This window comes from Alnus glutinosa, chromosome 7 (assembly GCF_958979055.1).
Source record: "Alnus glutinosa chromosome 7, dhAlnGlut1.1, whole genome shotgun sequence".
Lineage (NCBI taxonomy): Eukaryota > Viridiplantae > Streptophyta > Magnoliopsida > Fagales > Betulaceae > Alnus > Alnus glutinosa.
This window is the reverse complement of record NC_084892.1, coordinates 8571168-8715346: the sequence shown is the minus strand read 5'-3', so window position 1 is coordinate 8715346 and position 144179 is coordinate 8571168. Positions and strand designations below refer to the sequence as shown.

At 37.2% G+C, this 144179-nt stretch overlaps 7 protein-coding genes and 1 pseudogene across 8 annotated transcripts; 5 read left to right on the top strand and 3 right to left on the bottom strand.

The window, feature by feature from the left end:
- The first annotated feature begins 5447 nt into the window (after positions 1 to 5447).
- Positions 5448 to 10830, top strand: LOC133872420 (eukaryotic translation initiation factor 3 subunit C-like). Its single transcript, XM_062309924.1, has 4 exons — positions 5448 to 5586; positions 6450 to 6520; positions 6639 to 8432; positions 9586 to 10830. The coding sequence occupies exons 2-4, from the start codon at positions 6494 to 6496 to the stop codon at positions 10585 to 10587; spliced, it is 2823 nt and encodes a 940-aa protein (XP_062165908.1). The 5' UTR covers positions 5448 to 5586; positions 6450 to 6493; the 3' UTR covers positions 10588 to 10830.
- Positions 10831 to 23392: 12562 nt separating this feature from the next.
- LOC133873164 (uncharacterized) lies at positions 23393 to 25886 on the bottom strand. The gene is made up of 2 exons (XM_062310896.1): positions 24629 to 25886; positions 23393 to 23871 (listed from the first exon to the last, which is right to left on the bottom strand). Exons 1-2 carry the CDS (start codon positions 25550 to 25552, stop codon positions 23629 to 23631), a joined length of 1167 nt encoding a protein of 388 aa, XP_062166880.1. The 5' UTR covers positions 25553 to 25886; the 3' UTR covers positions 23393 to 23628.
- A 96-nt stretch (positions 25887 to 25982) lies between these two features.
- Positions 25983 to 30917, top strand: LOC133873165 (mediator of RNA polymerase II transcription subunit 7a). 2 transcript variants are annotated; one of them, XM_062310897.1, is made up of 6 exons: positions 25983 to 26135; positions 26357 to 26516; positions 26884 to 26953; positions 29084 to 29250; positions 29330 to 29403; positions 30681 to 30917. In XM_062310897.1, exons 2-6 carry the CDS (start codon positions 26382 to 26384, stop codon positions 30739 to 30741), a joined length of 507 nt encoding a protein of 168 aa, XP_062166881.1. In that variant the 5' UTR covers positions 25983 to 26135; positions 26357 to 26381; the 3' UTR covers positions 30742 to 30917. The 2 variants fall into 2 exon arrangements, with proteins under 2 accessions (XP_062166881.1, XP_062166882.1); XM_062310898.1 differs by having other exon boundaries at positions 26029 to 26185.
- A 7545-nt stretch (positions 30918 to 38462) lies between these two features.
- On the top strand, positions 38463 to 40000 carry LOC133873211 (uncharacterized). Its single transcript, XM_062310944.1, has 3 exons — positions 38463 to 38678; positions 38762 to 39745; positions 39842 to 40000. The coding sequence occupies exons 1-3, from the start codon at positions 38463 to 38465 to the stop codon at positions 39998 to 40000; spliced, it is 1359 nt and encodes a 452-aa protein (XP_062166928.1).
- A 5802-nt stretch (positions 40001 to 45802) lies between these two features.
- On the top strand, positions 45803 to 75247 carry LOC133872546 (uncharacterized). The gene is made up of 15 exons (XM_062310100.1): positions 45803 to 46138; positions 52271 to 52405; positions 52562 to 52641; positions 52776 to 52859; positions 53682 to 53769; positions 54188 to 54348; positions 54495 to 56454; positions 59287 to 59597; positions 60119 to 60434; positions 60709 to 60864; positions 61071 to 61212; positions 67976 to 68052; positions 73171 to 73289; positions 74229 to 74337; positions 74963 to 75247. Exons 1-15 carry the CDS (start codon positions 45968 to 45970, stop codon positions 75161 to 75163), a joined length of 4110 nt encoding a protein of 1369 aa, XP_062166084.1. The 5' UTR covers positions 45803 to 45967; the 3' UTR covers positions 75164 to 75247.
- Positions 75248 to 80523: 5276 nt separating this feature from the next.
- On the top strand, positions 80524 to 83773 carry LOC133874019 (strigolactone esterase D14-like; annotated as a pseudogene).
- Positions 83774 to 84003: 230 nt separating this feature from the next.
- LOC133872564 (rRNA biogenesis protein RRP5) lies at positions 84004 to 122194 on the bottom strand. Its single transcript, XM_062310125.1, has 40 exons — positions 121850 to 122194; positions 120400 to 120605; positions 119376 to 119516; positions 119047 to 119220; positions 117548 to 117647; positions 116614 to 116732; positions 116395 to 116517; positions 116223 to 116294; positions 115530 to 115622; positions 114758 to 114871; positions 114533 to 114655; positions 109190 to 109375; positions 108924 to 108998; positions 108531 to 108667; positions 103926 to 104060; positions 103478 to 103623; positions 103329 to 103394; positions 101147 to 101253; positions 100941 to 101021; positions 100763 to 100837; positions 100561 to 100662; positions 97190 to 97358; positions 96954 to 97102; positions 96736 to 96819; positions 96535 to 96635; positions 95967 to 96120; positions 95695 to 95769; positions 95409 to 95553; positions 90796 to 91426; positions 90056 to 90116; positions 88393 to 88538; positions 88118 to 88301; positions 87638 to 87736; positions 86957 to 87342; positions 86671 to 86847; positions 85415 to 85511; positions 85171 to 85326; positions 84863 to 85093; positions 84696 to 84779; positions 84004 to 84591 (listed from the first exon to the last, which is right to left on the bottom strand). The coding sequence occupies exons 1-40, from the start codon at positions 122046 to 122048 to the stop codon at positions 84484 to 84486; spliced, it is 5811 nt and encodes a 1936-aa protein (XP_062166109.1). The 5' UTR covers positions 122049 to 122194; the 3' UTR covers positions 84004 to 84483.
- Positions 122195 to 130650: 8456 nt separating this feature from the next.
- LOC133872772 (F-box/kelch-repeat protein At1g15670-like) lies at positions 130651 to 132128 on the bottom strand. The gene has a single exon (XM_062310373.1). It carries the CDS (start codon positions 131926 to 131928, stop codon positions 130894 to 130896), a length of 1035 nt encoding a protein of 344 aa, XP_062166357.1. The 5' UTR covers positions 131929 to 132128; the 3' UTR covers positions 130651 to 130893.
- Positions 132129 to 144179: the final 12051 nt, after the last annotated feature.

The window sequence follows — 144179 nt, the reverse complement described above, 5'->3', positions numbered from 1 at the left end:
AAGAATATATAAATACAAAAATAACTTTTTATGCAAGTTCCATGTCCATTGGAACAATTCATATAGTTTTTTTTAAAAAAAAAAATTATTTTTTTTATAGATAAAAACAAATCATATAGTTGAATTCAAGTCAAACTCGTTTTAATTTCTATTTGTTGGTATTTACATGCATGTTATAATAAGCAATATTATATGTGATATGTTCTCTATATCCTGGCCAAAAAAGAGGGGGAGGGACGGAAGAAGAAAAAAAAAAGAAAAAAAAAAAAAATTGGTCATGCTTGAGATATTTGTGTACTCTTATTGATGGGGAAAGGAAAAATTTGCGTGGAATATAGGAAAAGGAATAGTAAAATGGAATTCAAATTTTCCAATTCTTTGACGTCTACTTTCTGTCCTGACTTTCCACAAAAAGTTTTTCCCCCCAGTCAAAATAACGTAATTTGCCCCCACAAGTCTTTCAATCACTTTCTACAATTTTTCTTCGGTCCCCTTTTCCCTGACCGATATGGTACGTTTATAATTTTTATATAATTTTAATAATTTTTTTAAGATTAATTATTGGATATTAAAGACTCACACGTAAAAAAACAAATTCAACAGTTAGTTTGAAAAAAAAGTTGTTGGAGTTGTACAAAAATTATGTCAAAAATTGTACGACAATCATTTCTCTTTCCGTAATTACAATAATTCTTATTGTGAAAAAACTTAGTCAATTCTATTATTTAATTCGATCAATATTTTGTAATTAAGGGCATGTTTGGGTATTCTTCATTTTTCAAATACAATTTTTGAGAATTCAAATTTTACTCAGATTTTATTCAACTTTTTTATAATTTTGCCTTAAATTTTCTAAATCATCTAAACATAATTTCAAAAATAAATTCTTTAGGTATTCGCAATTTTTTTTTTAAAAAAAAAACCGCACACCCAAATGAACTCTAAGGCTACGTTTGTTTTGACGTAAAATATTTTTTGTTGAAAAATATTTTTTAGTGTTTGGCTCGTACATAAAATAAGCGACGGTGGTAAACGACGGTTGACTACAGCAATCTCCAACGGCGGTCTAGCGAACTCCGATGATTTTTAGTTTGACTATTATTTTTCATTGCACTGAACACATGAAAAAAAAAAAAAAAAAAAAAAAAAAAATCAGAAATCATTTTATGCTGAAACAAGCATAGCCTAAAAGGCAAAGTGAGAAAAACTAATCCGAAATCCTCTAAAATTCGTTGCCCGACCTCGGCTTTTGATAACAAGATCAAGACTGCAAGTATTTAGAAAAAAAAAAAAAAAAGATCAAGATTGCAAGTAGCTGTTGAAGGTGAGATCAGCCATTACATGCTTGAAGACGAAAAAAATCCAACAAGCATTAGTGATATTAGCTCAATAGGTACAAGAAGAAGTCAAATAGAAGAGAAAGAAGTCTCAAATTCTGAAGAGAAATTGTCTGCAAATGTGGAGTGCATATAAAAGAGTGAAAGTTGCTAAAAAAATGAAGACATGGTTAAACCATCCAGTTCATTTAATTTGCAACCTATATACAGCACAATAGTAGAGACTAAATCTCAAGACATGGCACATTGATGCAAACTTGCGAAGCGTTTTGTAAAATGAAGTGTAGCGTTTTGTAAAATGAAGTGTAGTGACATGTAGGACACATTCGTCTCTAGAAGGAATGTACAAACGAGACGATTATTAATCGTTAATAATTGGTAACCATTAACAACTGTATAACTATAAATAATTGCAACCGGATAACCGCTTAAATCAGTTGTGGTTGCTGGTTATTGGGATTAACAAAAGTGATTTATGTACAAATTTTAGGTTGTCCTGATGATATTCACAACTAGTGCATAATTCATGTTGATGGAATAAGCATCTTTTACCATAAAAAAGGCATTTGCAGTGATTGATTTGAATATATGTATATTCAAATTAATTTGTCATAAGCATTACCTTTATGTTATTTAATTAAAAGAGAAACAGTAAATGCAATAATCTGCAACATTTTTCAACTTCCTTACCTTATTGTCACTGAAGTTCATAATGACAGCAATTCTAAAGACAAAATTCTCTGAAACAGTAAACGGTAAACAGTTAACGTGTAGTTAATTGTTGTTTCCTGTTGCTCTCACGGGCGTCCATAAACAACATCACACGTGCTTGCCAAAATTGTTAAGAGTCCCACATTGTTAAGGTTTGTCTGGATTATGGGCTTTATAAGCCTTGAGCAAACCTCTTCCTTTGAGGTGCATTTTAGGAATGAGTAAGGCTTAAGTGACTTCAATATGGTATCAGAGCTACAAGCCCTTGGACAATGTTGGGTCTTCCCTCCCGATGTTAAACACGTGTTTGGCCAAAAAGATGTCACACGTGAGGAGGTGTGTTAAGAGTCCCACATTGCCAAGGTTTGCCTGGATTATGGGCTTATAAGCCTTGAGCAAATCTCTTCCTTTGAGGTGTCTTTTGGGAATGAGTAAGGCTTAAGTGACTTCAATAGAAATGATGGACTTAAAATAGTGCAATAATTTATGATTAAAAAAAAAAAGTGTTTTGAATTTTTATAAAAAGTGATTACTGGTTATTAACCAACCTTCAATAATTGTATCACCGCTGGTTGCGATTAACTGCTAATTGGCCGAACGGTTGAGTTTATTTAAAAATGAATTATGGCCTAAACCGGTTACAGTTAGCGAGGAATAAACACAACCCTTTGTGCACCCTTATCTTCTACCATCAAGCTACAATGTATTTTCAAATTGTTAGCAATTCAGGCAATAATTCGAGCAAGTTTTGAGCAGCTGTCTATCTGTTTGGACAAATAAGTTTCATATAAACTCTCCCACATTTATTGTTCGGACCGAAATTGACAAATTATTGGAGATTTGGATGCTCGCATGTCATCTAATACTGTGCCCTAGTAAAGCCAATGCACATATCCAAAGGGTAAGCCCAACAGGAAAGCGGCAATGAGATTGAGCAAACTGGCTGGACCTTGGACGCAAACGAAGAATGGGCGACGAATCATTGGCCCATCCATTCAACCGATATTTAATTTGAAGGGCTCAGGACACATTATTGCAACAATTTCATGTATTTATTTGATTTGATTTTTTATTCAATTCAATGCCAGGGAATGGAAAGGGAAATTATTAGAAAATAAAAAACAAAAGTGATAGAGCCTTCTTAAGATCAGATTGGAATGAATCAAATAAATGATTCGACCCATCAACAGTTTGGGAATGAATCAAATAAATGATCTGTCTAAACCTAAAGGTTTTTCATCAATTAAAATTATTTAAATTGAGATGCTGTCAAAAGAATTAGTCATTGATGTTCAATCGGAGAAGTTAGCCCAAAAATTCCTCAAAGTGGCCCTTTTAAGAAGGCTATATGCCCCATCGGAAGATATTGAAACTAGATTCATAAAAGACTTCACTCTTTTAGTGTTTGTATCGGTCTAGTTCTTTTTGTGCACTGAGCTTTCTCTCCTTCACATCAATTTCCTCGGTTCATATATATGTTTAATTGTATGGGTCTAGTTCTTGCTGAGATTTACTTGCTGTAGTTCAGCCCACATCATGCTTTTTCTGCAAAGTAATCAACATCATGGATATATGTTTGCTATTTGCAGTCTCAATTGCTACATTCATGGACTAAACATATCGGTCTCATCAACATGACACAATCTGTTAGCTAAACGGGTCTATCAGGGTCGGGTCGAGTCGGTTTATTTATTAAATTAGCGCATCGTGTTCGGGTTTAATCAGTTGACCCATTTAGCTAAACGTGTCGAGTTCGGGTTGACCATAACGAGTTGTCGGGTCAACCGAACCCAACACGCCAATCCTTTTTTTTTTTAGTTTAACATTTTACCAAGGAAACGCCCACACCCCCCCCGGGGGGCGCCCGTGATTACTCTCTAAACTACATAATCGAAATTGAACCTTTTTTTATTATTATTTATTATCTCTCAATTATTTAAAATCTAAAATAAAACTCCCGAAAATCCTTATAGTCTAAATAAAACCCCCCAAACACTTTTGAATTCTCCTTACTAAAATTAGAAGCCTCGAATAAAATTCTTAATATCAAAATCACAACTTATAAACTAAAATGGAACAATCAAAATTCACCACGAAAAATATTAACATATCTCCTTAAAATTATCCAAAAATACTATTTTATTCATAAGATATCTCTAATGGGTCAAATCCACGTTATCCTCTATTCCTCTTGATTGATGGATTAAAAGTTCAGGGCTATATTTGTGGATCATTTTGATACCTATAAGGCCCGCGTGCACCTGCAAGTAGTTCTCCATGAGAGTCTAAGAATTTTTTCCTTTTAATTTTACAATTTTTATTTTTTGTTAAAATGACTAAAATAATTATTATTGTTATTTTTTTAAAAAAAAAAAAAAAAACAAAAGAGTGAAAACTAGAATAAAAGAAAATTATGGTGACCCATGGCCAGCCATGAGTCGCCATAATTTTCACATTGTTTTTTAAAAAAAAAACGAGGCATTTGGACATTTTAATAGAAAATTGGGTGAAATTAAAAAGGAAATATTTTTAGGATATCGACATTAAAAAATAGAAGTTCAAAAAGAGGTCAAAGTCGGGTCTGACCGAGCTGGTTGAGCACCATAAGAAGTTTGAGATTATGATTGTAAAAATGCTAATACTTTACCAGAAGGGCGATGTAAGTGAAGTTTCCTAAAACATTATATTTAACCCACTTAATAAAACATCCAAATTGGACAATGAGAAAGAGGCAAAAAAAGAAAAAAAACCCACCAATAATAAATGGGACCCAAAGGAGGAGATATATTACTATACTACAAGGTATTCATATTTGTAATAAAAACCTAATTCCAGTGACTTTTCAAATCATGTGACTGGTTAAGTTTGTCTAATTATGGAATTAGTAAGATATTATTTTAGATTAAAATATTTTGAATAAAACTAAAAAAATTGTAGGGTCTATTTGACAAAATTTTTAAAAACTGTTATTGCTTCTCAGACTCCCAAAACTTTGATTAAATATCGGTTATTCATATGGCTAAGCATCGCCCTTATGTGCAACTTTTAACCCTGTCCTCCCTCGTATTCATCCTTATCAATGAGCGATTTTAGTATCTAATTGTCTATTCATAAGGGACAGAATCCACTTGTACCCGCTTTTAAGAGACAAGCAATTTTTTTATGAACGGTCTTTACCATGGATAATAATAGATACACAAAATACTAATCAAAACAATAAACATCAAATAATAGTTGATTGCATCAATATATCATATTATCGTGTCCTTATCTCATTTATCAAATATTACACTTTTTTTTTTTTTTTTTTGGTAAAAGAAAAGAAAAGAAAATTTTGGGTCGGTTAGTATTGGGCTTTTATAAACCCGGCCCGATTGTCCCGTCCCTCTAATCCCTCGTATCCCCATCCATCGCACGCTCTCTCGCAGTCTCAAGTTTTCGTGCGCTCTTCCTGTGACCTGCTGCCGCCCCCTTTTAAAGGTTTTGTCTGTGTCAAAACCTGCGCCCTGCTGCGTTTTCCTCTTTCTCTGTCAATTTGGTACGTTTTTGTTATTGTTTTTAGGTGATTTACTGAATACCTTAGTGATGCAAAGGGGTGATGTTCTTCTACGATAAAAAGCAAGATGTTTGGTGTAGATTTAGGGTTCTTCTGATTCCAGTTTTAGCCTAGAGATGAAAACGTTCTAGTTTGAATGTATTAGTTTAACTGGTTCTTAAAGGATTTGTAATTGAGGAGATATCACGTTGTTGCATTATCAATAGAAATATTTATCAATCCTTAATTGGGTATCCGGCCTCGCCATGACCAAGATACAGTGATCTATAAATGGGTTGGGTTCCCTTCGTTCTATATGTTAGATTTTGCTGTATGTATGCATATATCGTCAGCAAAAGCTTAGCACTTGGTTTTATTTGATTATTTTTATCAAATTTAATTTAATTTTTGTTGCCGAGAAATTTGTGGATTTTCGGTTTCATATGAAGGATTGCTTTGATTTTAGCTTTTTATGCTCTTTTGCTCTGAAGAACAAAAATTCTTCTTCGCTAAGACAAGTGGCTACTTAAGGTCTAGTTGAGCATGTTTGTTTGTGTTTGTGGGTTCTTTTGTAAGTTTTAAGTAAGAATACGAGGTATAAAAGTGTTAACGTATTCAAATTTACAATCTTTCCCTGACACCCATTTGAGGTTTTTTAGGGTTTTAGCATCCCTGTGTGTGTGCACGCGCGTGCATATGTTTTGTTTTTGTTTTTTGTTTTTCTGTTTTGTGGAGTAATTGCTTATCAATCATGTTATTTTATTATGCAAATTGGTCCCGACAGAACCAAGGTTATTTGCATTGGGACACTTAAATTTTAGATGTCAATTCACTGAAGATATCATAATTTTTGTTTGTAAATGCAGTTTCTTGAGGTTTCTGATCTGTTGCGTTTAACTTGTTCGTGAGAATGGCTTCACGTTTCTGGACATCACAGGTTCTTACCTTTATTTCAATACCTTATCAGTATCAATTATTGGATTCTGTATTATGATTGAACTTTAAGAACCGCCTTTGTTAACGGATTTTATAAAATGTTTTTGTGCTATTAACAGGGTGGCAGTGACTCTGAGGAGGAGGAGAGTGATTATGATGAAGAGATTGAGAATGCACCCGGTGACCCCACCACCGAAGCTGGGGGAAGCAGATACCTTAAAGAAAATCTAAGTGATAGTGATGACTCTAATGGCCAAAAGAGGGTTGTTAGGTCTATTAAAGATAAGCGTTTTGAGGAGATGTCAGCCACGGTTGACCAGATGAAGAATGCAATGAAAATAAATGACTGGGTGAGCTTACAGGAAAGCTTTGACAAGATAAATAAACAACTGGAGAAAGTAATGCGCGTTACGGAGTCTGAAAAGGTCCCTAACCTTTACATTAAAGCACTTGTGATGTTGGAGGACTTCCTTACTCAGGCTTTGGCCAACAAGGATGCCAAGAAGAAGATGAGCAGCAGCAATGCCAAGGCCTTGAACTCAATGAAACAGAAGCTGAAGAAAAACAACAAACTATACGAGGATTTCATAAGTAAGTATAGGGAACATCCTGAGAGTGAGGAGGAAAGAGATGAGGAGGAGGAGGAGGATGAGGATGAGGAAACTGATTCTGAGATTGAGGAGGATCCTACAAAGATTGAATTCAAAGATTCTGACGACGAAGATGATGGAAAAGGTGGGGATAGCCAAGACGAAGATGGTGGAATGTGGGAGAAGAAGATGAGCAAGAAAGATAAGCTCATGGATAAGCAATTCAAGAACCCCAGTGAGATCACATGGGATACAGTTAACAAGAAATTCAAGGAGATTGTGGCTGCTCGGGGTAAGAAAGGAACTGGAAGGTTTGAGCAGGTTGAGCAGCTCACTTTTTTGACGAAGGTTGCCAAAACCCCTGCGCAGAAACTTGAAATTCTATTCAGTGTTGTCTCTGCACAATTTGATGTCAGCCCGGGTCTCAATGGCCACATGCCCATAAATGTATGGAAGAAATGTGTCCAGAATATGTTTGTGATTTTGGACATTCTCGTCCAGCATTCCAACATAGTGGTGGATGAAATGGAGCCCGACGAGAATGAAACCCAGAAGGGGCCAGACTATAATGGGACGATCCGGGTTTGGGGAAACTTGGTTGCCTTTGTTGAAAAGATAGATGCTGAGTTTTTCAAGAGCTTGCAATGCATTGATCCCCACACTCGTGAGTATGTTGAGAGACTCAGGGATGAGCCTATGTTTTCAGTTCTTGCTCAAAATGTCCAGGATTATTTAGAACGTGTTGGGGACCTGAAAGCTGCTGCAAAGGTTGCTTTAAAGCGGATTGAACTCATCTATTATAAGCCACAAGAGGTTTATGATGCCATGAGAAAACTGGCTGAGCAGACAGGACATGGAGATGATGGAGAAGCGGGTGAGGATCCTAAAGTAGTTGAGGAAAGTAGGGGTCCATCTCCATTTGTTGTTACTCCAGAGCTTGTTCCTCGGAAACCCACATTTCCAGAAAATAGTAGGAGCTTGATGGATTGCCTGGTATCCCTCATCTATAAGTATGGAGATGAGCGGACTAAGGCTCGTGCCATGCTCTGTGACATTTACCACCATGCTATCTTGGATGAGTTTTCAACTTCACGTGATTTGCTGCTTATGAGTCACTTGCAAGATAGCATCCAGCATATGGACATATCAACACAGATCCTTTTCAACAGGGCAATGGCACAACTTGGTCTATGTGCGTTCCGGGCTGGATTAATCATCGAAGGCCATGGATGCCTTTCTGAACTATATTCAGGTGGAAGGGTAAAGGAGTTGCTTGCACAAGGTGTTTCTCAAAGCCGATATCATGAGAAGACTCCAGAGCAGGTACTAATGTTTGTATTCTTGTTTCATATGTAGATTAATCCTTAGTTGGTGTTGTTCATCTTCTTCTTCTTCTTCTTCTTCTTTTTTCCTTTCATTGTTGGAAGCTTGCTTGGATATTCCAAGGTTGATATTTTCTCTAAATTCCCATCTAGGCTACTTCACTGTATATGCAGAACGAGTGGATTATTATGTCCTTTGAAATAGTTTAATTGGAGTTTCTTATAAGAAATTATGTTGCGAATAAATTAGCTGAAAGATGCAAATTCTATACTTTCTTTTTATGTGCAAGTATGCTACCTCAGTTTACACTAAGGTGTGAGAAATGGTGCTGAAAATTTTAAATATAGCAGGGATTTTATTGATGACGTCTTGTTGACGCTATATTTTTTTAATGACAGAGTGACATGTTGGCATTATTAACTGACTAATTGTGCTTTTGAAATTATATCCCAATTCAAGGTCCTTGTATTCATTCGATCTTGGAGATGATGACTTGTTTTTTACTTCGTCAGGATTAAATAATTATAATCAATTGTTTTTTTTTAAATAAAAAAAATTGTGAATGTGAACAAGTAAAGAACGTCCTAAGAAGGATTCCTTGTGTGTTTTGTCTCTCTGGGGGTTGTAAATTGAGTTGACCATGGTTGATACAGTACAACTGCACGATTGCAACTTTTTGTACTACATAAGATTTTGAACAGATGCTGTTTGGAGTTTAATATGTTTTTATTGTTAGTCCGTGTAGGGTTCCATTTGACGGGGATAATGGAGTGAAAGCAATATACTATGTGACACATGATATGGCCATTACATTTTTTATGGACAAGAAAAATATGAATTTAGATTTTGCTATTAGGTGAGCTTGTGATTGTTCTGGTTAATTTTATTTCATCCTGCGCAAGATGATAGTTTTATGATGACAAAAGCCTATAAGTTTCTTTAGAATGTGCTGTGTGACTATTTTTTGATGTTTTTGTCATTCCATCTAGAATCAAGATATACAAAGACCTTTATGTTTGCATCTCTTCTTGTAAATATTGTTGTTGGGTTAGGTTCAGTGCATCTCCAATGCGATTTAAGTAATATGTATATTTGTTTATGCATATGTCCAAGGACTCACTATTGTAAATGCTTCTCCTTAAACCCAAAACAGGAAAGGATCGAAAGGAGACGGCAGATGCCATACCATATGCACATAAATCTTGAGCTGCTGGAGTCTGTCCATCTGATATGTGCCATGCTGCTAGAAGTGCCCAACATGGGAGCAAACACCCATGATCCAAAGCACAAGGTCATAAGTAAGAATTTCCGACGATTGCTTGAGGTGAGTGAGAGGCAAACATTCACAGGTCCCCCAGAAAATGTCAGAGACCACATAATGGCTGCCACCAGGGCCCTTAGCAAGGGAGACTTTGAGAAGGCTTTTGAGGTTATCAAGTCCTTGGATGTGTGGAAGCTCCTCAGGAATCGAGAGAATGTCCTTGAGATGCTCAAGGATAAGATCAAGGAAGAGGGACTGAGGACCTACCTATTTACCTACTCCTCTTCCTACGATTCCCTGAGCTTGGACCAGCTCACCAAAATGTTTGACCTCTCAGATGCCCAGATTCACAGCATTGTTAGCAAGATGATGATCAATGAGGAGCTTCATGCGAGTTGGGACCAGCCAACCCGTTGCTGTGTTTTCCATGATGTTGAACACACTAGGTTGCAGGCTCTGGCATTCCAGTTAACAGAGAAGCTTTCAGTCCTTGCAGAAAGTAATGAGAGGGCAATAGAAGCAAGGATAGGTGGTGGTGGTTTGGATCTACCTCCAAGGCGGAGAGATAACCAAGATTATAATGCTGCAGGAGGTAGGTGGCAAGAGAGCTTCTCTTTCAATCAGGGAAGGCAAGGTGGTGGCACTGGGCGTGCGGGATATGGTGTTGGTGGAGGGAGACATTTGGCAGTAGGCCAAGCTGCTGGAGGTGGGTACTCAAGGGACCGGACAGGTCAATCCCGAAGCATCAGTGCTGGCTATCCGGGTACACGATACCAAGATGCTGCATATGGAGGGTCAGGGAGGAATTCTTATCAGAGTGGTTCAGCTGCGAGGGGATCCCATATGGATGCTTCAAACCGCATGGTTAATCTCAACAGAGGGGTTCGTGCTTAGAAACATAGTAGTGAGACTACTGGCAGAGAAGAGATCTCCGTTGCTTCTGAAAATTGACCCAAATTTGTTTCATTTTCTTGCAATATTTGAATTTTATGAACTTGAACCTTGAAAGTTGATAATTTATGCTTATGCTTGCTGCTTCTTTGACAGCAAGCATACTCTTTCATAATGTTTTGTTTAATCAGTTGCATGTAGTATTAGTTTTACTTCTATGAGATAATGGAATGGTTTTGTTTGACAGACTTGAAATCTTATGAGTTTTGTTGAGTTATTCTTCCAAGTTTGCTCGAAAAATCTTTTACCCATGTTCCTGATCCAGATCATTTGGGAGAAGGCTTTGTTAAGCCGGTCGAATTAATCTGACCTTGACGACTTTCATAACATTTTAATATCTCATTTTGAAGTAATGTCTCCAACTTTGATCCGCTGGTGACTTGATAGTTGATAGGAGGGCTGTTAGAATATTTCACGGGGCCCAGAGTAATCTGAAGTAGGTGATCTACTGCGGCTTTTGGAAGCGGGTGGTTGGTCAAGAATTTGTGGGTTTTTTTTTTTTTTTGTGTGAAAATTTTTCTTTTATAGTAAGAAGTATATTTTTAGGAAAAACTTTATTTAACCCATATGAACTTTTGTCACTTTTGTAATCTCCTTACAAAGTTAAAAAACTCCAAATTTAGTATATTGAACTTTAAAAGATTTGCGATCTCACCCCTCTGTCAGGAATTAACGAAAAATCCTAACAGAGAGGTGTAAGAAATTTTCAAACTAACTTTTGAAAAAAAAAAAAAAAAAAAAAAAAGAGGAATTAATTGTAATTTAAGGATAATTGTATAATTTTATAAAGTTTTTAAGGGTATAATGGTCATTTCACTATTTGACCATTTGACTATAAAGTTTTTGAATTTTTCTTAAATGTTGGGTGTTGGTGATAAATGCACCTGAAAATCTGGGGAAAGTAAAGCAAGCAGATTCAATTGTGGTGCAGGAAATATAAAACGTTTCGGGGGATTGGAATATTAGATATTAGCAAGTTTCACTTTGTAAATAGTCGTAACTTGCTCAAGGAAAGTGTGGAAAGGTAATGAAATTTATAAGTGTATAGTTGCCTCCTTCAGTGCAAAAGTAAATGATAGATTTTTTTTTGATAAGTGCAAAAGTAAATGATAGATTGCCTCTGCTAAACAAATAATTAGAGTTTTTCCTCAGCCTTGCAATTTCTACCCATTATGAGGAACTTTCTTGCTGTTGTTATTAAGACATGCATCAAGTGCTTTAAGCCTTTAAGCCTTTGCATTTTTTTTTTTTTTAATTATGTTTATCTGGCATGTCTACATTTACTGCTTTTCTCTATGCTTGATAAATGCATAAATGTTTACATGTTTATGTGTGTTAACTTCTTTTTCCATTTCTCTGTTATCTTAGCTAGTCATGGTCAGTCAGATTGTCATTAGCATATTGCTTAGAGAACTATTTTTCCCTGGTATATATATATATAATTAATTAATCCTTGAAAATCCCTCGAAAATCCGCTTATAATGGGAGGGTATTATAGATCTTAATTATGTACACATGATTAAGATTGCACTTAAGCCATGTGGGACACTTATTATCGTAACATACCACCATGCTCTACAGCTGGCATCTATAGTGACCCACTCTATCAAAATTGGCCCGATGATAACTCTTTTTCTTTTAGCGAATCTATTAGTATTTAATAACATAATATTACACTCATAAATAGTAGTAACACATTTTAATCCAACTTATAGATATTCTCCTCTGTGACTCAACTACAAAATTACAACTCATTTGATCTCATACTCGACTTGGTGACTGACTATGATACCAAATGATATAAACTTTGGGTAAAACTTAACCTTGAAACTTGGCTTGCAAGGGAAAAGTGCACAAAAGCTTATTATATACACATAATTAAAATTGCACTTAGCTTAAATGAAAAAAAAAAAATAATAAAAAAAAAAAAATTACACTTAACTCACGTGAAACACTGATACTAAGGATGTAATCGAGCCGAGCCGGGTTACTCAACAAACTCGACTCAACTAGAACTCAAGGTAGGCTATTAAATTTTCAATGTATGATCAAAGTGGAGTTCAAACCCGAGTTTGTGAACAACCTCCATACTAACTATTAATAACTTAATATGTTAGTTTAACATATTAAATATGATTATTAAAGTATTATAATTAATATCTAATACAATATTTACTTAGCTAGTATACTATATGCTTATTTAGTGTGTGTGTGTGTATATATATGTTAGTTTATGAACTAGCTAGTTAGTATGTTAACTAATACACACACATATAAATATTAAGTAAAATATATAACATATATTACTTAACTACTAATATGCATGCTTGAATTTATATAACTCATTTTTAGTAATATATTAATATATATACACATATATATACAAGAGATATGAACGAGTTAACGAGTTGGACTAACGAGCCAGTCGAGCTTTAAACGAGTTGAGCTCACGAGCTCCTATCAAGGTTTGTCGAGTGAGTCAAATATGTATCACTTACTAATCAAGCGGGTTCCTACAGTAACAAGCGAGTTGATTTTCTGGAATTATGTATAATTCACAAGTAATATTGATTCGCTTTCAACTTGTTAATCTTGATTTAAATTTAGGGTTAAATTTAATACCTGAGTTTAGGGGTAAAAACCACTTTGGTACTTCTATTACATTTTTCATTTAAATATTAATGGTCTACAGCGGTCTAAGGTTGACACGTGACACTTTATAAAAAAATTTTAAAAATTAATTAAAAATAATAATTTTTTTAAAAAAAAAAAAATGATGGGTTTTGACCATTAGAGGTGGCAAAGGGGGAGCTACCCCTCTTCTTTCTTTTTCTTTTTTTTTTTTTTCATTTTTTTATAAATTTATTATTTTTAAAGATTTTAATTTTTTTTTTTTTTATGTAGTGAAACGACGGAGCTCAACCTCTGCCCCATTCTTAATCTTATATGGGTGGAGGAGTTTCTATCAGGTGGATTCGTCCTGATTGCATTATTCTAGGGTGCTTTCAACATACTGCCGATGTCAGAGAGGAAAATTACCTTGTCCGAATTATTAGAAGCAATGATGGCAAAATTAGTCACTACTGAGCCTAAACTTATTGTAAAGTTTGTTATACTCGTCATATAATAAGATGAGCTACCAATGCCTACTTCCTTTCTACTGCTTATTCATTACAATTGGGTGGCTGTAAAAGCCAATTTAGTGGCCAAATTGTTGTTTATGAAAGAATAGATACACACAAATATCTTTCCCTTCCATGTTGGATTAGAAAATGTGGATCATTCTTGGGTTGGAAACCCAATACAATCATGTTTAGTTTGAAACCCCTCCTGTTCATCATTGTTTCTAGGTAACTCATTGCATCTCATATGTGAAAAAAAGGGACTATTTCTGAATAATATTCTACTTTTTTCAAAAATAAATTATATTTTATTCAATTTTTTCAAATTTTATCTCACAAAGTCAAACCTCGTAATTCACACAATAAATTCAAATAATATTCTGATTCAACACTCAAACGGACCATAATATTTTCCTTTGTATTCTTCATTCTCAATCGGTTTGGATAGGGGATAGGAACTGTTGTAAATTCTTTTGTAGTATTCTAAAACAGAATGGGGTCTGTATAAATATACTGTATAATTGTGGCTATTCTGATTCTTAGCTTCACCCCGTGGAATGTAAAGAAAAAAGATGATGAATGAGAAATACTGTCGAAGATTTCAACAATACCCTTAATTTGGCGGGATTGTTGTGATATCATGTGTATCATTCATAGGGACATGAGCATTTTTGTTATGACCGAACCAAAAACAACTGATTTAAAAAAATATTGGACACATCAGTATTGCCGTGCAGCTAACACTCCTCTACTCAAAAATACATAGTAAGCTTTATCATAATTTTTTTTTTCTTTTTATTAATTCTTACATTTTATATTTAATTCTATAATATTGTTTAGTTCCTAAATTTGATCTTAAATGGTGTATTAATAAAAAAGAAAACAAAAATCAAATAGAGGATTGGCGAGGAATAAACATGTGAGTGTACACGTGGCAATCATCAGAGAAATAAATTGCTGAGCCTTGGGATCCATTGCAGCCAGTCAGCCACCCGTATGCGCGCAGATTCAGGAAAGAAAAAAAGAAAAAAGAGTACGGCATGCAAATAAGGCAGCAAGATTTCGTCCCTCATTTTGCTGCAGATTCAGGAAAGAGAAAGCGACAAGGGAAACAAATGTCTGATTCTGAGGGAGGAAATCTTTTCTTCTTTTCAGGCCTGAAGATGCGATTGAGGGAGGATGGTGTTTTGTGTACATTATAGTACTCTTTCAGGAATTGAATCGATTAATATCATAGTACGTATATTAAATATTTTCTTATTTTAAATCATAATTATCTCATAAATAGAAGAAGAGCACTTTTACTAGGCAGGAACAACCCATGACTACTACATAAACATAAAGCAGCAATATTAATACTTTTACTAAATTAAAATCAACTGAAAAAATAAAGATAATATATCATCAATAATGAGATATATGAAGATTAGCTTGAACTAATTCAAAAACTAGGATTGGAGGAGGACTCCTATCATTGAGCTATGAAGAAAGTCTTGAAGTTCCACACGATTGGATGCTGATGCAGATTGTTTGGCCACCAAATTAAATAGGCATGATTCGAACGTACAGAAGAAATAGCTATCAGCAATTTTTAACTAAATTATTGTTATTTTGTTTAAATTACATTACCTCATACAAAATTGAAGACAAAGTGGAGGACATTCCATATATTATTCTGTTTAATGGCTGGCGAGCTATTATCTCGATCAATATTAAAGGATATTTCACAGATGTAAGATTCAATGAACAAGGGGAATTAAGATCCCATATATGTTCAAGTGAAATAGAAAAAAGATTAATAAATTTTGCAACAAAATGACAGCCAAATATTAGTCGAAATTAAGAAAATATGGATAGAAACAGAGACTGATCATGTACACAACATGCCATTAATCACATCAGTCATCAGCCAAGTACCCCGGCCAGTTAAACCGAAACCCATATATACCACAAAAACCATTTAAAAAACCCACCCAAAAGGAAAAAGGAAAAAGGAAAAAAAATCCTAGCTTTTCGATCGTGTCCACTAACCAGATCAGCGGTTCCAGTTCCAGACATGCAAGGCCTTTCCCATTTTGAACGAAAGAAAAGCGTCGACGGAAGCATACTGAACCTGCTCATCCCGAAGAGGATAATCATCCCACTCACTCCTCCCAATAAACGTCGGCTTCTTCACGTCCTCGAAACCCAAAAGATCATCCGCCAGCGTCTCCATCGAGAGCTGCCTACTCCACCCCTTCTTGTCCGCCACCACGTCGCGGATATCAACGAGGCTCGGGACAAGGAGCCTGTGCTGGGATCTGCGGAGCATGTCCTGGTCGCGGTAGTTCCAAACGCCAACGAAGGTGTGGCCAGAGTCGGAGAGGAAGCGGCGGAGGGCGAGTGGGACGCGGGGCGCGTGGTGGATCTGGAAGACGAGGCACAGGTGGCCAATGCAAATTTGGAGAGTTTCGGCGGCGTCGGACGATGGCGTCCACTGGACGCCGAGGCCGACGACGAGGCGGCGGTGGTTGACGTTGTGGCGAAACCGGTGCAGAGCCTTCTTCAGCCATGCACGGACGACGGACGGGGTGGCGGTGACGGTGACATGGATGCTGAGGTCGAAGAAGAGAACTCTGAACTTTCTGACTCTCTCAGGATTTGGGGTGTACTGGGTTTCGATGGTTATTTCCTCGTCGTTCATGGCGGTGGGATGGAGGTGGGTTTGTGGAAGTTTTTCTATTCTACGTGTATTCGTGAAGTGAAGATATGTACATACAAGAGAGAGAGATTTGCGCCTCTTGCGGGTCTAAAGCCACGTGTACGGTACACGTTCTGGGCGTGAGGAATTCGTACGCTCTTTCTTTAATAATTCGTATTATTACCTGCCCGAAAGGAGTAGTCCTTTCAAGTTATGAGACTTGACTCTTGAGCTCTTAAAAAAATTAAAGTTATGAGACTTGAGCCTTGAGGAGTGGTCGAGCGATTATCGGACGGTATGCGTGCTTGATGAGAAGTTAGATTAAGGATTAAAATAAATAATAAAAAACTAAAATAAATCTTTTTGACGATAAATCAACTCAATTTATTTCATTTAAGTCTTTTCTTTTAAATTATTTTGGTATTGACTTTCTATTTTTTTTCATAGATTTCCAATTTAGAATTTCCCATATTTGGGCAAATTGGGCTATTGCTAGCATTAATTTATTGGGTTAAATACAAAATTGTCACGTGTGGTTTGTAAACTTGTTTTTTGGTTTTTTGAATTTTAATTTTTATCATAGGTGATACTTGTGATATAGAAAAAGATGAAAATAATACCTCTGTCAATTTTTCTATCCAAAACTGACGGAAATCAACGTTAGTGCCACGTAGCACCATTCAAAGTGCTACACGTGGCCACACTTTTTTTTTTTTTTTTTTTTAAAAAAAAAAATGAATTGTAGGTGTGGCTAAACCCTCAATTTTTTTTTTTTAAGGGTTTGGCCCTAAACCACCCCATAGGCCAGGGGGTGGTTAGGCCACCTTCAGATCAATTGGTCTGAGCCATGGGGGTAGTTCGGCCACCCCAGGCCCAAAATGGGTAGCTTTTATAAATTTTTATTTTTTATTTTATTTTTAAAAAAAGCCTTAAATTTTTATTTTTTATTTTAAAAAAATTGTCACCCTCAAATTAGTTGGTTTGAGCCAAACCACCCCCAAAGGCCACAGGGGTGGTTTGGCCACCCCCATGTGGCCCAAAATGGGTGGCTCCTACAATTTTATTTTATTTTTTTTTAAAAAAAAAAACCTTCATTTTTTTAAAATAAAAAAAAAATAGTGTGGTCACATGTCGCATTTTGAATGGTAAACATGGCGCTGACATGGATTTCCATTAGTTTTAAATGGAAAAATAGACAGAGGTATAATTTTCATCTTTTTTCATACCACATGTACCACTTATGATAAAAATGAAAACTCAGAGGGCAAAAATAAAGTTTTTAAACCACAATGGTGTGTACAGTATTTAACCCTAATTTATTTTGATATTGCCCATGTTTATAATTAGTTTCTTTCCTTCTTTTTGAAGATTTGTATTTATCGTTACAAAAAAAGAGATATGATATATTATAGTAATATTTATTGCACAATTCTTACATAATTTTTGTATAACTCTAATTTTTTTTATTATTATTATTTTTTTATGATTAACCATTAGATTTGTTTTCCTACATGTGAACCTTAAATATTTAATGGTTGATCTTAAAAAAAAGTTGTTGGAGTTGTGCAAGAAACATTACTTGATACATTATCACTCCAAAACATAATTCCTGACCACCTTTGCATATGTGCTAATTTTTATTTATACTTTTATCTATTTATTTATTTATTTTTTATGGTCAAGAGTTATATCTTAGGGTGATAATGTATCGTATCTCAAAAAAGAGTATTGAATGTATGGGAAATGAGAGTGGGATTTTTCACTCCATTTACTTTTGAAAGCTTATTATTTTAGCATGTTTAAGGGTTAGAATGAAAAACATTTAATGCAAATCTCACGTGAGAAACTCACAGTCTCACACACTCTCAAATGCGTATTTTTTAATGTGATACTAAAAATTACTCTTAAATTTTAGATAAATTAATATTTAATTTTTTATCTAAATAATTTTCAATATCAAGTAAGAAAATATGTATTTAAAAGTATATATAACATTTTTCATCCCATATATTAAATTGGTGGTCTTCTTATAACTAGTGAAGTCCTGCACAAAAATTTGTTTCAAAATCGCTACCATAGATGGTAAGCTAAAAAATATACTTGTATTTTTTTTCAAAGATTTAAAAATGGGTATTTTTATAAATTTCATTAAAATATGAACAATACCTAAATTATTGCAATTTTTTTTTCCTTGAAAAAAAAAAGGGGTATTTCGAAAATTTTAACAGGATTTAACGAAAAATTCTAACGGAGGGTTAAAATTGAAAAAAGATGAAAAATTGATACCCTAAATTGACACTTTTTAAAATTTGAATACTTAATTAAAAAAATAATAAAATATCATAAGTTATAAGTGAAGTTTTTTCTTTTCTTTACTCTCTCGTTTTTTTTTTTTTTTTTTGAAGGCATTTTTTTAAGGGGCTTTTACAAATAAGGGGCCAACGACAGTGACCTAAGTTGTCCATATTATTGAGCCGGGCATGTGATGCGACATAAAAATAAAAATAGTTTGTATTTACAGTTATTTGTTAATACTTTTTTGGCAAAAAAGTAAAAAATTGTCTTAAAAAAGTATTGTCAAATGAACCCGCTCTATTTTGTAATCACTAGTACATTTTTTATTTTTTATTATCCCTAAACACAGCTAGTTGAGTCTTACCACCAAGTAATCCCAATTTTATAAGAGATATGTTATTTGTACAATTCTCACACAACAATTGCACAATAATGTTGATGTGTAAAATATTATCATTTTTGTTATTATTATTTTATTTTATTTTTATTTTTATTTTTTTTCAAAATGAAGCATAGTGCATCACTTATTTACATAAATATAATCCTTGAAAATCCGCTTATAATGGAGGGTGTTAAAAGAACATCAATAAATGGCTTTACCAAGCTTTGTTCTAGATGCACCCCCTCAAGGCACCTGGACCGGATGGATTCCCTGCTGCCTTCTATCAAAGGAACTGGCCCACGGTGGGCAGTGAAGTGTGCAAAGCAGTTTTATCCTTCCTTAACGATGGGTAGATGGACATGGGGATTAACTCAACCAACATTGTCCTAATACCTAAGGTGAACTCCCCCTCTAAGCCATCTGATTTTAGGCCTATCAGTTTGTGCAACGTTCTTTACAAGTTGATCTCCAAAGTCCTAGCTAATAGATTGAAGACTATTCTCCCTCATATTGTTTCTCCGGAGCAAAGCGCTTTTGTTTCGGGCCGATTAATTACTGACAATATTCTTGTTGCTTTTGAGACCCTCCACACCATGGCTGCTAGGCTTTCGGGGAAGGAGGGGTACGTGGCTCTAAAGCTCGATATGAGCAAAGCCTATGATAGATTGGAATGGGATTTCCTTGAGGCAATGGTCCGTAAACTTGGCTTTGCGGCTAGATGGATCAATCTCCTAATGGCGTGTGTCCGGTCTGTTACCTATTCCATTCTCATCAATGGTAGACCTTTTGGGAGAATCTTCCCCTCGCGAGGATTGAGGCAAGGAGACCCTCTCTCCCCCTACCTATTCATTCTCTGCGCGGAGGCCCTGAGTTCTTTACTCCGCAATGCATAAAGGGTTAGAGGGATAACAGGTGTTCCGATTTCCAGGGGAGGCATCCGGATACACCACCTATTCTTTGCTGACGACAGTTTATTATTCTGCAAAGCTAATACTAGAGAGTGGACTCAAGTTGATTCTATCCTTGAATGCTATGAGCGGGCCTCTGGCCAGAAAATCAACAAGGAGAAGACTTCCATCTTCTTTAGTAGGAATACCCCTTCAGTTGCCAGAGAAGAGATCCTTTCCAGAGCTGGGGCAGGGCTGGTTCAATGCTTTGAACGGTATCTAGGACTTCCAGCCCTTATAGGGAGGTCTAGGGTCTCCTCTTTTAACTTCATTAAAGGGAGAATCTGGGCTAAGCTCAATGGTTGGAAGGAGAAGTTCCTCACGCATGCAGGGAAGGAGGTGTTGCTGAAGGCAGTCATCCAAGCGATCCCGACGTACACGATGAGTGTGTTCCGAATCCCAAAAGTTTTGACCAAAGAAATCAATGCCATGATGGGGAAGTTCTGGTGGAGTTTTAAGGAAAATTCCAATAAGATTGCCTGGATGGCTTGGAGGAGGATGGGCAGAAGTAAGGACTTGAGGGGTCTAGGCTATAGAGACATTGACTGTTTTAACATGGCATTGCTTGCTAAACAATGCTGGAGGTTACTGAAGAGGCCAGATTCCCTGGTTGCTCGAGTGATGCGCGAAAAATACTTCCCTAACTCGGATTTTATAGGATCCAATTTGGGGAAGAAGCCCTCCTTTGCCTGGAGAAGTATCTGGCAGGCAAAGGGCCTCCTCCAGGAGGGGCTAATGTGGAGGGTGGGAAATGGTCACAGTATCAACCTGTGGGATGATAAGTTGATCCCAGCAATTCCTCACAAAGTTCTTGATCCGGTCAGGGTGCTTCCTAGAGAAGCAACAGTGGCCGATATTATTAACAGGGAAGCTAATTGGTGGGATATTCCTCTCATAGAAAGAATTTTCTCATAGGACACTGTGGAAAAGATATGTAGTATTCCCATCAACCCTAGGTATCATGAGGACAAGTTAATCTGGAGTGGGACCAAAAATGGAGGATTTTCGGTCTGCAGTGCCTATCACCTCGAAGTGGGGAGAAGAGAAAGGAATATAGGGAGCTCTTCTTCGGTGAATTCTGCTTCCCACCTATGGCGGCGCCTATGGAGTCTAAATCTCTCCCGACACATCCTTCTATTCCTATGGAGAGCATGCAACGAAATTTTACCTACGAAAAATAACCTATACAAGAGGAAAGTGGTCACTGACCAGTTATGCCCGATGTGGGGGTCCGAGGCAGAATCTATCAGCCACGCTTTGTGGAGTTGCGGCTCGGCTCAGGCGGTTTGGGGCTCCTGCAGGGGTCCCATTCAGAAGTGCTCTGTTGGGGCTGAGGAGTTTTTTGGGGTCTTCGCCGTTCTCTGTGATAAGCTGGAAGATGAGGATCTCGAGCGGTTCGCAGTGGTCGCCAACAAGATTTGGTCCCGGCGGAATAGGGTGGTTTTTGGGGGTGGTGTCTTGCCTCCGAACATCCTGATTAGAGAAGCCTTTGATCTGGTGGAGGAATTTTGGAATGCTAATTTGCGTGCTGAAGACCTAGGGCAAGGGGGGCAGTCCCCCAATGGCAGATGGATCAAACCAGCGCCAAACTGTATTAAAATCAACTAGGACGCAGCACTGGATGGCCGGAAAAAACTTATGGGGATAGGGATCGTTGCTAGGGATTCCCAAGGAGAAGTGAAGGCGGCCAAGCGTGAAGTTTTTCCTTACATCAGGGATCCAGTTGTTGCGGAAAGCTATCGGCGCTCGGTGTGCTGTTTCTTTTGGTCGTAATCTGGGGTTTCAATCGGTCGAATTGGAGGGTGATGCCCGAGAGATCATCCTGGCCCTAAGCAATCCGGAAGAAGTCGATTCCATCCATGGGCATTTTTTGATCGAGACAAGGCAGATGTTGGGATCGTTGTTTTCCTGGAAGGTCTCCCATGTGAGACGCGGAGGAAACATGGTTGCTCATAATCTAGCTAAACTAGCTTTGTCCAAACAGTTTAATCGTGTGTGGCTTAACTCTTGTCCCAATGAGTTGTTGTATGCTGTTAATGCTGACATTTATTAATGGAAGCCTACGTTTCCCTTAAAATAAAAAATAAAAAAAAAAATGGCTTTACCTGGTTTTCTGGAATTATGTATAATTCACAAAGAATATTGATTCGCTTTCAACTTGTTGCTCCAGATTTGAATTTAAGCAATAATATTTGGAGTTATTTCTAATGACCAGTTTGGGGACGGTAATCTTAGGTTGTCAAATGTGTGGTAACGGGTGGCAATATTTGTTGCATATTTGTGGGATCTATGCTTATTAACAGCTTCTTTGGTCGTATTTTGTTTCCTATGTTACATAAGAAGGATGTTTCATTTTGCTTTCCCCGGAAGATTGATGCCATGATTCTTCTCTCAAATTTATCTGTCTGGTAAGTTAGACAAACCTTGAAAAAGATTTCCCTGTTGGAAAACTTCTAATCGGCATGTAAGTAATTTGAAAAATGTCTGCATAATTGGGCCTTGAGCAGTGAACTTCAGCAAACACTTTACATCTGGTTTGAAAATGAGGTTTTCTTGAGCAGTAAAATTTGGTTAAGAGCTAAAGTACTCACTCTTCAACGATATTGGTGTTTTTTGTGATGGCAGATCCTTCATCTTCCCCTCTCGATTCATAAATCTGCAGTTATCATTAGCCACAGGGCTGAAAAGTTGAGAGATTGCAGTGAAGTTAATGGAATCAGTTCTCATTATCTTTTGTAGCATATGAAGGAACAATCCATCACCACATATGATTTACACAGGAATAACATGCTACAGCAATAATAAACATGCCAGAAAATTAGAATACAAATAAACAACTATTTCAGAGATCAGAAATACCTGCAGAAGCCATCTCCTTGATGTTGTTGGAACAGATGAATTGTATGCAGCCGAGTCTTCTCCTCCTTACTCCTCTCTAAAGGTGGCTATCAATGGGACGAAGCCAAATTCTCTTACTAATGAGAATATAGGTTTCTGTGTATGGAAAGGAGTGGGACCTTGCTTATATATAGAAAATCATATATATGAAGTCCATTCATCACATACTTCTAACCCTAAATAGGATTACAGGCCTACATACTATTTAACACATCCAGTAGGAACCAAATTCCTACTTAGCTAAGGTGTATGAAGCCCTATAACTCAGAGATCACTCAATAACATTTGGGCCTATCAGTCTATGTAGCACCCCATGAGAAAAATACGAAAGTAAAATAGAGGTTAGAAAGTAAAAAACTAATGAGTGAAAAGATTACTGTCAGTAGCAGTATATCTGCAGAGTGAAAGGAACAAGTTTCCCCAATTTATCAAATGCCATGGGCAACATGAGGCCATCATTGATTATGGAATATGGAAAAAGAAATAGGTACAGAAGGGAAAAGGAACCTCAAGGTCTTAAACAGAAATAGTTATGGACAAAATGATGTTAGACAGTAGAGAAAAAAAGAAAAAAAGAAAAAGCAAGGTTGTTTTCTGTAAACAAATAGCATGATTGTCAGGTCTAACTTAGACTTTATATTTTTTTTTTGATAAGTAGGTCTAACTTAGACTTTCAGCTTCCCTTGAGGCATTTACTAGATTAGAAGTCCCCATTCTCTCTTGACTGTCCTTGATATGGGGTTCATCCAAGGCATTTGATATATTTGAAATCTCCACATTCTCTTCACTATCCTTGTTCTTGATGTGAACTTCCAACGGCCCTAGCTTTGCTTCAAGGTCCTTGACTTTGGAGGTTAAAGATCTCACCTCTCGAGCTTCAGCTAGCCGACTAGAGGATGCTGCCTGGCACATTGCACAGAAGCTTTTTATCTTTAATAGAAGCAAGGGAGCAGTTGGTATATCTATCATGTCTGAATTTTACAGCATCTTGAAAGTAAGGGAAGCTGAAGACAGAATGGAAACGTAGCAGTGATTTATTCTTAGATTATTTTAGAGACAATGTGACTGAATATTTTGGCCTCTATGTCTTTCAAACTCAAGCCCATAAAAAAACACAGCAAAAACACAACTTTTTTCTTCTTCTTCTTCTTCTTCTTTTTTTTTTCTTTTTTTTTCTTTCTTTCTTTCTTTCTTTCTTTCTTCTTCTTTTTCTGTTAGTTCATATGTTCTATTAGCATTTCCTACTGAAACTGAAAAATGGAAAAACACAAAAAATAAAAGAAAAAAGAAGAGAAAACTTGTGTTTGATAAAGGAAAATGAAGTGCACAAAGGACAAGGGATCAGATAATTCAGTACCATCTTAGACTTTTTAAGTTTGTTACTTTCCACCATCTCAAAGTTCCACAAGTTTTACTGAATTTTGATAAACGCTGTGTAAAAGTACATTTCTGTTCTTTGAAGAACAGAACAAGAAACATAGGAAGCCATTGGAAATAAAAAATTTCCTTCCAAATTTTGAGAACAGATGACATATAAAATATATAATTTCTTATGCATGCCACTGACAGATAACTTGTCTTTATTACATAATATCTAGCTACTATTTGAATTCAAGAAATTGTCCAACAAAAACATATTCAAATACACCTTAAAGCTCACCTGTTCTAGTTGCTCCACCCGTCGTTTCAGATCCTCCTCAGATGCTTCTTTGTGAATAAATTGAAGAACATATAGCAAGTGAAAATGGATAGTATCTGAACAATGTTGTTCCATCACACAGTAAGGTATAGCGGATTGACAACCCAGTGCATAGAAAGGGCAGTTCACAAGCTTCATTGGACAGACAGTTATACAATGCCTGTCCATCTCGCGTCTCCTGATGCTGTCGGAGCACTTCTGCTCACATGGAACTATCTTGAAGGGACAAACTGAATCATGCTTCTCCAAGTGACTGGCACAAAATCTGGCATTACAACCGTCATTTGAGCAGGTCATAGATCTAAAGCTGCAGTGGGAAACATGCTCAGCAAGCCCTTCTTCAGACATGAACTTCCTGTTGCAGTGAAATGCATTCTTGAAGTCAACATTCTTGAGCAAAGTATGTGCAATGGCTTCTCTCCTATCTAACAACCAAAACCCATTTATCTCCATCTCTTGAACAAAATCATCTATCTTTTCTTCCCTCTTTTCACTCAGTAGCCATCCTGAAACCCGACTGAACAAGTTCCTCTTAGAACTAGCAAAGTCATCAACAAAATCAGAAACAATATCGTAGGGATGGCCAGATGCTTCTGCCTTTGGACCAGCTTCTAAGATAACATATTCAGCGATAAAACTTTCACTTCTCTGAGCAACATAGTCCACCATTTCTTTTCTCATATCAACAGCTACAGAAGCAGGGCTCTTGAAGATATCACCCGTTGTGTTGTCGACACAAGCTGTAGCTAATCCTGGGACGAACATTTGGGCTATCTTGTGAACTACTTCCGTATCAGATAGATCACATTTGAATGAGGGGCCTTCCTCTTTCCCATCTTCAATCTTCTCCGGTACAAGTTCTGCATCATTTGCAGGAAGATCCATGCCCAAAGATGCCTGCAAGGGCTGCAAACAATTTCAGCTACAATGAAATCATTTCCAGATAGGAGAAGTTTGATTATCAAACTCGCGATTTTAAGGGGTCGTTTTGAAAGGCTGACTCCCCTGAATCCGCACTGCCTACCCCAATCGAGTTGGTTGAAAATTGAGATTAGCGATGGCGATGCTATCAAAGATTAGGGAAAGCCTTCTCTCGAATGTATGAAGGGTGGTCGTCGATCAGCGCTTCGCGACGTCGATCGGCTTTATTAGGGAGGAAGATGATCCATCGCGCAGAAAAGCCAATTAGCAGAAGCGGAAGGAGAGGATCCAAATGCCCCATGGCATCCCCAACTTCTTTTCAATCCACGTGGCAAATTTATACGACTAGGATATCCTATTCGGAATAAGACAACCCAACACGCGCAGCCAAACAATCAACTTTCTTAAACCAGAATAAGAGAAGGTAGTTATCTGTAGCAAAAAGCCTTTCTGAGAGAACCCACGTTCCGACCGCCCGCCCGCTTACTTTCGAGCCTCCGCGAGCAACCCGCTGCTATCACCGCTCGGTGCCGGGAACTCCTCCACGGTACGCGCACAACCAGCGACTCAACCCACACTACACCACTTCAGCGTTTGGTAGTGGACCGCCCTTACTCCCAACACACCAATCACAACGCACCCCACAGCAACGCCACGCACGGATCTTTTTGTGATTGATCAATTTTTTTGTCCATGAACACCTCATTATCATTCTCTGAAACTTCTTTCACTTTAATTTAGAAGTTAATTGACTTATTTGATGTTTAGGGTTTGGTTTTGGATTGAGGTGTTAATGGCAACAGCTACTTACCCGCCACCGCCGCCGTATTACAGACTCTACAAAGATTACTTACAGGATCCGACATCGGCTCCGGAGCCTCCCCCTCCGATCGAAGGGACCTACATTTGTTTCGGCGGCAACTACACCGTGAGAATTCCCCATCTTTTCATTCAAAAGCAAACTTTATCTGTCATAGTTTTGACTTCTCAGTCCTGTTTTTTTAGTGCAATTTTTGGTCCTAAAGGTTTAGGTGTAAGTTAATTTTTGTTGAACATAATGAAGAAATTTGTCCCCTGGTTGTTCTCAAAGAAAGAAAAGAAAGAGAAGGAGATTTCCTGTTGGAGTTTGTTGGTCTCCAATGCATGGATTGTGGTTTTTCTTACAATGAGATATGTGGATATTACAAATTCCTTGAGCTTATGTATGATTGAATGCTTGAGACTTCCTTGTTATTTATAATTCCACAATCAATTTTCTTATGGCTTTTTTTTTTAAAAAAATTTCTTTAATGTAGACTGATGATGTGCTTCCAAGCTTGGAAGAGCAGGGAGTGCGCCAGCTATACACAAAAGGGCCAAATATTGGTATGACGCTGGAGCATTTTTGCTTATGTATCTTTTAATATAAAATAAGGGTTGGTCTGGATACTAATAGAATGAACCTTTTTCACTTTTCTATCCCTTACTTCTTGAATATGGAGTTATTCCTCCCTACCAGCTTATTGATGAAAACTGTAAAATTCATCATTTTTAGGGGAACTCTTTCCCTTGTCTGTGAAACTGGTTTCATGGTTTCCCTTACTGTTAATCTCTTAAGCACATTATCTACATATGGGGCCTTCAAAAAATTCTGCAAAGACGGAGGAACTGTTTCAAATAAAATGGGCAGTTGACTATAGAGTAATTCTAAATACTACACCTTCATCTAGTGGCAGAGCCTGAATTTTGGTTCACAAGGGGGCAAAATTTAAAAATAGAGTTGTACAAAAATTGATTAAAGATATTAAAGAATATAGTTAACGAAATAAATAAACAATTCAACGAAATTTAATTATTGTTTAAAACATATAAATGTAACTTAAAATTGATTTTGTCACGCATAGTGTAAATGTTACTACATGATGTACACATATTGTCGTGTTATTTTAAAATTTTAAATAATGCGACTTTATGTATACCGTTAAATGCAACTAAATAAAATTGACTGTAACAACTCATTTGTTAAGAAAGCATTAACTGAACATGATGTATAATCGTGCTTGAAATACTGGTTCCGTTTGTTAATGCTTTTTAGATTGTATTTTTGTTTTTTGTTTAAAAAAGCATTCTGATGTAAATAAATGTGAAAATAGTTTGAGTGTTTTAAGTTTTAGGTTGAGTTATTTTAGTTTAGTTGTAAAACCATGATAGATGGAGCACCTCATGTGAGTCATGTTCATCATGTTAATAAATATAGCCTACGTGGTCTTCAAACTATGTTCCTAGTCTGTAGCGAAAAGGCACCCAAGGCTTGTGACTCATGAATAATGAATTGTAATTTGTGATGTCTTGTGAGTCATGACTCTCGTGAATCGTGAAAGAAGTCTGAACTGGTGACTTTGGTCTCATAAACTAGAATGCCGCGTTGGTTATATGATAAGAAAGTCAAATATTCGGTTGAGAAGTCAGCCTCGTTTTCTTAAAAACGCATCATTTTAGTATTTATGTGATGTTGGCGTATTAAATGCTTTGTTTGACATAATTTGAATGCAGCCTTTTAACTAAAAGAGTAGAGAATCGTCCTCTTCTTTTTTAACCTGAATATCTGAAGTCTGAAATAGTAACAGTGAAACAGAAAGGTCCCGTGTGTGGCGTGAGTACGTGATGGCATGTAGTCTGACTGAATCTTAGTCCTGCTTGATACTCGTGATGAAGTGGCTGAGAGTGGGTAACCAAGGCATCTGGAGGACTTTTATCGAGGTTTAAGAAATATTTTGGGAGTGGAGGGGGCGTTTGACCCCTCTCGACCCCCTCTCTCTCTGCCCCTGCCCTCATTCGACCCCCATTTCATGGGGATGATGTGACAGTACCTATAAACCCTTGAATCCTTTTTTTTTTGTTGGAAACAAGGGTTGATGGGCATTGGTGGGATGAGAGTGCAGTATTTAACAGTACTCTATATTATTTAATGACTAAATAGTTTGTAAACATACATACATTTGTGTATGTATAGGAGACAGAGATTATAACTCTGTGCCAGCTGAATATTTGCTTACCAACGAGTTCATCAAATATGATATAATAGTTTTTTTTTTTTTTCTTTTGATGAGTAAGAGTAATCATTAAATGGCGCAAAGCGTAGTCAAGCACACATGGAGTATACAAGAGAAGCGGCTAAGTTGGAGAAGAAAAAAAAACAAGGAAATCATAAAGAAATATGATACAATAGTTGCTAGGGGAGATAAACAGTTGGTAGTGTACTGTGCCCTTTATTTCTTTGATAGGTGATACGGTGTGAGGGAGAGATTGTAACTTTGAAAAATGAATATCTGCTTACCCATGTATTTGATCAAAGTATATTTCAATAATTGGTAGGGGAGATAAACAGTTGGTAGTGTATTCTGCCTTTTTCTTTGATTGGTGGTACCATACTCTGTCATACTTTTCTTTTTCAAGTATTTTTTTGGCTACCAGATTCCTTAGCTGCTTTCTCTTCGAAATATTTATCTTTTGTAGATTTTAAGAAGGAATTGAGGTCACTTAACAGAGAATTGCAGCTGCACATTTTGGAGCTTGCGGATGTTCTTGTTGAGAGACCATCACAATATGCAAGGAGAGTGGAGGACATATCCCTTATATTCAAGAACTTACACCACCTTCTCAATTCATTGCGCCCCCATCAGGTAAATTATTTTTTGATTGAGAATCTTTTTGGTTGCTTTTCGTTATCCAGCTCATCATTTAATGTCTTTTTCCCTTCAGGCCCGAGCAACACTAATTCACATTCTAGAACTCCAAATACAACGCCGTAAACAAGCTGTGGAGGATATAAAGAGGTATGACCACTAGAAAATGTAAATATTCTGCTTTGTTTTCCTAGACATTTGAATTGAGTTTGTTTTGTCCTTCGAGCATTTCAAATGAAGAATATGCTTTTGCATTTTATCTCTTGTAATATCACTGAAGTGATGAGTTAATTTTACATATTGAACACAAAGCTTTTAGTTCCAAAAAGGTTGAAATATGATTGTCGTGTGTGGTCTTGTGCTCTATTCTGTTCATGGTTTTGGTCCAGGGGGAGGAATGGTAGGGAGGACATGGAAGAGGTTATTTTTTTTTGCGTGGGGGAAAGATTCCCTGGGTTTGAAGTTTTCATTCTTATTCCATGTATCAACTCTCTTTGGGACCTGTATTTTACCTTGTACTTTTGCAAATTACATGCAAGGAAAACAATCCCAGCTCTATCCTATTTTGGAGCTTTGCTCATTTATCTAAGTAGATCATGAAATTATTTGCTCATGTTCTTCTTTATAAACCGTCAAAGTAGATCAGTGTGAGATTGTTTGTTAGACAAACAAACCAAACTCTTCCCTGTTGTAGAGCTCTAATTCTCACTGTAACCTCGAGCAGTCTATTCCTTGACTTGGCTCAGCTGAATTACAGTGCCATAATCCTTGATATGTTGACATGGACACAGGAATAATGATGTTGAAGTGTTTTTTTTTTTCCCTCTTGAAAAAAAATGTTCATGACCTTGTAGACTGGTATTAGAGAATATCATTATTTTGAATGCGGAGCACTGGAAAATTGATGGTTGAAATGAGCTTGTCTTGGTGCTCACTTTGATTCTTAACTGCCTGCTTTTTTCTTGAAATTAGAAGGCAACTTATGATATATAGACCAAGTATCTATGAACCATTCCCAATATAACCCAGATATCAAGGTCTCGGTGACAGCCCTTTCTACAATGCAAATGTCCACTTCCAAGATGATGTTGTCTTCTGAAGCAGATAGAGCTATAAACTTTCAAAAAGATGGAAGTTGATTTTGTTCTTTTGGAATTGTTAGAATAATTTAGGTAGTCAGACATTATACGCCTCATGTATGTTGTGTTATGCATTACTGAATATTTTTTGCACTATACCGTAATGTTTGAAGCCTCGTCTTAAGCATTGTTCCTATATTTTCCTCTTTCCTCAAATGGAGCTGTCATCTCATTAGTTTCTTCACAACATTTGGATTTATTAAAGCTTATGAAGTTGTAATGTCACAAGGCAGTGTCCACATTTTCTCATTGATTTTGTTATTGCTGCTGTCTCATTTGCTTGTCCAGGAGAAGAGAAGAAGCTCAGAAACTTCTGAAGGAATCCCTCGCAACCTTGGATGGACATTAGCGCACGACTTTGATGCTAGAGCAGAATTGCCTGTGTTGTTGTTTGAATTCGGCTGACCTCCTGCAGTGCAGCTAAACACCTAAAATACTAATTTTAGAAATCATAATAAAATTATAACTATCCTACAATATTAACGTGATTGTCTTAATCAATTTTTAGATATTTTTTTATTTAAATTATTCAAGGGTTGGTTAAAATTTCCATGTCTGAGATAAAAAAATATTGCTTTTTGCATTATTCAATACTAAAAACGGCAGGGTGAAACAATCGGATAATTTATATATTTTTTTGTTATAAAAAGAAAAAAAACTATTCGAGTCAAAAGGGGTAAATACTCACTTTTCTAGTCTCAATTACGTTTTACCCAGGCAGAAGTTCCAGCGTATAAACAACGAATAAAAAGAGAGAGAGAGAGAGACATGCTTTTAAAGTGATTGGACCATAAAGGCTTGATCAAAGACGGATAATCTTCAGGAAGTGAATTCACTAAACCATTTTGGTTAATGTGTTGGTGCAAGTTTAAGATTGGACAGTAAAATGTTAATTTTGTAGAAGGATTTCTCCGCCCCTTTCTCTCTCTCTCTCTCTCTCTCTCTCTCTCTCTCTCAAAATAAAAACATTATCAAAGGGCTCTTAAAAACACAAAAATAATTTTAGACTTTTATATCACATTATAACACATGTTCAAACCAAACATAAAAAGCATCCTTTAAAATGATGCATTGACAAACACAACCTTGTTTGAAGATGTATAATTTTTTAGCCTTTCATTCATAAATTTAGAAGGGTAAAATTTGAACCTCGTCATTTGTTTGTTCTATACAAACAATTGCTTAACGACTAATCAATCATTAGAAACTAGAAAGTGGAAATGACATTCAAATCCAACTTTTCAAGTATAATTAACATTGAACAAAGCACACTAGGAGTGAGCAAATCCCCACAAAACCCGCCCCGCCCAGCAGAAACCGCCCCAACCCTCCCCGCAGAGCCCAAAACCCGCACCCATGGTGCGGGTTTTGGGGCTGTTTTTGGCCCCCCCGCGCGGTGCGGGGCGGGTTGCGGGGGGGACCCTTGAATTTTCTCGGGTCCCCGCCCCGCCCCGCACCCGCCCCGCATATTTTAAAAAAAAAAAAGGAAGAAAGCGGCAGAAACAAACGTTTCTTACTTCTAACCTAACCCTAAGTCCCTAACTTCTAACCTCTCTTCTCTAACTCCCTGACCTTACTTGCGTCGCAGCCCCCCCAGACTGCCCACTGCCCAATAAGCCCACATCACTCCGTGGCTCCGCCAGTCGCCTCGCTTGTCACCGGCTCACCAGTCACCCGCCCTCACCTCCCCGCACGCACGGTCCGGCATAGACACACCCGCAGCCGCAGGCCACAGCAGAGGAAGGGGAAATTTTTGTTAACAACTTCCATCTTTTTGTTCAGGTAAACAAGAACAATCTTTTTGTTTAATGATGTGAAATAATTTTTGTTTATTATGATTTTTAGTTTCTGGGTAATGAGAAAGTAATTTTTTTTTATAGAGTTTAAATTCCATTTTAACTGTTTGTGTTTATGTTCGTTAATCTTTTTCAAGAAAAGAAGCTGAGGAAATTGCGTATGAGAATAAAAATTGAAAATTTTTTTTAACTGTTTGTGGTGTATGAGAATAAAAATTGGAGATTCTAATGCTTCTCTGTGATTGATATGATCTCAGTTTTTCAGCAATACAGGTTGATTATCCAGCCATTTAGGTGTGTGTGTATCTGTGCATGTTTATGGTTTGATGTGGCAAAGGACACTAGGTGGATGAGGTTGGATTGTTTTATAAACTGTATGTTTTATAAGAAGCATTTTCAAGCTTAGTTTACCCGGTACACGGCTATACCACATAGTAATTTTGAACAGGTCTACTTTGAATAAATTAACTTTAATATGATAGAGTTTGTTATATTATTTAGGGTTAAATACCCCAGGGGTACCTGAGTTTTAACTGTTTTTAAATTTAGTACCTAAGTTTTATTTTGTATCACAGATGATACCTAAATTATGAGTAAAAACCCAGTTGATACCTCTGTTAGATTTTCCATCCAACATTTAACGTCCGGCCACGTCATTGCCACATGGTGCCTTATTAACGCAACACTTGTTGTCCTGGCCACATCATTTGCCACGTAACTGCCATCTCTTGTTTGTCATGCCACATATATTCCTAATTAAAACAAGTTTTAATTAAACACCGTTTTCTTTCGAAAATTTATTACCGTGGGTTAAACTTATTGACCGACAGAGTTTACGAACATAATTTGAACATTGCGAAAATCGGTCAAAACTAGGGTTCATCGTTCATCGGCCATTTCCCCCCAAATTGCAGAACCATCGGCCATTTCCCCCCAAATCGCAGAACCATCGGCCACTCTCCCAAATTTCTCAAACACTCTCCGAAATCTCCACTATTTTCATCGGCCACTCCCCCAAATCTCCCAGACAGTCTCCATACTTGCCAAATTTTCGGCTAGTCTCCCAAATCTACACCCTCGGGTTCGAAATCTGCATACTTGCCAAATTTTCGGCTGGATATTAGTTCCACAAGGTCTCTATTGTGGTTTGGAAGGTGATTTTCCAGAACAAAGGTAGTTGCAGTGGAACCCGCGACACTACATCGAACTCTCAAAGGTAGTTTCAGTCACACCATCTTTTGAAAAAGTACTTGGTTGAAGTTTGTTTGTGGTAAATATAGGTTTTGTTTGATTGTCGGTTGTTGGGAAAAGTGTGGGTAGGGCCTCCTAGGACATGTTGTTGTCGTTTTTTGTGTGTTTCAAACCAGTTCCGTCTGGTTGTTGTCCGAAACATGTCATTGTCCATGTATTTGTTTATTGCACATATGTATGTCTTTATCTTTGTTTATTTATTGCATTTGGGAGACTGGGTCCCCGCAGGAAAACCATGTCCTTGTCCACAAAAGACAATGACTTTTGATAAAGTAATAAACACACTCAGCACTATTTCTGAGTAGTTGCTTTCTCTACCCTAATAAACACACTCAACATAATTTCTGAGTAGTTGCTTTCTCTACCCTAAGAAACACACTCAACACACTTGTCATGCTTTGAATAAAGTAATTGTTGTTTGGTACATTGGAATTGGTGTTGGAAAGTTATATAATTGCCATTTGGTACATTGGAGTTGTTGTTGGAAAGTTTTATATAACATTTATCAACACTATTCTACGCATTGAGCACTTATCAACAATTGTAAACACTTATCAACACTTGTAAACACTTATCAACAATTAATGCAGGGATGAATGAACCAATTTTTGATCTGATTATCTACCACCATGGGTCACTGACTGGCCACCGGATGGCGTATGTTGGAGGAGATATTTTTACAGTACCCGATTTGGATGCAGACCGGTTCAACATTTGGCACTTGAAAAGTGTATTGGAAACATACTTAGACTATCCATACAACAATTTTCCTAATTTGTTTTACAAGTATGATGAAGAGAGCAATGAGCAAATACATGGTCTTCTGTCAGATAATGATTTCAAGACTATGCTGAAAGGGCTTTTAAATGGCAAAAAGAAGCTACATGTCTTTGTAAATCATGAACCAGATGTGCCGAATGAGCCCGTTCCTATTGAGGTGGTGAAGCCAATGTTGCTGTTACAGTCTCCTTCCGAAGTTGAGATGAGTTATGAGGATAATTTGTCACAGCAGCAAGGGCCAGAAGCAGTAGTTGATCCACCACCTCAGCAGCAACCTTAGTAGCAACCTCAGCAGCAACCCCACCAGGCCCCTCATCAGCAAACTCAGGAGCCACAACAACAATTTGATGTAGAGGAAAACTTCGAGTTGAGTGATTTTGAAGTGACTGACGGTGAGGAGGAAGACATATTTGTTGGTAACCCCGATGATGTTGTGCGCGAAGTGATGGATGATTCGCATAAATGGTTTCACACGTGGGATACAAATTCACAAGCGAACAATGGGAATGATGACACATATGACCCGGATGACCAGTCATATGATAGTGATAACTTTGACAGTTTAGACAGCGGGGAAGAAGAGGGCGAAGAGGGCGAAGGGTCACGTGGACAACCTAGGAGGAGGAGGAGATACCCGGAATGGAAGAAAAAGAAAGACATTAGTGAGAAAGTGGAGTTGGCTATAGGGTTGCGGTTTGCCAACCCGACTGAGTTTAAGGGAGCTTTACAATTATATGCGGTGCAAAATTCATTTGATTACAAATATCTGCACAACGACAGAAAACGGGTTTCTGCCTACTGCAAGAAGAAATGTGGATGGAAAATTCATTCGTCTTGGTCTCCTTGCCAAAAATATTTTCAGATCAAAACTTTCATTTCAGTGCATAATTGTGGCAGCCATTATCAAAACAAGAGGGCAACAAGTAAGTGGGCTGCAGCTCAATATCTGGATCTTATCCGGGACCAGAGAGACTTGAAGGCAAAAGCGTTGCAGGAAATGATACGGAGGGATTATAATGTGGAGCTATCAAAGTTGAGTTGCCATCGTGCCAAGAAGATGGCATTAAGTACTCTTGATGGAATAGATGGTGAGCAGTATAGGCACACCAGGGAGTATGCGAGTGCAATATTGAAATGGAATCCGGGTAGCTCGGCCTTCATTTAGAGGGATGGACGATTCTTCCAACGAATGTATGTTTCGTTGGCAGCATGTAAACTGTAGCACCCCAGATTTTTAGTAATGCAATTAATGTCATAAACTAGAATTTAAGACTAAATGAAATAAACTGACGGAATTATTCAGTAGACTGATTGGCATAATAATATTAATAAATAATATTAATGTGAAATAATAACTGCGTGTAATATTACTGTACAATATATATATTTGGTTTATAAATTTATTATGTTTAAATATTATTGAGATAATAATATTACCGATGAAACAAACTAGACTCAAAACGGGTTTAAAATTACACTTTAGTGAAATTATTATTAATAAAGACCTAGTGTAAAAATACCTAAATCTGCAATAATATCTGCAGGTGATTCGATGCATTTTCTAATAAAATGCTTACCGACACGCTCTCCCACCGACAGAGTTTAAATTCATTTATTTAAAAGTTGATTATTTTATTAACCAGCCGTCCTCCCTACGCTGTATTCCATTAAGTATTGCCGACACTATTCTTGCCGACACTTATGCTTTATAACTGATTGTCTCTTCAGTTAAATCACGCACCTCTCCTTCTTTTATTCTTTTATTTCTTTATTTCTTTCCTTCTTCCCCTGTACTCCTTCCTTCTTTCTTCTCTTTTCTGAGACTAAGTGACCACCGACAGAGAGATAAGAGAAACAGTGAGAGATCGGAGAGTGAGTTGAGAGTTGAGAGATAAGATGAGAAACTGGAGAGAGGAGCAGAGATTGAGAGATCCGGGTGACCCGCGAGAGAACCGGAACCCGTGCAAACCCAGTTCTGCCGTGACCCAGAAGCTGCAATAGAAGACCCGATCGGAAGTTTTTAGTGGAAACCCAGCCGGCACCCTGGTGTACTGCACGTGGTGCAGGTCCTAGACGAGAACAAGAATGCCATGGCCATAGGTGACGGAACCGCTGTTTGCGTCGGTGGCCAACGCGCTGGGGATGTCGAGAACGTGCCAAAGTGCCTAAGGAGCTGAAGGGGATGGAAATGGGTTTGATGGAGGTTAAGCATGGTTACTCCAGATGGCTGAACCCTTGGACTTTCTCCATAGTAATGCACGTCTTATTCATCGGGCTTCATCACCTGAGAATGTCCTTATTACTTCAAGTGGAGCTTGGAAGCTCAGTGGTTTTGGTTTTGTGAGGTTTGGAGATGACAACGTGAGATCAGGCCCTGACTGGAATGAATGGTTTTTATTGTTCAAGCAGGCCTATGCGCATTGGTGCCGCAACACCCAGGAAGTCATCTGAATAGCAACAATCACAAGGTTCGCATAGTTTCAATGTAGTCCACGTGTTAGAGTAGGAATATACATGCTTTTCTCCTTGTCTTGGGCAGCTTATGTCCCCCACGTCTATGCTGTTACCCAAATGAGTATAACATATAATAATTCGTTTTATTAAAATATTAGTTGTTATAGAAAATAGTTTAAGTACTAAAACTAATAATACTAATAATAATAATACATTAAAGAATATTTTATGTTTGATAATGGTATGTGGGTGCTTTGTTAAACGTAGGTGTGTGTGTGATTGAATAATATATTAAAGAATATTTTATGTTTGATAATGGCATGTGGGTGCTTTGTTAAATATTAGGTGTGTATATTTTAATGATGGCTATATATATATGTATATATATAATCGACTATTGTAAATAATTTATATATATATATATATATATATATATATATATATATATATAGTATGTTGATATATTTTTAATATATTTTGGTTATTACGATTTTCAAGTTAAAAATTAAATATTGGTGAGTGGAATAATATGTGAAATAATATGAATTAAATAATGTGAGTGTGTGAATTAAATAATGTGAGTGGAATGATGTGAATTAAATAATGTGAGTGTGTGAATTAAATATTGGTGAGTGGAATAATATGTAGAATAATATGAGATATTGATATTTTGGTGTTATTAGAAATATTAGTATTTTTGACGGAAGATGGGTTTAAATGTTAGAACTAATAATAATAATTTGTAAAAGGGGTTTTATAAATAGAATTAGGAATTGCAGAAGATGATGTTAACACTTTGTGTGGATATACCTATAATTTTTCAGATGATGACTTGAGAGACTGCATAAATTGGCTGTAAGTATTTCTATACTTACTGAGGACGAAGCTGGTGGATTTTTCCATAATATGGTGTTTATTGTTTTATTTAATTTGTTCATTGCATGTGGCCGATCATGCATAGCATGTTGTGTCTAATAATAATATGATGGCTGATGAAATAGCCATCAACAAGCTGATGTAGTAGCAAGGGGAAGAAAGGCTAGTCAGTGGATCCAGGGGGTTCAGAGTGACCCAGGGGTGTCCGAAGGCCTAATATATAATTAATGCTGGGACCGTAGGATTCCAGTAAAAACAGGTAAGACTTTAAGTGTGAGGCAAAGGACATGAACGGGTTCAGATAACCTACCACGAGAGTCTGAAGAAAGATGAGCATAAAATACCAAACTAAATGGTTACTACGATGCATATTCATACAACCAATACATTTGCATTATACGCGTGGCTATAAAGCCATATCTGCATGTTAAGGAATTTATTAAGTAAATCAGTATTCACCTTATTATGGGAAACAGTGGACTCACTTTGGTTGTTTTGTGTTTTTGTTTCTATATATATATATTCTGTTAATGCAGGTTAATAGACAAAGACCAGAGCTCAAGAGGTTTTTAGCTAAGGACGCATAGTTTATATTTTGTTTATAGTCTTCTGTGTTTATAGCATTTTATGTTGACAAGATTGCTAATGATTTATATGTATTCTTTTGTGTCATTATGGACACCTGTTTCCTTGTATTTATTATAAGAATTTTCTAATGAATATCTAGAGGTATTTAATTTAAAAGCTCTAATGTGTTATTTAATCCAAGCCTGTTAGATAAAAATATATTCCGCTGCGAAAGTTATCTCTGATGTAGTAATGTCACGTGGAAACCGGAGGTTTCTACTTACGAATTTGCTGGTTCAAATTTGGGGCGTTACATAAACAAGGCTTCTTGGCAGCATGTAGACCTATGATATGTGTGGACGCTTGTTTCTTGAAGGGGAAATGGGGTGGTCAATTGCATGCAGCCATTGCCCGAGATGGTAATGATGATATTTACCCTATTGCATATGCGGTATGCGAGACGGAGACCAAAGATACATGGACATGGTTCTTGCGAAATCTGTTGGCAGATGTTGATTATCTGCATGAACTACCTTTGTCATTTATGTCAGATCGACAGAAGGTCAGATCTGCATGCACTGCCTCTGTCATATGTGCATTTACATATTAACCTTTTATTTAACATGTATTTTTTTGTCAATACAGGGACTCCTCAATGCTTTGGAGGATCTAATGCCTGGTATCGAGCATCGATTTTGTGTCCGGCACTTGCATGCGAATTTAAAGGGCAAGGGATTCAAAGGGAAGGAATTCAAAGTCGCATTGTGGGGTGCAGCTAGGGCACCGAATGAAATTCAGTTCAAGCACTACCTATCCGTGATCAGAGGTATGCATGGTGAAGCAGGTGATTACATTGATAAAATTGACCCAAAATTGTGGTCAAGGCATGCATTCCGAACCACCAGCTGTAGTGATGTTTTGTTAAATAACGTCGCGGAGAGCTTCAATGCATGGATACTTGAAGCAAGAGACCAACCAATACTGACTTGTTTTGAGACAATAAGGCGGCAAATTATGAATCGGTTCAATCAGAAAAGGGGTGGAGCAGTAACTGCAACAAATGTTATTTGTCCTAAGATTATGAAAAAATTGGAGAGAAACAAGTCAGCTTCAAGGAACTATATATGTCATTGGAGCAACAAACTGCAGTTTGAGGTCGACAGTACCCACGAGGCTCGCAGAGTGGTAGATCTTGAGCAACGTACATGTGGTTGTGGGAGGTGGCAGCTAAATGGAATTCCATGCCCACATGCAATTGCTGCCATATACCTAAATCATCATAAACCCGAGCAATATGTGAGTAAATGGTACCTTATGAATACATTCAGACAGGCCTATGCTTGTGGGGTTAATCCTATGCCTGGACCAGATGACTGGCCGGCTGACCATGATGTGGATCTCATAGATCCACCTGAGCCAAGGAAACAACGCGGGAGGCCCAAAAAACTGAGAAAAAGAGAACCTTATGAGCAAAAACCAGATGAGAGCATTAAAATATGTCGCAAAGGATACAATGTGCAATGTGGAAACTGTGGTAAAAAATCCCTCAATGCTAGAGGTTGCAGCGAACCAGAGCATGCCAATAGGAAGAAGTATCCGAAAAAGGTTAAGAAGCCGAAGACAGATGTTGTGAGTTTGTTTCTTACTTGTGGAATAACCATAATTTAAATTCTGTTTGACTGTTAACCTTTTGATATACTAATGTGTTTGTTAAATTTGTGGTAGGGAGGGCCATCAGGGATAGTGTCACCTCCTAGGACAACTAAATCTACAAATACGGTTGGTCAACAACCGGATGACATCCCACAAATCGAAAGCCAACCGATAAGACGGAGACAAAGGCGAGTCTCTTCGGTATACCGGAAGAATTCAGAGGTGTCCTAGTCTAGGGGGGTCACAGCCAGTTGAAGTTGATACACAATCACAAGTTCACAACCACAAGTTCACAACCACAACAGCTGAGTACAACTCAGTATGGATCTAGTCCTAAATTTTGTCCAGTTGTAATTTTTTGGATACATTAACACACCGTCAGTGTAATATGAAATACTTATGATGGTGTAAACAATCTGGGTTAGTTACTATTTGGTGTAGAAGACTTTAACTTTTCAACATTTTAGGGTTAGTTATTGTGATACTGTTTTGTTGATGAACATGTAACTTTTTAACTTTTTGTTGATGAACAGATGCCTTTTTGTTTTGTTGACAATCTTATTGTGGTACCATTTTATTGTTGTGTTTGTAATCTAGATTACTTATTACTACTGGGGTACTATTTGAGAAAAATGAGTAAAACTTAGGTACCAAAAAAGGCACAATGTTAAAACTTAAGTACTATTTGTGATACAAGTATAAAATATAGGTACCAATTAGTGATACTTTTTTATATCAAATCGATACCAAAATCGTAACTTGTAGACATTATCAGACCGCATTGAATAAAATTAGGTGCACAAGACCTAAACTAAAGTGTAAGTACTATTTTGGACTTTTTTTTTTTTTGTACTGGTTATGTGAAATACTGATGGGGTACTATTTTAGAAAAATGAGTAAAACTTAGGTATCAAAAAAAGCACAATGTTAAAACTGAAGTACTATTTGTGATACAAGTATAAAACATAGGTACCAATAGTGGTACTTTTTTAATCATATACCAAAATCGTAACTTTCAGACATTGATGATAAACCACATTGAATAAAATTAGGTGCACAAGACATAAACTAAACTTTTTTACATAAGTCCCATACATATATGAATATCTTTTACAATTCACCTCATAAGTGCAACACAACCAATCAACATCATGGTAACCCATGACAGAGACAAAGCATACATCAGAAATTTCGCTCTTGCCCTATAGTTGACATTTTGCTTCTCTAGACAATTGATGATTTCCATGCGTTTATCATCTCCCTTCTGCAATTGCCTAACCCTTTCCATACAACTGTCCCTTTCATTCTCCAAGTCTTTCATCTTTGCCACCAAGTTTCTATTTTCATCATCCAGCTCATTAACCTTCTTCATAATCTCTTTTAAGACCTCCTCACCCCTTGCACAAGTTGGGTTGTCCTTCCATTTGAAAAATTTGCATGCAGATTTTGTCTATATGTTGAAGTATATTAATAACTCACTCAATCAGGAAGTACTTCAATCATAAAAAATGCTTACTCTTGAATTGTAGGTGGCGCAACCCCAAAATCTTCTTCCAGGGTTATCCGTAGTCCAGGAGGTCTTCAATGGTGCAGGTAAATCGCAATAACAGTAATATGACCCCTCTCTGCGGGTCACCGACGAAGATCCAGAAGATGACTAAATCCAAAGAACAAACCAAACATTAATCTAAATCCAAAATAAAAACATGTTTTTTTAAATCCAAACGAAACAAATGTAAACAACTAACCTTCTCTATACCACCAGAAACTTCCTTCCCTTTCCGATCTCGTAGGCGACTTGATGCCATCTCGTTTGGAACAACTGGTATCATCCACAGGGAGCTAAAAATCGGCCTGATCTGCTGCAGATTCGGTGTTTCGTTTGGAAAGAAACAGTCGTACCCAAGTTGTTTAGGAATCAACGATTTTCGGCATTTTTGGGGAATTTCGTCCACGAGAAGTTAAATTCGGCATGATCTTGCGATGATTCAGATTTGGGGTTAGGGAAGAACGGTCGACCGGAGCACCAGATCTGGTTGGTGTTGGTTCTGCGATTTGGGGGGAAATGGCCGATGGTTCTGCAATTTGGGGGGAAATGGCCGATGAACGATGAACCCTAGTTTTGACCGATTTTCGCAATGTTCAAATTATGTTCGTAAACTCTGTCGGTCAATAAGTTTAACCCACGGTAATAAATTTTCGAAAGAAAACGGTGTTTAATTCAAACTTGTTTTAATTAGGAATATATGTGGCATGACAAACAAGAGATGACAGTTACGTGGCAAATGATGTGGCAAGGACGACAAGTGTTGCGTTAATAAGGCACCATGTGGCAATGACGTGGCCGGACGTTAAATGTTGGATGGAAAATCTAACAGAGGTATCAACTGGGTTTTTACTCATAATTTAGGTATCATTTGTGATACAAAATAAAACTTAGGTACTAAATTTAAAAACAGTTAAAACTCAGGTACCCCTAGGGTATTTAACCCTATTATTTATTAATCTATGGGCTAGGTTTATTGCTAGTAAAGTCTTTAGATTTATTTTTTTTTTTTTTTATAAATAATAAGCTGAGGGAGTGAGGGGGCTACCGTTTTGCTCTTTGACACAGATTTGGATTGTTTGGGGGGGGGGGGTTGTGAGACTGTCCAGCATATCATATAAGCAACAAAGTAACTGCTTCTAGATGGTACAATTATAGTTTTGAAAGAATATATTTATTTACCCCAGATAAGTCGTTCTAGTTGGGTGAGATCCTGATAGTGTAGAATATATATATATACATACATTTGTCTTTTTATAAATGAGGGGCATGCGAAATAAACTTGTATTCATGAAAAAGAAAGAATGTTTTGGATTTAATTTATGCTTAATTGATTCTTAACTAAAATTTAACTGATTTTTAAATTGATTGTAGTTGTTTTTGACACAATGATTTAATAAGAGATTTAATTTTTATGTTTTTTTTTTTCCACTTAAATTGTAGAATCAAGTCATTGACGATTCAACTAGTGCTACTATTGGACCTATTGGTTCTAGTTCTGCTTCATCTAGGCCTAGTCTTTTGGATACCAATATGGGTTCAAGTTCTTCAACTATGGGCCCTCCAAAATCCTAGTGCAGCTCTCCCACCAAAACCTACAAAAAATAAGCAAACATCATCGGTTTGGGAACATTTTACCAAGTTAGAGTCGACTGACCCCGATGATCATAAATCACAGTGCAATTATTGTAAGAGGGAGTTTAATTGTCACCCTAGAAGCCATGGTACTTCATCTATGCTACAACATATCAGGAAAAGTTGTAAAAAATTTCCTAATAGGTTTGATAAGACACAATCGAAGTTGAGCTTTGAGGCTTAGAGGGAAGGACAAGAGGCAATGGGTGAAGGATCTAGTGGTAACCTTGTACTTGCTAAGTTTAATGCTTCAAAAATAAGGGCAGCACTTTCTAGGATGATCATAGTGGATGAGTTGCCATTTAGATTTGTGGAAGGTGAAGGGTTTAAGGATTTTATGAAAACAGTTGAACCTAGGTTTTAAATTCCTTCCCGTTTTACTATGATGAGGGATTGTTTTAAGTTCTTTATGTCTGAGAAAGAAAAGTTGAGGGGAATGTTCTTGACATCTGGTGTTCGGGTTTGTCTTACCACTGATTGTTGGACTTCAATACAGAACCTTAATTACATGTGTATTACTGGTCATTTTATTGATAATGAATGGAACTTACACAAAAGAATTTTAAACTTTTGTTTAATTCATAATCACAAAGGTGAGACCATTGGGAGAAAGATTGAGTCGTGTATGCATGAATGGGGCATTGGTAGCATTTTCACTATCATGGTTGATAATGCTTCTTCCAATGATGCTGTTTTGGAGTACTTGAGGAAGAGAAGTGCTCATAAGCCTAGTGCTGTATTAGAAAATCGGTTTATGCATGTGAGGTGTTGTGCACACATCTTAAATCTTATTGTGACTGAGGGGTTGAAAGAGGTTGATGAATCCATTATGAGTGTTAGAAGTGCGGTTAAATATGTAAAGTCTTCTCCTGCAAGATTTGAGAGTTTTAAGATTTGTTTGGAAAGAGAAAACATTAATTTCAAGGGGTTGTTGTGTTTGGATGTTCCAACTAGATGGAACTCTACATTTAAGATGTTGGAAGGTGCAGAAAAATGTCAAAGTGCTTTTGAACTTATGGAAGAGTTGGATGGATATTATTGTCCTACGTTGTTGGATAGCAAAAACGGTTTAGGACCTTCTAATTGTGATGATTGGGCTCGTATTAGGGTTTTTCTCAAGTTCCTTGAAATTTTTTATGAAGCCACAATGCGACTTTCGGGGTCTTTGTATGTGACATGTAATATGTACATTGAAGAAGTTTCTGCCATTCAACTGCATTTACAAGAATATTGTGACAGTGATGATTATATATTGAGTTCTATGGCGGATAAAATGATGTTGAAGTATAAAAAGTATTGGGGGGATCTTGATAAGGTTAATGTGTTGTTGTTTGTTGCTATTATTCTCGATCCACGGACCAAGTTGGAATCATTGGAATGTTGGTTTAATGATATTCTTGGTGCTGAGCAAGGCAACGATATGATATTAAAATTGAAGAACTACCTTAAGAAATTGTTTGATCACTTCAATACTGGAGAAAACTCTCAAGGTGAACATAGTGGTGCACTTCCTCAAGGTTCCTCCGGAGAAACTGGAAAACGTACCTATACATTGATGAATAGGTACAAAAACCTCATGACTCCTAATAGTGATGTTCAATATAAATCGGAGTTAGATCGGTATTTGATGGAGGAAATTGAAAAACCGAATGAGAACTTCGATATTTTAAATTGGTGGAAGGTGAATTCAACCAAATTCCCAGTACTATCCCACATAGCATGTATTGTGTTGGCCATTCCCATTACTACAGTTGCTTCAGAGTCGGCATTTAGCACTGGAGGGCGTGTGTTGGATCATTTTCGAAGTTCATTGGCCCCAATAACGGTTGAAGCATTGGTGTGTACACAAAACTGGTTGAGATCAAAACCCATCAATGGTTATGACACAGAGATGGTTGAAGATCCTGAAAGTTATAAGCTCGAGTCAGGTAAGCTTTTAGGCTTTTGGCTTTCTATTATTCACTTCTTAATTTATTTTGCTATTTAAATATTCTAAATTTTTAATTATCGGTTCCAATCTTTGTAGAAATCAATTTGAAGAACATCAATCTTTTGCTTGAGGAGGATTAGTGAAGTGAAGATTCAATCCGATTGGGAGATGCTTGATGCTTTGGAACATTTAATATTTGGGTTTTCCTCATCTTGTAATATTATGTTATTTGCTTTGTCAGTAATTTGTTCATTTATGGGATTGAATTTCTATTCGTAATTAGCAGTTATTTGTAATATTTGTAATATTATGTTTTTGCTTTGTAATCTGTTTTTTTTTTTCAAATTTTTTTGCACTAAGTGATTGAAAACATTGCAAGCAAAAATGCTTTCTTTCTTCTTTTTAAGTTTTTTTTCCCTTACATTTTAATAGATGTTGGGATTTTAATTAGGGTTCAATTGCAACTTGCAATTTGCAAGGGTGACAGGGAGTACAAATAATGAACTATTAATTTCGATTAGTAAATTTTGAACATAGGGATACTTATCAAAAAAAAAAAAAAAATTTGAACACAAGGGTTAATGGGTCAAAACCCGCGGGGATCCCCGCCCCGCAACCCCGCCTCATCTACACCCGCCCCGTGTGGGTGGAGGGGGTTTTCTGCGGGGTGTGGGTTCCCTCTCTGCGGAGCGGGTTCAAAAAATCCCCTTTCCCGCCCCCCGCCCCATGCTCAGCCCTACTTAAAACACTTAGACCAAAAAGGACAAAGGAACAAGGACAAAAGGATGGCAACCGGTAAGCAGGGAAGCTTTTATAACATGTTGAATCCTCAAGAAGTGCGGGCCATAGTCTGCCGACACGTAAGACTTTTTTTTTTTTTTTGGCCATATTTCTCTCCCCTCACACGGTCACACCCTCTCTAGCATTTCTCCTCTATCTATCTCTGCCGGTAGTGTCCGTATGACTCCACATCGACGCATGTCGCATTTCTAATAGAGGAAACCTTGGACATCCCTAGAAATTTATCTTTTTTCTCAAGAAACAAACGGAAAACCCTAGCCCTCGCAAAGGTTCAAACTAATCTTCAATGGCGGTTTCAGAGGAAGAGTGTTCCTCCGCCAAGTCCCGATCGTCTTCGTCCGCGTCTAGCAGCAGCACTCACTACCTCGCAAAGTGCGTCCTCCGAGGAAGCGTCGTCCTCCAGGTCCTCTACGGTCACATCCGCTCCCCAACCTTCCTCGACGTCGTTTTCGGCAAGGTCCTCTTCTTTCTATAAATGTCGTTTCTCATTTTCTGTTGATATCATGTAATTGTTTTTCACTGACGTTTTATAACAAATTGCTTCAATTACACTTTGGTTATTGCTCGGTTAGATTTTAATTTTGACTCATTACTTGAACGCACTCTGTATACTTTTCCGATTGGTACTATTGTAGGAAAAGGTAATTCTTTGCTACACTATACTGTTTTAATGAATGTAATCGAGACCTACTTTGCGTTTATTGCTTCTTATTTTCCTCTAATCTGGTTTGAAGACCGTACCATTTTGTTCTCCGTCACCCCCCTATTTGAATAGTTTTGATAATGTGTAGCCTTACTTTTTTTTAGTCAGTAATTGGCTCAAGGGAAGGGAAAGGGGAGATTCATACTAGTGAACTCCGCTTCATGAGGCGTGGTTGCCAGCCAATTGAACTACCTCTTGGGTATAGCCTTACTTTGTATACGACTTTGTAGATGTAAGATTTTTAAAAAGTGGGGATGGCTTGGATGATTAGAGTGAACCTATCTAGGGTTTATATAGAATAGAAATAAAGCTACACATTAAGCTAGAGATAATTATGGAGAGAATATCTCACCAACGCTAATTAAATCCTGAAGGTTCTCTTGCATCAACCAAATCCCCACTAATTTATATATATGATATACCAGCTATGCATGCAACACTTTGATACATACATTTTCATGCCATCTCAAACATATGATTATTTACAAAATTACCATGTGTTGTTTGCCTTACAGAATTTTGTTATTGCCACAAGTTACAAAATGCAATAACAAAGAATGGGGCAGTGGTAATATCGATAGCCAATGGGAAGATCCACCTTGAAAGCCTCTAGAAAAAAGCAAGATCAATGGAAATATGTATACCTTTTTTTTTTGCGGGAACTGAGTAAACGTGCTACAGCTGAAACAGAGTAAACTTTCTATTGTTGCCGCTAAAATTTATAATTTTTTCTACCATTGAAGCAAATGTTGAGAATTGATTATTCCAACTGAAAAAGTAATAAATAGGCATTGCCTACAATGTAAACACCGATGAAATGAAAAAAAAAAAGAAGAGAGGAGGATCTCACTTCTGTAGCTCTTGGAAATGAAAAGAGATTGACAATTGAAAGAAAGGGAAAACAAGAGGGTCTCACCACTGGAAACCTAGCTCTTAGTTGATGGCTACCACTGAAAGGTTGGCGGCTGAAAGAGTGATTGCTGAAAATTTTACGGTTGAGCATACAATGCATTGGGTGATAGAAAACAACAAGAATGAAAACATTAGTGAAAATAAAAGAGAATCGAATGAAAAGGTTTTCAGCTTAAAGGGCGGTATGGGGTTGCCTGCTAGAAATGTGGAACCTTTGAGAGACTACTCATAGGAATTAACCAACTTACTCTGCTACCATGTAAGACATTTTGAATAAGGATTTTCTTGATATGACTTTGGATGATTATAATGCCATCTGATGTTATTCAGTCCGGTTTCAATTCTGAAATTGTGAAAGGAGGAGGAGGCGAAGATGTGGAAGGTTTTGGCCCGATTTCGGTTATACCTTTGGCAATGGAGATGGACAAGGATTCCAATTTGAATGTGTCTCCTAGATGGGTGTTGGAGAGGGTGAAGGGATATTACAAATTAGTAGGGGTCTCATGTGACCAAGTTGAAGATAAGTTATTGGCAATGTTTGAACAAATTGAAGCCATGAGGACCCAATCTTTGGCTGATTCATGGGCCATGGTCACCACAGTCTCAGGGGTGAAAGGCCAAAGGGAGATTAAGCGGCTGGATTGTTCTATTAACTATGATAAGAAAGGGGAGCAGTCTAATAGAAGGAGAGGAAAGGGAAGGGGCGTGACGTGTGTTAATGAAGCCTAAAATACTCTCTTGGAATGTAAGGGGGTTGAATGAGCTGGATAAAAGATTGCGTATTAAAGGGCTCATTAGAGAGTGGAAGGTTGATTTGGTATGTTTGATGGAGACAAAAATGGAAGTCATCAATAGAGCGGTGGTTCGCAGTTTGTGGGGATGCCAACACGTGGATTGGTGTTATATGGGGGCTAGTGGGGCGTCAGGTGGAATTTTGATTATGTGGGATAGGAGGGTGGTGGAGAAGGTGGAGGAATATGTAGGACGGTATACCTTAGCTCTTTCTTTTCGTAACGCTGAGGATAATTTTTCGTGGGCGTTTGGGGGGGTGTATGGGCCTAATGATGATGGGGAGAGGAGGGTGTTGTGGGATGAGATGGCTGGTCTGATGAGTTGGTGGGATAGGCCGTGGTGTTTTGGGGGAGACTTCAATGTGGTGCGGTTTCCGAGTGAGCGATTGGGAGCAGGGGGTTTTACTACAGCTATGGAAGACTTTTCGGAGTTTATTCATGAGCAGAGCTTGGTTGATGTTCCTATGCATGGAGGGCAATTTACTTGGTCCAATAATCGGGGATGGTCTAAAATTGATAGGTTTTTGCTTTCTCTGGAGTGGGAAGAACATTACCCTGATGTGTCTCAACGACGATTACCTAGACTTTTATCGGACCACTTTCCTTTGCTGTTGGATTGTGGAACACACAGAGAAGAAAAAAGACATTTTAAATTTGAAAACATGTGGCTCAAGTTCGATGGTTTTGTGGAACAAGTGCAACAGTGGTGGGAGTCTTATGATTTCCAAGGCTTGCCAAGTTATGTGTTGGCGAAAAAGTTGAAAGCTTTAAAGCTAGATTTGAAGAAGTGGAATGAAGACGTTTTCGGTGATGTGGGGAAGAAGAAGAAGGAGTCATTGGAAGGTATTAAAGAGTTGGAGGGTTTAGAGGAGTCTCGGGGGCTTTTGGAGGAGGAGCAGGTACGAAAGTCTGACATGATCATGGAAATGGAAAAAACACTCCTGTTTGAGGAGGTTAACTGGAGGCAAAAATCTCGGGCTTTGTGGCTGAAGGAAGGGGATAATAACACGAAATTTTTTCATAGGGTGGCAAATTCGCATTGAAGATACAATCAGGTGGGAGCTCTAAGGATTAATGGGGCTATGTCTACGGATCCGGTGGAGATTAAGGAGCACATTGTCAATTATTATGATACTTTGTACACCGAGCAGTGTTCGTGGAGGCCTAGGGTGGACGGGATTTCTTTCTCTTCCATTGATGCGGATGAGTGCCACTGGTTGGAACGTGTATTTGAGGAGCAGGAGGTATGGGAGGTGGTGCGGGAGATGAACGGGGATAAGGCTCCAGGCCCAGATGGTTTCTCTATGGCTTTCTTTCAGAAATGTTGGGTTGTTCTCAAAAAAGATATTATGGCGGTTTTCTCAGAGTTTCATAATAGCTGCCAGTTCGAGAGGAGTTTGAATGCAACTTTCGTCTCCCTTATCCCTAAGAAGGTAGATGCGGAGGAGATTAAGGATTTTAGGCCTATTAGTTTGGTGGGAGGGGTCTACAAAATGATTTCTAAGGTCCTTGCTAACAGGCTCAAATCGGTGTTGGGGAAATTAATTTCGAGCTCTCAGAATGCATTCATTGGTGGTCGGCAAATCCTGGACTCAGTTCTTATTGCCAATGAATGCCTAGATAGCCAGTTGCGGTCGGGGAGGCGGGGTTATTATGCAAGTTGGATTTGGAGAAAGCTTATGATCACGTGAACTGGGATTTTTTACTCTACATGCTTCAGAGGTGTGGGTTTGGGGAGAGGTGAAGGAAATGGATTAAATTTTGTGTTTCTTCTGTAAAATTTTCTATTTTGGTTAATGGTGTGCCGACAGGTTTTTTTCAGAGCTCAAGGGGGATTAGGCAAGGTGATCCTCTTTCTCCTTTGCTGTTTGTGGTGGTTATGGAAGCGCTAAGTAGGATGATGAATGAGGCTATGCTCCAAGGTTTGTTGTATGGTTTCTCAGTGGGCATCAGGGATAATGAAGCTTTAGTGGTGAATCATTTGTTATTTGCTGATGATACATTAATTTTCTGTGGGGCACAGGCTGAACATGTTCGAAATTTGAGGTGTACCTTCTTATGTTTCGAAGCGGTGTTGGGGTTGAGGATTAATCTTGGCAAATCCGAATTGGTCCCAATTGGTGAGGTGGATGATGTAGAGTCTTTGGCTCATATTCTGGGGTGTAGAATTGGGTCTTTGCCGATGACTTATTTGGGTCTGCCACTGGGGGCGTCGTTTAAATCTCTTTCTATCTGGAATGGGGTTATTGAGAAGGTACAGAGAAGGTTGGCTAGTTGGAAGAAGATCTATCTATCCAAGGGTGGCAGGGTGACGTTAATTCATAGTACACTGTCCAGCATTCCTACTTATTTTTTATCTTTGTTTCCCATTCCTATAAGTGTAGCTAAGAAATTGGAGCGGCTTCAAAGGGAGTTTCTATGGAGTGGTTTGGGGGATGAGACTAAATTTCATTTAGTCAATTGGAATCGGGTTTGTTCTCCAATCAAGGTAGGTGGATTGGGAGTTCGTAATATTATTAAGTTTAATCAAGCCTTGTTGGGGAAGTGGTTATGGAGGTTTTCGCAGGAACGAGATGCTTTGTGGAGATTGGTGATTGAAGTGAAATATGGGAGTGTGAGGGGAGGGTGGAGTTCTTTACCCGCGGCGGGGTCTTATGGTGTGAGTGTTTGGAAGTTTATCCGAAGGGGATGGGATAATTTAGCCAAGTACTTGCATTTTGAGGTGGGTGAGGGGTCTCATATTCGCTTTTGGCATAATTTATGGTGTGGGAACAGGCCGCTCAAGCTTTGCTATCCAGATTTGTACTCTATTGCTCGTTTTCCAGATGCTTGGGTGATGGATAATTTGTCTGTGGTAGGAGGTGTGGCTCATTGGAATGTTCCCTTTACGCGCTATGCTCAGGATTGGGAGGTGGAGATGGTGATATCCTTCTATGAACAATTATACTCTATACGGATTCGGCACGGAGAGGTTGATAGGGTGGTGTGGAATCCTTCTAAGAAGAGGAATTTTGAAGTGAAGACTTTTTATAAAGCTTTAGTTGGTCACGAGGCGGATTATTTCCCTTGGAAGGGCATTTGGCGTGTTCAAGCTCCAAAGCGGGTGGCGTTTTTTGTTTGGACAGCAGCTTTAGGAAAGATCTTAACTCATGATAATTTACGTAGGCGTGGTATGGTGGTGGTAGAGTGGTGTGTTATGTGTAAGAAGCATGGGGAAACCGTTGATCATATCCTTCTTCATTGTGATGTGGCGCGGGTTGTTTGGAGTTACTTTTATAGCTTGTTTGGGGTGGAGTGGGTTATGCCTAGTGTTTTGGATTTAATGAGTGGTTGGGACACCTTGCTGGGTCGTGGTTCTACTATCCGTATATGGAAACAGGTTCCTTTATGCGTTTTGTGGGGTTTGTGGTGTGAGAGAAATTCTAGGTTTTTTGAGGATGTGGAGGTTACAGTTGGGGCTATTTGTAGAAATGTGCTTCAGATGTTATATTTTTGGGTGTCTGCGCATAGCCCGGGTCGTATGTCGTTTGCTGATTTTTTACTTTCATGTTCGTTTATTTCCTCTGACTAGGGGCTCTTTTGTATACTTCCTGTGTACTTGGGTTGCTCCCCTTTGCGCTTTTTTATGAATTATTACTTATCAAAAAAAAAAATCTAGATGTAATTGTGGAAGTAATATCTCGCCAATCCTAATCAAATCATAAAGATTTTATCTCACCAACTAAATCTCCACTAATTTAGATATGGTACACTGGTTATGATTCAATGCATTTCATCTTATGATATATACATTTTCAATAGATATGGCTTTAATCGAGACCAAGTATGAAATGATAGGGTGGAAATCTTAGCAATTTAGATTAATATATCAGTTTTGACCTCTGTGTTTATAGTTTTATTTTTATTTTGCTGTTATTTTCATTCGAGGAGTCCTGAATATTTTATCTTGGTGGTGTCAGCTAATTAATAGATTCCCATACTAATATGGTGAAGTATAAAAAAAAAAAATCAGCTGACTTTTGGAATCTCTCCTGATCTATTTGTCTGAATAAAAATTTTCGTCATTTGTACAATGCATTCACCTTTTAATTTTGCCGTTTATTATTATAAGAGAGCCGGTAATGGAACCCTTATTTTCACCTAGCTTAATCCACCTCTTATTCATGGATGGCATTTTGTTCAGGAGACATCCATAGAGTTGGTAATCATTGGTGAAGATGGAAGTGTACAATCTGTATGTGAGCAGCCTGTATTTGGCACAATTAAAGATATTGCCATCCTACCCTGGAATGAGAAGTTCCACGTACGAAACCCACAGGTCTGTTAGTTAATTCCCCTGCATTCAAAGACATCTGCTTCAGAATTGTTTCTTCCTTGTCCGAAGAGAAGTAAATATATTGTATGAATGCAAGTGTACATGATTGAAAGTATTTCTTTATGTTTGGAATTCCAATTTTTGCCCTTTCTTTTGTAGATGCTGGGTAAAGACCTTGTGGTTGTTATTTCTGATTCGGGGAACCTCTCATTTCTCACATTTTGCAATGAAATGCACAGGTTTTATTTATTCTTGCTTAGTTTGTTCTTTCCTGGTCAAAAGAAAGAAATGACTTCGCTACTTCTTTGTTTAATTTTTTACAGTAGGTTAGTCCTTATTAAACTTGCTTACCTTATATTGGTTTTTGATATAGGTTTCTCCCGCTAACACATGTTCAACTTTCCAATCCTGGAAACTCAAGGCATCAGCCTGGAAGAATGTTGGCTGTTGATTCCAGGTAAGGTGCATTTGTGGTTATTAGACAAATTGGAAATGATACTCTTTTCATGATCAGGCCGATTTTTTGAAGCCAGTGTACGGCATACCCTTTTCTTTTCTTTTTTTTTTTTTTTTGTGGTAAAATTTAAATTTAAATTTTACTTTTTTACTTTCCCCTTTTGCTGGATGTTATTGGAGTCCTAGTGCTGAATTTTCAAAACTCTTAGAGCCCTTACTGTAGAGTAATGCGGTAACAATCCTTGTCACTACTAGCAAATTATTTTTTTGGCATTGGTGTTTTTATTATATGGGAAATCTCTATGAAGCTACGCAAACTCCTATCCATGCATGCTTTTGGATGATAAAAAATTTATGAGTAACTGCCTATGTCAAATACATAAAGGCAGAAGTAGTATTTTCTCTTAAGCAATTTGATGAGAGTACACAAGGAAGATTCAATGAGCTAGGGTGATTGCTGATTAGCAACCCCACAGTATGATATTTCTTTTTTGATAAGTAATCCAATCTCATAAAGAAGTGCAGAGGGCGCAACTCAAGTGTTATGCTTGTCTAAAAGGAAAGGAAAAAAGAAAAGAAAAAAAATGCATCTTATTTTATGTAGGCTTATATTATGGTACGCATACTTAATCTTTTGAAGGCTAATACATCAATTGTATTAAGTAGGATATCTATTGTTTATGGAAATAAAGGCTGAACTTCCATTTCAATATGTGTGTTTGTCTTTTCTTTTCTCATCCCTTGAGTTTCGGAAGAAAAGGAGAAGTATCTGGAATACCTAGGATTTTCCTAAGTTCTAACTTCTATGATTCTCTTTTTACAGTGGCTGTTTCATTGCTGCTAGTGCATATGAAGATCGGTTGGCTCTGTTTTCCGTTTCAATGTATAATGACACTGATATCATTGATAAGGTTAAAAGATATTTTAACTTGCTGACGTATTAGAAAGTGATTTGTTGTTCTGTATGTATGAAAGAAAGCAATATATGGAACTACTCCCTTGTCCCTAAATAATTGTCCCACTTTTAAAAGAGACATTTTCTTTACTTAACATTAAATGTTATCCCACCTTATTATTACCCTAATTTTTTTTATTGAAAAGTGAACAAGTATTTCACATGTGATGACAAGGTGTGTGTGTATATATATATATATATATATATATATAGACTATTTGAAAAGGGACAATAATTTTAGGACACCCCAACCAAGGAAATGTGGACTATATTTTAGGGATGGAGGGAGCATTTTATTTAATTTACTTATTTATTCTCATGACATGGAATTTTACATGGAGTTATTGAGATGTTTTCTTGTCACACAAATTCAGAGAATAATTTACCCTCCTGAAAATGAAGGGGATGCAAGTGTTTCCAGAAGCATCCAGAAAAACAGTATACGGGGTACCATATGGAGCGCATGCTTTATTTCACAAGATTCCTGTCAACCAAGTAAGGGGCATAATCCTGTACTAGCCATTCTTCTAAATAGGTATGGTAATTGAGTATCTGTCATAGGGGAATATAGTCTTTATTTGTCATAGTTATGTGGCTTTAGGATGAAAGTTATTCTCTATTTCTATTCTATCAGTGTTCTGCTAAGGTAATCATAACTACAAACCAAAGTTTGGACTGCAGGCGGGGAGCAGATGGGAATGTACTTCTGTTATTGGGATGGAATATCAGAGAATGTGCTATATCTGTTATCTCTGAGTATACGGAACCTGGACCCTTGGCGCATAATATTGTTGAAGTTCCACACTGTAATGGGTTTGCCTTTATGTTCAGGGTTGGTGATGCTCTCTTAATGGATCTTAGAGATCCGCACAATCCCTGCTGTCAATCTCGAACAAGCTTAAATTTTTTACCTATTGCGGTTGATGAGCATGATTTTGTTGAGGAATCGTGTAGAGTACATGATGTTGATGATGAAGGTTTATTTAATGTTGCTGCATGTGCTTTGCTGGAGTTGAGGAGGGATTATGATCCTATGTGTATAGATGGTGAGAGTGCAAATGTGGGTTCAGCCTGCAAACATGTATGCTCGTGGAGTTGGGAACCAGAACATCATAAAAATCCAAGGATGATTTTTTGTGTGGATAGTGGAGAATTTTTTATGATTGAAATTTCGTTTGATTCTGATGGCCCTAAAGTTAATCTATCAGAATGCCTTTATAAAGGTCTACCATGCAAGGAACTTTTGTGGGTTCAAGGCAGATATCTGATTGCAGTTGTGGAGATGGGGGATGGGATGGTCCTCACACTGGAGAATGGAAGACTGCATTACACAAGTACTATTCAAAACATTGCACCAATATTAGATATGTCAGTTGTGGATTACCATGATGAGAAACATGATCAAATGTTTGCCTGCTGTGGAGTGGCACCAGAGGGATCGTTAAGGATTATTCGCAGTGGTATTAGTGTAGAAAAATTGTTGAAGACTGCTCCTATTTATCAAGGCATAACTGGTACTTGGACAGTTCGAATGAAAGTAATTGATTCTTATCATTCTTTTCTTGTGCTATCATTTGTTGAAGAGACCAGGGTACTATCGGTTGGCTTAAGTTTTACTGATGTGACTGATTCAATTGGTTTCCAGCCTGATGTCTGTACTTTAGCATGTGGCCTTGTAAGTGATGGTTTGCTTGTCCAGATTCACCAAAATGCTGTCAGGCTTTGTTTACCTACCAAGGTTGCTCATTCTGAGGGCATCCCTTTGTCCTATCCAGTTTTCACATCTTGGTTCCCAGACAATATGAGTATTAGTTTGGGGGCAGTTGGACATAATATGGTGGTTGTTTCTACCTCTAATCCATGCATTTTATTTATCCTTGGGATCAGATTTCTATCAGCTTATAATTACGAAATATATGAAATGCAACGTCTGAGTCGGGAAAATGAATTATCATGCATTTCAATACCTCAAAAACATTTTGAGCAAAAACAATCAAGTTCTTCCATCAATCTGATAAATAATAGCCGTGTGGATGCCTATCCAGTTGGACTTGACATTGGTAAAACCTTTGTTATTGGGACACATAGGCCTTCAGTAGAAATCTTGTCCTTTATACCGAATAAAGGCTTACGAGTCCTTGCTTTAGGGATGATTTCATTAACAAATACCATGGGAACTGCTATAAGTGGCTGCATTCCTCAAGATGTAAGGCTTGTATCAGTTGATAGGCTTTATATACTCTCTGGTTTGAGGAATGGAATGCTGCTCCGGTTCGAGTGGCCTGATGCCTCCAAAGTGTCTTCATCAGAAAATACATATGCTGCCTTATCAGGAGTGCCAACTTCTTGTAGCCCACGTCTGTGCGAGGCTAATCTATTGAAGACAGGCGACTTAGCTGTTAATCTTCAGTTGATTGCCATTCGTCGCATTGGCATCACTCCTGTTTTCCTCGTTCCACTGAGTGATTCACTTGATGCAGATTTAATTGCTCTTAGTGACAGACCTTGGTTGTTGCATACTGCAAGGCACAGCCTCTCTTATACATCCATCTCATTTCAACCTTCAACACATGTGACCCCTGTATGTTCTGTGGAATGTCCAAAAGGAGTCTTATTTGTTGCAGAGAACAGTCTACATTTGGTGAGAACTCTTTTCTATGGAATCATATATTTTGTGGGTATTTGGCTTTCAATTTTAAGGCTATTCTTTTTCAGCTTGTGAAAAATTATGCTTTCATTTATACCAAGTATATAGGGAAAATATTAACGAGTTGCCTGTGCATTATAGGATCCGGATCCTCTCCAGTTCATTAGAACTGGAGAGGTTGAAGAGATCTAAGACCAAAAAAAAGCCATGCGGCTTTCTCTCTTTTTTTTTTTTTCTTCTTTCTTTCTTTCTTTTTCTTTTTCTTCTTTGAAAACAACAAATATCTCTCTTTTCCCTGAAACCGGCCAGCCGACAGTCTCTCTATCTCTCCAAAAGCACAACCACACCCAATAATCCACAAATACCCAGAAACAGAAACAAACCCAGAACTAGTAGGAATATTCCTTGCATCTGGAAGCAATTCAAAAGGACTGTTCACATATGCAGCAATTTCAAACTCAAGCATATCTACGAACCTGTCAACACAGCGATGATACCAGAGTTTATCTTCATGACAAACTCTACAAATAGGATAATATTTGTCATAGATTTATCTTCATGACAAACTCTTTCAATATCCGGCCACCACCCATGAGATCTGTAGCTCCAGAAAAAACTCAAGGTAATGATGACCGGCCATTTGGAACACCGGCGCAAAAGCAGCAGTAGCAACAACCCCGGTGATGAAGTTGATGTACTCAGAGACACACTCTTGGATCTTGCGCATTATTGGGTGTGGCTGTGATTTTGGAGAGATAGAGAAACGGCCGGCCGGCCAGTTTTAGGGAAGAGATAGATATTTCTTTGTTTTCAAAGAAGAAGAAGAAGGAAAAAAAAAAAAAAAAAAAGCGAAGCCACATGGCTTATTTTTGGGCTTAGATCTCTTTAAAGAGATCTAAGTTGTCAACCGGCTCCTCTCCAATTCTAATGAACTGGAGAGGATCCGGATCCTGCATTATATATCATGTTAACTGTGACTTTCATAGCAATTTACTTGATTAGAATTTCTACTCCTATTTTATTTGTAAAACTTTTGAATTGTTATATTCTCTCGCTTTTAAAATGCATTTATTGAGGTTTCTCTTTTCGACTGTGGATATGTGGATAATGTGTGTGGAAAGCATCTTAAACTATAAAATTTATGATGGTTGAATTTTGAATCTTTCTGGTTGGAGATATTGGAAAAAGAACCAGTAGTAGTTTTATTTATGCATTCCAAGAGGATGTATTTTATTTTTGGGTTTCGTAGGACAAAGCTGGGTTTTTGTGCTAATAAGTGAAGTGGATATATACCCCAAGCGGTTGGCTCAAGTGGTAAGGGCCTTGGTCTTTGTGGTAGTCCCTTGAGGTCTAAGGTTCGAATTCCCTTAGATGCTAACAATTTTTTGGGGCCAGCCTTCCGGCGAAATCCGGATCCTACATTATATATCATGTTAACTTTGACTTTCATAACAATTTACACGTTTAGAATTTCTACTCCTATTTTATTTGTAAAACTTTTGAATTGTTATATTCTGTCACTTTTAAAATGCAATTATTGAGGTTTCTCTTTTCGACTGTGGATATGTGGATAATGTGTGTGGATAGCGTCTTAAAGTATAAAAATTTATGATGGTTGAATTTTGAATCTTTTTGGTTGGAGATATTGGAAATAGGAACCGATTATAGTTTTATTTATGCATTCCAAGAGGATGTTTTTTATTGTTGGGTTTTGTAGGACAGAATTGGGTTTTTGTGCTAATAAGTGAAGTGGATATATACCCTAAGGGATTGGCTCAAGTGGTAAAGGCATTGGTCTTTGTGGTAGTCACATGAGGTCTAAGGTTCGAATTCCCTTGGGTGCAAACAATTCTTTGGGGCTAGCCCACGAGCGAAGCCGGAGTATTACTCGATCCATGTGGAGGGGACGCTTTATACGGGTCTGAGGTTTACCTGACAGGGGTGGGTACACGAAGTGGCCTTGCCTCATAAAAAAAAAGAAAAGTGAAGTGGATATATATTAATTTATCATTACTAGCTGCCTCAATAGGTTACATATCTCTGACTCTATTTTGAAAGAAGAGAAGAAAAAAAAAAGACAATGGGGTTTATATATGATTTCATGGGATTACTTGACAACTGAATAAGCGGGTTGCGTTGGTCGAATTAATGCAAGCTAAAGGAAGCCTTTTTAATATTATTGAAATAAGAACTCTACCTAGATAAGTTATGGGGTATCAAATCTCCCCATTTGAATTTTGTTCTCTCTCTCTCTCTCTCTCTCTCTCTCTCTCTCTCTCTCTCTCTCTCTCTCTCTCTCTGTGGAATACAGCCTTGAAATGACGACTTTAAGTGCTTAGAGTGCTGAATCAGAGTAATTTTGACTTGTTCTTATCTTTTACTGGCTCGATTCTCTTTTATGCATCTTTTTTGGCTAGGTTTGGTCAAGATCTATCTCCTCTGAGAATATTGGGCTCTCAAGCATTTCATGAAATGGTAGTATCTGATTTATAGTGGTAAAAAAAATTTGTTTTGACTTTGTTCAGGTGCTTTGTTTTATATTCTGGAACCTAAAGCATTCTAAAAGTTGTTGATAATCAGCTGATGGTCCCATTCCATTTCATCTAAACAAAAAGTTGCAGTCGATTGTGTATGAAGAAAATTTATTTTACTGATGATCTGATGGATATGATGTTATTTATGACTTTTTGTTTCTTCTCTTTTTCTTTCCTTCTTTCCCTCTTAAATTATGTGTTGGTGGATGTTCCTTTCTCAAAGTTGGATATATTGGTAATAGTCAGTGTGGCATATGCTAGTATTTATGATCTTGATCATGTGATTCTCTAGGCGGAGATGGTGCATAGTAAGAGGCTGAATGTGCAGAAATTTCATCTTGGAGGCACTCCACGGAAGGTCTTATATCATAGTGAAAGCAGGCTATTACTTGTAATGAGAACTGAATTGAGCAATGATATGTATTCATCCGACATATGTTGTGTGGATCCCCTTAGTGGGTCGGTCCTATCATCTTTTAAACTTGAACTTGGAGAAACAGCAAAATCCATGGACTTGGTGAGGGTTGGAAGTGAACAGGTCCTGGTGGTTGGGACTAGTCTGTCTTCCGGTCCAGCCATAATGCCTAGTGGTGAAGCTGAGAGGTGTTCATCTGTCCCATACCTTTGTTGTCCTAGCTTTGTCATACTTTTAGTTTGAGGTTTCTGTTTTGTTTAATATTGAACTGCTAAAATTTTCCCCTTTGCAATAACGTGCCATAGCTTAACATTTGATGCTTGATTGGTAAATTTCCTGGTGGGCATCTTGCCAATATGAATAAGCTGTTTGGAAATGATAATTCTTTTTAGGGGAAACTACATTTACTCCCCTTTAACTACCATCATTTTTGCAATGTCCCCCTAATCTACCATTGGGGTTGTAATGTCCCCATTCTGCTACCCAAAATGACAGAAATACCCTCCATAAGATAAAAATTCAGAAAAATGGCAAGTCATTTTTTTATCTTATCAATGGTATTTTTGTATTTTTGAGTTGCAGGAGGATGGGGGGAACATTGCAAAAACGATGGTAGTTAGATGGGGGGTTAAATTTAGTTAACCCTTCTTTCTATGTCATATATATTTAGTTCCATACACATTATTTTAACTGAAATTTTCTTTAACAGTACCAAGGGCCGTCTTATTGTCCTCTGCTTTGAACATGTGCAAAATTCAGATAGTGGTTCAATAACATTCTGTTCAAAGGCAGGGTCAGCTTCTCAACGAACTTCACCATTTTGTGAAGTTGTTGGGTATGCCACAGAACAGCTATCAAGCAGCAGTCTCTGCAGCAGCCCAGATGATACTAGCTGTGATGGAGTCAAACTTGAAGAGACTGAAGCATGGCAATTGCGCTTAGCTTATTCAACTACATGGCAGGGAATGGTCCTTGCAATATGTCCTTATCTTGATCGTTACTTCTTGGCATCTGCCGGTAATAGTGTAAGTTGCACAATTCTTTCTTTCTCTCTCTTTCTTTCTTTACTTATGTTATTATAATTATTTTTGCTAACTGTATTTTGGTCTTCAAGCAGCAAAAGCTATATATATATATATATATATATATATATATATATATATATATATATATATATATATGTTTTTATGACTTTACAGTATGCATATGCCCTTTGCTGTTTAAGATGTAGGTCTTCTTATCTCAGTTGGTCTATTTATGTATCCTCTGCTGATTAAGACGTTGGTCTTTTTCTCTCAGTTTTTTGTATGCGGTTTTCCAAGTGACAATCCTCAAAGGATGAAACGGTTTGCTGGAGGAAGGACACGATTTATGATAACATCTTTGACTTCATATTTTACTAGAATTGCTGTTGGTGATTGCCGTGATGGTATCCTTTTCTATTCTTACCATGAGGTAATTAGTAAAGGCAGTTTCTCTCTGTCATTTGTGTTTGACACCAATTAGCCTTATTTCAAAACTAGGATGGGTTCATCTGTTAATTTGTATAAATTTTTCTCTTTTATTTGCTTTTCCTTGCCTATAGTTTTAGCATAATCAACTTTAGGGCTTGTATTCTTGAAATGGTCCTGAACTTGCCTGCTTTGCTTTTTGTGTGTTAGGATTCCAAAAAACTGGAGCATCTGTATTCTGACCCATCACAGAGGTTAGTTGCTGATTGTATCCTTATGGATGTTGACACTGCTGTTGTTTCGGATCGTAAAGGAAGCATTGCGGTTCTGTCATCTTCAGATCGTTTAGAAAGTAAGTTTTAGATTAAGCCATACGTGTTAAAGCTTTGGGTTGTATATCCCCATGTATTCCAGGTAGTTCCTATTAAATGTCCTGTAATCAGCAACTGGCACTCTTCTCTGAAGAATGATTGCATTCAAGGTTGTGAAAATCCAACTTTTGCTTTTGGAAAAGGAGAAGATAATGTTCGACCGTAGAAATCATTAATGAATTGTACCTGATAGATCAATACTTCGGCAGTATAAACTTTCATCGCTAGTTCTCCCCGTTGATCATCTCTGCTCTTTGATAGCTTTCATATAATTCATTTATTAAAAAATAAGTTTAGAATAGTTTTCCATGAGTTTAAAATGGAAGGACATACAGTTCTTATGTCTGTCGCACTTTCATAAACACTTAGTGATGATATTCAGTGCTCTTCTCCTCCACTGTCGTAGCTTTTCATTTAGTGACAATTATAGTAAACAATTTCAAATCAGAGATTGTTTGTGACTTTTATACTCAACTTAAGAGGAAAAATAACCACACCTAATTCATATCCACATAAAATTGCAAAACAGAGATTGTTTGTGACTTTTGACCAAATCAAGAATTTCATTTATAGCGGTATGCTTCATGATAAGTATGATAGTCTACGAACTTTCCCACCACGGCGGTGCGTGTAGGCACGTGGGAAGTTGTTGATTAGTAAAGATGGGTTTTATGAGTTGGTTTTACATTGAAGATAAAGCTTTCAAGCTTTCAGTGGCTAAAAGGGGTTCTATTCTCCATTTGGTGGAAAGAAGTCCTGGATTTTCCCGTGTTGCGTTTTTGGGGAAGTTGTGTGCTGCTTGGCTGAAATACACGATGGAGGCGCTGGTGCGTAATCCAGAGGAAATGGAGTTTATCAAATCATTTAAGGAGGGATCCAAGGCTTTCATTGTTCAGAGAGGCTCCAACAAGTCAGGCCGGTATTTGGAGGTGGCAGTGTATGTAGTGGGTGGTAGCAAAGGTCTCATCGTGATCCCGGAGGCACGTGAAGGGTGGGGCTGGAGTTGTTTTGGCACTGAAGTAAGAAAGATGACTACTTTCTTTGACTTTCCGATTGGCAAGGGAACAACCGTCGTGCTGCAGTGCCAGCCTTCTGGTGGCTCTTCCTCGAAGGGTAAGGAGGCGTCGTTAGGAGGTGGCAATAGGTCTTGTTTGGAGGCGTTGTGAAGGATGGGGAGGACGCACTCACACAGGGTCCGCTGTCTACAGTGCCAAAACGCGCGCCTCACGACTTTGCTCATGTTTGGACCTCTAGACCGCTGGGCAAGGATTTTGGAGCTCAAGGTTTGCCTGTAGCTCTGTCTTTTCCCTCTTTTCGCGCTGCAAACAGTGAGGAGAATAAAAATGATGTGGTGGCCTTAACTCAATTATTTAGTAATTGGAGTAATCAATTGGAGAAACTGAAAGTGGAGGTGGATCAAGCAGTTTCGTTTGTTGAGGGACTTAAGGCGTTTGCGCTAGAGGGCTCTAAGGCCCATGCTGTGCCACAATTTCCAAGAAAGACAAAAGGCAAAACTTGGTCCTAAGGCCCAAGCAGTCCTTATTAAGCCCAATTTCAAGTGGGCTTTGAAGAATAAGGTGTGCGACCCTTTTTTCTTGGGTAAGGACCCGGGTGAACTGGGTTTGAAGAAGAAAGTTAGGGTTGGGGTGGATCTAGGTGCTAATGACCCATCTTCTTTGGGTAAGGGCTTTACGACGACGAGGAGGAGCCTTGCCTAGCCTGGATGCACGCTGGTGGTCTCAACGCAACTCTCTTTAGGGGCTACTGTCGCGGTGAAGTGGCTGCGTTATTCTCTTTCCCCTCTATGGGAGAGAACTTGCCGGTGGACCTTGAGGGCGCAGTGCAGCCCTCTCCGAGGGCATTGTCCTCCCTCACCCTTCCGCTGGTGTCATGGCTGAATCGGTATCTATCCCCACTAGGCTAATCTCTGCAGTGAGTTCGGATGGGTTTGGTTGCTAGCCTGAAAGTCTACCTTGTCTGGTCTCCTCTAAGGAGGTTTCTCCCTCTAACGCCTACTTTGTGCAGACTTGCCCAGAATTGGTTTTGGTTGCCAAGGGGGGTGAAGATCAAAATGTTGTGAAGGGAAAATAAGTTGCTATGTGCCTCCTGGATGGGATGGATTGGGGTTGGGGGGGGGGGGGGGGGGTGTGTGATGGTGGGATTGGGGAGGTACTCTGCTCTCCTACGTGTTCCTATCCCTCTATTGTGTTGGGTAACTCAACTTCCTCAGATTGGGTTTTGCAAAGTGTGCAAAAAATCTACCGAATCGTGGGGATCTCATGTATGGGTCATAAGGAACAATTTATGGCTCTTCTGATAGTTATTGAAGAGTGCCATCATCTTGAGGGTTTGACTTCTCTCTCTAAACTTGGTAATAGAGGTAACATGGAGCTAATAAGATTGGAGTGCTCCATCAATTATGATGCCAAAGGTGAGAGTTCGAGCTGTGGAAAAGGCAAGGATAAAGGGCTATCTGGTTTTTATTTTTTTTATTTTTTATTTTTATGAAGCCTAGATTACTTTCATGGAATGTGGGAGGGTTGAATGAGGGGGAGAAATGTCTGAGGGTGAGGAACTTGCTAAGAGAATGGAAGGTGGATACTGTATGTTTTCAAGAAACTAAGCTTGAAGTCATGTCTCGTGGTGTTGTGCAAATCTTGTCGAGGTGTCATCGTGTGGACTGGTGTTGCTTGGGTTTTGGAGGGGCTTAAGGTATTTTGATTATTCAGGACAAAAGGGTGGTGTAGAATATAGACGAGTGTGTGTGGGGATTCACGTTGCTATCACCTTTAGAAATGTTCAAGATCTTTCCACCTGGGCTTTTGCAAGTGTCTATGGCCCTAATTCTGATAGGAATAGAAGGCTTCTTTGGGATGAGTTGGTTGGTTTGCTTAGTTAGTGGAACTTGCCTTGGTGTGTTGTGGGTGATTTTAATGTTACCCATTTCTCTAGTTAAAGGTCGAGAGAAGCTCGTTTATGCCATGCTATGATGAAGTTCTCTGACTTCATTTTTTATTAGGGCTTGAAGGACCTACCTCTTGTTGGTGAAAATTGATAGATTCCTTGTCTCTTCGGCGGGGGAAGCCCAGTTTCTTGGTGTATCCCATAGGAGACTTCCTAGATTCTATTTAGATCATTTCTCAATCCTTCTTTACTGTGGTGACATTCTACAGGGTAGTAGGTCTTTCAAATTTCAAAACATGTGGTTAAAATCTAAAGGTTTTGTGGACAAGGTGAATCAGTGTTGAGACACTTATCATTGTTTTAGCCAGCAAGCTCAAGGCTTTGAAAAATGATTTAAAGAGATGGAACAAGGTGTTTGGAAATGTAGAAAGGAAGAAGAAAATCCTTCTAGAAGAGTTATGCGTTTTTGATGTCCTTGAAGAAGAAAGGGCATTAGGTGTTGAGGGGAAAATGAAGAAGGTAGAAGTTGCTAGCAAGTTAGCAAAATCTACTCTCATAGAGGAGGTGAGTTGGAGGCAGAAATCTAAGTTTTTGTGGTTAAGAGAGGGTGATAAGTATACTAAGTTTTTTCACACAATGACTAATTCCAACAGTAAGAAGAACTCCATTGTCTCCTTGTTGATTGGCGGTACAATTTGTACCAATTGGGCGGAGTTTTATCAAAGGTTATAAATGGAATAGTTTAGTTGGAGGCCGTTGGTGGATGGCATTTCCTTTGATTCCATTGAGGAGGCCGAGGCTAGTTGGTTAGAGAGAGAGTTTGAGGAAGAAGAGGTGAGGGAGGTTGTGAAAGCTTTGAGTGGTGACCAGACACTAGGCCTTGACAGGTTCTCTATGGAATTTTTCCAAGCTTGCTTGGTTGTTTTAAAAGTAGATATCATGAAGGTTTTTCATAACATCCATACTAGAGGCAAGTTCTAGAGGAGCCTTAATGCTAACATTCATTGCCCTCATTCCAAAGATTCTAGGGGTTGTTGATCCCAAGGATTTTCACCCAATTAGCCTTGTTGGGGGCATTTACAAAATTATTGCTAAAATTATGGCAAAGAGGCTTAAGATGGTGTCGTAGAAGATTACCTCTAAGTCGCAGAATGCATTCTTAAGAGGTAGGCAAATCTTAGATCTTGTTATTATCGCCAATGAATGCCTTAATAGTAGATTAAGATCTGGTGAGCCGGGTGTTATCTACAAAAGGGATCTAGAAAAAGCTTGTGATCATGCTAATTGGGACTTTTTGTTGTATATGTTGAGGATGTGTGGCTTTGGGGGAAATGGTGATCTTAGATGACTCATAGCATTTCTTCGGTGTGTTTCTTGGTTTTGGTGAACGGTACTCCTAGCAAGTTTTTTTAGTAGTTCCTGTGGCTTGAGACAAGGGGACCCTCTGTCCCCCTTGTTGTTTGTCCTTGTGATGGAGGCGTTGGGTAGAATGATTTATGTTTTTGTGGGTGGAGGGTTGTCTGGTTTTTTTGTGGGTAATGATTGTGGGTTTGATTTCTCTCACCTTCTGTTTGATCTTCTGTGGTGCTAATCCAAATCATCCTCGTCATCTGGATTTCTTATTCCTATGCTTTGAAGTTGCTTCAGGCTTGAAGATTAACTTGGCTAAGTCAGAACTGGTTCCTGTGGGAAATATTGATCATGTGGATAGGTTGGTTGGTATTCTAGGTGTTGGGGTTTCCTCTTTGCTTGTGAAGTATCTCAACCTACCATTGGGAGCCTCCTACAAGGACAAGCATATTTGGGACGATATATTGAGAAGATAGAGCATCAATTGGCTAGTTAGAAAATGATGTACTTGTCCAAGGGTAGAGGGTTATCCTTATTAAGAGCATACTATTCAATTTTCTTACGTATTTCTTGTCCATTTTTCATCTCTCTATGCGTGTTGCAAACAGTATTGAGAAGCTCCAGTGGGACTTCTTATGGGTTGGGCTAGGCGAAGAGTTGAAGTATCATCTAGTTAGCTTATCTAAGGTTTGTTCACCGCTCTCTGAGGGAGGGTTGGGAATTTGGAAGTTGCCAGTGTTCAATCGTACTCTCTTAGGTAATTGGCTTGGGTGCTACGTGCATGAGAGAGAGGCTTCGTGGAGAGTGCCGGAGGACTCTAAATTTGGTAGTTTGTGGGATGGGTGTTGTTCTATTAAGCCTTTTGGAGTGTTTGGGGTGGGATTATGGAAGAGTATTAGGAGGGGTTGAGGGAAATTTTCTTGTCACACCAGATTTGAAGTAGGAGATGGCTCCAAGATTAGATTCTGGCATGACAAGTGGCGTGGGAATGTGTCCTTTAAGGAAGCCTTTCCATATTTATTTGGTATTGTCTATGAAAAGGATGCCTCTGTTTCGGCTCACTTGGAATTTTATGGTGGTTCCAATCAATGAAACGTGAGCTTTACTAGCGTGGCTCATGATTGAAAGATAAATGTCTTTGCCTCATTCTTCAGGGTGTTGTATTCAGCTAGAGTGAGACGAGGAAGTGAAGATAAGTTGTGGTGGATCCCCCCCAAAAGAGGGTTGTTAAAGGTTAGATCCTTCTATTGTTCCTTGGTTTGTAGTGAAGGCCGCTTCCCTTGGAAGAATGTTTGGCGAACTATGGCTCCCTTTAGGGTGGTCTTTTTGGCTTGGTCGGCGGCTCTAGGTAAGATTCTTATCATGGATATCCTCAGGCAGCGGCACATCATTGTGATGGACAGATGCTGCATGTGTAAGAGGAATGAAGAGTTCGTAAACTATCTTCATCTTCATTGTGATGTGGCTTATGCCGTTTGAATTGCTTTTTTCAGTCGTTTTGGTTTGTCTTGGATTGTGCCTAGACGTGTGGTCGACCTATATGCTCGGTAAACTATTGGCAGTACGCAGAGTGCTGCTGTGTGGAAGATGATGCCTATGTACCTTTTATGGTGTTTATAGAGGGAAATGAATGATAAAAGTTTTGAGAACTGTGAGAGAACATTGGAGGAAATTATGTCCTTATTCTTCAAAACTTTGTATCTTTGGACAATTGCTTTTGTTTTTCCTTTGACGATTAATTATAGTGTTTTCCTTGTTCTTTTTGCTCATTCTAGTTAGGTAATTTCTCTTGTATATCTTATGTGTACTTAAGGGACCGTATGCTTTTAATGATATATGTCGATTACTTTTCTTTTATCATAAGAAAAGAGGAAAAAAGCCACACCTAATTCATATTCACATGAAGCTTGTGTTGTAATCAAGAGTATTTGCTCTGTGGGTGTGGAATGTTAGTATGGCCATTTTGTTTAACCAAGTAATGGTCTACCCTGAATTATGTGTTGGCCTCTTTATTTTTCTGGTCTTGACTTGCTTATTGATGCAGGACATGTGGTCCCCACTAATAAATAAATAAATAAATACACAATTTTTATTTATTTATTTTATAATCTTTTCCTTTTTAGGATTAGGTTTACTATTACTACTAGGATTAGGTTTACTATTACTACTAGGATTATGTTTACTTTCTCTACAAGTATTTCTCTTCTATAAATAGGCTTGCTTATTATGTAAAACTCAATCCATTGAATTATTATTAAATCAGAGAATTCTCTCTCAAATACTTTGCAGAGTTTTATCTTTATTTTAGTTCACGGGCTTGTTTTAATCTTTTTGGGTAGAAGACGAAAACACTTCATCTTGCAGAATAAAAAATGCTTCTCTTTGATTAGCTACCTTAGTCTTCCGCTTCCTCACTTATCCTATTGTTGCTTTTGTACCGTGGCCTAGAAAGATATGCTAATTTTTTAAACTATTGTTGCTTTGTCCCAGATAATGGAAGTCCAGAATGCAACTTGACTCTTAGCTCTGCTTATTATATGGGTGACATAGCAATGAGCATCAGGAAGGTACTCCCTCGTGCACTTCTTAAGGAAAAGAGTTATCATGTGATCTATATATTTGTGGTATCTATGTCGATACATATTGCATATGCTTTTGTTTTATGTAATATGACATTTTTGCTTGATAATTCAATTTTTGTTTCTATATCTAGATGATATTATGCTAATTAGAGTTTTTGGAGAAGTTCTTGGTGCAATTCACTTTTTACAGAGACAAGGGGATTATAATTGTTTGGGAAAAGTCTACAAACCCACTCAATTGATAATTTTTGGTAGTTTGGGGGGAGGGGGGGGGACATTGTCCCAATTGAAAACTGCCTATTTTTCGCTATTTGTTTGTAACTGATGTAGGATGGAGTTTACTAATATTTTCGGTGAAAACGAAAATAGAAAAATGTCAAAAATAATATTGGAGCATCGCCGGTTTAATTAGAAATTTCCATGTTCTTAGACAATGGAAGTACAAAAGGAAATACTTGATCGTCAAGTCAGGATTTTATTTTATTTTCTTATTTACAATTAAGACTTAATTTCATTTACTTACTATGACTAGATTTGCTTTATTTATTTCTTTTCCTTACTGGGATTAGATTTACTATTACTACTAGGATTAGGTTTACTATTGCCACTTGGAATAGGTTTAGTATTACCACTAGGATTAGGTTTACTTTCTATACAAATATTTCTCTTCTATAAATAGGCTTGCTTATTATGTAAAACTCAATCCATTGAATTATTATCAAATTGGAGAATTTTCTCTCAAATACTCTGTGGAGTTTTATATTTTTTTTAGCCTGCTGGCTTGTTTTTATTTATTTTTGGGTAGAAGACGAAGACGCTTCTCCTTGCAGAATAAAAAACGTTGGGCTTTGTTTAGTTACCTTAGTCTTCCACTACGTCAATTGGTATCAAAGCAAGCTTTATCTTGGTCATGACCAATCAACGCAACGGTGAGGACCTTCTTCAACAATGCTGCTTGTTGGGGAGGGGCTCTTTTGAGAGCCAAATTCATGGGGTATCCAAACTAGCGTTATTTGGATTCGATGGCCAACTTAACTACAGTAACAACTTCTATAACGACGTCTGTTTTGAGAGAGAGGTGGTTTTAGGAGCCGACTACCAGCTATACGTCAAACGATCAAAGGCACGATTACAATTGGCACTATATCAAGAGCAATTGCAAGTGATACATGAACTCTTGGACGATCTCATGTGAGTGGTGAGCAAACCCATTTAGTCTCACCGTATCTCGAAGGCTGAATTCCTAGAGTTGAAGCAAGAGACGCAACAAGTGTTTCGCAACATAATGACGCTATCATTGGATTGACGGGGAGACCTTTTGTAGACAGGTTCCTTGACAATGATGTAAGTTGCGTTCGACCTGTTTGTAACCATGTTTATGAATCTCCGAATAGAAAACCCATATATGAAGAGAATATTAGTTACAATGAAAAAGTGGAGTTGCCGTCAGAGAGACAATATGTGCAGCCACAATCATTAGTTCCAACTGCTGTACCAGTGGAAGAATATCCATGCAATCAAAGAAAAAATATTTGGAGGAATTTTTATGGAAGGAGAAGAAAAAGAAAAGTCGTGTCTTAGTGCTATCTACGTAAATTTCTCCAAGTATCTTTCTCTGGAAGAGTCGCGCGTCACATATCGCAAAAAAACCTCGGGGACGAGTTTTTTTCAAGTAGGGGTGTTTGATGTAGGACGGAATTTACTAATATTTTCGGTGAAAACGAAAATAGATAAAATGTCAAAAATAATATTGGAGCAACGCCATTTAATTAGAAATTCACTTATTCTCAGACAATGGAAGTACAAAAAGAAAGACTTGATTGTCAAGTCAAGATTTTATTTTATTTTATTTTCTTATTTACAATTAAGGCTTTATTTCTTTTAATTACTGGGACTAAATTTGCTTTGTTTATTTATTTTCCTTATTGAATTAGATTTACTATTACAACTAGGATTAAGTTTATTGTTGCTACTAGGAATAGGTTTACTATTACTACTAGGATTAGATTTGTTATTACCGTGCACAACGATGATGAATAATAAGAAATCGAAAAGAAAGAAAGCAAGAGAAAAACAAGACAAGATTTATGTTTGGCAATTTGCTTATGTTTACATGAGTGCGGCTATATTTAATAATATGATTTACGGTTAAAGCATAACATATTTATACTAAAACCCTAATGTACGGACAGATATGAAAAACTCCAAAATACCTTGCACCCCTACAACCTAATCATCCCTAGGCGACATAAACTTAATTACACCAAACTGGCCATTTTATTAATACTCTCATATTACTCTTTATTCCCAAGAGAATATGAGCCATTTGTTCCTACAAGATTTACTTTCTCTACAACTATTTCTCTTCTATAAATAGGCTTGCTTATTATGTAAAACTCAATCCATTGAATTATTATCAAATCAAAAAATTCTCTCTCAAATACTGTGCGGAGTTTTATATTTCTTTTAGCCTACAAGCTTGTTTATATTTTTTTTGGGTAGAAGACGAAGATGCTTCTCCTTACAGAATCAAAGACTCTGTTCTTTAATTAGTTACCTTAGTCTTCCGCTACATCAGTAATTCTGAAAATGAATCGTAAAACATTTTTCCACAGTTGGCTCGTAAGGAAAATTACCAAATATTTCTTATTTTTTCATATAATCGTATTAACCTATAGATATCAACTTGTGTTCACAACATAAAATATTAATATAAGACACTAAAAAATCAACCTAAAATTTATTTTTAATTAAGGGTTAAACACCTTATTAGTACCTGTGGTTTGGAAACTTTATTTTTTGTCCCTCTGTGCTTTCATTCGTATCACATATGGTACCTGTGGTTTGGGAAAAGACCGAATTGGTACTTCCATTAGTTTTTTCATAAAAAAACTAACGGTTGGACACGTGTAAACTCATTAGAGTAGACACGTGTCAAACCGGCCATGGGGTGGCTCTCTTCTTTTTCTTTTTCTTTTTTTCAATTTTTTTTTTTGAGTTTTTAATATATATATATATTTTTTAAGTTTTATTATTTTCAATTTTTTATTATTTTTTAAAGTTTCTTATTTTTGTTTTTTAATTTTTTTACATTATGACAAGTGTTTACTTTCAGGAGTTGACACATGTCCAACCGTTAGTTTTTGGATGGAAAAACTAACATCCAAAAACTAATGAAGGTTCCAATTTGATTTTTTCCCAAATCACAAGGATCATCTGTGATGTGAATGGAAGCACATAGGATAAAAAATAAAGTTTTCAAACTATAGGTACCAATAAGTTTAACCTTTTAAGTTAAAATATACTCATATTGACTAATGATAACCAATAAAAATAAATAAATGTATAGAGGTGGGCCTCCCCAGCTCGAGAGAGCCTAACCCACCTAAAGGTTGGTGTGATATGAAACACACGTTTCACTTGCTGGAGAGGAGAGAATTGATTTCCTTTATCCGCCGGACGAGCTTTCACCTTTGGAGTTGGGCTTTACTTTGGTGAAAGTAGGTTGGGCCTTCTCTAAATGCTTCAGCTTGATTCAAATAATTAAGCCCTTCTAGCCCAAAAGAGATCAAGGCCTCTTCCACTAACATGAGAGCCCAATCCACTTCCCCTTTTAATTTCTTTACCTAACTTCTCTATTTTCAAAGGTTCCCACCGAAATCCTCCACGTCATCCCCTTGTACGATCTTGTCTCCTTCTGTGGCATGAAAGCTGGGAGTGGACATGCTTGCAATCCTGCCTCGAGCAACCTCCTTCTGACCTCGAGGTATGAAGGCAACAGTCCTAATGTGGGCCGATGTACGAGGAGCTCGCTCCACCATCGCATCAGGTGCCAAAGGGCACCCCTGCTACTGCCTTGCCGTACCTACCACCTCTGCGAAGGTCCTTCCACCACCCTTCATCATCTCCTTACCCATTGAAACCAAGGAAGAGACACCAATGGCAGTTAACTTCGAACCACCTGTAGGCTGGTGTGAGGGCAAAATTCTGCTCTCTTTGCCAATAGGGAGACTGAAGAAAGATGCCACCTTTCTCATTTCAGCAAATAAGCTGCTCCATCCCCTCCCTTGTCTCCCCTTCAGAATTTCAATAAGGCCTCTCCAACTACCACTCCCAAACTCCACCACCTCCAGAAACCGGCCTAACCTATTAGAGCATCTCTGAGGAATGAACGCGTTGTTTCCATCCCATGACAATATGAAGAACTCGGTCACCTCTATCCTTCAAACCAACTCCTCCACCAAGGTCGACAGCCAAACAACACACAACTTACAGAACAATATTGCTCGGTAAACCCCACAGCTCAGCTCCTTTCAACTGATGAACTGAACACCCCTCTACTACCGAGAGCTCAAAGGCTTTAGCCTCAACATAAAACCAGCTCAAGAAACCCATTGTAGACAACCAAAACCAAAGGCTCCAACCGCGCCAACATCTGAAAGCGCACAGACAATAAAATATTGACACATGCCGATGAGAGGGAGAGAAGAGTGGAACGGAAAAAATGTGTATATAGGATTTCCTATGTATATATTTTTAATGTTTAGGTTTGGATTGAACTATTCCTTTTGGTGGTGTGTAGGTAGACTTGTCGATGAATAAGTGCTTCTAGTGTTTATAATTTGATTAAGAAAAAGCTAGAGCACTTTTTTCTTTTTCTTTTTCTTTTTTTTTCTTTTTTTTTTTTTCGAATTTTAAATTTGAATGCAGGATTTAGGAGTTTTAACTATTATTTATTTTTTTATTTTTTTAAAAAAGGGGTTATGCTTGTTCTAACCCTACCATCCACCCTTGTCATCATAATATAAAGGGATACTTTTGAGCTGATCTGTAACAGATATTTGTCAATTCAATTAAGCCATTTTAATCCAAAGGGCACAAAATACCAATATAGAGAGAAAGGTTGCAATCAAATTGATAATATCTTGAGCTCATATATATTCTCTCTTCTTGATATGTATTATTGATATCCAACATGCTATTTTATTCTTTCTATAGCAGATCTAATGGTATCTTTAAGACATAAGTTTATAGAAGTTATTTCCTTTGCATTCCATTTTTGGTAGTTCCCCTTATATGATTTTGTTAATTTTGTTGTTATAGGGGTCATATTTATATAAACTTCCAACTGATGACGTGCTGAATGGTATTGACTTGTCACACAACACTATCATCGCCGGTACACTATTAGGAAGCATTATAATCTTTATTCCCATATCAAGGTATGATTTTCTCGGCAAATCTAGTTTCTTTTTTTCTTTCTATAGTATATGGATATTGGGGGCTTGTTAATGGTGGCGGCATGCCGGCCATCAAGATTTCTTTTTCTTGTTTAAATGATATTGAATTAATACAAATGCAGATAAACACTAAGGAATACCATGCATCATACCAACAGAGAATTGGATCCAACAATAATAAAGCTAGGCCTTTGGAGGACCCCTTGCAATCTCTTTTGATAGAAAACTCCATTAACAATATAAACTTTTTCCCTTTATGTGACCTTTTTTTTTTGGAAGAGCTGATCCTTAAAGATTTGGACATATTTTATTTTATCAAAGAAGACAACAGAGCGACTGTAGTTTTCATTAGGCCTATTCCATGGCTGACAACAATTTGGGGTTTGACTCGTCATCAAGCTTCAGTGAGTTATCGTCCATCCCTTAGTCATGCCATTGCAAACAATTAAGAGATCGATCTTGTCCATAGTTGCTATTCTCTCTCCTTGCCTGGCCATATCAACTACTGAAGGAAACATTTTGAATCCTACTTGGGTAGAATTTTTAGTTATTAAGAGATACAATTTCACTGGGTGGCACTACATGGGGTAGCATTTTTCAGAAACTTATTAACTACTCACGAAATTTATCATCCAATGGTCATTAGGTGTTTGCTCTTCGACCCTAGGCTCTATCAAAATATTTGAAGATCCCTATTATCTGTTGCAAATTTGTGATATAGTACTTTTCAGTTACAGCGCAAGAGAAAAAGAAGAAAGCAGTGCAGACTTGCATATGATCCTAATTCTTATAACCTATAATTCTTAGAGAGTTACATTAAGGAGCGTGGTTAACATTTTGATACTGCACATTATTGCCTTTTGTGTTTGATAGTGAAGTCTGGCTTCAAATATTATCTTTTCAAATGACATGTTTATGTAGGGAAGAACATGAGCTCTTAGAAGCAGTCCAAGCTAGACTTGTGGTTTATTCATTGACTGCTCCAGTTCTAGGAAATGATCATAATGACTTCCGTAGCCGTGAAAACCCGGTAAGAAAAGTTGAAACTAATTTTAATGTTACCTCTGGGAAGCACCGATTGTTTTTGTGACTGGAAACCAGCACAATGCAAAAAATATCTACTTTTTTAGTTTTTCTTGTGGGAACTTATATTTTCCATGTGGATCTTAATGGATGTGCTACTACTTGTACATATACTTGGCAAGAAAGGATTGAAATCCGACGACAGAATGGTCCTATGAGATTGAATGATCTCAGAACCATCTGGTTGTACCTTATCAGTTTGGGGCCACATTTTTTTCTTCTTTCAATAAGTGGATGTGGAATCTTTGAATATCATTTCCCTTGCATCCTTTTTCTCCTCCTCCTCCTCCTTTCCCCCTTTGACTTTTGCATAGATTTTCTGGTCATTCATGTATTGTCAAATTTATGCGTGATTCCCAATTATTGTTCCTTCCATGCCACACCCAGTTGTTGAGGCTTAGCTTCTTGTTAGCTTTTCGTAAGGTATAAATGGTAATCTAACCTTGAAGAGATTTGAATGAGTCTGGAGTATTGTAGTAAACGAGCATTACTAGGCAACTAGCTGGCTTAATGTCATTGTTCTTCTATTAATGTTGTTGTTTTTTATTGTACTTTTTCTAATTGACTGACAGGTTGGGGTACCTAAAATACTCGATGGTGACATGCTGACTCAGTTCTTGGAGCTTACAAGTTTGCAGCAAGAGGACATATTGTCGTTACCTCTTGGTTTATTGGATACTGTAAAATCAACCTCCAAACCACATTTATCTTCAGCTATCCCTGTAAATCAGGTGGTGCAACTCCTTGAACGAGTTCATTATGCATTGAACTAAATGCATCTTCTCTTCTTCTCTCCAATCGTTAATCATGAGATGGATTTTCATTTGCAATACCAAATGTTTATGGCGGTATCTTCACTTGCCCTCTTTTTGCCTGGGCAGTGGAATTTCCTACTCTAGGCCCTAAAAGACTCTTAGATATATATTATGAAGTGACAACTGGTAATAGGGAAATCATTACCGACTCAAAAAATTCTCCATCTTTTTTTTTTTTTTTTTTGGGGGGGGGGGGGGGGGTGGGGTGGGGGGTGGGGGTCCATCTAAACGGTGGAGCAACAGCTGTACAGGAAATAAATATGTGAAATATGGGTTAGGCTTCCTTGCTGCATTTATGTAATTTAATATCTTGTCTTGTGTAATCTTGTATTACTCATAATCTATACTATATGAGGGACCGAATTGGAAGAATTGATTGTATATTATGCGTTTCGAGTGGAGCTTTCTTTTGGGATGGTAGTCAATATTCTTGTATATATATTTGTTGCTACTGGCAATCGTGTTTGTTTTCCTTTCAGTGGCTTGGATGCTTCATCGTTGCTAACTTTGAAGACCGTAGTGAGAGCAAGCTTTAGAGCTTTATGTAAAGACAGTGTGGAAGCTTCCAAAGTGAGTTTTTCGCAAGCTGCTTTTTACAATAATTGAGAATTGCATAAGATACTATAGTCATTAATATTGCTCTCTTTCCATAAATTATTGATTTGTAAACCTAGCTTAGTTGCTCACCCTCAACAACTCGTCACGGCATCTACATTACATGGGCAAAGCATTTCTAAGACTAGGAGGACTGAGATTCTGTGTTTCAAGCTTTCGTCATTTCAGATTTTTAAGTTTTAGAAGCTTTTAGGTTATGACGTTTTCACTCACTCTTCCAAGAAGGAAGATGCTTTTGACAAAACACTCCGTTTCATTAACTTTTTTAACAAAACATGTTGGTGCGCTGTTGCGATTGTTAAAAGTGATGTTGCGTTGGCGTTATTTAAAAGTTGTGTTTAGTTTTATTTTCCTAGTAAACATTGTGTTTAGCCGTTATGACTTGGGAGTTGGGAACCTATCTAGAACTTGCGAGTTGCAATTTGGGAAACTAAAAATTTATATGGTCGTACGTCACACACCAATACTTTATATATATATATAGCCATGACAAAATAACTTGTAAGTTACATTTATATATTTTAAATAACAAATCAAATTTGTTGAATTGTTTGTTTTTTTTGTTAGTTATATTTTTGAATATTTTTAATCAATGTGTTCAACTTTAGTTTTTAATCTTGCCCTCCTAAAACCAAAATTCTGGCTCTGCCACCTACGCACCTCCTCTATCATCAGCCGTCACTCAACAATCGACCAGTCCCCTCACTCATGTGTACCCCAAACACCGTTGTGGCATGCGTGGGCTGCACACGAAGCCGTTACTCTTGATCTCTTGCAGCAGATCTCTGCCATCACATTATTTTTCACTACTCTTTTAGAACCCTTTTGGTTCATTAGAAATTTCATATCTAGATTTGGACCTCAAAAATATCAAATCTTAGTAGTTCTTTGCTCCACTGTCGTAGATGGTGTTTATTTTGTTACTATACAACTACCTCTTTGTTTCCTCAACTCCCTCATAAGTTGATCAGGCGTTAAGTTAAAATAAGCTTTCTTTGTTGATACCCACAATGACCACCATGGTCCGCTACAACCAGTTTTGTTAGCAGCATTCTTAATTGCTTTCTTCCCCTTTGAGAATTCCCTTTGGAGCAATGGTAGAATCGCAGTCAAGATTGAGTTTTCTTTTTAGTCTTTGTATTTTGTATTTAATCTTTTATTTTCTATTTTTGTAACTGTTTATTTCTACTTGTTCTTACTCATCTATAAAAGGAGATAAACAAAAATAAAAATGTTACAATCACTATGCCTTGCGATGTTATGGGTTAAAATCCTTATCTTATTGTTTATAGGTGTCTGTCCAAAATTTCGTTCCACACGTGCCTGGCTCCTAGAGAAGTGGCATTACTGTATAATTTATTTACATTGCAGTTTGGGGGCACCAAGTGCCATATATTAACCAAAGTTGTTCATAAGCCACTCGAACTCGATTCATATAAACTTGACTAGAGTTTCAACCAAAATTTAGGATCCTTTATCAAATAAATTGAATTTGCATAAACTCGGCTTGACTCATATAAACTCGTATGACTTTTTCTTTTTTAACTTTTTAATGAAAACATTTGAAGTATTTAAAAAGAAAAAAGAAGAAGGGAATTCTCTTTTAATATGATAGATATAACTAGACAGAAATTAGCTACAAACCAATCTAATAAAATGACACGTGTCCCTTAGCATGTGAGAAATATATTTTTTTAATAGCATATGCTTCTTACATATATTTTTTTAATAACATTAATAAGAAAGCATATGCTTCTCATATGCTTTAAGAATAAATGTCATTTATTAGACTGGTTTGTAGGTAATTTCTACAAACTAATTTGTACCTAATTTTTGTCTGATATAACTTGAATTATTGTGATTATAAGACTTGATAGAGATATATGTGTTCGTTAGTACATGTGTTTGTGTGTGTATGTGTATATGTGTGGGCGGTGCGCGTATAATTAATGCATATATGTACTATAAAACATTCATATAGGCTCAAGACTTGAGTGTTTAAGATTCGAGTTAATTTATCTAATTAACTCAAATAATATAATTTTAACAATAATTAATTAAATAATGATTAGTATAAAAAATGAATAAATTAATTAAGCAGCTTGTGAACAAAAGGGGAAGGATATGAACCAAACAACTAAGTTAGATCGGAAAAGGGCAAAGCAAAAAAAAAAAAAAAAAAAAAAAAAAAAAAAAAAAAAAAAAAACCAATATCCTGGACATAAAATCAAATGAAGGTTACTAACCGATTAAATAGTACTAGCACCAGTTTCTTTTAAACTTTTTCTCAATATCACTTTTTGCTTCTTCCTTTAAATGTAGTTTACAATAGTTTTTCTTATTATTTTCCTATAGCATTTAATTATTCTTTAAATTAAATATTAGGAGAAAGAGAGATAAATGAAAAATCATTTAAATATTATTTCAAATAAATGTTAAAAGAATGAGAGAAGAAATAATTTTTTTTTATATTAAAATAATGTTAAGAAAATTACTTTTGCTTCCTTAAATTTAGGTTATAACTTTTGATTCCTTTGATATTTTTTTAGTTTATGGACAATAAAAAAAATCTGATTTAAGAAATTTTTTAGAAATTTTTTCTATATTTTGAGAAGGATATAAGATTTAGAAAAACTGTTAACGAGAAAGATAAAATAATAATAAAAAAAAGCGTCCGCATAAATTTTTTTTCTTTTATAACTCTGGTCACTATTATTCCTTTTTTAGTATCTGAAAGACCATCTGTCCGGAAGGAACAAATAGTCCAATATTCTAGTGGATATTGTTTTTTTTGGACAAAGCTTTCTTTGGCATGGGTCGAAAGAAATCTTTTTAATCTATTTTACTAAATTGTCGTATGTTTTTAAAACACGTGATTCTTATGTGCATTTTTAGATCCGTATTATTAAAAATACATGTAAAACAACATGCTCTATAATAATAATAAAAAAGAAATGTCAATTTAATAGACCAAATTTGAGGAATTTTATTTTCATGAAGTTTGAAAAAAATTTATTTCCCTATTAATTATTATTATTATTATTTAGGCTATTGTTGTGGATAGTGACAAGTAGTTGGTTCATGGAACCAAATACGCAGTCCAATTTTTATTTTGTCAAGTAGGTATCTTTTTTTTTTTTTTTTTGACATATCCACACAAGAGAGTGAAGGAAGGATTCGAACTAGTGACTTTCGCTTCATGAGGCGTGATCCTCACATTGAGTTACCCTTTGGGGACTTTAGGTAGGTCTCATAGGTGGTATTTCAATCTGGACGGCCAAGATTGATCAGTTTTGATCTCATCTAATGGCTGGAATTCAGCTTGGGGAACAAGAAAGATCAAAGGCTGGGATTGAACTCCTTATAAACAGATTTGGACGGCCCATATCAACCCTTTTTTTATCTTATCTAATGGCTGGAATTGGCTTGGGGAGCAAGAATGATCAATGGCTGTGAATCCAGACGTGGGCAGCAAGAAGAATCAAAGGGTGGAATTTATACTTGGGCAGCAAGCTTGAAAAAAATATCAACAAAGGGAAGAAAGAAAAAGCCACGTGTGATGAGGTGCTTTACTTGAATCATTTGGACTGGGTTGACGGGCTGATGTAGATATGGACTGGGCTGGGCTCTTAAGGAATAGAAATGTGCCCACAAATATTATATATCAATTTTCGTCCATAATAGAGGTCGTATTTTTTACGAGTGTTTTCGTATCCTTAATGAAATCCAAAAATTATAAAATTTTGAGGGTAGCTAGAGAACTTTGAGACGAGCATTTTAGTTTTTGAATCGATCAAAACGAAGTTTGTTTGACCCTATTTCCGTTATTCCAAAGTTTAAAGCCCGTATGAACTTTTATTAAACTAAAATTATAAACACTTCTTATCTAATCAATGAAAATTTCATAATTATTTATATATATTCCTTTGCCTTATTATTATTAGGTCTCAAATCATATTTTAATATATTTTATTTAATATCTTAAAATACGGGGTGTTACAGAAAACATGGTGAAATCATAGACAAAGAACAAGAGAAGCATAAGAAAAATATAGAGATAAAAGAAGCAACAGACATAAAAGAAAACGAAAAATTCACAAGGCTATTGGGTCGAACACTAACGTTAGCCTATAGCTTTGATACCATAAAAGAAAACACAATAAGATGGAAAACTAAAGAGAAAAATAGCGAAAATAATAGAAAAGAGAAAAGAAATTTTACGAGAGAGAGAGAGAGAGAGAGAGGAAGAGAGAAAGCGGAAACATATAATGGACTACATTATGCTCTTATTGCTTGATTGTCTACAATACAAAAGTTCCTATTTATAAGGTTTAGAGTGAATACAAATATGATAATCAAATCCCCATCAAATATGGCAATCAAATTCTCATGATTTGATTACAATTAACCCATAAATAAAGAATATTACAATATCAACCAAATATAGAATATATGAAAAATATAATATATTTTCCATATATTGTAACAGCCACAAGGGCTTGACTTGTATAAAGATTGCGAAAGTTCTTAGAGTTGTTGAGATTGGTAGTCCGAAACTTGTGGTTCTAGCTTAATTAATTACTTGGTCTTATCTTATGGATAATTTGTTTTGTCGATTGCTGAAATATCCATTTATATATATCTGCAGAAATTAATCATTCACGTACATTATTTTTATCACAAAAGCTTGTCTTACATAAAAATTTCAATGAAGAATGTCATGTGGAGATACGTGGATCCGAAGGAACAGAGGAGATTTCAATTAAGGAAACTTCCTACCTGTTTCAAGTCATTAAATTTCAAGGAAATCTATCAGAAGTCGTGCATGTGGACCCGATCGAACAGAAGAGATTTCAATTATGGAAACTTCGGGCCTACTTCCTTCTTGTCATCAGAAGTCGTGTGGCTATAAAATTTCATTTTTCCTTTTTTGGATAAACTTGGCTAGAAATTTCAACCAAAGACTTATCGCTCGTCAAGTAGACGTTTCTAAACTCGAGAATATATATATACACTACTATGGAGTATTGAGCTATTAAAAATCTTAAAAATTAAAGAGAAGGAAATTCCACAAATGGTGAGAGATTTTGGTGCTCTAGTTGGTGCTGCCCATGTCGATGATCCAAGTGTTGCGTTAGAGGGCTCGGGTGGCCTACTTTTGCTCGGCTTGATTATCATGTCTCTCTCAATTATATCCATGCTCATCTTTTCTTGTGCTGATGATGGAACACCTCACAAACCCCGCTACCGTGGTGGTGGTGGTGGTGGTGGTGGTGGTGGCTGTGGTGGTGGTGGTGGTGGCTGTGGTGGTGGCGGTGGTGGTTGTTAAGAAAAATAAGATAATTTATTGTTTCTTTTCATCTCCTTTGAGTCTATGACGAACAATATTGTATAAAGTTTTCCTAAGCATGCCTGCTGCCTTTTCTTTCTTTCTTTCTTTTTTTGAGCATATATGCTATCTTCTCTATTTGTTAAGTAAAATACAGTTTTACTATATTTTTTGGAAGTTCTTGGCTCACTCGAAACAGCAAACATATCAATTTCTATGTTTTGTATTAATTAGTTCGCATCACTATTTATGAGGCCGACACCTGCAACTTCTGTTGCTTTATGTGGTAAGGAAAGCAATAAAGAAAATATATCCTGTTGTTATGGAAAGCAGCGTATACGTAAGAGCAAAAATCTTATCAAGCTAGTCAACAACCAAAATCAAAGTGGCTAAACAACAAATTACCACCCACCGTGAGTCCTTCACAAGACCAATCCAATCATTATGGTTTGTTTATCTCTCTAGCTTCTAACCCAAAAAACAGGCCCAACGGCCCCAACCTACTAAAAGCGGTTAACGGTGCAGTTATAGGTTAAATAATTGTTAATATCGGCAGTTGTGAAGGTGGTTATTAAATTTCACCAACGTTCTTTTCACCTCTAGACATAATTATATTTTTATGTTGCTTATGTTATCTATTCGACGGAAAATACCAATGGAGGTCTAAATTTACAATATTCAAAGCATTGACCTTAATTTCATCAAATTAGAAACTGGTGTTTCAATGTCAAAAAAGGCAAAAGCATGAGGGGTCGTAAAATAATTTCCAAGAACTAGGCAGCCAAAAACTCAAAAACAGTGGCTTGACTTGTATAAATATTTTCATGAGAATGCTCTTGCACAAAGGGCTTGACTTGTATAAAGATTGCGAAAGTTCTAGCTATGGCATTCAAGCAGGACAACATGGAGATGCACTACTGCGACCACGGAGGAGGCATTGTTGAAGCACTAAACGTGAATATGTATGGAAATGGGAGCCAAGCGCTGGCTGGTTCTTGCTCATGGGTTTGGGACAGACCCGAAGCTTTGGCAATATCTCATCCCTTACCTTGCTTGCTACTTCAAGGTGGTGGTTTTCGACTTGGTTTTCTCGCCAAAAGTTGATCGTACAGAAGTACTCCAGCTTCAATGGCTACGTCCAAGACTTGGTGTGCCTTCTTGATCGAGCAGCTCAATGTGAATGAGACTATTTATTTGGGTCACTCCATGTCAGCCATGATTGGATGCATGGCCGCAAGAAAGAGACCAGAACTCTTTCAACACCTTATACTACTCAGTGGCTCTCCAAGGTACAGCTCTCTCTCTCTCTCTCTCTCTCTCACAACAGGGAAGATGGGGTGGGTCCGTCACCTCCTTTGGCCAAATGAAAACATGGACGAATTACCCTCAAATGGCGAGCGAGGGGTGGTTTGGCTATCCTCTCCAACTATATTTGAGGGTGGCCGAACCACCCCCAAATGGTCAGGGGTGATTTGGCTACCCCTCCTGACTATATTTAGAGGTGACTGAACTACTCCCAAATGTTCAGGAGGTAGTTCGGCTATCCCTTCCACCATATTTGGGTGTGGCCTAGCTATGGAGGTGGTTCGGCCGACCCTCAATTTTTTATTTATTTATTTTATTTATATCTTTTAATTGAGGGGTGGTTGACCAACTTCTTATTTATTTATTTTTTTCAATATATATATATATATATATATATTATTGGTAACACACGTCATGCTTTGTTTGGTGTTGATTGGTATTGACATGGCATTATACAGTTTTCATAAGAAAAAAAAAAAAAAAAGACGGAAATTTGTGCATGGACCTATTTGTTATTTTTGCATAAGTTAACAATTTCTTATACCACGGAAAGCTTATTACAAACGGGTGTAACTCCTATTTTTTCCTTAATGATTGACAGCTTTCTGTAAGTACCTCAATGATAAAGGATACAATGGGGGCTTTGAAAGATCTTGACACAAATTTTACCCAAATAGATGAAAAATTTTCAAGTTGGGCCAAAAATTTCACCCCAGTGGCTGTAGGTGTGAAATGCACAAGTGCAATTACCCAATTCCAAAGCAGCTTGGGGAGGATGAAACCGAAGATTGCACTAAGCGTGGTTAGAACCGTGTTTCTAAGTGACATGAGATGGTTCTGCCACAAGTTCCAGTGCCTTGCACCATCATCCAATCCAAAAAAGATGTCGTCGTTCCGAAATCCGTTGCATTCTACATCAAAAGAAAGCTTGCCGGCGGCCGTGCCAGGGTGAAAATACTAAATACGGAAGGCCATTTTCCCCAACTTACAGCTTACCCTCTGCTTCTGAAAGTTCTGCAGAGGGTACTTCCTATTAACAGACAGCCGACTGTGGAAATTAGGATGTTTGATTTGGGTGGGGATGTTGTGTTGCAGCTCTTCCTTAGTAAAAAGATGGCAGTGTCTCACAAATTAACATGCCATTCATTTGTAATCTGAATTTTATTTGTTAGGATTAATGATAATTATTTTCTGTTCTATGTTTTACCAACAACAAAAAAAAATTTGAAGCTTTTGATTGCTGCAATGAACTATAATTGTGCATTTCTAGCCTGTAGGCTTGGCAGGTAACTTCATCGAGCAGCACAAGTCTATGAAATTTCAACAATCAGTGAATTCTTCCTAATCCCTTGGAATAGAATCCTCCATTTTCCTACCGTTTCGGGGTCTATTTTGTTTTATTCCATCTAACCGCATACATGTTGCCACATCAGGATCCAAATCCGTTACGACAGGATACGCTTAATGTTGTAATCGTAGTTCAAATCAAAATAGAACAGTTTCTAATTGCTTAGGGGGGGGGGGGGGAAAGAAAAGAAAGAAAGACTAGTTTGTAATTAAAAATTCAAAAATTGATTGCGTATCACATGAAACTACAAATCCACCAACAAAAATGGACAGTAATAACTTATTACACATCAAAATGGGCATGATTGAAACCAACTGACCCGCTAATGCCTGCTGTTCTTCTCCAGAAAAAAAAACAAACAAACAAACAAACAAAACAAAAAGGGTGAATGTATGGGATCAATCCGTTATGGATAAGCTTTGAAGGTACAAGTTATAAGATTGCACGCTTGGCTTGCAGCGTGAAAACAAAGTGTAGTATTTGAAAAATAAATCCGTTAATGCCTTTGGACTGTACATGGCAAACGCTGGCCTTCTGTTTGGGATTCAGGGGGCAATGATTTGCTTCTATGGCTATGGAGAATATGGCAATCACATTATCTTGAAATCAAACACCAAGGTATTCTAATGTGCTTGCAAAGTTGAAAATTGGAAACTCGGTGGAAAATGAGACTCACAAAAATCAAGCCAGTGTGGTCTCAACGTATTCCATTGCCTTCCTTTTTACTGACTCGATTCTTTCTTCATCGCCAAGAGATTTCTCATAATCGAGATACCTTTTGAATAAGAACTGCAAATCCAGTCGATATGAAACGCCCATATAAGAACTACAGAAGAGCACGAGGCCAAAAGATTATTTTAGAAGGAAGGATTGTATTTATAAGTTGTACATACCTTCATCTTTTTAGGTGGGAGGCTCAAACTGATTGCCCTCTCAAACAGTGCGCGTATCATATCCACTTCTCCAAGTCGAATCTCCTGCCGAGTTTGATGCAACAATGTAAGCTAGACAACAGCCAAACGGTAAAAGATAACATAGTGTGGCAAAAAGGAATTTTTACTTGATCAAGATAAATGCTCCACAAGTCTGTTCTCTTTGGGTACTCTCGCAGAATTCCTTCAAACATGGATCGTCCTCTATCAGGAACCCCACATTTGAATTCAAGAATAGCCGTCTGTGAGATGAACTTGATGTGCTTATGGCGTGGAAGGCTTAATAAAGCACGATTTACAACAGGCTGAATCACATCCTGCTGCTGCTTCAAGATCCCTTGCACCCGTCTTAACCAAACCTGAAATCCCATAAAACATAAAAGTTAAATATTGTGATAAAGTAAAGAAAACGATTGTAGGAAATAAAGAATAGTACCTTGCAGGAATGCTTGAACTTCTTGATCATTTTGTCAAGAAGCTCATCAACCAATTTATGTTGCTCGGTCCTCTCATACATTCCGAGGAGTGCAAAATGGACCTTTTTGGGATCGTTATACTGCAAAGCTCTTTGGAATACTTTCACAACAGCCTCCTGAAGAGAAAACTAAATTAACAAGAATCCCAATTCGAGGTACAGTGACAATGAAAGCAAGGAAAAATTGTAGTCTTCTATCTAGTACCTCTGGAGGATTTCCATATTCATTTTCCAAATTAAAATAAGCCACCCAAACATTAAGCTTCTCATTCTCTTCTCGGAAGCTTATTGTTTTCAAAGCCCTTCAAAAAGCAAATAGCAACATCTTAGTTAACACATCTGTAAAACGCATTTATGGTAAACACAATATCCTACCATGCGCTTCTAGAAAAAGCTACTATTGTTAATCATATATATTGTATCCATTCAACATGGAAAACACTAGTGTCACCCTTCCTTTCTCCTTGAGGGGAGGGGGAAGGTGGAGGGAAAGGGGAAAAAAGGAAAAAGAAAAGAAAGAATGGAATAGCCACTCCTATCAAAAGAATGAAACCAAATAATTAAATGACCTCTATAATCCGTGACTTGAATAAATTCTTAGACATGTATGGTCAGCGCTTGGAAAAGTAGAGAGAGAGAGAGAGAGAGAATTTGTTTGGTTATACCCCAAAAAGAACAGTTATCAAAGCAAAATATGGTTGTTATGCAATAACAAAAACTAATTGCTTTCCTAAGTGAACTTTGCAAATTTTCGTGGGAGAAATTCTGTTTGCCTATCCTTGACATTCTAGCAGTGATGCTTAAGAGAGTTTCTTACAACATTTGCCAAAGGTAACCAAACAGACCTTTTGCCCATCTTAGATCAACTTTATTGCAAAAAGAAAAGATTTAAAAATTTGCTTCTTTTTTTTTTTTTAAAAAAAATAAGTTGTACGTGTATCAAGTGGGGTTTGAACCCTCTTCATCCTTGAAGTAACATTTAAACTAGAGCTCATTGGCAAGCAATCTTGAAAATAAAAAAGACTAACCAAACAGAATCTTGAAATATTCATACAAGTATCTAGGAAGCAGTGCCTATAAAGGAAAACTAGTTAGTGGCTATGGTGCAAATTTTGCTAGATGTGATGTTTTTTGTTATAAACGTGACTAGTTCATACAGAACTCATGAAAAAGCAGGTCCATATGCTTCCTTCTCATTATACACACACAGGCCGACTCCAATTAAAACCAGCGGGATCAACAAATTTCATCTGGTCATGTGGCAGACATATTACAATACTGTAACCGGACAACTAACAAGAGACAACTTGAAAAGGGGGAGGTCCAGGTTCAACCTGTGGAAGAGGAGGGTCTTGGGTGGAGGTACCTCCAACAAGTTTCAAAGGGATTGCATATAAGGGATGAGGCCAGCATCTACATTTGAAAACCAAAGGGCAACAAACAAAACAGCTAAAAGAATACCTTTCAGCAATAGAACGTGCTTTCTCGACATCAGCCATAGAAAGCATGAAAGCCATATACTTTATCCAAACAAAGCTGCTATTAGGAGAGCTTCTAACCAGCTTCTCAAATTCATCAGCAGTTTTTGGTATATCATTCTCCAGTAGTCTTTCCTCAGCAGCCCTAATTTCTTGCTCCCTGCACAGGATAGTTTCCCAGTTAACATGATGAAAACATGAAAAGTATAGAACTAGCCCTTAAAACAAAAAAAATGGACCAACTGGACGAGTGTGAGAATTGAATCAACCTTTCTTCCTTCACTTTTTTCTTCGCCCGTCTCGTGCTCCTTTCATGTATGGCGACTGCCTCATCAATATGCTCTTGATCGTGGCTGACTAAATTACCTGTATCAGGCTGATCTATGTCATCAAGACTGACCTCAAGTGGAGGAACGGAAGCCCTTGATTCAGCCTGCGCAAGAACTGGGAATTTTTCTTTTTCACCATCAATGTCGATATTTTGGAACCCAAGCAAACTGCTACTTGTAAATGAAACCAACGTAGTGTCTTCACTAAAACCATTTTCTCTCATGGCTTCATCAGGCTGTTGTTTTGAGGGTAGTCGAATATCAATATCACTCTCAATATAAGAATCTTTCATTCCAAGAGATATTCGGTGTCTTTGTTCATCCACCTGATAAAGGGTCAAAATACAGAAGAAAATCAATGCAAGTAATAAAACCATAACATGATCATGGTGAAATTAGTTTATCCTTGGGTTGAATGATTTTACAGAGTAAGACAATACCAGATATATAAAGAGACCATCTATCAAGTTCTAAAATGAGGTTAAACAACCAACTGACTGCCAATCAAAAAATGCTGCCATAATATGATCTAAAGATGATCTGAAGTATCATATCTTTATTTTAGTGAACACAAAATTTAAAACACGAGGGAGTTTAACTCCAACAATTCTTCAAAAATACCTTTAATATCTTCGCTGTCACTCTCTCCCCTGCTCTGTATTTAGTTTCGATGTTGTCAATATGATGATCTGAAAGTTCTGACACATGGCATAGTCCCACCTAAGCAAATAAGAGGACATACATAAATACTGAGTCACAATGATATTACAAAGTAAAACCATTGACTTAAAACTGCAGATGTTTTAAGTTAAAAAACAAAAATAAACAGCGAAACATACAAGCACTTCTGTATAGATTAAAATTAATGAACTTAATGAACCATCCAACTAAAGCAATTGTGATAAGAAAAGATAGGATGGCTGTTAGCATCAATTTGGGAAGTAAATTTCATGCCTGCACATTGCCTATCTTAAGCCCAACAAATTGACTCAATTGCCACATATTTGGAAATAGCTTTGAGGGAAACGGTATTCCTCTTCAAATCCCCAACTTTTTTGGTTTTTTATTAACTTTACTTTAAGTGAATAACTTATTACTTACCAAGTTCGAGTCGTCAATTGTGATAAACAAACCATATGATTCTATCCGCTTAATCCTTCCAGAAATAATATCTCCAACGTGCAGAGTTCTCAAATCATTAATTTCAGATTTTGGTGCACTGCTTGCACTCGATGTCTTCAAGGTTACTTCTACTCGCTTTGATAAAGGCTCCACAGACAACACCCTGCACTCGAGCCTCTTAGTGTATTGCTGCATCTATTCCCACCTCTACATATCACTTTAACCAACAAATGAAAAGATGAAAAAATATTTACCTGCCGGTTAGAAGTTTTCCAAGAGGGAAATCTTTTTCAGGGTTGTCAACAAATCCGTCAGATAAATTTGAGAGAAGAACCTTGGCATCAATCTTCCGGGAAAGTAAAATGAAACATCCTTTTGATGTAACATTCTTAACATAACCCTTTAGATTCAGGAAACAAAGTACAACCAAATAAGCTGTTAATAAGCATCGATCCCAGAAATATACAACAAACATTGCCACCCATTATCACAAATTAGAGACCCTAAGTTTACCATCCTTAAACTGAGCATTAGATATTATTGCTTAAATTTAAACCAGGAACAAGTTGAATTATGAATCAATATTAAATGATTGGATTATGAATTATACATAATTCCAAACCAGGTAAAGCATTTATTGATAACAGAAAAGAATTATATTTTTTAGGAAAAAAAAAAAAAAAAGAAAGAAGAAAAAAGAAAGAGAAGAGAAGAAATGAGGAAGTGCATGTTGAATATTACATAGGGAAGGTAACACCTTCGGCCAACCCACAAACCAGTTTACCAGCAGTGCGTGTGTGCGTGTGACGAGGGACCATAGTACCGTGTGGAATAATGCTGGAATGTTTTTAAGTCTTTTTTTAATTTATAAGTAATTAGTCTACGCTGGGGGTCAATTTCTGTTTATGTGTTTCTTTGGGTAATAATGGGCTTGGCCCTAAGGGTACGTAGGGTTACAAGGGTGCGTTAGTGTTTGAAATAATCCTATATAAGTACAACTTTGTATGGGTATGAGAATCAGAGAATTTTTAATAAAAGCTTCCAGCAGCCTTTTCTTCTTGAGATGGGACTTCTCAAGCGATGGTGAGACGCCATCGTCGTTCTTTAGTTCTTTAAGTTATTATTTGTGTTTGATATTTCCAGGATTCTTAGCAATTTGCAGTGGAACTTGGACTTTGACTGCATCAGCGTGTGTTTATATATATTTACAGGGGGGAAAGTAGTTCTCCCAGCAATATGCTAATTACAATCTAACAGACCATGAGTAACTAAGATAACAGAAAAATGGAGAAAGAAGTTAACACCTCAACCACCCCCCCCCCCCCCCCCCCCAAAAAAAAAAAAAAAAAAAAAAACAAACAAACAAACAAAAACCACCATCAAAATGTCCCGGTGGAAAAACAAGGCTGCTGCTTTGACTATGGTAGTTTGCCATGAAGATGACACTATTAATAGTCTAATGATATCTATGTTGAAGTATTGATTAAATAATTAAATTTATTTCTTCCTATAAGAAAGCTTAAGCTTTTAGGACACGTAGTGATTTAACATAATATCAGAACAGAGACCTGAGTTCAAATCATAACTCCACAATTCACCTCCCATTTTAATGAAATATTCCACATGTTGGACCTCACCTATTAAAAAAAAGTTTGAGCCTACATATGGGGGAGAGTGTTGAAGTATTAATTAAATGATTAAATTTATCTTTTCCTATACGCTTAAGCCTTTAGGACAAGTGGTGATTTAACAATCTTATATTTTACAAAGCAAACAATTCACCCAAAAATGAGGCTTTAAGTACCTGCAATCTCTCATTTAAAGTATTAAGTAATTAAAAAAGACTACAAGAGAAGACAAAGTATAGGCAACTACATTCAGGAAAGCTTAATATGAGAATACAAAAATATCAAGTACCTGTACAACAACATTAGGCTGAAGTTCCTCAATCGTTTCAACACGTTTGCAAGGAGGATGCCTGTAGATCATAAAACACTACTGCGTTAAAAATAAAAAAGTATAATACAGAAAAGTAAGAAAACTTTTTTTGAATATCTTGAAATACGTGCAAGAATACAAAACACTTTGAGCTCTAATAACTCTCAAATGTAAGGAAAAAAAATAAAAGAAATTAAACACAAACCCACTTGAATCAATAATTAATAGAATAAGCGGCTTGTCGTTTGATGAATGATTTTTGTTTCTTTAATTAGATTGCTCATAATAACTACATCCTTGTTGACTTTACTACTGTTAGTTAGCAAACAAGGAGAAAAGTAGTAAACATGCCAGATAAACATAATTAAAAAAAAAAAAAAAAAAAAAAAAAAAACGGCCCACATTAAAAAATGCCAAGGCTTAAAGCATTTCAATATAGCTTAATAACAATAGCAGCAAGAAAGTTCTTCATAACGATTAATCTATCCAACCTGTCCACAACAATTTTCATGCATGTTTATAAGGCTCATACTTCTCCATTACTATAAGCAAGCTGTAATTGCATATAACGCTAAAAAAAAAATATAAATTTACTGAAGAGACATATTACAGTAGACCATTCATAAACTGTCCTAGAAAGTTACTAATGAAAGACAAAATAATAATAATAATATAAACTGGTAATTTCAATAAGATGCAAGTTACTAATCCACACATACCCGCTGATTTCTGCAGAAGACTGACTAACCATGCCATCTAAAGAAGAACGTAACGACAAATCAACATGAATGGTGCCCCTGACAGAGCGGCTGACTTCCAGCACCTTACATCTGACAAATTGCCCCTCATGATATCCGGATAACGGGTCAGGCACCCATGAATCTGTAAGTTCCATAAAATGAACCTTACCATATAGTTGAGGACCAATTTGCACAAGCAATCCACCAACACCTGGAAGTATTTTGGATATTCTCCCACCCACAATATCTCCTTCATGAATATGAGCCGTGACCTCACTTAAATGATCATCCATCTTTAAACCTTTGCCATCAATATTTCCATTAGAGACAGCAGATGAAGGATTTAGAACCAACCGTAATAGTTTTTTCTCTCTGTGAATACTTAAAATGCGACCAAAAACACCTTTTCCTAAATGAAAGCGCTTTGAAAATTCCCCTAGTTCACTAGGTTCAGATGAACTGTCAAGAATAAACAGCTGAGCTCTCACATCTCGAGAGATTGTTAACCAGACCCAATCACTGTCTACTTTATACACGTAACCTGTTACGTGTTGTCCAGTTGAAAAATCAACATCGTCGGTCATAAGCTTGTCCCCAATATCCAATAAGCCTGTATTCAAATTGAAACTTAGATCTCATAGGTGATAAACTTTAATGAACATGGATGCAAAGGTAAAATATTTTGCATATTCAGCTGATAAAAATAGTAATTCAAAGCACATTGATTGACAAACGAGCAAGAACAAGAGGAACAGGCCTGAAAGAATAATTTGAATGTACCGATAAATAAATTTTTGGAGGCGATTTCCATGAAGCTAATAAAGGTACAGTATGTCTGAGTTAAGATGCCAAAATAATTTCCTTTAGCCCCAGGAAATCATAGTAGTATCAGCAACAAAAAGGAAGAGAATGGGAAGTGTTTGTAGTGGAATTAAAACATTGAGAGTCAAAAAGAAGACTAGGCAAGCCCTCAAGCATACAACAATGACAAGCATTTAGCAAGTTATATCAGCAAGACGTCAACATTATTCTGGCCCATTAACATAAATTTATAGAGGGAGGGTGGTTGTGGTGGTCAATGGTTTCTTAATAGGGAAAAATGTAGAAGAAAAATATTGGCCAAAATAAAATTTGGTGGATATATAAGGGGACTACAGTCAAGCTCAATAGCTTTTACTGGGCTGATAATGGTTTTGGAGCTGTGGATCTCAAAGATTATTGGCCTGTTAGTCTTGTAAGTGGTGTTTACAAGATCATTGCTAAAGTTTTTGCTAATAGACTTAGAAGGGTTGTGGAGAAGATTATCTCGAATCCCCAAAATGCTTTTGTGAAAGGAAGGCAAATTGTTGATTCTGTTCTTATAGCTAATGAATGTCTAGATAGTCGCATCAAATCAGGTGAATTAGGGTTACTTTGTAAACTGGATATTGAGAAGGCTTATGATCATGTCAACTGGGATTTCTTATTGTATATGTTGAGAAGATGTGGCTTCGGGGAGAGATGGTGTTCTTGGATAGCGCATTGTATTTCATCAGTGCGTTTCTCGGTTTTGGTGAATGGCACCCCTTTCTGGTTTTTTTAGCAGTTCTCGTGGTCTTAGACAGGGTGATCCTCTGTCGCCTCTCTTGTTTGTCATCGTGGTGGAGGCCTTTAGTAAGTTGTTCTTTATTACTGTTTAAAGGGGCTTTCTCTCTGGCTTCTCTGTTGGCTCTAGTAGCAATGGAGTGATTAATATTTCCCATCTGTTATTCGCAGACGATACTTTAGTTTTTTGCGCTCCTGATCATCTTCTCTATCTTCGTATGTTATTACTGTCCTTTGAAGCTGTTTCAGGTTTGAAGATTAATTTGGATAAGTCAGTTTTGGTTCCTGTGGGTCTTGTGGATAATATGGATGATCTTGCTGGCATTTTGGGCTATGGAGTCTCTTCTCTTCCTTTAAAGTATCTTGGTCTTCCGTTGGAGGCCCCTTTTAAGACTAAGTCTAGCTGGGATGAGGTAGTTGGTAGGATTGAGAGGTGGCTGGCTAGCTGGAAGCGGTTGTATTTGTCGAAGGGTAGCAGAGTAACCCTTATAAAAAGCACTCTCTCTAATCTTCCTACGTACTTTCTTTTTCTACTCCCTATTCCTTCCAGTGTTGCTAGTCGTATAGAGAAGCTGCATCGAGATTTCTTATGGGGTGGCATAGGTGAAGAATTTAAATTTCATCTGGTTAATTGGACCAAGGTTTGTTCTCCTATTTCAAGTGGTGGTTTGGGCATCAAAAATTTGAGGATTTTCAATAAGGCTCTTTTAGGGAAGTGGCTGTGGCGCTATGCCCATGAGAGAGAGGCTTGGTGGAAATCTGTTGTGGATGCAAAGTACGGATCTACTTGGGATGATTGGTGTTCCTTAGACCCCCCTGGGCCACACGGAGTGGGGCTATGAAAGAATATTAGGAAGGCGTGGAGTTTGCTTTGTAGCCATACCGGACTTATTCTGGGAAATGGATCTAGGATCCGTTTTTTGAGATGATGTGTGGTGTGGTGAGGTGCCTCTTAAGGAAGCTTTCCCAGTTTTGTATGACATAGCGTGTGACAATGATGCACATGTTGCAGACCATTTGGTTGTGGTGAGCAGGTCCAATCGGTAGGATGTTAACTTCTTCCGAGCGGCCCACGACTAGGAGGTGGATGTTTTGGCTTCATTTTTCTCTTTGCTGTACTCAATCAGTGTGAGTTGTGATGGGGAAGATTAGCTCTGGTGGTCTCCTTCTCACAAAGGGAAATTTGATATTAAATCTTTCTATAAGGCTCTTGCTTGTAAAGAGGCTATTCATTTTCCATAGAAAAGTACTTGGCGGACCAAGGTTCCCTTGAAAGTGGCTTTCTTTACTTGGACGGCAGCGCAAAGGAAGATCCTCACCTTGGATAAACATGTTGCAGACCGCTCTATGGAACGTCATCTTTAGTCGCTTCAGTCTGTCTTGGGTTATGCCTGTTCGGGTGGTAGATTTATTCGCTTACTAGTGGACGGGTGGTCGCTCTCGGAGTGCATCTGTGTGGAAGATGGTCCCTTGTTGCCTTTTGTGGTGCTTGTGGGGGGAACGCAATGATAAGCTGTTTGAGGACAAAGAAAGATCCATTGAGGAACTCATTTCCTTTTTCTTTCATTCTTTGTACTCTTGGTTGGCTGCGTTCCTCACACCTTTAACGTTTAGTTTTAATGATTTCCTTGTTTTGTTTTCTACTTCCTCTTAGATGCCTTTCTTGTATACTTCCTGTGTATTTGATTGCGCTTTGCGCTCTTTAATGATATTTCTCTTACTTATCAAAAAAAAGTATTTTAGCATTTTCCGAGTGAAGCCTGATAACAATCTTCAAAGTTATAACAACCGTTAAATGTTTATACCCTGATATTAAAAGGAAATTACTAAATGTCGGCGCCAAATCGAAAAATGATTTATGCCCTAGATGCAACGAACTTAGCTATGAGAATTTCATGAGAATTTCATGTAACCAAGGCTGCGTTTATTTTGGCTTAAAACATTTTATTGGAAAATAATTCAGTATAAAACATTTTCTAGGAAATCACAAATTTTTTAGGTAATTGGTTGAAAGCCTGAAAATGATGCTGAAATGTTTTCAAATGTTTTCAAATGTTTGCTCCTATTGCAAATCATTACCAACCATTGCACCCACAACAAAAACCGGAAACCAATTGGAACCGGTGCATCTCATGACCAAAAACTTCTAAAAAACACCAAACTTTCACCTGCCACAGAAAACCCAAAACCAGAAACCACCACAAACATACAACCTAATCACAACAAAACTGCAACATTACCATACCCACACTTTACCATCAACTCAAACCACACAAAATCATCACAAATCAATCCCCTCAACACCAGCAGTCCAAAACCTAAAGCCCCTGAACCATCATAGACCATCCCAAAACAACTGAAAAACCCTAGATCTGCTGCCACTTCTAAAAACCAGAAATCACCATTGCTAGCTAAAGTAATGGTGAGAACCCCACTATCACAAACCACAAACACCCATACAAATAATCCCACCTCTAAAACATAGCCGAGAACCTTCAAACACCAACCATGCTCTAGCATCACCACTCTAAACCACTGCATGTCCAAAAACACCAACATATCTGCCAATTAGGATTAAATACTCGTTGCAAATCCAGTCCTGATCACCGGAATCACAGAACGGACCAAAGACAAGATAAATCACAGGTTAAAGGCAACAGCCGCAGAGAGAGAGAGAGAGAGAGAGAAGTCAAAGTGATCAGCAGGAAGATAGAGGAAAGTGTATGAGAGCCTCTTTTTCTTTTTCTTTCTTTGGCTTTTCATAACAGTGACAGGTGGAAAATAGTTTCTGATTTGCAAAAGCAGAAGCCATTTTTCCAATTGTAAAGGCTAATTACTTTCACCTGGAAAATATATTCCATTGACCTGTATCTTTCTAATTGCACCAAACACTGGGAAATGCAGAAAATGATTTCTGAAAAAGTTCTACACCAAAACAAGCACAGCCCAAGATAGTAATAGGTATAAAACAGACCACCAAAAGGGAATTTAAGTATATGTTTTATTACCTGTAAGAATTTTAGGTTTCAAGGACAGTTCCCATTGGTAGTTTTTTTTATCCGATTGCTTAGCTTTTGCAACAATCCTTGCAGTCACTATTTGCCCAATCCGTAAGTTACCAAATGGATCTTCCAAACCATTAACATCGTTCACCTGCCCACAGAACAAATTAAAATTGTATGAGAAACCAATTACTAAAAAAAAAAAAAAAAAAAAAAACAAAACAAAACAAAAACGAAAACAAAATTCACACAAATGGTTATCACATATGCCTAAATTATTCAAAAACTATACCTCTGTTATATGAACTCTTCCACGAAAACCGACTCCAAATTTCAATTTTAGTTCAAGAGGCTTAATTTCAGTAATCTGAAAAGTAACAACAAGAAATAAAGTAAGGAAAAAGTATCCTAAACCAGTGTACACGCACATATACATAAGCATGCTTCTAAACAAACCAAACACTAAACACAAAAGAAGTCAGAACCCCTCATGATTCTATGCAGTTGTGAATCTTTAATATCAGAACATGACTAGAATAGTACAAAGTACTCTAAACTATCTACCTCCGCCTCAACCAAAGACCCCACTTTATAGCTAGACTTCTTTTTGGCTCTTTTTGAACTGGATGTATCAGTGGCTTCACTCAATGAATTAAGAAGCAAAAACAACCTCCCTGATGTTGAAGGGCTTGGAAGAGCCATGACAGTGGCAATGACACTGCACAAACAATTTCAAGTTGCATAATTAAATTCTAAAGTGTCAATGATAAGCGCAATTAGACAAGTAGTTTCTTTTATTCCTTGATGAGTAATAATCAGCAACTGATCATATACTTACACACAAAGGAAGAATACATTTTTAAAATTCGAAAAGCAACCAACAAAACTTATGCAAAAAGTGACCAGAGGCAACAGAAAACTTCTAAATTATAGAATAATGTGCACTTTGAAGGCCAGTTGTCCTCTCAAGAACATGAAGTGACTAAAATTTAGAGGAAAGAAATTAATACAGAGGATACTATCAACCTCAAAAAAGTTTTGGAAGAGACTATGAACAATTGCAATGGCCCTAGGGAATGAAAAACCAAAAGAATATAGCTTTAAAGGAGTAACCATCAAAATTAGTGTTCACCTTTGTCCACTCAGAAATTGTTTCTGGGGGACCTTAATAGTGTTATAGTCAGATATTGACGCATATCCTATAGCATAGTTACATTCTGGCACTGAAAGGACCTGCAACAGGGATAATGAAATTCAGAAACATAGGAGATTAAGAATGTATATGAATTATTTCACCAATCTATTAACATAAACAACAACGTCAAATACTTGCCAAGTAATTCTCTTTAACAACTTCCACAATTGCATTTACTGTTTGATGTAATTCCAAGTGCTTGGATGTTTCTCTTTTACGTTTCTGAAACCATAATGGTACAATTAGGCCAAAATAAGGTAACAACAGAGAGATAATAACATAAAAAGAAGTAACACCCACATGACACCACAGTCAAAGTGGTTAAGTGCCCCTAGATAAAGAGCATAGAATTTAACCTTCTTATGAGACTGGCTTTTTAAACTCTCTCCTCTGGTTTCATCAAAAAACTGTGACTTTAGAGAGCAATCGACAAGGCGTTCTGATAATGCAACATCAAGAACTACAGCTCGAACAAGTGAGCCTGTTTCCGCAATGGTTCCACCTACTGCAAAGATTACATTGCAACGGTAACAGAAAGCTAGAAGACAACAATAATCAACCAAATAACCAAAATATAAGGTGAAGAACTTACACTGATAGTGTGTAATAAAACCAAAAACATCATGATACTTCTCAAAGCTGACAACAACTCCAATATCCTTTATCTCCTCAATTTTTCCCTCAATGACACTGCCAATGCTAAATTTTTCAACCCACTGTAACTCAGATCCTCCGGATTCCAAGGATTGCAACTTAGCAATCTGATTAGAAAGAAGACAGCCAAGGTTTAGAAAATATTTGAAAATCTAGCAGATCTTTCTAAGATAGTAGCCAGTCACATAAATATGATTACATGAAATTAGAGGTTAATATGATCTCAAAAAGTATTTATATCATAAAACTAAAAGATATAATATAGCACATAAGTAATATAATCAAAATATAGAAGTAAAAAACACAATGAGATCGACTCAATGAAAGACAGCTTGGACACGTGTATTGCAAATAAATACTATAGTAAGAATGAAATGAACCATACACTTGGACCAAGAGTGACACGTTGAGAAAACATGAAAGCCCCATCAAGTGGACACCAGACATAATATATGGCTTAAATCCAACGTAATAGTTTGAGTACACAAGACCAGCAGTACAGCCCATATACAGGTTCTGTCCCATAATTAGGTCCAACAAAAATGCCAAAAAAATTTACTGGGAAACTTTTTTTTTTATTAGTAATAAATCAATTTTATTAAAAGCGTAAGGCGCCCCTACTTACACCAGTAGTATACGAGAGGAGACACCTAACTAAAAAAAGAAAAGCAAACAAAAAAATATCATAATTAATCGTCAGAGGGTACACAAAGGCCGCATTCCAAAGGTACAAAATATTGAAGAAAGAGGAAATAATATCCTCCAAGGATTTCTCCAAATCCTCAAAGCTCCTATTATTTCTCTCTCCAAATAGTCCAAAAAAGGCAAGCAGGCACCATTTTCCACACCCCGCAACACTCCTAGCCCTTCCAGCGGACCACCAACACGCAAACAAGTCGATAACCCGTCTAGGCATAACCCAAAACATCACTAAGCGGCTAAAGAGAATACTTCACAAAGCAGAAGCCACATCACAATGAAGAAAAAGATGGTCCACAAACTCCCCCTCTTTCTTACACATGCAACATCTATCTATGACAATAATATGCCGTTTCCTGAGATTATCCAAAGTAAAAATTTTACCTAAAGCTACCGACCATGCGAAAGAGACTGCCCTCAAAGGAGCCTGGGTCCGCCACATGCTCTTCCAGGAAAGCGACTCCCTTCAGAACACAGAGAACATAAGAATGACTTAACCTTAGAAAGACCTCTTTTGGAGGGAACCCACCAAAGCTTATCTTCACTACCTCTTCTCACTAACTGAATGCAAGACTTGTAGGAAAGACGCAAAAACACCCACCTTCCAATCATGCGCGTCTAGTAAAGTTCACGTTCCACTAAATAGAAACGCCTAGGAGCTCCACATTAGCTGCAACAAAGGCGTCCTCTGACCGAGTAATACCAAAAAGAACAGGAAAAGCATCCTTGAGAACCATATCCCCACACCAAAAATCATGCCAAAATCTAATCCTAGTCCCATCCCCCACCACAAGTCTAGAAAAGCTTGAGAATGACTCCCAGCCTTTTCTAATGTTCTTCCACAATCCCACCCCAAAAGTCCATGCAGGCTAAAGAGAGCACCACCCATCCCATAAGCTGCCATATTTTGAATTCACCACAATTCTCCACCAAGCGTCTCTTTCAATCCCATAGTCCCACATCCACTTACCTAATAGAGCACAATTGAAAACCAACAAATTTCTTATATCCAACCCTCCCTCACATATTTTGAATCCACCACAATTTTCCACCAAGTGTCTCTTTCAATCTCATAGCGCCACATCCACTTACCTAAGAGGGCACAATTGAAAACTAATAAATTTCTTATATCCAACCCTCCTTCAGAAATCGAAGAGCATACCTTGGACCAACTCACCAAATTAAATTTGAACTCTTCACTTAGCCCGCCCCATAAGAAATCACGTTGTAGCTTCTCAATGCGTTCAGCAACACTCGCCGGGAGATGGAAGAGGGACATGTAGTGCGTGGGTAAATTAGCGAGAGTGCTCTTGATAAGGGTGACTCTGCCACCCTTGGACAAATACATCATTTTCCAACTGGCCAACTGATGTTCTATCTTCTCAAGAACTCCATCCCAAATATGCTTTGCCTTATAGGAAGCCTCCAATGAAAGACCAAAATACTTAACTGGCAGAGTGGACCCCCCACACCCTAGAATTCCAACCAATCTACCAACTAGATCAATGTTCCCCACAGGAATTAGTTTAGACTGAGCCAAGTTAACCTTCAATCCAGAGGCAGCTTCAAACAACAGAAAGAGACTCCGCAAATTACTCAAATGAGCAGGACAAGCGCTACAAAAGATCAAAGTATCGTCGGCTAACAGAAGATGAGAGACGCTAGTGTTGCCAACTGTGAAACCTTCTAGCAGACCCCCATTAACCACAGCAGAAATCACACGACTCAAAGCCTCAATCACAAAAACAAACAACAAAGAAGAGATAGGATCCCCTTGTCTCAAACCACGGGAACATGTAAATAAACCACAAGCCGACATCTTAGAAATGACTAAGAAAGTTAGGAAAACATTACCAAAACCATCAAATTACCCAATAAAAGAAGCCCATGTAGGAGATTTAAAAGAAAGGGCAATGCCTAGTACCTAATATTTGGGGAAGCTATGTAAATCAAGTTTCAATATGTTATTTTAGGTTCATATTCTCACGCGATTTGAGTGTTAACTCATCAACTTCTTGCAATTCTTGCAACACCATGCAACTCAACCTATCAATCCATTAATAAGTATGACTACAACGCTGCAATATTAACACCAAAATAAGTGGAAATGATATTGTTTGCACTGACATAGTTGCATAGTCTACTGTGAAGATATACAGATTTGGGTCAAACTGAATAGATTTATATTTGAACTTCCATGAAACCTACCATAAAGAAAAAATAAATCTACAAATTTAATGGGAAAAAAAAATTAAAGGAGACCAAATTTTAAAATTTTAGAAAAAAATGAAAAAAATAATAATAATAATAATAATAATAATAATAATTGTCAAGCCTATTGCCATGAATTTGATGTAATAAAGGCCGAACACTAAAATTTAGTATCCAGATTAGCTTATGTCATTTTCCCGTTACTGCATTTTCACATGAAAGAAACAAATTTTTGTTCCATAACTCTAACCACCCGCTACACTTCACTTATGAAATAAGGGGAAAGTGGGGAAGAGGAGAGAGGGAATAAAGAGACATACACCAAAAGCCATTTTATGAGGCAGTTTAACAGATGATCAGAAAAATCAAATTTTTAATAAGGTGCCAATAACGCTTTACCTTCTCCTCCAAAAGAAAGTACTCTTGAATGAAGGATGCATCCGTCGAATGGCAAGATGACTGCTTCAAGGTGACCGTTATTCTTCCTGTGTCATTACTGACCTGAGAGAGAAAGGGGAGAGGGGGAGTGTGTTAAACCAGACTACAGAACTGCTTCAAAAATCATAATTGCAGAAGCTTCAGTCTCAAGTAGTTCACCAACATCGAGAATATTACTGCGAACAGATTGTCCAATGTAAAAGGACTCTGAAAGTTCAACTCTTTGGTCATCTGTTGCCTACAGAGCAGAAAACAAAATTTTATCAAATAAAACTTGTATAGAGATATACTGGTTTCAAATATACCAGGATTGTATGGACAGAAAAATGAAAAATTAGAACCTTGTGTCTAGGGCAGAAACCGGTCAAACGCCCAAGAAAGCGGACAAAGCAACCCGTTTCAATTAAATTACAAATGTACCCCTGGTTTGCACAAATAAAATTATTATCACTGCAGTTTGAAAGCATATAAATACAAATTGAAAATGTGTTTACTGCAAACAAAAAGTGTAGCAACAAATCATATAAGTAGAGGACTAACTACTCACATGGACTACTGAGTTAGGATGAATCTGACTGAGATTCAAAGGAAGCTGCTGAGCCGAATTAATCAGAGAATGTTTTGCAGAGAGTACCAAATGGTTGCCATCAATATCTATAATGATGCAAGAATAAGTTTCAAAATCCTATCTAATTAATAATGTTCAAGAAATAAAGCTTCCATTTAGCACAATAAGAGAATTACAGCAGAATCAACAACAAAGCATTCACTTGGAGGAAAAGACATGGAAAGCAAACATCAAAAAGTATGAAAGCTACATCTTTGTCAACAAACATTTCAACAAGAGACTAGATGATGATTCAAATCCAAAATAAAATGATAAGTAAAACTTTTAAAAGGAAACTTCACTTAACCCTTCTGAATTTACATCACATTTGCAATTACCCCCTAAACTTCAAAAACTCTCAAATTAGTGTATCCATCTTTCAATCTTTTTCAATTTCATCACTCCTTTAGGATTTTCCGTTAAAACTTAACAGAGGGGTGTGAAAATTCTCAAAATACCTCCTCTTTTTTAGAAAAAAAAAAAAAGTAAGGATTTAGATGTTGGCCTGGATTTAACAGAATTTGCAAAAATACTCACCTGAATCTTTGAAATTTTACAAAGCTTTTTTTTTTAAAATTAAAAAAAAAAAAAAAAAAAAAAAAAAAAAAAAAGAATTATTTTTGGAATTTTCACCTCTGTTAGGATTTAACAGAAAATCATAACAGATGGGTAAAATTGAAAGAAATATAAAAAATGGATACATTAAATTGAGAGATTTTGAAGTTTAGGTAGGTAATTGCAAAAGCGGAAACAATTCTTCAAGGGGGTTGAGTGAAGTTTTCCCAACTTTTAATACGACTGATACAAAAAACTTAGGCTAAAAGAAAAGGCAAAATATAAGAAAACAGCAATGAATCAAAACATCAGAATCAAGCTAGGCCTTAATACACCAGCAGCTGAGGAAAATCAAAACATCAAAATAATGGCTAGCACAGCACTTCAAGAAGCAAAACATAGAGTTGCTTCTCCCTATACCATGTATGCTAAGACTTAGTACAACAAAAGGACTATAGGGATTTGATACTTTTACATTGATTCAGACCTTTTGAAAATAGCAAGCTATCAACAAATTAAGGTTTTTTAGGAGGCCCCAATTCACGTTGCTCAATGGATTAGCAACAGAGGAAGTATTTGAAGAGGTTGCTTTCTTTACATCTTGAAAACTTGTTCACTTTCATTTTATGATTTTAGTTTGCCCTTTAGTTCTTCTCTATTTTATGGTCCACAGACATCGTATGTCCAATTTACAATATTAGATGCAGCTTATACAGTAATTAGGAGGAAAACACTTTTGAGCATCTAGCAAGACTTGCATAAGAGTCCACAAGAATGTCTCAAACCGCAGTTTTATAGCCAAATCCCCTCAACTTATGTTTTTCTTTATGAGTAATTGAAATATCATTAAAAGCGTAAGGCGTACCCACGTACACAGGAAGTATACAAAAGAAAACACCTAGCTAGCCAGAAGGACAAACAAACCCCTTCTACTTATGTGTCAGCCTTTGCCTTAAATATGCCAAAGGGAAACATAATTGTGTCAAGCTCCTGATCTACTAGAAGTAAAATTAAGATGGGTCCGACGGGTAACACTACTAGTCAGCAGAGTACAAGCTTTATAAGACAATTTTATCCTCCACAACCTTCTCAATAGGCGCCACCATATACCCATACATCACATACACACACAAAACCCTAAACACAGCCATCGTACGCACACAAATAAATACAACGGTGTCTATCAAACTATTAGAAAGGAAAAAGAAATATCAATTATTGATTTTCATCAAAAATGAAATGAAATGAAATGAAAGATGTTGGCAGTTAATTAAGGAAAAGAAAGTGAATTCCTAAAGAGAGGAGTGCTGAAAGTAGTGAGAGAAGAGAAAAAGGTGGTCAACAAAAATTTAGTAGTTCTTTTATTTGAATACTTATCTTATCTCACCCACAATAATGCCAAAAATTGTATTCTCTCTTCTTTTCCTCTAGCATAGTTCCATTTCTTACCAGAAAATAAGCAAATAAAACCCACATGTTAAAAGAATTGTTTGTTTTTGTTTTTGGGCAGACATGTAAGATAGTTGAAAATGCAAGAGAGAGATCATGGTCAAAGATTGGAGAATACCTAGTACCAGCAGTTGATCAAACTCATATCCAGCCTTCAAGACTGACTTCACCAAAGTAGCATGCCCTGCATAAAAAGAGACCCAAATCTGGAAATTGCGAAAAATAAAAAAAGTGCAGTGACAAAAAATTCCCAATAAACTTCAATACCGTGGTGATCTGCCAAATGTTCAGTTGAAATTGTACCCATCGAGTAACCTTTTGAATTTACATAGACTACAACACCGTGGGTGGTTACTCTGTCAACAACTCCAGAAACAAGGCTACCTAACTTTACCATATCCTCTTCAGAAACCCTGTAATTTGAATTCTCAAATTAAATAGAATAAATTATGAAAGAAATTTATGATAACCATTTTTTTCTTACAGAGTACGGATAAGAACTCTGTTACAATAACTTGAAAACATTACCTCCCAAACTTTTTCACAATGGTCAAACCATCTGAGCTACAGTTCATTGGATATGTTATCTAAAATGAACTTTCAGGATCTTTTTCCAGGCGTGGAAAAACGTTTTCGAATTTTACTTTCACATTGAAGTTCACAGGCAGGAAATATATAGGCAAACACCAACATCAGAGAGTGTGGGGAAGCAAACCTTGTAGGCTTTATTATGAAACTAAGGCTGATCCTCCTCGAAGCAGGGACTGAACTCGTTATTCTACACTTGACAACTTGTCCAACATGGTACATTGTGCTTGGGTCACATCCTGGTTCTAATCCGAGTTCAGATCTGGTTCAGAATGGGACAAGTCAATCAATGACAATGATACAGAAAAAGATAAGGAATTTTTTTTATACATAATCGAAATATCATCAAAAAGCGCAAAAGGAACAGCTCAAATACACAGGAAGTATACAAGAGGAACACCTAACTAGAAAGAAGAAAATGATCAATAAAATCATGAAAAGTAAACAAATTAGGAAAGTTTAAAGCAGCTACACAGTCAAAAAGAGTATTGAAGGACTTCAAATCCACCACCGTCCTCTCGCGGTTTCAAAACTCCTATCATTTCTTAATATGGTAAAACCATATCCTTTACCCGCAACAAAGCATAAACTATGGGACCGCGTCTTAAGTCAATCTAATAAACTCGTCCATAACCAATGCAAAGAAATAAAGAGTCATTGTTGATCATGATGTCAACCTTTTATAATAAGAAACTCACTTGTGATTTCTACCCTAGTACTTACGCTGGCTACTGTTCTACCCTTAATCACATTGATACACTTTAGAGGATCCCTTTTCCCTTCTAAAGAGGAAGAAAACAAAAAACCATCAAGGAAAGTAAACTTTAAGGGTTCTCAAAGATACGAAATACTAAGCCAAAACGGACACTCCTCCCACCCAAAAACACCAATCCTTTTAACTACGAATTTCACAATCTCACAATAATCCCAATATAGGTTCCTACTACATTCAGCCTGCTCTAGTTCCATAAGCAATCCTATGTGGATAACTGATCCTAGATGACAAACACGGTAACCTTTAAGAATCTTCTGGCTAATGGTCATATTTAGGTAAATGATCCTAGATACCGGAAATGGTCATCTTTATGTATCTTCCAGCCATAATTATGGTAATTGATCATAGACACCAGAAATGGTCACATTGCGCATCGTCTGGCTAATGGTCACATTTGCAGCTCTTTTGGCTATCAATTTTCGTAATATTCTCACTTTTTTCCTAATTTTCTAACATAACATTTCATATATTCTGCCTTATTTTTTCTCCTTTTTTTTTTCGGACAATTTCTGCATTCATAGTACTTACTCTAAAACCTGAAATTTTTTTATAAGTGTATCGTAATTCCAATATGGATTGTTAAACATTGCAATTTTACCAGAAAACAAGATCCATCATGGAACATCTTAAAGGAGGAAACAGGTACTTTAAGTTATTGGATTGTGGGACAACTAGAGGAGGAAACAGGTACTTTAAGTTTGAAAACATGTGGCTGAAATACGAGGGTTTTGTTGAGCAGGTTCAAAAGTGGTGGATGTCTTATGATTTTTCTGGTTTGCCAAGCTTCGTTTTGGCCAATAAATTGAAGGCTCTTAAAGCTGATTTGAGGAAATGGAATGAAGAAGTGTTTGGTGATATAGGGAAGAAGAAGAAAGAATTATTGGAGGGTATTCGAGAGCTGGATTTAATCGAAGAGTTCCGCTGTCTTGAGGAGGATGAAAAAATTCGTAGGGTGGATATGGCGAGAGAGATGGAGAAGACCCTTCTTTTTGAGGAAATGAGCTGGAGGCAAAAGTCTAGAGCTTTGTGGTTAAAGGAGGGGGATAAGAATACAAAATTTTTTCACAGGGTGGCCAACTCACATCGCAAATTCAATCAAGTGGATTCTTTGAATATTAACGGTATAATTTCAAGAAATCCTGCGGAGATTAAGGAGCACTTAGTGCATTTTACAACAAACTGTACTCAGAGAATTGTTCTTGGCGACCTAGGGTGGAGGGCCTATCTTTTTTAGCCATTGATGTGGAGGAGAGCACCTGGCTAGAAAGAGCTTTTGAGGAGAAGGAGGTGTGGGATGTTATCAGGGACTTGAATGGAGATAAGACGCCGGGCCCTAACGGATTCACTGCGGCTTTCTTTCAAAAGTGTTGGGATTTTTTAAAAACTGACATTATGGATGTTTTTGCAAAATTTCATGCTCGAAGCAAGCTTGAAAAGAGTCTGAATGCTACTTTTGTCACTTTGATTTCCAAGAAGACTGGTGCCATGGATGTGAGAGATTTTCGCCCTATTAGCTTGGTAGGAGGGATTTACAAGATTATTTCAAAGGTTCTTGCAAACAGATTTAAGTCCGTTGTGGGCAAGATTATCTCCAACACTCAGAATGCGTTTATTGGTGGTCGACAAATATTAGACTCTGTGCTTATTGCAAATGAATGTGTGGATAGTCATATTCGATCGGGGGAACCTGGACTTCTGTGTAAGCTGGATTTGGAGAAGGCTTATGATCATGTGAACTGGGACTTCTTGCTTTATTTGTTGCAGAGATGTGGTTTGGGGGAAAAATGGAGGAAGTGGATACGTTTTTGTATTTCTACGGTGAAATTTTCTATTCTTGTAAATGGAACCCCAGCCGGCTTTTTTAGTAGCTCTCGTGGGTTGCGACAAGGAGATCCTCTTTCTCCCCTGTTGTTTGTGGTGGTTATGGAGGCTTTGAGTCGGATGCTGACTGCCGCATTGGATCAGGGTAATTTGACTGGGTTCTCAGTGGGCTCCAGGGATTCCAAGGCCTTAGTTGTGAATCACCTGCTGTTTGCGGATGACACTTTGATCTTTTGTGGCGCTCAAGAAGAACAGATTCGACATCTGAGATGTACTTTCTTATGCTTTGAGGCAGTTTCTGGCTTGAGAATTAATTTAGGAAAATCAGAAGTTGTTCCCATTGGTGGAGTATAGGATGTCGAAAGGCTGGCTAATCTACTTGGATGTCAAGTTGCTTCTTTACCTATGACTTATTTGGGTTTGCCGTTGGGTGCTTCTTATAAGTCCACCTCTATTTGGAATGGTGTTATTAAAAAAATGGAAAGGAGGTTGGCAGGTTGGAAGCGGATGTATTTGTCGAAGGGTGCCCGGTTGACTCTTATTAATAGTACGCTCTCCAACATCCCCACGTATTATTTATCATTGTTTCCTATTCCAGTGAGGGTGGCTAATTGTCTTGATAAAATTCGAAAGGATTTTCTTTGGGGCGGCATTGGTGACTAGACCAAATTTCATCTAGTTAATTGGAACAAGATTTGCACACCTTTGCATACAGGTGGGTTGGGAGTTCACAATTTCATCCAGTTCAATCGAGCTCTTTTGGGTAAGTAGTTGTAGAGATATGGGAGGGAGAGAGAGGCTTTATGGCGTTTGGTGATTGATGCCAAATTTGAGAGTTTAAAGGGGGGGTGGTGTTCGAAAGAGGCTTCGGGTTCATTTGGAGTAGGTGTATGTAATGGAAACATATAAGGAGGGGGTGGGAGGAATTTTGTAATTTTGTTCATTTTGAACTGAGGAATGGATCAAATATTAGTTTTTGGCAAGATTGGTGGTGTGGGGATAGATCCTTGAAGCAATGCTTTCCAGCTCTTTTTAGTATAGCAAGGAATAAAGACGCGACGGTAGAAGATAATTTGGTGGTACATAATGGTGCTATTCAGTGGAATGTTCTCTTCACGCGACAAATCCAGGATTGGGAGTTGGATATGGTTCTTTCTTTCTTCGATCGTCTATACTCCAGTTCGGCTCGACATGGGGAGGGTGATAGGTTAGTGTGGAATCCCTCTAAAAAAGGTTTATTTGAGGTGAGATCCTTCTACAAAGAGCTTATTAGGAAAGATGGCCCATTTGTCCCGCATTTCCCTTGGAAGATTATTTGGCGTGTTAAGGCTCCAACTAGGGTGGCCTTCTTCGTTTGGTCAGCTGCTTTGGGCAAAATATTGACGCATGATAACTTGCATAAGAGGAAGGTGATAGTAATTGAGTGGTGTTATTTATGTAAGAAGAGAGTGGAGTCTATTGATCACTTGCTGCTTCACTGCGAGGTCGCCTAGGCTCTTTGGAGCTACGTACTTATTTTATTTGGGGTTGAGTGGGTTATGCCACGTACGGTGTTGGAATTGCTGAATAGTTGGGGGGCGGCGCTTGGGGGTGGTCATGCTATAGAAGCTTGGCGGTTAGCTCTCTTATGCTTGCTGTGGTGTATTTGGAGGGAGCAAAATGCTCGGCTGTTTGAAGATGTAGAGACATCCATGGTGGAGCTACGGAAGCGGTTGCTCGATACTTTATATTTTTTGATAGCACCCCATCATAGTTTGAGTGCTTTTACTTATGTAGAATTTTTAAATTTATTCTCTGTTCGTCCCTGTTAGGGGTTCTCTTGTATATTTCCCGTGTATAAGGGTTGCGCCCCTTTGCGCTTTTTTTATATAATTGCAATTACTTATCAAAAAAAAAAAACATCTTAAAGGAGGAAAGCAATAACCAACAGAGAGAGAGAGAGAGAGAGAGAGAGAGAGAGAGAGAGAGAGAGAGAGAGAGAGAGCAGAAAATACATATATAGATTAAGATGAAGTACCATCAAAAAGAAAATTTTGATATTGCCTTAGTACATCATTTATATCACTATAACATTGATCAAGTGAAGTCATATATAGGAAGTTACTAAAACTGTTATCTACATGACCAGAGACTAGCCTGGGAGCAAATCCTTGGACTCCATTGTAAAAACGTACAAAGCATCCATGTGTCTCAATCTTTGTGATCCATCCATGTGTTACTAAACCGTCTGCAGCATCGGCGTATGAACTAAGAATCCCAAGTTTCGATTTCACCTATAAAAGCATCAACCAAGCAATTTCTGAATCAAAAAACAAACTAAACAGATGCTTTAAAGACAAGAGGAAGAACTGCTATATAGTTTGAAATCCCAAGGTGTGATTTCAAACCACAAATATATGATAATGTGGATTGTTATGAGTAACAAGTGCACGTGATAAAGCTTAAAGAAATTAACAATTAAAAGCATTATGTATTAAGAGTGCACATGCAAAAGATGGCACCATAGAGATTAGCTATGCAAGAACATACAAGTGTTTTCTTGTTTGTAACAGTTATTCTCTTCAATTTGCAACCAAGCACACGGAATACCAGCTCAGCCCCAACCTGCAAAGTCATACATCCAAAAGGAGTCAATAGCTTCAAAATCAATCAGTTTAATAAAAGGAACCAAAAAAATATATATATATTCATAATAAGATGAATTATCCTTGCCCTATCATAGTCTACCAGGAATGCAGTAAACATAAACCTAAAATGGAACTAGTTCAAAAAGCATAAGCTGCTAGGATATTCACCTTAAATTTTTTGCCAGGCTTTGCAACTTCAAATTCAGACATATGCTGGACAGGACACTTTGCCTTCAGACCACCAGGAAATTGCACAATAGCACCAAAGCTGTCAACAGCTATAATTTTAGCCCTCACAATCATCCCAGGCTTAACATCCTCGTGGGTGAATACAGGATCTTCATAAGCCCCAGCCTGCTTGAAAGAAAAAGTATCACAAAAATTAAGACCTAGTTACAAATACTCTCAAATCGTTAGGGCAAATCTTCATTTCGTGCAATAATTAACTGAAGGTTAATGAATCCAAAAAAACATAATAAATAAACATACATGGAAAAGGAGAAATGTTAAAGCCCTCGTTACACAATTAATTATTATTAAAAAAATAAAAAAAATAAATAAACCTCAGTTACATAAGGACAGCGAAATTGAGTACAATTCAATATCTTCCACATTGCCAAGAACGATTAGGTGTTAGTTGCTACAGGGAAAAGAAAGACATTGAGCTCCTAGAAAGACATTAAACAAGGTATATCAAATGACATCTAACATTACAAAGCTCCTGATATATTCAGAGTAGGCAATAGAAAATTGTTCACTTTCCATAAATATCAACTATTTCATTAATTCAATAAATACCAAAGTAAAGACCAACCACGTAAACCTTTTCAATCACTACAGCCTAACAAAGTCGCATCTAAATTACCTTAAATGAGGATTCTTGTGGTGAAACAAATAGGAATGAGATTATGCTTTATCACTTACTCTTATCAAATCGCCAATTGTCCTAAAAGCATAAACTAATTAGAAATGTTGAAATTAATCATTAATTTTCTAACACTCCATCTCACGTGTAGTTTCAAACTTCCTTTCAGCAAGTAATGCCCGACATGTGGAATATTTGAAATGAGGGATAAACTATAAATTCTTGGTTTAAATTCAAAACCCTACTTTGATACCATCCCAAAATTAAGTTGATAGAAAATGTGAATTAAATCATTAATATTCTAACACTCCAAAACATGGAAAAATGGTCATAAGTTATAATCTTTGTTATGTAGATTCATTCAAAGCGCAACCTTAGTACACATGGAGTATATAAAATAACCCTTAAATCATAAAAAAGAAAAAAAAAAAAAAAAAAAAAAAAAAAAAAAAAAAAAAAAAACGAAATTCCAATATAGGGAGTGTAGGATCATCTTCTTCATTTCTAGCAATCCATTCAAACAATCTTCAAAGCTCCTTGCGTTCCTCTCTCTCCAAAGATACCACATTAAACACAAAGGAGCTAACCTCCATATGTTCAAAGCATTACGGTTTTCCAATTGTGCCCTCCAACTTCCTAACAAATCGCTCACCTTCGAGGCATAGCCCAAGCAACACCAAATAACTAAAGAAGCGCACTCCACAACTCTATTGCAACCTCACAATAAAGGAGTAAATGATCTATAGACTCCCCACATTTTTTACACATACAGCACCACTCCACCACAATAACATGCATCTTTTGTAAATTATCCATCAAAGTTAAGATTTGCCCTAAAGCCACCGTCCACACAAAAAAAATGCCTCTAGAGACCTAGAAACCTTATGATCCATATAATATTTTGTCCTCTTATGTGCCTTCAAAAAGTGGTTTAGGGAATAATAAGAGTGAGGTTTTTAGATTGCCAAAAATTTGGCCATTAGGACAAAAGTGTACCATTACTTGGATCAAGCACTCATAGATTTGTAGTTCACTAGAGTGGTAGGGAGATATGGTAAAACTAATTCACCTTATCATTCAGTGGATGGGTAAAGCCATGGCATGAAATCCAACATATGCACAGCTACTTGCATATTCAGTAGGCAATTGTACAATGTAATTGTTTCACTAACAATAAATAAATGCTTTTTAACAAATATCAATCATTTTACTAATTAGATATATACCATGGTAAAGAAAACAAGTACCTTTCATTAGTTGTGATCCTAAAAGGTCACATTATCACTCTTATGAGATTTTTTTTTTTTTTTAATATATATATATATATATATATATAGGTAATTGGCTCTAATGGGAGGGGAAATGGGAGATTCAAACTAGTGACCACCGCTTCATAAGACGTGGTTCATAGCCGATTGAGCCAACCCTTTGGAGTTCACTCTTATGTGAAAATATACCGCAGGATAGGACTTAGACGACATGAGGACAACACATTTTTCTAGGAAAAAACTTGGGATATCAAATGAGAAGAAATGTAATTTAGAAAGATAAGTCAGCACAAAGTAAACAAGAGTATGCGAAGATTTTACCACCATGACAAATGTTTTAACAACATATTTAGGAAGTTAGAAACCATTTCTAGGAAAAATTAGCAATTGGTAAGCGACTTCATAGAGAAAAAATGATCAGTAGAAACTTGAAGGATCAGATTATTGGAATCATTATGCAGAATTTTTTTCCTTGTAGGGCATCAATCACATCAAGCCAAGCTAAATATCCTACTGTTTGGGCTCAGCTCGGTTAATGTGGACGACGTTTGATCTTGCTAAGGTTAAGACAAGCTCATGAGCAACATGGCTCAGTTCATAATCGGTCAGAAGTGAACAAAAAAAAGAACAAGATTTGAGAGTCTAGTTTTCATCTTTGACAGCCTCACTTAGGCATTTCTAATTTTATTTCAGTTTGAAAAGTCAATGTTTTTTTTTTGATAGGTAATAAGCAGAATATATTAGAAAAGCGTAAAAGGCGCCCCTAAGCATACAGGGAGTATACAAAAAAGACACCAAAAAAAAAAAAAAAAAAAAAAAAAAAAACCGAAAAACCCAAAAAGAAATTCTACATCAAACTCCCAACTTCTTACTCCTAAGTCGGCTAGAACCCACTCCCTTAGCATCGAAATTAATAGAACATTCTAGATTCTTGACCTCTCTTTTCCCCTTTTTCCTTATTGCCTCCTTAACCCTCTTCGGAGAGGAATCAGAGTTAAAGCGCTCATCTTCAAGCAAGGACAAAAAATCAAGGAAACCCTTCTGATCAGATCCCACGAACGTAACCCCCATCGTGCGAAAGCACGACCTACTATCTTCCACTACCCTGGGGTAAACAACAACACTCTCCTTCGGATCAACCCCCTTTGAAGATTCGCCTACCTCAACGATCCCAGACGACACCCCATGCGACTGGGAGCACCCAACTACAGAGGATAACGGTCTTGGCCACGGAGGAAACAAAACCCACTGAAGAGGGGGAATGAAAGCCGAAACCCCGGGAGGACCTCCAACCTTCCCAAAAGGAAGATCCCCACCAAAACTCCTAACCAAGGCAGGGGCAACCGAGTGCACCACTGCCTGCCGAATGAGAGCTCCTGAAGGAACACCAAAATCAACGCCGACGGAAACAAACCCAGCACTGCCAGACGAGGCACCAAGCTCACCAGACTGAAAATCCTCAACACCCGACCTCACCAAGACAGAACCAGCCGACGGAAGAGCCGCTGCCTGCCGAAGGAAAGGCCCTGAACCAGAAGAACTCGAAGCCAAAGAAGACCGCACCCCAGAAAGAAGATCACTCAGAATCACCGGATGAATAAAAAACGGCGCCGGAAGAGGGGGAAGTATGGTAACCGGATTGACGGATTCGACGGGCTCGACCACCGGAACGATCTGCCGATCACTGGGACTAGCCTCGGAAGGAGACAGACCCAGATCCACCCCAGAATCTGCCGCCGCCGACATGACCGGCCGAAAAGCGCACCCAAGGACCTCCGCCGAACACAGAGGACACCCCGGACCCGATCTCCGCCCCGAAATCCCACCAGAGACCGAATAACCCTTAATGCCCGAACCAGCGTCCAAATTGGCATAGGGCTTAACCACTTTAGCCCCAGCCCGAAACCTCTTAACAACTAACTTAACCCTCTTCAGCACCCGGCCCGCCACAAAACCCACCCTACGTTTAAACCCAAGCAAAGACTTAAAGCCCAACTGATTCGAAGATCCACAGGCCCAAACCAGCGCCTTGGAGAAGCGCCCCAAAATTTCAAAAACCTTCTCGAACACTCCAAACACGCCATCCCTTTGCATAGAACCGTCACCCTCAACATCTGGATCCCTGGACACGCCAGCCGATCTGCAGACACAACCTCGAGACCTGAGCTGATCATCTGCACGATGGACCAACCCCGAGGGGCCACCCGCTTGCTCCTCCAGGACAGAGCATTCTCTCCCCTGACGAACCGCCCCCATCTCCATTCCCCGCAGCTTCGATTTCTCCACGTCGCACCTGACCGGCAAAGGCCGAACCCCATCAATCTTTGCCGTCTTTGCCGCAACCCTAGTTCCTGAGACGGATGCTGCAGAACTCACCACCTCCGCAAACGACGGACGTCCTGTTCCTTTCCCCAGCTTAACGCCCGACGGAACACCACCGGAGGAAGGAAGACCTCCAGAAGACGACGACCCAACCGTGGTTCCCAGAAAATCCAGAATTTTGCTCAGCTCCCCGGACACCCGGCTCCACCCTCTCCCGTCCCGACCTTCAGGAAAGAGAATACGCCCTCTCCGACCTCCGTCGAACACAGCTACCTCCAAGAACCGCCCAGACTTGTTTTCACCTCTCCGAGCGATTGTCACCTTAGACCCCTCCATAAAGGATTTGACAAATTCCTCAAACCCAGGATTACCCAATACTTCTTCCACCCTCGACAGCAACCAGGCAAAGCAGCTCAACCCGAACACAGCAGAACCTGAAAAACCTTTCCTCTTTTCCTCCACCCGAATCTCGGCAGATCCAGCTTCCACCGAGAATCGGAAGGACTTCGCCTCCACAAAAAACCGGCTCTCCATAAAGCCGAGACCGACACCCCTATAGGGAAAACATCCCTTTCAACAGAATGAGAAAAAAACCCACCACCCGGGAACCACCAACAACACTGAAAGAGAGACCGACAGAGAGACAACAAGCTAGGAGAGAGTTATCAAAAGCAAGAGAACGGATCAGAAGTCGAATCCCTAGCTGGACGCGCTCTCACGCGCCGTCACTGGGGCATCGAGAGAGAGAGAGAGATTGTCTAGTTTCCTGCTCAGAAAGCTGATGTCACCATACCCTACTTTCAATTAAATGCAAAATTATTTGTCCTTTTATATATTCTCCTTCAACTTCGGCAAAGGCTTCTTTGTTAAATGGACCTGAACATCATGCTTGAGATTGACTTGTGTGAAAAATAGGCAGAAAAGCCAGGCCATTAGCTAAGTTAAGACAAAACCGGCTCAATTCATTTGCAGCCCAACTATCAGCACAATAGGGTCACCATATTATATTCATCTCGTACTGAAAAAAAAAAAATGAAGCTGAAGTACAAGGACAACCTTCAAAATCCCTGTAGCAAGCCCCTCCAAGTGCCTAAACCCTAGAACTCGAACACGAACATGACTACCTTCCTTGAAATTTTTTTCAAGCTTCCGGACTTCCTCTTCAGCCACATCAGATATCTGTAGCCAACATAAATTTTCAATTTACCATCAAGACAGTGAAATTGAATAATTAAAACAACCCAGACAAATGATGTCGAAAAAATTGATGAATTTACATACACTAACATATGCCGGAGTTGACACCGGAGTAGACGGTATTTCAAGCAGAAGGCCCAATCCTTTATCAACCCTGACTACTTTTGAGTTGTCATATTTATCTCCAACCTTAACATGCTGCATATCAAACCCAAAAATGTTAGTCTAGCACGAATAATGCCCCTTTACCAAATAAAAAAGTACCCAAATAGAACATGTGTCACTTCGCAAGAGAAGGGAAGATGCAAGAGAGAGAAAGGAGGAGGCTTAGACAAGAACTTGTAAGAGAAGCCAAGTCCACTCTATAAAGTAGGGTAAGGTCAGTTAAGCTTAATGATGAATGCATACCATCATGAAAACTACTTGAAACAAAGCTCCAGTAGAGTCTGGATATCATCTTATAGTCACAGATATAACATGGGTTGACAAGAGGCACAGTTTTAAATGCATTTAATTGGTTTAAAAACCAAACTTCGACTAATGCAAACTAAGGATGCAGCAGAACAAGCCTATGAACAGAATTTGTAGTGAAACCCCACTCATATCTATCCTGCCAAGAGCCAAATCAAAAACCCGACAACATGTGAACTGCCTGAACTCCATTAAATTGAGGTCAGGTTCAGTTAATGTTCTACCTACTCAAAAATACACAAATAAATAAATAAATTCTTTTAAAAAAAAAAAAAAAAAGAAAAAAAAAAAAAAGAAGAAGAGTAAAGGATCAGAGAAATCCATCTCACAGACTGATATATCCGTTGGCCAAACTTAGGAGTCTCACAAATGTGTAATAACTTACAGAAGGAATAGCCTTGTTATGAACAAGATGTACATTCAGGGTCAATCCAATAGCTCTGGTTGAAGGATCAACAAATAATATCCGAGCATTAACCTAAACCAAAAGAATAGATATTTAAGTTAGTAAAACACACGAGCAAGAACTCAAGGATGCAGAAAAATATAAATATTTATATAGTGTCAGCACAGAGATAGTTGGCCATATATCATATTTACAGAAACATGTTCGGTATAAAACAATAACTTAGATAGCAAATAACACTGTACAATCTTTACATGAACAGATTATGCAGGCAACCAAGATTGCAATAATGCAAACCAACCAAGGACAATGGAACCATGGCATATCAAAAACTATTTCACCCAATAAAAAAACAAAATTAAAAACAGAAAGCAAAACACAGAGAGAGAGAGAGAAAGAGAGCTTTGCGTTAAACTTGTCGCATAGAGTGCAAACGGTTTCATAAATTTTCACAACTCCCAAATCTTTAAACGACTAAAACTCAATCTACTAGCAAGTTTCAATTTGCACAAGTATGTTACAAAGCTCAGCAATATAAAAAAGATAGCTGCTCAAGCTTATGGTTCCGACTTGCCACTGAAAACCAGCAATCAAGAGCATTGAGCATAAAGCTTTTCTAATTAGCGCAGTGGAAGAGCACTAAGATCAATAAAAGATTAAGTTCGGGCAGACCTTCTTATTTTGATTATAGTCATCCTTCCAATTTGCAGTAGGGTAACTATTTTGTAAATGAAATATGTCAACCTGTAAAATTGAAATGAAAAAAAAAAATTGCAATCAATAACTTAAAATAATAGTTCTGGTAATATCATAATAGAAGCATGACAAGAGCTAAAAAGCTTACAGTTCCAGTGAAGTATGTAAGGAATGATAACATGACACCATTTTCAAGAATTGACTGTACACGAGCATTGACCATCATGCCTGGAACAAGAAGATCAATCGAAATTCCCTTAACATCCTTGGTCTGTAGACAGCGCAACACAAAAATGTTCCATTAGAAAGAAACTGTAGAAGAGAAAGGGAAATCAAAATCACAATGTAATGTAAGGCAAGGGCATACCACACATTTAGACACTGTATCCGGGTCACAATTCAGATACACTACTTGACGAAGTTTGTCAATTCTTCCAACAACCCCTTGCAGAAGTTGCCCAATTTTCACTTCAATTTCCCCGCTTACTGGAAAGACCATAAATGAAGTGGGGCAAAATGAAGAAACAGAAAGGGTTTACTAAATAAGTAAGCAGAATCAGAAACAACATCAACAGAAGATCTGGACAATATGTCCAATGGCAAATTTGTTGCAAGTTGCAGCATAAGTGAGTATGGCACAAAAAGGTGTTTTTCTTGTATGAACATGGCAAGCCCCAGAACGACCTAGTTAGCACATTTCAAGCACACACGACTACTTCAGGGCCTAACAATTAAATAGTTCATGGTCCAACAAAGAGAATTCCCAAAACCAACCACCAACAGAAAGGTATATATAACATAATGATCATCAAACCATTGGTTTTTTACAGAAGTAAAGAAGCATTTGCTTGCTGAGTTAGTTGAAGGGAATAACTAAATCTATATAGAATATCAATGAACCTCTAAGTATTAACTTCCAAGATAATCAACTGAATAACTGGAATACAGGTAAAAGCAGACAAAGCTCAAAATGCCAATAACTGAACTCTTTTGAACAGCCAACTGGACACCCAAATGATCAACCGTGGACTCATGTATTGTCAATTATCTTTGGTCATTACACAAGCATTTAATTCTAGACAGCCTAAAACCTATAGATCCGGTAAGTTGAAAATTATGTCAGACATGGAGTATCAAAGACATCTTGTGTGAAACATTTTCCAAACTTCTAATTTACCAGTCTTTACTAGACAGAAAAGGCAAGAAAAGGAACAAAAAAACATTCGATCAATTATGCAAGAAGACATTAAAGATTAATTTGTACATGGTGAAACTAACAAGAAACACTATAGTTTACTTACCAGCTTGCTTGTTTTTTAACAAGAACCCTGTGAATGAAGGCAATCCAAAATGAAGAATGTAACCATGGTCTTGAATACTCTTAACATATGCAGTAAGAACCTGTAGTCATACAGTCAGAAAGAAATTCTAAGTTCACTAGATCATATCCAAAATTATCGGTGCAAGTGATACTTAAAATGCCTTAAAAAGAGGAAGCTGAAAAAATGTTCATTGCAGGAGACGGGAGATAGATCATCATAAACCATAATAACAAGACTAGCCAAAAACAATGAAATATATAAACCTCTATTCTACAAGATGGCATTATCTTCTTGTAAGCCATCATTTTTTTATAAGTAATCGACAAATATTATTGAAAGCTTAAAGGCGCCCCTAAGTATGCAGGAAGTATACAAGAGTAAACATCTACCTAGAAGGAACAAAAAAACAAGGAAATCACTATAACTAACAAATGTTGATTTTCTTTGCTAGTGTATTTTGCATTACTAATAAGTACTGCTAAATAAATCTTAAAAGCGACATTTACAGTAATCATGGTAAGCACCGATACAAATATGAGGTATCAGGCATGCTTATACATGAGTTACAACTTCAAGGAAATTTTATATTCATTTAAATCTCTTCTCATTTACACCCATAAAAGAAAAAGATCTTCTCATTTATAGAAAACATAAAGTCACACACACAAACAAGTATATATCCCAATCAAGAATAGGACATTGGATAGTAATTGTATAGCAAGATCCCAATTAGTTAATGGATTAGCTAATGCACATACTTGAAACACCAAGAGAGAACCACAACTAATATAAATCCCTTAAAATATAACTCAAATGATCACCGGATCGAGACATTAATCGATAAAGAGAAGAAGAAAATATAGCTATACATATGGGATAAGTAGTATAGTGCATATATAAGAAGAAGAAAAATACAATATTAAGTTTTAGGTTCTTCCAGGTTCTTAGGTTGTAACACTCCGGTCCCATATTGAGAAGATGAGTAGCCCACATAGAGAATGGGTGGTTTATAAGATACGATTATGGGTGTTAAGTCTCACATTACTTACTAACTAGGTGAAACTGATCTTTATAACTGATTCTAAGAAAGCTCTAAATTGACTAGTCCTTTTGGGCTGATAGCACAAATGTGGCTAGCACTTTTCCTAAGTCATTACATAGGTGCTTCCGGGTTCTTATATGCAGTACAGCAAATATATTAGTTACAAGTGTATGATAAATAGCTAAAGCAGCACATCATTCAGCTATTGCCTTCTAACAACAAAATCTGTAGAGAAGATTCTTTAATTGAGTTCAAACGCAACGGCTTCAAAGTAGTGGGACTAAGGAATCAAAATGAGAGAGAATGAATAAACAAATAGCCTTTCCTCACTCTACAATTCATGTGAAAATTAAGTAGTGCTCAATGCAACAGAAGAGAAAAAGAAACATGAATATCTTATCACATTCACTTTTTATATACATCTGAAATGCCATACCATCCCTTCTTGAACAGCATCCAAGGTGAAACCTTTGTGTAATAAAGAAAGACGCAATGAAAGCCAGATCTTGTGTTTCCCTTTCTCTTTTTTATCATCATCTAGCTGCAACACGACGCAAGAAACAAGCTGCCCAACATGGAATCGGCTAGGAAGGATATTACTTTCCATGTCCTGGTAAGAGTAAAGATGAATATGCTAGCGTTGTATAAATGAACATGAAAAAAATTATTTACACACAAACCACAAAGCATAGCAATGAAAAATTAATTAACGAAACAATAGCAATTTGTATGGGTAATTGCAGGAAAGGAAAAATCTTATACTACCGTAATTTCACTTTTCACATCAGGATCCAAAGCATCATGCATACGAACTAATCCACGTAGACCCCCAGGCAGACCAATTACAAGGTCCTTCTCATTTACTTCAGCAATGACTCCCCAAAGCTTCATTCCAGGAGATATATTCTGAAAATACATAGGAGAACAAGAAGTTGAAGTACATTTAGAACTTCAAAACAACAGAAGATTACCCTAATATAGAATATATTAAGAGAAGAGAGGGGAAAAGAAACAAACTATAAAAATAGATGCAAATAATTTTTAAAAAAAAATATATATCTTCTAGAAACTAGAGATTCTACATTTCCACTTTTTGAGGAAAATTGACTGGAGACTCGAAGCAGAACTGAAAGTTCAGTAGCAGCAGGAGGGGAAGAAAAGCATAAGAAATTCAATATAATAAGACTACCTACTAAAGATTCTGATCTAAAGGTAAATATGTCATAGAACATAATCAAACTCAGGAGTCCAGGTTGGTTGTTGTGGTGCTCCATATCAAAAAGTGCCTCGAAAGAATGTCATGAAAAGCGTTCAAAGCCACATCTATTGACAGAAGATACAGCCTAAAGTAATCAAATAATGTTACAGGATTTGACAGCCAACAGCACATATGGGATTCTAAGAGTTTAAACAATGAAGATGACAATGAAAATGATAGTCACTGAAACAGGTATCAATAAGATCAAAAAGGCATAGATACAAATGAAATGTACATTGTAGAAACAAAGTTTTCATGGGGCACTTAAGAGAAGCAATGAATATATGCACTTTAGAGAAACCAGGTGATCGTCTCATTATAATCGAATTTACCCACGCCCTTATCTTAAATTGGTTTCCAGTTGCATGAAGAAGCTCGGTGATTTTTTTTTTTTAATATAGAGCAAGAATCTTTGTGTGTAAAAGCAGACTAAAAAATGAGTGTGTGTGTGTGTGTGTGTGTGTGTGTGTGTGTGTGTGTGTGTGTGTCTGTGTTTATGTGTATCAATTGAGTATATTTTCGGTTCAGAACCTTGAAAGTGATCTTATTTGCGTATCTAGGTAATTTTCCAGTGATGCCTTCACCAAAAAGTGAACCGAAGTCGTCCTCCCTTGCTTGAGTCTTCTTCTGCATCTTTTTCCTCTTCTTCTTCTGATCCCACTGCTCAGCCTCAAACTCCGCATCAACTTCAGCATGGATTTCATCACGTTCATGTCGGCTCAGAGAACTTCCTCCACCTGAATATTAAAGATAACTCATTGAAACAAATAGAGCCCACATATTTCAAAACCAAAATAACTGTGACAAACAGAGTAAAAATCATAACAACCAAAAAAAAAAAAAATTACATGTTTCATCAATTCAAACACAATAACACCAACAAGGTAAGCTGACGCGATTACTACTTTCCTAGGTTTTATAAATAAATGAGTAAGAAAAAATAATAAATTTAGGAGCAGATGAATGCAAAAACCGTAAAGGGTGACACAAAAAATGCAAGCATATCTACTCGCATCAGTACCTAAGAGCACTGACAACAATTTCCACCATGAAAAGGGCTGAATGCGCTACAAGCATATGCGCAAACGCATCAGTGACGCTCACTGATTGTCTTCTTCAACTTAATGTTATGATCCTAGATAATTAATAATAATAATATAGCACTTCGAGGGGCTAATCCTCCACACACATAAGCACTCGGCTATATGCTTGACACTCCAAAAGATAACACATAAACACACGGCTATATGGTTAACACTTTCAGAGCTCCCTTCATTCATTCATTGCTGTGTTTAAATACATGAAACAGAAAGACTAACATAACTGACTCTCGGGTAACTGCTAGTAGTTGCTGCACCCACTAACTCATTAACTAACCCACTACATTGCTAATGAACTGACCACTAACACAACTGGACCGCAGCCCACTACCAGGTTTACTACCCACTAAGCTACTGGGCATCAACCTACTAACACGTTCCAGAACATCCTGGAACAGATTTAGGGAATTTAAGCCAACAATAGGAAATACAAATAAACCCACGACCAACTAAATTATCCTTAAGACCCTTTTAGCTGGATCGCATACCCTGGAACGTTCCCTGCCGGATTGGACACGTGGAGCACAATCACGGTTCCTTGAGCCCTGGTATCAAGGAACCGTGTCTGAGCCTCATCCATCTTCTCCTTAGGAACGTAGGGCATGTAACACTTAAACCCTTCCCACAAAACACCCAACATACAAACCAGCAAAGAACTTGACCAGAGAAAGTTAAACCACAAAAATTAAAAGAACGACCTTTCAAAAGATGAAGAAGCTGATTAGCAGAGCAGATGAACTAGGTTAATCAAAACTACAATTTTTATTCGAAATCCACACTAATACACACAAAAATAACGGCACATTCAAGACCCCATTCTCTTTTCTATTCCTGATTTTCTAAGCAACCGAACGGAAAGCTTAAAGCTTTTGAATTCGAACCTCTGGGGAAATCAGGGACTTCATCTTCGAGTTGCATGGGTAGGGCTTCGGGCTTCACAACTGCGGCGTTTGAACCCTTTGTTGTTTTGAAGGATGGCTTCATTGGCTTGGAAGCTCTGTTGAACTTAGGATCATCCCTAATAGACTTATCCTTCTTCTTCTTCCTTTGGTCGTCCTTATATACCTTCTTCCCTCCCATTTTTTAGCGAATTTGAACAACCCTTTGTGTATAGACGACGAGTCTGCCTGAGTTGGAACCAATCACAGCCTCCTCCTCTTGGACCTGTTTTCTTCTCTGCTAGGGGTTTTAGAAACGTTCAAGAATAAAAGGAAGTACCGTTAGGGTTTTGTGGGGTTTAAAATTTTATTTTTGGGTTAAATCATAAATTGGTTTACATGGTTCGGAGTTTTGATTAAGATTGCGTTTTCATTGAGATTTTGTAGAATAAAAGCGTGATTTTAAATAAGACCGTAAGAAAATATCATTTTATATATATGTGTGTGTGTGTATATGTGTCTGTGAGATTTAATTATTTAAAAGGTTAAAATAAAATAAAAATAATATGTGTGTTTTCAAATCGCACTCAATTGTGGGTTTTAAAAAATACATGATTTTAAAGGCTAAACTATATTTTTAAAAATTATATTTTCAAATCACACGTTTTAAAATTGCTATTTTTAAATTGTATTTTTTGAAATCTTAAATTCAAACGGACCCTTTGAGCAAAGCACATAGCAGGTCATCCCTAATTGATCAATCGAATCAGACCTTGAGTAACACTCAACTAGTGATGCTATAGTGGTGATTCTGGGCGGAAACTCACTCAATTCATTACTTTTGCTATAGGGTCAAGTCCATATAGTGTAGTATGTGCATGCCACATTTCTAAAATTAAAAAAAAAAAAAAAAAAAAAAAAAAAAAAAAAAGAAGAAGAAGAAAGAAAGGATCTGTTTAGCTTATAACAATGGTGGTCATGTTCTACTATCACATTATTATTTACATTTTCAATATACATGGTTTGAGTAAAGTAACTTGTAGTGATAATCATGCAATTAAATCAATAGGTGTCGCAATAATATCTACGGGCCTCACAACATGTTAAATGTTTCATGCTTGCTCAAAATGCACATTTATGTCCTCAAGGGTACCCTCATGAAGTGGAGGTTACTAGTTCGAATCTCCCTCCCCCCTCTTGTGTGAACATGTCAAAAAAATAAAAAGCACATTTATAAGCATTGAATTTTTATGCTTGAAAACTTCATCACTTGGGCATTTCATGAGTGATTACTTACCTAAAGCGCAAATCTCCAAATACAAGCTCCTCGAGAAGTCGTAGCTCCTTAATATGCATTTATACTCTATTATTAGCCAAATTCCTAAGTAGCAAAACCCTAAATAGCACTTAAACCCTTAATTGTCACACTATGCCCTAAAACTGTTCGAACCCTTCTTTCTATCGTCCTAACGGTTCCACCAGTATAACAATGTTCCAACAATTATACACCATCATCCAAACGGTAGTGACACCTTCAAACAATGACCGCACAGAATGCAATTTCTAAGCTTTTCTCCAACAAAGCCCCTATTCCACACCTCTAACTCAGTCTTTAGATGGTCCAAAGCCCTAAAGTTATCATCTTTACACATCCTAACACCATTTAATGTTCCGTTTGTTTTGACATAAAATAATTGCGGCATTTTTCGGTATTTGGAATGAGCGAAAATAGTAGTCAACTAGAAAATGATTTCTGTTTGACAAAAAATGCTTAGTAAATTTATGAAAATGATGTTTTTTAAAAACGTAAATCATTTTCCGTATATGGCAAACGTAATCGACTTTTACGTTCAAGCAGTTGATTATCGCTAAATTCTAACAAGCCAGATTTCGACACCGGTCAATGCAGGAATCTGAAAAATTATGCCGGAATCTGGCAACGTTCGGCTACCGTCGCCGAATTCCGGTGATACTGTGCCAGATTCCGACCTTTCGGCCGGATCTCCAGCCAGTTTGGCCAAGATCCGGATCCTACTGTTATGGCAGGGATTTGGCCAGGACGGTCGGCTTCCAATCAACTAGCCAGGATTCGACAGTTTTGTGCTGGATTCCGGCGATAAATGGCCAAATGCCAACCACTTTTGCTAGAATCCGTATGGGTCAAATATAAAAAAATATATATATTATTTTATATTATTATTTTTTATGTTGTGAATAAAATTTAATTTTTTTAAATTAATATAATTGAATAAAAATAAAAATAAAAAAATTGTAATTTTTTGTACGTGCCAAACACCGAAAAATGATTTCGACGGAAATTTTTTTTTTTGAAAAATGACTTTCCCGAAAATATTTTACGATAAAAACCATTTTACACTGAAACAAACGGAGCGTAAGTCTACAAAATCTTAGCTTTAGCATTAAACTCTGAAGGTTCTAGCTTTTATCTACGTATCTCATTTCCTTTCTCATTTGACAACTCATGGTGTCCTTAATGTCTAATCTTGCACACCCACAAACCAATCTAGGCCCAAATTACATAGCAACCTTCAATATTCCAAGCTTTCTTACTAAAAGTTTTGGTTTTATTGAAAGACATTAACTTTAACAATTTTCCATCTTGATCTATAACCAACACATACACACGAAAATAAAAACTCAAGCACATAGACTAATTATAAGAAATGAAGTTAGGATTTAGCCTTGTCACCCCAAGTTTGAAGCTTTTTGGCTCGTTGAACTCCAACTCTAAGAAAAACTTCCTCCTTCTTGAAGCCCAAACATATATTCTCTCTCTCTATCCCTACCTCCATTTCTCTCTAAGGTTGCTCGAGGTCCGCAATACTAATCAGAACAAAATTCTTAGAAGATAAGAAAGACTAAACAAAAATGGAGCAGGAGTTACAAGAGTTATGAATATTTAATGATAAGAAGATAAGAAGTCTTATAACATAATGGAGCATGATTTACAAATAGATATCAATCAATTGTAAAGTTTTGTAATTTATTATAAATAGAAGACAAATCCTTCTAATGCATTCACATAAGTTAATCATAACAATTTTTTACGTTCTCATATGATATCAAAGCTATTTGGCTAATGCCACTATTCGATTCTTGGTTTTTCTCCCTTTAGCCCACATGAGCAGTGCCTTGTTGAAGCTCAAAAAAAAAAAAAAAAAAAAAAAAAAAAAAAAAAAAAACTATACACTTTGACTGAAAAAATCTCTGGTGCTTTTCTTCATTCACTAAAAAAACCTTAAGTCGCAACCTATCCCTTTCGTACTGTTACAACACGGCCAATGTCGTTCTTGTTTTTTGCTTGTTGTCTCATTGAGTCATTTTGGTGAGCACCTTGGTTGCTCACACCACAAATTACCCTAGTCCATTAAACCACATAATCTCCCCCATGGCCTTGCATCATCAAAACCTTGTTATTGAGCACGTTCTCTTTGCCCCAACCATTGTTTATGTCATCAGAAGCTGTGGAAGAGTTCGATGAGTTTTCAAGATAACGAGGTAAGTCTCCTTTCACTTTGTACTATGGCCTGATTTCGGTTCAAAGCTCTCTGACTCATCACATGTTGGATCACACGTTCTCTCCTCTTTGATTGTTCTAGTTGGATCACACATTTGGGTCACGCGTTGGAGCCTAGTGAAGATTGATGTATTCTACTAGTTGTATTGAACAAAAAAAAAAAAGCCCAAGAAGCATATGTTTGTCTCATAGTTGACCACATCTTTTGGCTCTTTATTTGCCTAATTTATGGCCTTTGAGTTATGGTTTAAAAACAAGTGCTCATTTAAGGCCCATAGTTGGCCTCATTTTCGACCCATAGTTGGCCCTCATATTTTCGACCCAAGTTAGCCCTTATATTTGGCCCATAGTTGGGTTTGGTATTTGCGAAGAGATCTGACTGCCCCTTGGTATTTTGCGGCGAGATCCGACCATTCCATGGCAATTTATCTCGAGTAAAGATCAAATTATTGACCTTTTTACCAAGTCATTTATGTCCACCAATTTTGCTTCACTTTGCTCAAATCTCAATGTTTGTGATCTACCGTTGGGCTCGTGGGGTGTATCGGAATATAATTCTTTTAAGATAACAAGACTACACAAAATGGAGTAGGAGTTACAGTAGTTATGAATAGTTAATGATAAAAGGACAAGAAATTTTATAACATAATGGAGCAAGAGTGAAAAATACATATCAATCAATTGTAACGTTTGTAATTCATTATAAACATATAAGGCAAATCCTCCTAGTACATTCATGTGAGTTAAGCATAACAATATTTTACGTTCTTATAAAAACGACGATGATTACGATTTCTTAGGCTTTTGTAAGGCTTCTCTCGCATTTTATAAGTTTTTAATGTATTTTATTTTCACATGCAATGCTGTCGCTATTTGAACGGTTATAACGATGTTCCTAGAACATCGTTATATCCTACCTAGCAACTTCGTAGTGGATTCAATCAAATAAAGTTAATAAACCATGAAATATGCTTAGGAAAAAAAAAATCATGAAAAATAATAGAAGAAAAAATGAAGTAATATTCTATTGCAAGAGGCCATCACATTTTAGAATTGTTTTGGCATTAGTATCTGGTCATTGCACTTGTGATGGGCTTGGGCCACTTGGCATGTAGTAATAGGCCGGACTTCAAAAATACAACAAGGTTCACAACAGTTGATTTTAACCCCCTAGAAAATAAAAATAATAATAATAATAATAATATAAGAAAAGGCTACAAACATAACATGCGTAATTTCTTACAGCTGCGCTTTAAAGAACTTGATGAGGACCCATAGCCTCATGCATTATAATAACAAACCCACAAGGAGAAAACCCTGCATCCTTGAGAGAATCTTCGAAAGGTACCGAAGACAACACCTCTAGAGAAGCTGGATCTTGTGCACACAGCACGTTGGAGCTGGGATGAGAAACCGAAAAGATAGAGCACACAGGGTCAAACCCATCTCGAATAATGGAGTCCAACACCTCTAACCCTAACTCTCATGCCTAAACCGATGAACCACTCCCAAATTCTTTGGCATGATGAGAAGATATGAAAAGGAGCTTAAAACCGTTACCCGACAAGTTATAAATCGGTTTGAGCTAGAGTATGGGCTTCTTGCTGACGACCTTGGCCCAAAAGCATTTGGGCTTGGAACCCAACCCAGCTAAGCTACCCATAAAGCCTATGCCTCGATCCAGCTCAAATCGACACAGCCCTAGAAGCATCTTCACCAAGGGAATGATGAAACTACTCCTCGTCTCAGCGTCTTCATCGCTATGCCTTGGAAGTAGCCACCAACAAACCAGGGAGCCCAAGTTCAAATTTGTCGCAGCACAATGCCGTTCGCATCTTCTCACCTCCATTTGCCAACATAGTCGGAAAAAGATCGACATGAGTCATGGACAATGTCTATATCTTCTGCTTTGTTGCTACGTTGTAAATGGCCGACAACAAACCAAAGACTCCTAGATTGAGCAAAGTCACAGACACCGGCTTAAACCCCACAAACTTCTCATCATCTCTGTCCACCAAACGAAGCACAGTCGCGTAGGAATGACCAGACAAAACATCCCCTTTCTATTTCCCCACCGTGAAAGGCTCCTTAGAAACTAGCGACCACTCCTTAGCTATGAGAAAAGCCAGCAACTGACTCAGCTCACCCACAATCCAAGACCAACCCTAACCCTTACAACCTTCAGGGAGCCAAATAGCCCATTTTCAACCACCCTCAGCGTAGCCAATCACCTCGAGGTAGCGGCTGACCTTATTCCCACCCCTCAAACCATCAAAGCTTTCACATCCTCTTGAAAATACTTGACGAAGTCCTTCTTCATTGGATCTTTCTAAACCTCCTCAACTGTGGCCATCAACCACGCACAACCCTAGAGACTCAGAAAGATAAACCCACAAAAGCCCTTTCTTCTCTCCTAAAAGCGAAGCTCAGACACATCTACCTTCATTGAAAAAGAGAAAGCTTTGGCTTCCATTGAGAAGCGACGCTCCATCTCTGCCTAAAAAAGATGGGTTAAATAGCCTATTGGCACCTGAGTTATACGTGTTTTTAAATTTAGTACATCAGTTTTGTTTTGTATCATAAGTGGTACCTAAATTAGGAGTAAAAACCAATTTGGTACTTCTGTTAGATTTTTCGTCCAACGCCTCGCCACGTGTCAACTACTGAGGTTGACATGTAGCACTATATAAAAAATAAAAAATAAAATAAAATTTTAAAAAAATAAAGAAAGAGGAAAAAAAAATAAAAAAGAAGAAGGGTGGCTGAGCCACCCCCCTTGGCCACCATGGGGGTGCCCGGCCACCCCATGACAGGAAAAAAAAATGATGGGTTTAGGCCCTTGGAGGTGGCTAGGGTCATGGGGGTGGTTCGGCCACTCACAAGGGTCAAAACCCATATTTTGTTTTTTTTCCCATGGGGTGGCCGAACCACCCCATGAAGGGTGGTTCGGCCAACCCAGACCGGCTAAGGGGGTGACCCAGCCACCCTTGAGCCATCCCCTTGGCCAAAATGGGGGTGGCCGGCCACCCTCATGGTGGCCCTCTTCTTTTTCTTCTTTTTTTCTTTTTTTTTTTTTCAATTTTTTTTTTTAATTTTTTTTATATAGTGCCACATGTCAATCTCAGCATTTGACACATGGTAATGCGTTAAAATTTGGACGGAAAATCTAACAGAGGTACCAAATGAGTTTTTACCTCTAATTCAGGTACTACCTATGATACAAAACAAAATTGAAGTAATAAATTTAAACATACGTAAAACTCATGTACCAATAGGGTATTTAATCCAAAAAAGAAATACTACGGAGACATACCTGCAAAACAGTCCATCAAAGAAGACGAAAGAAAACTGCCCCACAAAAGCTCCGAAGTCCCTCTTTAAGTAACTCATGCAGAAATTGAATGTATATAATGTGTGTACTTGATATTGCTAAATGTTTATGACTTGCTATTGAGTATTGATGAAATTATCGGTTCTTTGTCAGTTTCTGAATTGGGTGTTCTTGCAGTCACCTGGAGCTATTATGTGTGCAATACTCTCTTATTTATTGTTGCAATAAGCATTATTCTGTTACAATTTGTTTTGAAATGGAACTTCTTATAGTAAAGATTGTTATTTTTCAAACATAAGAGGCCCTCTGGCGATTGTGTCAAAAGGATAACTATCCTAGTAGCATGGCTCAAAATAACTCTTAAAGTTATGGAATTGTTTCTTGGAAGGTCAAAAGTTACATCTCTACTGTTATGGAGGCTGGGTTAGGAGTAGATCAATAGGTTAATTTTCTCTCTCTCTCTCTCTCTCTCTCTCTCTCTCTCTCTCTCTCTCTCTCTCTCTCTCTCTCTCTCTCTCTCTCTCTCTCTCTCTCTCTCTCTCTCAGTTCTATCAAAGATTCAAAATTGATGCAACCAAAACTTATCATCTGAATATGGTTTGCTGGCCAGAGGATTTATGTGGGCCATTTGTGCAGTTTGGCCCCCTCAAGGATGTGATGATGAGATTTTTGTAAACTACTTATTCTATTGGATTTTAGTGAACTTTCATGTTTTGAAATTTGTCCAATTGTGTCTTAAAGTATTGAATGTGATGATGGGATATTATCTCCATGCTTTCTTTAATTAACATATACAATTGGTTTATGGGTTGTTTTGAGTAAAAGTGTTGAAGACACCAATGAAGTAATAAGAGTACCATGTTGAAAACAACTATGAAGTAATAAGAGTGTTTTGTTAAATACAATAATCAAATAAATAAGAATACTGTTCAAGATGATCTTAATGTACATGAACATTCGAAGGAAGTTGGGTTTGAATTCATTGAGAAGAAGTTCAAGTGTTGAAGAATTTCATCTCAATTTTAACTTTGGAATCCCATAGGGTTAGCAGCCACTTGGTGTTTTCAGTCGAATTGTATGAATCATCAGAAAATTGTTTTCAGCCACATCTTTGGATCACATGTGAGTAGGAAAAACTTTCATTTATAATTTTTGATTTTTCATTAGTTTTGCAATTATGGTATTCATCTTTAAAAAATAGGGTATCCATGTTTCAATTTTTTTTTTTTCAATTTCAACGCTTCATTAGAATTTTCCGTCAAATTTCATCAAAATTTTTAAAATATCCCTTATTTATTTTTTAAGGAAAAAAAAAAAAGACAAAAATTGCAAGGATTTAGGTGTTAGTTAGAATTTAACTGAATTTGCAAAAATACTCATGCCCGAATATTTGAAATTTTTTATAACTATATATATATATATATATTTTTTTTAAAAAAAATACAATAGTATTTTGATATATATATATATTTTAAAACAATGGTTGATTTAAAGGTTTATGAACAATGTCATGCCAATCTAATAAAATAACTAAATAAATGTAGTATATAATTTTAATCTTAAAACTGCGTTGAATATAATGGAGTTTGCTTGGAAGCAAGAGGTCTAAAAGATGTCTTTCTATTTTTTTAACACAGATAGAGGTCTATGACTATGAGCTAGTATTTTTTTAACACAGATAGAACGAACTTTATTCCAGAAGTTTGACTCTTTTTTTTTTTTTTTAATTATTTTATTATTATTGGGCGGCTACTGGCTAGAGCCTAGAAGTTTGACATTAATTAGTTTGGGTTGATGTACTAGTAATTTGATCCAAGAAGCATGCTTACGACGATTTAGAATTGTTAATTTATGCACTTATAAAAAACAAAAAAGAAAAAAGAAAAAAGAATTGTTAATTTATATAAGTAAAGAAGCAACGGTTAGATTTATGACTTGAACTCACAACACTTAATCATATATTAAACAACAATAATCATACTAAATATTTTACATTGATATTATAGTACTGAAAATGTAGTTATGTCCGCTAAAATGCATAACATCCACCTCAGACATTCATCCATCCTCATACAAAATCTACAGAGAGGACACGTGTCTGACGCTCGATCTGATCGACAGCGAGAGATCGACCTACTATTATCGCTATTCGCTGCTGTGTCCATCAAAACAAACGGTTTAGATCTCCACGCAGCAACCTGATTGCACGAATCCCAAAAAATCTTCAGCCACTTCTATCCTCTCCAGTTTACCGTTTTGTCCTTCCATTAGAAAGAACCCCTGTGGCCCGCCTTGGTAAGCCGACCCGGACAAGAAGGTCCTCTGACCCAACTCGATCCCGCACGCCCCGACTCGGATCTCGGAGTCCGACTCAGCCCAACAAAAAAGCTTCCCGTCTTTTCCCACACCTACACACGACTTTGGACAAAACTGAGTCGCCGTCCACGCGTCCTCCACTCGCCTCCACTGACCCGTCCCCAAGTCGTACGACTCGGCGCTTCCCTCGAAGCCGCCTTGGCTCTCGGTCTTGTACCCACTCACCACCCAGAACTCGGACCCAATCACGACCCCCTCGCACTCGTCTCGCTCCTGACTCATCGGGGCCAATTCGGTCCACTCGTCCCTCCTCACGTCGTAAACCCATGCCGACCGCAACGCGTTCTTGCTCCCGTCGTGCCCACCGGCGATGATAACTCGCCCATCCAACTCACCAGCGGCGAAGAACGATCGAGTCTCCGGCATGTCCTTGCCTCTCCTCCACCGCCGAGTCGTGAACTCGTACACGAACAAGTCCTTCAGCGGCTCGTAACTCGTCGGATCCCACCCTCCCATGACCACCAGCTTGCCCTCCGAGCTCGTCACCCGACAGAACAACGGAAGACCATCTGGATACTTGGGAACCGGGTCGATCCAGTCCCAGTCCCCACTCTCCGGGTCGAATACGGACACCCCATAAGTCGGCGGTCCAACCGGTTTGGACCCGTTACATCCCTGTCGAACCGGGAGCGACTGAACTAAACAAGCCGCTTTACGGGTATGCCCGGTTTGCTTTCTGTGGCAGTAGAAGTCTCTGCTGTGCAGAAGCTTCCGCCATCGGCGACAAACTTGGGCGGAGACTCGGTGAGTCGAGTAGTTCAGACGAGTCAGGCACTCAAGCGCGAGCTCTTCGGGTAAGCCAGGAATCAACTCAGTAAAAAACTCACCCATATACATTTCAGTGTTTGAAAGAAGCACACTTTGAGAAGTTGTGAATCGTGCACAATCCTCAATTGCATATTTATAGAGAGAGACGATGACAGACAACTGCCGTAGATATCGGATAGAGGCATCAGCGGCTGCCACGCGCCGCACGCAGATTCGGCTGATTATGAAGCCCTGCTAGAGATAGTGAGAGCCGAGAGGGCGTTGACTGGCTGTTTTGAGAGATTGGGCGGGTACTGGATAAGCCGATAAGGGAAGGAGCATGTGGGCCAAGTTGTTTTGCAACTGGATAGAGCTAAGCTCGTGAGCGATGACTCGGAAGATTACTTTAAAGGCCTTCTGCTTCCAGAATCCAGATAGAATCAAAGGGTTTGTGAATAATCTGTGATCGATAAGAACAACGGCTGTATTATTTTATTTATATATCTATCTTTTAATCATTCTGTACAGCTATTCTGTTCACAATAAGAAGTTAAGAACAATGATGGTTTTCTTTTATTTATTTATAGGGTTCATCATTATGTACAGATTCATGTATGTGTTTATAGGTTTTATCGTTTTATGATCATGTATATTGACATTCTTTATTTAAGGACATTGTTAATAGTTTCATTAAATTTTATTTGGTAAAGTAGTTAAAAATTACTTTTCTCTAATTTAGTGAGTTACTTTTTTAAAATTCTCCTAACATTCTCACTATTTTAACTATTCATTATTCTATTTAAATAATATTTTTTTTTCAGATTTTTTTATTATTTCTCTATTTAATTTTTTTATATAACAAGCTACCATACACCTTAATCTTGATATTAGATCATTGTTAAGAAATTTACAGAAGTTTTCATTTGCTTCTCAACCAAATTTAAGAAAGAAAGAAATAACCACAAAGTTTATGTCAGGGATAAAGAAACCTTCATATCCATGAAATAAGGACATCATCGTGTGAGAAAAAATGAAAAAAAAAAAAAAAAAAAAAAAAAAAAAAAAAAAAGAAAAAAAAAAGAAAAAAAAAGTGTGCTGATTATGTGAGAAAGAAATGAGAAACAAAATTGGTAAGAGAGTTGGTGAGTGAATATTACTCATCAAAATTGGTGAGTATTTTCACTCACCAAAACTTTTTGGTTAAAGTGGTGAGGCTGTTGAGAGTGGTTTTTTAGTGCTTTCATCAAATTGGCTCACCAAAATTACTAAAAAACTATTTTGGTGAGGCTACTAGGAATGCTCTTAGAACACTTATTTTTATGGATCCGGCTTTTGTGCTGTAATTTGATGAAGGGCTAGGATTGACCCAGCCCTGCATTAAAACAAACGTTGCTGTTTTGAAGCAAAGAAAAAATGACACTACAAAATCTCGTTTGACGCCGTTATACTCATTTGTAACACTTCCTCCTCTGAGTCTCCATCCGATGACCAAACCCCAAATTCCGACCACCGGTGAGCTCTCAACAGAAATGATGACAAAGAAAGAGAGATTCGACGACAAAGACAGAGAGATCCGGCCATGAGAAAGGGAGGATCGGCCATGAGAAAGAGAGATCTGGCCGAAAAACCCATGCACGGGTCCGGCCAGAAACCCAATCACGGGTCCGGCCAGAAACCTACACCGGTATGCGTGGGTTTCCGGACAAAGAGAGATCCGGCTCTCTATCACCGAATCGGAAGCTCTATGGCGGGATCCAGCTCTCTGTCGCTGAATCGGGAGCTCTATGGCCGGATCTCTCTTTCTCTGTCGCCGTCTCTGTTGGAAACTCACCGATGGTCGGGGGTTTCGGAGTTTGGTCGCCGAATAGAGACTCAGAGTAAGAATTGTTAAAAACAAATGAGTACAACGACGTCATTTTTTCTTTGCTTCAAAACGGCAACGCTTGTTTTAATGAAGGGCTGGATCAATCCTAGTCCTTCATCAAATTACAGCACCTGTGCTGTACTTTTAATGTACAACATAGAAGCCGAATCCTATTTGTACATGTGAGAGATATTATGCCTATTAAGAATATATGTTAGTTTAATAAAATGAATTAAAAAAGTTTGATTTGTCCATCTAATTTGGATGAAAATTTTGTCCATGTGTCAATTGATTGGAGAAAAAAAAAAAAAAAAATCACAAATCACAAACCGATGTATTCATTATATTTGTTTTTCTAGGTTTAGGATCCCTACAATTTGAAATTGTACATCTTGAAATTACAAAATTTAAATCTTCTCTAGGCATCGAAATTCTTAGAAAGTGCCGCATATTAAAATGGTACAGTGGGGATGAAGCAGCGAAAAATAATTCTCATATCAAAATGCATTTTTTTTTAGTTTTGCAGAGACGCTTCTTAGCCTTCTTATTTAGAAAACCAAAATTCAGTTTTTGCTCAAAGTTTTTTTTTTTTTTTTTTTTTTTACAACATAGGCAGCAAAAATCTGAAAAAAAATATACTCAATTTTAAATTGTAACGTACCACCTTTTTAATATGTGACATTTTCTAACCGTTCGATGCCTAAAAACGATCTAAATTTCATAATTTAAAAATTATAAGAAATCCTGATTTTTTTCTTCTTCTTCTCTGTCTTAGCTTATTGAGTAGAAAACAAGGGGTTGGAAAATGAAGAGTAAGCGAGATCAAAGGATGTTGAACCAAGTGTGAAGCAAAGGTATCCTGAATTGGATTTTGGACAAACTTTTTCTACAACTCGTTACCCACGAGCCGAGTTGTGTGGCAGTGGCAACTCCCCCACCACCGCCAGTTACTCCATCACATGCCCTTCTTCATGAAAATTAACAATTATTTGACTTTTTTTCCCCCCTCATTTCTTAATCTTAATCCTCGGCTTCTTCTTTTCATATTCGTTGACATAAACTTTAATAGATATTGAACCTGTTGCGTGTACCATTTGATAATAGAATATGTGTTACAATGAAAGAATGATGAAGAATATAGAATGAAAAGACAGAGTAATCGCAAATTAAGACACGGATTTATATGGTTCAATAATGTGCTTACGTTCACAAAAGTGCGGCTATATTCAATAACGATTAGGGTTATTACATAACATATTTATAATAAAACCCTACTACATATACGGACGGGTATGAAAAATTTCAAATGGCTATTATACTGGTATTCTCGTATTATTCTTTATACCTAAAAGAATATGAGTCACTTGTTCCAATCATATATATATATATATATTGTTTAAATGAATTGGACCGTGATCAACAGAATTAACTAACAAATTAATTTATTGAATGCATGAATGTAATAATGTTGACGTTTTATCATTCATGTGCACCGACCAAAGAACAAGGCCTTTTACGTGGTGCATGTATACAAGCATCCCTTAAGATTTTCATGTGGAATGCCTTTTGTCTGTCTGGGTCAAATAGGATTGAATAAGATAAGGCTTCCCAATTGTAAACGCGCGGGAGACAGCTCATCCTTGCAGTTACTGACGTAACATTTTGTTTTCTTAAAGAAAACAAAAAGATAATAATAATTAATTTTGTATTTAAAATTTCAGATTACTAATTTGGCTAATAATACTTTTAGGGTACTACAAATTTTATTGTATCCTTCTTACAAAAAGATAGAGCATTGGCGTTTAGCTCAAAAGGATTGATAATAATAGAAATTCTTTTCGATAAATTATGATTTGATTACCCTAAATTAACGGAATTGATTACCTTAATTTAAGGGATTTATTAGTATTTGAACTATTCTGATCACTTGTAAAGTTTTATAAAGAGAGGCTTTAACATATAGACGTGGGTCATAACTCATATGCCAAACCATGTTATTGTGCCTTTATTTTTATGCCTTCATTTCTTTACATTGTTATGTGTTACAACAGTTTCTAGTATGATGGTGTGCGCCTCAATGAATACTTCATCCGATTGCTGCAAAATAATAAATGTAAGCAAATGGGCTTGCTGGGTGTGCTAGCGGGATCCCAGTATGATGCCCAAGTCTGTTTCTTGAGAGCAATTTGTATTGATTGTAAAACATAAAAATTCATCTTCTTGATGCATGGTGTTGCAGGCCTATTTATAGGCAAGGCTCTAACTGTCATTTTGGACCGGGTGGGAGCTAATTCCAACAATTCTGGGATCATAGCTAATATCGGGATTCAGATCTTCCTGCACATTCCGAGAGTTTCGGGATTAATTCATCCCGGAACTCCTTCCGTACATATCAGAATCGATTGAGATCTTTTAGGAAATACCTATCTCCCGGATAACGTGGTGCGAATATTTCTTCCAACATCCTAGGAATTTGACAATCCCAGGATCGCTGAACACTGCATTAGCAATGTATGTTAGTGACTGCATTTTGATGGGCTTTTGGCTTATTGAATAATCTTTACGGGTCTGTGTCTTCACGAGCTCACATAGATTCTTATATAAATTCAATAAGCTCCATCATTGGTAGTTGTGGGAATATTTCCAAACATTATGGAGAACGACATTGTTCCATTGAAACAAGTCTAATGAATAAAGCTTATATGAATAAGGCATAGAAGAAAGGACATAAATTTCTTATAAGTTGGTGTGTAAGAAACTTTCTACAACCCACATACAAAAGTGACGTGTTTCTTTTAAATATGTGAGAATCACATGTTTTCTTATTAATACTATTAAAAAGAATTTGAGAAATACATGCCATTAAAACAATTAAGAAAAGCATCAAAGAATATTATCTAGCATGTCCAATTGATAAAACGATATGAATCAAGGAAGACCGCAACTCATCAACGGAATGGTGATGACTGGAAATGTAATAGAGAGACTTGACGGGTAGTAGAGAGAGTATTTCGGCGATGAGCTTTTGCAAAACTTGCGGAACCATAGAAGACATCTTGAAAGGCTTGCGAAGAAGAAGAAATTTCTTAATGAATACAAAGAGCATCAATACCATTATATATACAATAGTATTCCTACTTGTATGTGTGTGGTATGTTGAGAAATCCAATCAACCCACGTATGTTTGAACACTCTTACTCTGTTTTAGATATTCTCGGAAGGTCGGTCAGACGACAATAGAAACGAAGGACCAGTAAGAGAGCAAAATTGTCACGAGTGAGAAGTTGACCATGGATAAAGAAGGAAGTGATCAGAGAACCTTGTTGGAAATAATTTTGGATGGTGCACAAAATTATTGTTGAAATAAAATAATACAAATATGAAAATTAACAATTAAATTAATAATTGTTACACAAATAATTGGTTGAAAATATTATTGTTGATACTAGACCATATTAATCTGAAGTAATAATAATAAAATAAACACAGTACAAGAGATTAAAATTAAAGTTAGGAAAGATCTCACAATACTATAGAATCACGTAAGATCGTTGTCCTTAAATGTTGATTTGTGCCTCCCAGAGTGTATAACTCGGTGTGATCGGATCTCTTGACACGCAACCTCCCAGGATTAGACTATAGTGTCTATCTTCGTTAAGGACACACTTCCAAGAACGAAGATCAAATAGAACAATCCTTTGATCAAAGTAGATGGGGGACTTGAGAATATTTTTTTTAAAAAAATAGCTAATAGTATAACAAATAGTTTTTTGGCTTAAAACCAAATTCACATTAGAATATATGAATGCACGCTAGAAAAATATGTTAGAGGTTTTAGCCAAAGAAGAAGATAGTTCTCAAATGCATTGGGAACTCAATTTATATAAACAGTCAAAAAATGTAAACACTATAGATTTTTCTTTTAAGGCTCATGAATGACAAACAGTCATAAGACTCATAATTAACCGTTACAAATCTAAAATAATAAACTTTAATAATGACAAAATGTTTGAAGATCAAAAAACCATAAAAACAATTTTTAATAACCAACAGTTACCGAATAAAAACTCATAAATATATATTTTAATAAATCAATTTTTTTCCTTTGCTATCAAAACTCATGAATATATTTTAATACCAAATGGTAAAACATTTAAAGATGGCTAAAAATGAAATAACGTTTGTAACACACATATTACAACAAACCTTAGCTGTTGCAGAGGATGTTAACAAGGAAGATTGGAAGAGGATAAGTTCAAGAGGATGGAGTAAGCATGACTGAAGAAGAATGAAATGTTACAGGATAGAAATACTTTAAGATATCTGTTGATTTTTATCCCATAAATTAAGGAATTTAAATGATTTGATTATCTGAAATTAAGGGATTTGATTTGTATTTGAAATTATTCAAACATATGTAAAGTTCTATAAATAGAACATTGTACTCAAATCATATTATCAAGGAAATATGTAATCTGTTGATGTAGGTCATAGACCAAACCACCTTAATCTCTGTGTTTTTCTCTTTTTCCTTCGTCTCTTTATTTCATTATCCGCTTCTATATGAAATGCATGTTTTCGATAATATGTTTTCATTGTTTAGGTAGGATAATTGGGTGCTTAATGGTCTAATCTCATCTACTTTTTGACCATGGCTTGTAGAACATGTACTCGTTGCATTGCAAATGCAAGCCAAATGGATTACACAAAATTGAGGTCTCAGTTGGATATTTTCATTAGGATCGAAGGAAGTATAACCAAGACTACCTTTCATATTTATAAGTGACCTCGAAACTGACCATTTCTCATGTTTTTTTTTTTTTAAGATAAGTTGTAATAAAAGTTGTAGTACCCTAATAACGCTCTTTATTCATTTCAACAAAGAACTTATAATACACATGCATGGAAACTCAATAACCAAACAAGTTAAGAATTTTTATTCCAACTTATTGTTTGAGGGTAAGGTTAGATTAGATTACCCAACTTATCTTCACAAAAAAAAGGAAAGAAAAGAAATGAAAAGAAAAAAGATTAACACATTATATACTTCATTTGAATCATACGGCAAATAGATTGGATGCTAATATATAGTTTTAAGTTCATGTACATAAACCCATACGCATGCATCCGCGGTTAAGAAGTTGCGGCCTTCCAAATGGGAAACCGCCAATCCGTGTGTATACAATGAAGTTACAAAGGTTGTACCTATAAACCAACCCCCTAAGGTGAAATAGGCACAAGGAAAGAGCAATAGACTGGACCATCCTATAAAAACAAAACGGTCCCTCCCTAACCAGTCATCCATAATATCAAATAAATCATTTTCGTCTTTGGTAAATTTACCAAGAGCTATAGTCATAGTGATCCTCCTATTCAACTACTTCAACCATTTTCGAACACCTCATAGCATTTCCAGGGTGTTCGAGGCTTCTATCATTTATGTATGATTTGATTTCTCATGCATATCAATTTGGAAATTAACACAATATTTAGACATGAATGGGAAAGCTTACCCATTTCGTCCGACTCAATTTAAAAGGATTTCATTACATAATTAAGGTTTATTATCAATATAAAATACGTTTATAAAATTCCCCCTCGTTTCATTTTCCTAACAACTTGGTTCACTGCTTGTTTGTAAATCCTCTTACATGCCAATCCTATTATTTTGTTTGGAACTTGGAAGCTCTGTCTTCCTTAAGTGTAATTATTAGATTATAAGACATGAATATGACATTGCCAAATGGAATATGACACATTAATTAAACTTGAACAAATATATATGAATTTGGGAAGAAATTTTGTTGACCTAAAAAAGTAAATTTAACACAATTGCCAAATAATTTGGTTGTAGGTGAAGGACTATTCAAACCCCAATTCACTCGATCTGATCTGCCATTTTACACCAAAAAGGTAGGATCCAATTGTCAGAAATTTTGGCAACCAACTTTTGGTCCAAAAGAATGTCCATACATGTGAATTTTATTGGTCCAAAAACATGTCTTTGATATGCTTGTGCCTTGTTTTTGTTTAGTTATTCTCGCAGGGTGTGCCTGTTGATGTATATGCATAGTCCTCATCAATGCTGCCTTCCACAATTAGCCTTCTCCTATTGTCTTGTGAGGCCAGAGGCACGGGTGAAAGGACATATTTAGGGATTTTGAGATTAATAGGTGGAAGTCACTACTCATTTCATTGACAAGAATTGGGTATTATCTAAAAGGGTGTTAAGCTTTTCATTTATGCCCCCACCATATAATGGTGTATCTTTGGCTGAAAAGATATGTAGTTTGCTAGAAGAATGGGGGATTGATAAAAAGGTTTTCTTTATAACTTTAGATAATGCTTCTGCGAATGATTTGTGTGTTGTGAATCTCAAACCAAAATTAGACATGAAGAAAGCCCTTCCTTGTGATGGTGATTTGTTTCATATGCGTTGTTGTACCCATATCCTTAATTTGTTTGTGCAAGATGGATTGAGAGAGATCACTGATACTATCCAAAAGATTCGAGATAGTGTTAAGTATTTTAGAGGATCACAAATGAGAAAACAAAGTTTTCTTCAAGCTGTCAATCAAATGTCATTGGATAGTAACAAGGGATTAAAACAAGATGTGTCAACTAGATGGAATTCGACATATCTTATGCTTGAAAGTGCAATTCATTATAGGCGTGCTTTTGCTTATTTATAGTTGACTGATAAAAATTATACGTTTTGTCCTAATGCACTTGAGTGGGAAAAGGTGATTGATATTAGTAGTTTCTTGGGATGCTTTTATCGTGCTACATGTGCATTTTCTGGTACCAAATATCCCATAGCCAATCTATACTTTCCCGTGGTAGCATTGATTTATGTGAATTTGAAGCAAAAGCTTGTGAGTGAAGATGGATATAAAAGATTAATGGCAAGTCAAATGATCTCTAAATTTGAGAAATATTGGTCAGAATTCAATTTGGTGTTAGCCATTGCAGTTGTCTTGGATCCTCGTTACAAGTTGCGCCTTGTAAAGTATTATTATACGAGAATTTATGGAGCTGATTCTCAAGAGTATGAGAATGTGATGAAAACACTAACCAAACTTTTTATGGAGTATAGTGTTCCTACAACTTCAAGCTCCACAGTTGTTCAGCCCCAAGAAGGTTCAGATTGGGAAAAAGTAAATAATATCACAAATTTCATAAATTCTTAGTTTGTTAGTAAGTAGTAACTTAGTGTATATATATATATATATATATATAATCACTTACTAATTTTATATATCACTTACTAATTTTATGTAGGATTTTCTAGCATTTGATGGAGTCGATCCTGATGCACAAAAGACACAATTGGAACTTTATTTGGATGAACCCAAGCATTTGGAGAAGAACCCCACATTTGACATCCTTTCATTTTGGAAAGGAAATGAATTTCATTATCCTGAAGTAGCTGCCATGGCTCGTGATGTTTTGAGTATTCCTATTTCTACTGTTGCTTCAGAATCCACTTTTAGTATTGGTGGGCGTGTGATTGATCAATATAGGAGTTCACTCAAGCCTGATATTGTTGAGGCATTGGTCTGCACTAGAGATTAGTTATATGGAGAGTAAGGTAATATAAGTTATTTGCATTTTTAATTTCTTCATTTACTTGTATTTTTTCATCTTATTTTAATGAAATTAATTTCTTTTATCTTTTGATATAGAACAAACTTCAATGAAGGTGGATAACGAAGAAGATGATGTTTTGACATTAGATAGTAGCAGTTCCTGTGAGATCCCCTATTTTTTCTTTTGTTCTTATGTTATTGTTTGTGTTTTAGCATGTGAGGCAGAATGGTACAATTTGTTAGATCGATATTGAATTGTAGAAAGTAAATGATGTTAGTTGACATTTTAAACTTTTTCACCTCCCAATGTAATTATTTTATTTTTTTCCTTTAGGTATTGGAGCTGAATGACAAAGATGGGCATGTCAAGACTCAAGAGTGGACAATTATGATTCAGTTTTTTGTATTTGTAAATTTGTAATGATGATGTAGTGTTTTTTTTTTTTTTTTTTGTTATTTGATTAGACAATTAAACATATTAAGTTATTTGGTGCTAGTCTACTAGGAGATTAGGAGTAGGAGTAGGAGTTTAGAGATGATTTGGTGCTAGTCTACTAGTCACTTATTTTTTGTGGGTTTTTTGTTTCTGTCAATGTTTGGTTGCTAAAAAGACGAAGGAAGGGAAAAGAAAGCCAAATTTTGTGTCTTGTTAATTATTTTTCTTTTGGTTGTTTTTGGTTTCTTTGAGAAGAAATTAATCAAATTATCAACTTAAGTTACTTAACCATGTGCTTCTATGATTGTCTTATAGCTCCTTGTTTTGGTACAATATTTGGCTTTCTTTTCCTAAGTTTGCACAGAAACCAATGGAGCTTCTTGGATTGACTTATAGCTCTTTGTTTCTAATTTGGGTTATCTTTGTTCCTTATTCAGCATTGCAGTACTACTTGAATGCAAGCTGACGGTGAAGATTATGAATTGAAGTAAATGAGAGATATGGCTGCTGCCAGGAAGAGATGGGAAGCTCTAGTATTTTCAATTTTGTACCCAAAACAACAGCATTTTTATCTGTAAGGAAACTAATAATTGATGTTGTTTTGCTAGCTGAATCTAATCTCTGTTGCACTTTAGTTGTGAAGGATTGCAATATCTTGCTTCAAGCGAATTATGGTTTTAATAAGTAGCACTGACTTGCCTAAAATTGTTTTTAATGTGTCTGCTTATAATTGAAATCCCCATCAACTGAGTGCAGGTTCTACTGTTTGTATTATATTGTTTTAGAAGATTCCAATGGACAGGAAGATTAGTATGTGAAAGCAAATGGGAAAATTTGGATTATCTCTATAAATTCTAATTCCATTAACATCCCTAAAAATTCAGATCTTCTAAGAATCAAGTTTGAGTTTTGCTTTGTTTTGGCTCACTTCTTGTTAGTTTAATGTGAATGTTAAACTATCTTATTAGGCAATTTTATTAACGTGAATGTTCTGCGAGCAGCAGCAGCGTCAGTGATAGATTCAAGGTCAACACACAGACTCATCTTCTTCCTGTCTTGGCAACATTAGTTAAGGTAACGGAACCCGAGAGGAATATGGCTTGTTTAAGGTTTTAGTATATATGTCTTCTCTTTCATCAAATTTTTGCTTTGTCTTTTGAATAAACTTTTTGCAGGCAGAGCTCAATAAAGTGGTTGTTCAAGATGGTGGAGTTGAAAGTGGAATTCAAACTGATGCAAAGAAAACTAATCAAAGAGCTACCACTAATAACTCGAAGTATCACCCTCTCCTATTGCAGGTAAAAATAAATTTTTGGAGTATCTCAAGCTTGATGTTTTTGGGTATGCTTGTTGGTAATTGCTTTATTTTTCTTTCTTTATTTCTAGCTGCTTGCAAGTCAGATTGGCTGTAAGCCAGGCGATATATGTGATTTTGAATTACAAGTATGTGATACTCAGCCAAGTATTGTAGCTGGTGCCACAAAGGAATTCATTTTCTTGGGGCGGCTTGACAATCTTTGCATGTCATTTTGCTCTCTGAAGGTGTGGTTTTGTATATAGGCTGCCTTCTTCTTCTTTTCGGTTGAAATGCAAATAAAGCTACATATTTTAGTTTATTTTTTTTACCCTGCCAATTTCTGACTTTTGTGATGTGCTAAACAACAAAGAGCTGATTTATTTATTAATAAAATTCCAGCCCCTCCACACACACCCCCCCCCCCCCCCCCCAAAAAAATAATAATAATAATAATAAATTTTTTTAAAAAAACCTTTTAAAGCTAAATGGGTCAAACGGGTCGTTTCGGGTGACCTGTTTTGCCAGTCCTAGGTGGAATATATAATTGAGATGGATAAATAGTGAAGTTATGATTTGAATTCATGATCTTTGTTATGATATAATGTTTCAAATATTCTATTGATAAGAAATAATAGATTGACCCAAGTATACTTAAACATTTTAAAAAAAAAACTTTAAAATTAAATTTATATTTTGAAAAAACCTATAACACTTATATTACAATTTTTTTCAACACCTAAGCGAATTTCATAATTCTAATAATGCTGTGAATTGATGCTTGCACGGGTGTGATGGATAGGGAAACCGATCTCTCCATTTCAAGTGAAATGGAGAGGATCCTATTCTGATGAATAGACCTTTGTCTCTGCTCAGCTTAATTATCTATGAGCATTTTAAGAAATTTTCTCCATGGGAACAGAAGATGAAAATTATGGAGACTTGTTCAGTAAAAAAGACAGAGGAGGTAATAACTAAAACAATAAAAAATTAGATACATTAGATGAGCAATTGCATTGTGACTAGTTACATTGTATGGGGAATGATGGTTAATATTTAGGATTTTTTGGCTATCTCTTTTATGGTTATTTTATCTCTTTAATGTTTCCAAGGTTATTTTAACTAGTTCAAAAGGTGACACTGAAGAAGGGAGAGCTT

Excerpts from the sequence above, each read along its gene's own strand:
- LOC133872564 (XM_062310125.1), bottom strand. The coding sequence starts at position 122,048 with ATGGGAGGGAAGAAGGTATATAAGGACGACCAAAGGAAGAAGAAGAAG. Across the intron at positions 116,733-117,547 it reads GTTAAAAAACAAGCAAGCTG|TAAGCGGGGAAATTGAAGTG; the intron begins GTAAGTAAACTA and ends TGGTCTTTCCAG. Across the intron at positions 85,327-85,414 it reads AATATGGAAATCCTCCAGAG|GAGGCTGTTGTGAAAGTATT; the intron begins GTACTAGATAGA and ends TTTTCTCTTCAG.
- LOC133872546 (XM_062310100.1), top strand. The coding sequence starts at position 45,968 with ATGGCGGTTTCAGAGGAAGAGTGTTCCTCCGCCAAGTCCCGATCGTCT. Across the intron at positions 52,406-52,561 it reads TCCACGTACGAAACCCACAG|ATGCTGGGTAAAGACCTTGT; the intron begins GTCTGTTAGTTA and ends TTTCTTTTGTAG. Across the intron at positions 52,642-52,775 it reads TTTTGCAATGAAATGCACAG|GTTTCTCCCGCTAACACATG; the intron begins GTTTTATTTATT and ends TTTTTGATATAG.
- LOC133872420 (XM_062309924.1), top strand. The coding sequence starts at position 6,494 with ATGGCTTCACGTTTCTGGACATCACAG. Across the intron at positions 6,521-6,638 it reads CACGTTTCTGGACATCACAG|GGTGGCAGTGACTCTGAGGA; the intron begins GTTCTTACCTTT and ends TGCTATTAACAG. Across the intron at positions 8,433-9,585 it reads ATGAGAAGACTCCAGAGCAG|GAAAGGATCGAAAGGAGACG; the intron begins GTACTAATGTTT and ends AACCCAAAACAG.
- LOC133873211 (XM_062310944.1), top strand. The coding sequence starts at position 38,463 with ATGATATGTGTGGACGCTTGTTTCTTGAAGGGGAAATGGGGTGGTCAA. Across the intron at positions 38,679-38,761 it reads TTATGTCAGATCGACAGAAG|GGACTCCTCAATGCTTTGGA; the intron begins GTCAGATCTGCA and ends TTGTCAATACAG. Across the intron at positions 39,746-39,841 it reads AGAAGCCGAAGACAGATGTT|GGAGGGCCATCAGGGATAGT; the intron begins GTGAGTTTGTTT and ends AATTTGTGGTAG.
- LOC133872772 (XM_062310373.1), bottom strand. The coding sequence starts at position 131,928 with ATGTATATGGGTGAGTTTTTTACTGAGTTGATTCCTGGCTTACCCGAA.
- LOC133873165 (XM_062310897.1), top strand. The coding sequence starts at position 26,382 with ATGGCAACAGCTACTTACCCGCCACCGCCGCCGTATTACAGACTCTAC. Across the intron at positions 26,517-26,883 it reads GTTTCGGCGGCAACTACACC|ACTGATGATGTGCTTCCAAG; the intron begins GTGAGAATTCCC and ends TCTTTAATGTAG. Across the intron at positions 29,251-29,329 it reads ATTCATTGCGCCCCCATCAG|GCCCGAGCAACACTAATTCA; the intron begins GTAAATTATTTT and ends TTTTCCCTTCAG.
- LOC133873164 (XM_062310896.1), bottom strand. The coding sequence starts at position 25,552 with ATGGATCTTCCTGCAAATGATGCAGAACTTGTACCGGAGAAGATTGAA. Across the intron at positions 23,872-24,628 it reads GGGTGGAGCAACTAGAACAG|GCAGCATCCTCTAGTCGGCT; the intron begins GTGAGCTTTAAG and ends GCAATGTGCCAG.